We start from the raw sequence: 144,179 nt of genomic DNA on the forward strand, positions 1-144,179 counted from the left end.
CAGCACAGCCCACAGCGGCTCCAGAACTGTGTAGGGAGGCATTTGGATGGCCACCAGCTTGCTCCAAAGAGCCTTGTGGCTTGGTCTCCGATCACCAGTGTCTTCTGGGCCACTAGGAAGTGCTTGGAACCCCTACGAGGGTTCCGTCTCCAATGCAAACCAGTGCCTGGCAACAGGAGCTGAAGGTAGGAGTGGTGGGGGAGGTGCACCTGAGTCTCCAACGCACAGCAGTGCTTGCAACAGGAGCTGACAGCAGGTGGGGTAGGGGAGGGGAATCGCTATATTGTACACCTGAAACAAATACAACCCTACTGATCAATTTCTCGGAAGTACAATTTAAATATAAAAAAAAAAAAAAAACATTTAAAAAGCAAACTAGGTATCCAAAGGAGAAAGATAACAAATATCCAAACACTGAGAAAGTAACATTCTAGATGATCAAAGATCAAAGGTCAAATCTCAATGCATTGAAGTGAAGGAAAATGAACATACAACATATGAAAATGTGTGGGACACAGCTAAATCAATGGACAGCACCATGTGGAGCACTCAATGCATATGTTAGAAAGGAGGAGGAGCATCAGGGAGGCTTAGTCAGTTAGTCCAACTCTTGATTTTGACTGGGGTCATGATCAAACTCGGGGTTGTGAGACTGAACCTGCATTGTGCTGGTGCTGGGCATGGAGGCTGCTTAATAATCCGTCTCTCTCTCTCTCTCTCTCTCTGCACCCCTTCCCTGTCTCTCTCTCTCAGTCTCTCCCTGTGTGAAACAAAAGTCTTCTCAAAACAATAAGCTCTCTGCTTCAGAACCTAGAAAAAGAAGAGAAATAAAACTGAAGAAGAAAACCAAAAGAATCCTTCTACCCAATTTCAAGATCTATAGCTAGATTAATCAAAAGTGTGTGGTGTTGGTGAAGAGATAGACAAATGGAACAGAATAAAGATAGTTAAGTAAAACAGAATCAAGGACCCAGAAATAGACCGACACCAATTTGTCCAATGGGGATTTGACAAAGATAAAAGCAGTTCAATGGTTGAGTGACAAGTCATTTTTATGACTATTATATGCTGATATCACTTAAAACATCGTTACGTTTATATAATGATTACTCTGGCTTTCATATAATTCCCTAGATTTTATACTGACCTGAGAGCTATAGTTCAGTGGCAGGCATTGGATCGCTGTTTACCAAATTGGTTTAGCTTTATTTCCCTTGGGCATGAACCTACACTACTTTTCTAATTTTCTCTTGTAATAAGGAGTGGTCATGGAACTGACTTACATCTAAGGACATGCACACAAATGTAAGGGAAAACATGGAGTGTACAGGCCCATTTAAAACAAACAATCCAAAAACTCTAACACTCCTTCAAAATGACTGTTAAGAGCTCTGCACTGAAGGAGCTTGAGCCTGTCTTCTAGGACAAAAAAACCCTGGTGCCTCCAACATCCTCCACCAGTGACTGGTTTTACCTGACAGAAAAAGTACCTTCTACAATGGGACTGTACTGAGGTTTAAATTTGTTAGAGCACCTATTGCTAACCAATACAGTTTTCCTTCTCATTGTTCTCAGCAAAAAGTTAATTATCCCATCCTGGTGGATTTCTGCCTTTCTGAAAGGAAATATGTCAACACCTGGATTGCTTGATGAATAAGGTAAAAAGATAGTTAAAATTATTAGACCATAAGAAATAAAGCCCATAACACGATAATTTTATGCTACGTAGCATAATATCTTACACACAGAACGAAGGAAAGAGTCAGTAGGAAATAAACAAATAGTTCATAAATAGATTTTCCCTTCTTTGCTCTACTGGGAAGACATAGTTCCTGGAAGTATGTAGCCTAAATGAGAAAGGAATCACCTGATTTCTGAAGGTCTATGATTGTATGTAAAACCTCTCGATAGTCCACCTACTTGAGCTTCAGTAGACTGCAGGACAAAACACAACATATTCCCTTCTTGACTCACATATACATTCGGGCTTGGGGTTAGAAGAAAGGAAAGAGAAGCATCCAAGAGGAAAGTCATCTAACTCAACATCTTTTCATTTTTACTTATAATTTTTGGATGATGTGTTTTAGGACACTAGATGATATGTGGTGTGTTTTCACAGTGCTAAAGAATCAAGAACAAAATCACCTACAATTTATCACTATTATCATCTATTTACTAACAATATAATTACTCCTTTATTCATTCACTGAGCAAATATTTATTGAGCACCTACATGTGATGGGCACTCCAGGTATCCTGTTCCTATAGTACTTCTATTTTGATGGGGGGCCAGAATCAATATGGGAAGTAAAGAGAGAAATAATAAATAAACAAATAAAATAGCATGATAATTTTAGAGAGTGATAAGTTCATGAAGATAATTTCAAAAATTAAAAACACAGTTTATGGTAATAGGATAAGATTCTCAAAGAGTGTCACTGAAGACATGAGTCATGAATACTGCGACTCTTGCCATTTCATTCACTGCTGTCCCTCCAGCACCTAGAAAACTCCCTGGTATATACTAGGAATTAATAAATAATAGTTGAATGAGAATTGCAAGAGCAAAGATCCTAAATGCAGAGTCATCCCAGAGAGTTTAAGGAAGAGACAGAAAACCACAGGGGCCACAGTGTAATGAGCTGGGTACAACATTATTTGCCAACTCACAGAGGAAGTCAGGGGCCCTATTATGTGGGGCCTTGTGGGCCATGGTAAGAGATCTGGACCATAGTAAGGAAGAGGTTCCAGACTTTTCTTTGAGTGTAATGGGATGCCAGGGAGAATGCTTTGCGCTTACATTTGTTTTAAAAGGTCTCCAGCTGTTTCCTGGAGGCTGTGTCATAGGGATGGTAGACAAAAGCAGGAGCAAGGAAGGAGAAGTTGTAACTGGGAAGAAGGTGGGGATCTTAGAAGTGACAAAAGTGGTCTGATTAGCGATCTATTTTGGTGGAAGAATTCACAGGGTACCCAGAATGGTGAGGAAAAACTGGGAGAATCTAGTTCAGTTTCATCCCACTCTAACGAAAAAAAAAAAAAAGAACACTGAAGTAGCTTAGTCAAATACCTATGTTTATTCATAATTCCCTCTTTTTCTCCTCTCCCACATTTTGTATTAGAAATTCTTCAAGCTTTACTTCTCAGTCCCATTATCACTGCATTCTTCTTTGTTACTGATCTTCTCAGGAAACTGGTGCTCTCTTGAAATGATTCCCATGATTGTATACACTGAGCTTTACACATATATTTTCAACCTCTTGCTGGGTGTTCCCCTGTGGATGTCTTATAACGATCCTGACAAAAACCCTTTATCTTCTCCCACCCTGCTCCTTCTCCTGAATAATCATCCCGGCCAACCAGACAGAAATCTCATAGTAACCTGATCTTGCACTTCACTCCTCATCTCCCACATCCAACAGTTTTCAGTTTTCTTCCCTTCTGCCCTGTCAGAGTTCTACTCATTCTACAATGCCTTACATGAGGCCCTTTCCCTCATAATGCAGCCCCAAATACTCCAATTAGAACTTGCCACGGGGCGCCTGGGTGGCTCAGTGGGTTAAGCCGCTGCTTTCGGCTCAGGTCATGATCTCAGGATCCTGGGATCGAGTCCCGCATTGGGCTCTCTGCTCAGCAGGGAGCCTGCTTCCCTCTCTCTCTCTCTTTGCCTGCCTCTCTGTCTACTTGTGATCTCTGTCTGTCAAATAAATAAATAAAATCTATAAAAAAAAATAAAAAAGAACTTGCCATGTCTTCCTCCACTATCCCAGGTAAATACTTACCCATATTTCTAATTTTTGCCTGTTTCGTAGCCATTCACATTAAAATTAGCAAATATATCACCATAAACCCATACTCCACAAAATTCCCAGAACTGCAATTCTATATATATCAGGTACTTGAAATGTTAAAAATACATTAGCATCCTATAATGTAGACATTTACTATAAGCCAGATTGATTAACTGAATCAAGATGCTTCCAACTGCTGGCCACACAGAATAACTTAGTAATTAACAAAATAATTACCATGGTGGGTGATTCCATTTTCTAATAATGCTTGTCCAAAGTGTACATCTTCCTCAGGCCTGTGAATCTCTCCAATTTCCAAGAGCCATGACACAAATTCACTGCAATAGAAATCCAGTGAAATAGTTAAAGAGTTTTTCCACCCCTGCCTCCCCAAGAAGTCTATTTCTACCATGCTTTCATCAAGCAGCATTGGAAGGAGCCTCAGATATAAAGAAATATTTGCAGTGCATTTAAGCTTGCATTTTTTCACATATGCAGAGCCCCAAATTATTTAAATTTTACTCTATCCTAGAAAACTCATGTCCATTCATCCATGCTTACCTAAACCCTATTATATAATACCTATTCAACTTACTTAGACCTCTAATAAACACAAAGGGAAATTTTTAGAGTAGTTTTAACTGTAAAGAGAATACAACAAGATCCTAAAGATAGCAAACAGACAAAATAAACAGAATAATAATGACTGAATATAAGAGATAGACTGGAATATGGCTTTCTAGGCACAGAAAACCAGTGTGTTTGAAGTCTAAGAAGGCAAACCCCAAAAAACTGCACACCCCATATGGTAGATGGAATTCTAAACGTGTTCTCTTACCCCACTATCAAGAATCCCATCCCTTGGTTTTGTAACCAAATCCTAATCTGGGTAGTGGTATGGATGAATTTTGTATAGGAAACTAAAATTCCAAGCCAGTTGACCTCAAAAGATGTAAATTATTCAAGTGAGCTTGACCCAGTCAGTTGAGCACTTTGAAGCAGAGAGTTTTCTCAGGCTGGTGGCACAAGAGTAAGAGACAAATTAAAAGCACAAGAAAGATTCAGTGAGCCACTGCTGCCTTAGAAGATAGAGGGGCCATGTACCAAGGAACACAGGCAGCTTCTGAGAGTGGTCCTGGCCAACAGCCAGCACAGAAGTAGGACTTATTCTTACAATCACGGGGGACTGAATTCTGTCAACAACCTGAATGTGCTTGCAAGTGAATTTTTCTTCAGACCCGTAAGATAAGGCCCAGCCGCATCTCAGCACTTGATGTTGGCCTTGATTTTGACCTTGTGAGACCCTAAGCAGACAGCCCAGCATTGCTCCCCCTCAACTTCTTTCTGAAGTATAGAATTATGAGCTAATGAATAGGTGTTGTTTCAGGGCACTAGGTGTGTTGTTATTTATTTTTTCTGCAGCAATATAAAATTAGTACACACCAATAGTTTTACTATACTGTTTTCAAATTTTGAAGTTATTTAGTGGGGCACATGGGTGGCTCAGTTGGTTGTTTTGGCTCAGGTCATGATCTCGGGGTCCTGGGATCAGTCACACCTCCTGCTCTCTGCTCAGCAGGGAGTCTGTTGCTCCCACTCCCTCTGTCCCTCCTGATGCTTGTGCTCTCTCTCTCTCCTCTCAGATAATAAATAAAACCTTTAAAAATACATAAACAAATAAATAAATACGGGTTTTTTTTTTTAATAAATACGGTTTTTAATAAATGCATTCTTGAATTTAAATGTCATCTGGGGGGTGGGGGTGGAGGGACCTGGGTGGCCTTGTCGCTTAAGCATCTGCCTTTGGCTCAGGTCATGTTCCTGGAGTCTGGGAATTGAGCCCCACATTGGGTTCCCTGCTCACTGAGACATCTGTTTCTCCCTTTGACCCTCCCGCCTGTTGTGCTCTCTCTGATTCTCCCTCTCTCTCAAATAAATAAATAAAATCTTAAAAAAAGGAATATTCCAGCACAAAACCACCCATCAGAACTGTCTACCACATCCATCTGCTGTGGCTGTGGAAGGCCAGGGAGGATGAACAAACTACATCTTTTACCATTTTGGGGTGTGGGGTGGAGCCCCACATCACAGATAAGTAGGATGATATTTTATAACACAGGAAAGCACCAGCTTGGTACTGTTTTTTGGGCCATGTGGTATCAGTAAAAGAACACTAAATAGAGAAACATTTTACAATAAAATATTTTATTGTGCTTATGTTATAAAAATATAACATTTGAACTTTTACATAAAGTAATGGATACATTTTAGAATGGTTTCAACTTTGCACAGAGGTCAGAGAAGCCAAGCTATACAAGGTGTCAGGAAATTACTTTGCCATTTATTTCAAAACCAAAAGCAACACCTATGGCTAAAGTCAAATAACCAAGGGGCATGGAATTCTAAAAATGGATATCTAGTCTAAAAAGTACATTTTAAGGCAGAAGAAGTTGTTAAAGCCATCCAAAAGAAAGAAAATTTTTAAAGAAGTAAAACTTCAGTTTTTTCTTCAATAGCACAAAAATAATAATACCAATTCCAGGGATGTCTGGGTAGCTCTGTCAGTTAAGCATCTCCCTTTGGCTCAGGTCATGATCTCAGGGTCCTGGTATCAAGCACCAAATCGGGCTCTGCACTCAGCATGGAGTCTGCTTGTCCCTTTCCCTCTGCTCCCCCCCCCCCCTCGCAAATAATTAAGTAAAATCTTGGGGGAAAAAAAAGCGTATCAACTCCACAGTGCTGTCACAGGACTAAATGAGCTGATGTATGTCAGGAGCTCAGCACAGTGTATGGCACATTTTGAGCACTTATGAAACGTCAGTGGTTGACAAATGGGTTGAGCTGGTTGGTATGTAGCGAAAGCATCATTCTCTGTTCTGATGTCAGCCAATTCCTGAATATGCCAAATTAAAATGAGGAAAAGAACACACTGTAAGAACTTCTATTAATTAGGAGCATAGGGGAAGGAAAGAGAAGGGGTAAGAAAGGAAGTTACTGGCTGGCTTTATCATGGGACCTACAGAAATCACAAGATCCCATCAACACTCTGCGAAAGGATCCTGATCCAGTCAAAAACAATCTCAAACTTGGTCTATAATTAGTAACTAGTAACTAAGCTAGTGTGCTGTTACGGAAAAAGCCACAATGAACAAACTAAAATTTACCAAGTCTCTCCTGTGTATCAGGCACTGTGGAGAACGCTCACATATCATTGTAACTAACTAGCACTTTGGCCGTGTAAGATCATGTTAACTCTTTTTTTTTAGTATTATTATTATTTTTATTACCATATAATGTATTATTTGCCCCAGGGGTACAGGTCTGTGAATCATCGGACTTACACATTTCACAGCGCTCATTAGAGCACAAACCCTCCCCAATGTCCATCACCCAGCCACCCTCTCCACACTCCACCCACGTGTTCACTCTATAGTTAACAAGACTCTGGCTCCTTTAATTAGGAAAACTTGACCCTGGGTCAGCCTTGGAGCTCTGTTTCCCTGGAACCTGATGGAGGCAGGGCATCTGCTGGGTTACCAGGCAGCATTGATCATGGCCAAAATGACTCCTGATGGCTATATGGAATATGAATACATTCTTGGTGAGAAGCTATAGCTTGAAGTGACTCCTATAAACAGGCATGTTCCTCTGACAACCCCGGAAGTTATGCCCCAGAGGTGGGTTTCTCTCCTACAAGAGCCGTCGGCTGGGGGCCTACCAAGGACAGCAACAGCAGCTTGCTGGCAGCTGAGTGCTCTGTTGTGAGGACCCCAGCCCCTGAAGGAGGGGCCCCATGCTGCCCTGCAGGCCAGGGTTTCCTGGCTTATATTCTTCTACCTGGGTTGGCAGCCGGTGTGGCCTATGGTTATTTATGGTATCTGCATAACTTATCGAGAAGACATTCTGGTAGGCATTACAGGTAAGCACTATGATCATCTTCATGTTTAGAGAGGAAAAAGACATTTAAACTTCCCACATCGCTCAACTAGCCAGAGGTAGGACCAGATTTGCATGGAGACAGTCTGACTGCGAAGTGTGGGCTTTGAACTACCACTCCAGTCTGCTTCTACAGAGTTGACATTGGCATTCACTGGTTGTATGAAGGCGGGCCTGGTAAACTCCCTGAGAGCTGGTTTCTGAATCTTTAAAAAATATAAAGATTATAAATGCAGAGTATGCATCTGAGGATTAGAAATATATGGAAACAGCCAACACGGGGCATGGCTTAAGGCAGCCGCCCTTCCCTTTGGTTCTGCACTCTTCACCCGGCAGGGACTTCCACGTGCTGCTGCCCGCAGACCCCAGAGGACTGACAGTGGGTCTATGCTCAAATCCCAGGCAACCTCTCTGCCTGTTGCTCTGTGCCAGGCCCCTTGCAGGACCCTCTTTTTCAGAGTCTTCATCGATGAAGTCAAAGTGCTGATGAATCTCGGGTTTGGACTCTGTGTCTTACATTCTTTGATTCTCTGACTTGTAGGCCCTGTACTCACATCCTTGCTAGACTTCCTCCCCCTTCAGTGAACCTGCTTCCTGCCAGCCCTGCCTGACCCCAGTGTCTGCTTCCCCCACAGAACACCATACATCTGAAATGGTTGACGTCAGGGATGGATGGATAGATGTCTAAAATCTTCCATGATTGCGGGCTCTAGGTCCATTCCTTCACCTCACTATCATCCAGGAAATGTTGACAGTATAAAGATATTCAAAAATGCCCAGAGGAATGTTTTTCTTTTTTTTTAAGATTTTATTTATCCATTTGACAGACAGAGATGATAAGTACTGAGAGAGAGAGTGATGGAAGCAGGCTCCCCGCCGAGCAGAGAGCCCGATGCAGGGCTCGATCCCAGGACCCTGAGATCATGACCTGAGCTGAAGGCAGAGGCTTTAACCCACTGAGCCACCCAGGCGCCCCGGAATATTTTTTTTAAAGAAGAAAAGCAAATCATTGAAGGAAGGGTAGTTGATACATGACATAGTGAAAACATGAAAGAAATCCATGCACCCAGACTATGGACCTTACCTTCCAAGGAAGCATTTAAGGAATGTGGTCAGTTTTCTTTTTCTGTCTTTGATCAGATTTCCTTGTTTGCACATCATCTTGTAGAGTTTCTCGCCCTGTTCTGAGATCATTACCCAGGTGTCTTGCTCCATTCCTAATTTTAAACCTATCGAAAAGGAAACCAAGGACAGGTAACTGAAAAAGTCTCCTCACTCACTCTTGCCTGCATGAGACCAAAATTTATTGCACATCAAGCATGGGCAGGGGGTTGCAGATACAGAGCTCTCTACCACAGGGCACCTGGGTAGCTCAGTCAGTTAAGTGCCTGCCTTCAGCTCAGGTCGTGGTCTCAGTGTCTGGGATGGAGTCCTGAATCGAGCTCCCTGCTTAGCAGGGAGTCTGCTTCTCTCTCTCCCTCTGCCCCTCCCCATGTGCATTAGTTCTCTCTCTCTCACACACACACATAAATAAATAAAACCATAAAAAAAATACCTGAATTTGGAGCATAGGGGAAGGAAAGAGAAGGGGTCAAAAGGAAGTTAATGGGTGGCTTTATCATGGGACCTACATAAATCACAAGATTTCTGTGATTTTTATTTTCAGTCTGCTAACTACAAAATTTTTTACTAGAATTTTTATTTTTTACAATGGAGGAGGAATTACCATTTGTCAGTAACAGAATAATTTTTATTTTTTTAAAATATTTTATTTATTTATTTGACAGAGATCACAAGTAGGCAGAGAGAGAGAGGGGGGAAGAGAAGCAGACCCCCCCCCCCCCCCCACTGAGCAGAGAGCCTGATGTGGGGCTTGATCCCAGAACCCTGGGATCATAACCTGAGCCGAAAGCAGAGGCTTTAACCCACTGAGCCACCCAGGTGCCCCCAGAATAATTTTTATTAAGAATAGAGCCTGTTAACATAAACAAATTAACAGAACATCCTTGTCTGCTTGCTTTGCTTTCTTCGTTTTTCCCTTCCTTCTTTCCCTCCTTCCTTTTTCACTTCAGATTTATCTATACACATAGCTATTCTGAAAAAATAAAGGTTCAACTTGATGAATCATTTATTTTACCTTTGAAATGATTTGCTATGCTATCTGAATTGATTGCTAGATTCAACAAAACTTAAAGAATCAGCTATGTATTCATAATCTTTGTTTTAAATTTTTCTCACAGGCTCTCCATCCCAGATCAACCAAAGGAGTTAAGTATTTGAAATGCTTTGGAAGTTCTCAAACAAATGTGTACTATGAATATTTAACAGAAGTAGAAGCTTTGCATGTTCTTCAAGGGAAAATTTCTGAAGTTGGAAGAAAGGGTTCTTTGTGTCCTGAAATTTTATCAGCAATGAGGTATTTTGCTCCTAAGTCTCTGGGAAAACGGAATAAACACTGCTTTTTGTCTTATCAGTTATTTGGTAAAGAAATTAGTAGTAACAAGCATTTCTGTTTCCTAGCTGAATTACCTAGTAATACATGTCAGATAGGTATCAATGGCTTTAATGCCTTGTTCCCTCCTACAAAAAATCACTAAGTGAGAAGTCCTGATAAATTGGTGGGGGAAAAAGATCACATTGTACATGTCTAAACACCCTCCTCCACAAATGTGTCAACCTTAAAGGGCCAGTATCACAAACTAGCATCAGTTTTTCCGACTCGGGATCCCCCCTTCCACAATCAGACCGAGATTAGCTGAGTGAAGCCAGCACTGCCGCTTAAAAGATCCCACAGTCCCACTAGTGCTACTCTTCTTTTAATCATACTCCAGGTAAAGAAAATCACAAGAACCACACGCAACCTGCAGTGATAAAATATTGAACTTATTTTAAAACGAACGTAATGTATTCTTCCCATAGAATAATGGAGGAAACACAAGTCCATGTGCCAGGCTGATGCTCTTGACCCTGCATACCGAAGTCCTGGGCCAGTCACCCCTGTAAGCTGGGTCTTCCTTCCTTCCCTTCCTCCCTGGATTATTTGATCCTGGCCTTGCTCTCTCCACACCCTGCTGACTCTTCCTTCAATATTTCATCAGGCCATTCCTTACTTCAAAAGCCTTTGGTAGCTCACCACTGAACCAAGTGAAACCATGGAAGCTTGCTTTTGTGCTTCTCCTTAAACTGACCCCACCCTATCGAACAATGCCATTTTCCACTGCGTTCTTCTGTGGCCGGGCCACCCTTTGTGGCTTTTCTCCTTGTCCTGTCAATACTTACCTGTTCTGCAGGCTGACGCTCCCATCAAGCTACCCAGCTCTGCTCTCTGCCACAAGCAACTCCTTCTTCCCTTTACAGTATACCCAGGTCCTTCATGAAGCCTTGCCTAGCCATTACAACCCGTGCATTCAGACTTCCCTTGGAAAATAAATGATTAAACTCAGAACTACACAAGTCAAGGCGCCTGGGTGGCAGTGAGTTAAGCCACTGCCTTCAATTCAGGTCGTGATCTCAGGGTCCTGGAATCAAGCCCCGCACGGGCTCTCTGCTCTGCAGGAAGCCTGCTTCCCTCTCTCTCTCTTTGCCTGCCTCTCTGCCTACTTGTGATCTCTGTCAAATAAATAAAATCTTTAAAAAAAAAGAGCTAGACAAGTCAGCATGAGATTGCATGTGGCCATTGCGTCATGAACAGAAAGCAAGACTGTAACTGACTGTTAACACTCTGCCAAGTCAAGTAATAGGTTAATAGCTGCAGCAATATAATATTTTGAAAGAATAGGTTATATCACCTAATAATTTAAATTGGAAAGACAGGGGATGCCTGGGGGTTGGTTAGGTGTCTGCCTTCGGCTCAGGTCATGATCCCAGGGTTCTGGGATCCAGCCCCACATCAGGCTCCATGCCCAGCTGGGAGTCTGCTTCTCCTTCTGCCATTCACCCTGCTCATTTTCTCTCTCTCCCCTCTCTCTCTCAAATAGATAAAAGATATCTCCAAAAAGATACAATTTTGTGAAGCAAATCTAGCATTATAGTAAACACTATGTAGTTTTTATTTAAATTCCAGTTAACATGTAGTATAATGTTAGTTTCAGGTGTACAATATAGTGATTCAACACTTTCATACAATACCCAGTGCCTCATTGCAAGTGCCTCCTTCATCCCCATCACTGATTTTACCCATCCCTTCACCTTCCTCCCCTTTGATAACCATCAGTTTGTTTCTAGTTCACCTCTTTCTTTCACCTATGATTATTTACGTGAACGCTATTTCTTGAAGGCAGGCATATTCTGTGCTTAGAATTTTGGATATATTCTCAAAGCAACCCTTTGAATGAGAGGGTACTGTCCTCTTCGTTTTATGGATAAAAATACTTAAAGAGGATTCGTCATTGGTCCAAAGTTGTTTGCTCAGCATCAAAACCAGGAATCCTATCTCGCTTTGTCTACTTCTTAGCCTATATATCCATTTCTTGGTTAAAAAAAAAAAAAAAAATATATATATATATATATATCTATTTGCTTTCTCAAATAGATAAAATCTTTATAAATAAATAAATTGAAAGGATAATGTTCCTTTTTAAAGTTTATGTGCTAGCCACTTTCTATCACTAATTTTAAAAATCATAAATAATTTTAAACATGTGTAATCATGAATGCATACATACATACAACAGGCCTCAAAATGTATAAATATCACAATGATATCCGTTACCAAATTACCACTTATTTCAAAATAAGAATTAGTGATATAAAAATGGCTTCATAATTTCAGTCACAGCACATTTTTAATAACTTCATTCCAAAAAGTAAATTTGAATTCAAATTATTTATTTATTTATTTATTTTTTTTTTGGTAAAGAAATTTTCTTCTTATTTATTTGACAGAGAGATCACAAGTAGACAGAGAGGCAGGCAGAGAGAGAGAGAGAGACAGGGAAGCAGGCTCCCTGCTGAGCAGAGAGCCCAATGTGGGGCTCGATCCCAGGATCCCGAGATCATGACCTGAGCCGAAGGCAGCAGCTTAACCCACTGAGCCACCCAGGCGCCCCAAATTCAACTTATTTATTAAGAACAGTAACATAGAGAGCATGGAAGGGGTGTGTGGGTGGCTCAATTGGTTAAGCATCTGCCTTCAGCTCAGGTCATGATCCGAGTCCTGGGACCCAGCCCCATTAGCCCATGGCAGGCTCCCTGCTCAGTAGGGAGTCTGTGTCTCCCTCTGCCCCTCTCCTCCATGCTCTCTCTCTCCCTCTCTCTTTCTCTAATAAATTAAATCCTAAAACAAAACACAGAAAAGCCCAACAGTGCTTTTCCTTAGTAGAAATTTTAAAATATTTTTAATGAAAGAATAATTTATTAATGCCATATGCAGGAATTTGCAAACTTCAATGGATCTAAAATATAATTCTACAGGAAGTGTTAAAAAGGAATGGAATTAAAATTGTCATTCATTAAATGTAGAATATCCAAACTGAACTGTCTCCAGGCACCGATGTTTTTTCCAAAAAGAGAAAAATCCAAGGGGCAGCCCTGAACAACTAACTAATTACTTTGAAGCTATACAGTTTGCAAATTCCTCACTCTTAACTCAGCATAGTTTTACATAAAGAGATGAGGTTTTTCAAAAACTGATACTACTATAACTCTCAGTGGAAATACTGGTATCTTTTCAATAGTGTGAGTTATAATGAGATGAAAGCTAGCCACGTACTGTATACTCAAGCTAGGAAATAGAAGAAACTGCCAAAAAATTTATTCAAAACATCAAGAAACTGATATCAAAACAATGTATTTAACCCTTATCCTGATGATCAATGGTGTGAATGCATAAATTTCTAGGAGAAATTTTAAAAAATCAGAATTTACTCACATTATTAATAATTAATGCTGAAAAAAAATACTTTTTGGAATAAATCTTTGATTCTATCAAATAACATAAGATTTTCTGGCATCCAAAATCATTTGACATTATTTATGGCAAAAAAAAAAATTTTAAAGGTTGTAACAGATTTTTCCTTTTAAAACTAGAAGTGACCCCACTGACCTTTTTTCAATTCCCAGGAACACTCCTTTAAATTAATAACATTGAAAATTTAACTGTATCAAGAAGGAACTAATATTTCTTGGTAGTCTTTTCAACATTGTAAAGTTATGCTACTTTTTTATTAAGAAAGTATTCAATAGCGCTTATACTACAGTAGCATGGTTGTAAAGGTAATTATGGTTTGTCTATTTTATTGATGATTAAGTAACAATAAATATATCTTATGTGGATGATAAGACATGAAGACAAAGATGACTAAAATTCAAAAAATGATTCTACTTTACTGAAAAGAGGATACAAAACTATAGAGGTTCATGTTTTTAAGCATTTTATTTTTTTTTAAAGATTTTTTATTTATATATTTGACAGACAGAGATCACAAGCAGGCATAGAGGCAGGCAGAGAGAGAGGAAGGGAAGCAGGCTCCCTGCTGAGCAGAGAGCCCGATGCGGGGCTCGATCCCAGGACCCTGAGATCATGACCTGAGCCGAAGGCAGAGGCTTTAACCTACTGAGTCACCCAGGCGCCCCAGCATTTTAAAAATCTATGCATAAAAAGAAAATGGAAATTTTAAAAATTCTCATTTACTTCTTTTTAGGTGATGAAATTACCTAGTATTTTCAATTTATTTCTCTGTTATTTCCAAATTTTCTCTAATAAGCAAAATTTAATTTAAAAAACTCAACGAGTTTAATATCTTTAAATGGTCTAAAATATTTATATTGAAAATGACAGCTGAAATATTTCCTTAAGAAAATCAATTCACACTAAAGAACACCTTAAAGAATAAAAAATTTCCATCTTATTCAATTCAAATTTGACCATTGTATTGAAATTTGTGGTTTGCCTAACACCACTAGAGATCACATTTTCTAAAGGTTACCATTTTGCCCTCTCTCCAACTACACAAATAAATTAGTTCTTAAGAAAGAATATAAATGACCTGTTGTTACTTTCCGAATGAATGTCTAAGCATATACTATGAAAATTACCAAGGAAGTTAACTGCAGAAAGTTCAACAGCTTTCCTAGGTAGGTCTTAAGTTGGATACTTTTTATGCATCATGTTCAAACTAATATCTCGGAAAGAATCTTCAAAGAATAATTAAATTAGAATTAACCAAAATGAGAGTTGGGTCTAGACAATGGAGGAATAGAAATTTGGAGACAAACTCAATGGCAACCATCTTCCTTCAACATAAGCAGTAATGGATAACATCGATATATTAAAACAAACAAATTTTCACATTTCTACATGTCATATCATTATTGCATTATTTTTTTGTATTCTAAGATATAACTGATGTAATTCAATTTATAAAACATTATAAGTAAGAGTGTAATCAAGTTTATTTTTCAAAAGATTTAAATAGTTACACACTGGCTAAAAGCTTAGTCTCATTCCAAACGCAATTATTTCTTCTGCAAGTTTTGAGCTAAATCATTGTGATCAGTGTCTGATGGAGTCCTTTACTTAGAAAAGTATTTTACTTATACCTACAGTATGCAAAAATACCTAGTATTTTTATAATATATTCAAATAGGCGGGGGAACATTTAAACTTGTCATCAAAAGTTTTAAGCATGGGGGCGCCTGGGGGCTCAGTGGTTAAAGCCTCTGCCTTCAGCTCAGGTCATGATCCCAGTGTCCTGGGATGGAGCCCCGTGTTAGGCTCTCTGCTCGGCAGGGAGCCTGCTTCCTCCTCTCTCAAACATTCCAGAACTTTGGTATAGTGTGTCTAAGACTGGTCTTTAATCTTTAAATGTAACACGAAGTTAAAATATCCAGGTTTATAGATGAACATTTATAATAATGAATTATGTGGCTAAATGTGTTTGTAGTTGAATCACTGAACATTCAGGAGAGATTATTTTAACAACAGGATTTTTAATTAAAGAGGAAAGATTCTAAGAAATGATTCAGGAGGATTCCAGAATACCTAGTCACTCAAAAGATTTCAATTAACTTGAACTATTCCATTTGACTCATTGACAAAATTCTGCCTAATAATTTAATATACTGAAATAATTATTCATTTGTTCCATTTGTTGTACAGACACATCTGACAAAAGTGAAGGCATAAATATTCACCAACTTCAGTGTCCCTCTCCTCCCCACCCTTGCAGTTAGATATCAGCCCTGAAGCAGGAGGAGTAGGTGCAAGGAGGGGTCACAAGGTGCTGTCCCAGTCTGAGTTCTTTCCTTGAAAGAGAATCTATGTTCCTAGGTCATCTGTCTAAAGCCTCATCAGCACTTAGTCCTTCATCCCTACTAAAAGAAATTAATTAAATAGATTAGTTAACCTGATTAGGGTTTGTCGGCCCAGGCCTTCACCATCTTGCACTCCTATGTTCATTATGAAAGTCACCTCTAAATGTCCTTTGCTAATAACCCTAAATAAATGCTACCAATTACGGATTCAGGCCATATAGTATGCAAGTTGGCATCATAGAAAGCCAGGATAGAGAAGAATGCCGAGAAGTTTAGTATGTAGATAATTGCATATTCTCCCAGGTAGGACATATTATTGTGGTCTCTTGCAAAAGAGAGTTTCTTGTAAGTTGATACATCATACTTCAATCATTTTTTAAAAAGTTTTATTCACAGGCAAAGAATCATGGTGTGGAATCTAACACTGGGTCTATTTTCCAAAGCATTCATTTACTTTGTGATCTTGTGAGTTCTGTATAGGCTTTTAAATTTCTCTTGACCCATAGATAGTAACACTCAGTATGAAATTCCACTAAGTGTCTGATCAATATTGTTAACACTTGGCTTAAAAAGAGAGATCTTTGGTCCCTTCAGAAGGTGGTTCTATTAAAGTGTATCAACTGAAAAGCTTCTGCTTTGAAAATAATTTTGCTCTATGTTTTAATGGAGAATATTTGATATCCCAATTTTCTGATTTCCCTTCTAATTAATTGTTTTAGTGGTCATCAGATACACACTGCAGGAACATTCATAATGGCAGAAAAACTAAAACAAACAAATAAAAACCTAAAGTCCACTGATGGGAGAGTGAGTAATTAAGTTGTTATCAATATAATTGTGATAATATTCAACCAATGGAGTATTATGCAACAGTTAAATGAATAAACTATTCCTATACATATGGATAAATAATTTACAAACTATATTGTATACAAAATATAAATTGCAGAAAGCAAAATACATTATCATACTTATAGAGCTCATTAACAAGCCAAACTAAGCCATATCATGCTTTATGTATTAACTATTATACATCATTTTTTTAAATACTAGTTTCTCCTGAGATTAATAGCATTAGTAAATTCCAGAGCTGAGATTCCTAATCAGCACTCTTGTCTTTTGTGAATGTAAATCTAGAATTCAATTCATCAAGTCCCCAGGTTTTGCAGTTAAAATATTGTGGAAATGTGGAAAAGGTTCAGTTTACTCATACTCACTAAATAATCTTTAGAGCTTCAATAATACTTGATTAAGGGGATGAAGTATCCTAAAATGAAGGGACTAGATGGTATCTTCTTACTACTTCAATTCAGGAAGTGAATAGACAATCATTTTTATGCAGTATTTCCATTTCTAGTCACTATGCATTTTGTCCATATTATATACCCATTAAGGATATTTGCTCAAAAACTAGGATTTTAGGGGCACCTGGATGGTTCAGTCAGTTAAGCGTCCAACTCTTGATGTTGGCTCAGGTCATGATCTCAGGGTCCTGGGACTAAGCCCCATGTCAGGCTCTGCACTTCAACGGGGAGAGTCTGCTTCTCTCCCTCTCCCTTTGCCCCTCCTACTGCTCACTATCTCTCTCTCTCTCTCTCAAAATAATAAAAAAAAACCTTCAGGATTTAATTTTACAAAATCTTTTCTGTTGTTTACCAATTTAAAAAGGAAAGTCATAAGACCATAAATGATATCATCACTGTACATGGCTAATCTTGCAAAAGCTTTGCACTTGAAAGCAGGCATGTATGAGATCAATTGTAATTTTAAAAAACTCATTCTCAAATGGATGCCTTTAATAATTGCACCTAGATGGATGTGTTAATTGACTTCATAGGTAAAATCCTTTCATGATGTATATCAAATCATCATGTAGTACAATTAAAATATATTACAATGTTACTTGTCGACTAGTCCTCAATAAAGCTGGATAAAAACAATTGTACCTAAACAACTTGAAGCACGTTATAATATTTTAATGAGTTATATACAAGTAAAATTAACAGCCTTTTCTACATCTTCCTGAAACGTATTTCTATGAGTCCCAATCTTGCTGCAAAATACAAAGAATTTAGAAGAGCATAGTAAAAAAATAGTCAATTCATTTTCATATGTGGTAAAAAGCATCTTTAAAAAAAAAGCTCATTAAGGCAGGGATTAACAACAACTATCTTTTTTTGAAAGATTTATTATTTCTTTATTTATTTTAAAGAGAGAGAGCATGTGTGAGATTGGGAAAGGGCAGAGTGAGAGAGAGAGAAACTCAAGCTGACACCAATTTGATGCAGATCCTGATATGGGGCTCAATCTCACAAACCTGAGATCATAACCGGAGTCGAAACCAGGAGTTAGACACTTAACCAACTGCACCACCCAGGCACCCCATAACTATCTTTTGACTTTAACCCAAACCTGTTCCCTTTCAGCAAGACACATGGGTAGTTCTATGCTTTCTCAGCATCACTGTATTTTTGCACTCATGTCTCCTGCTAGGGCATTCTGATACTATAATCCAAGAGGCAGAACTCCCATGTCATCAATACAGCTGCCAGCTCAGAGAACTTGCTCTTGACATCTTGTTCATTGACTTAGGAAATCCCATTTCAAAAGATGAAGAATGACGTTCCCTTAATCTTGCCTCAGAAATCAGGCAGTTTTTGAGTTTCTCATTTTCATGTTACCAAAAATCTTTGGTTACACTGTCCTCATTTCTGAACCTAGAATAAACACTCATGCAAACCCAGCATCCTCAACCCATCTGTTTCACCTTTAAATTTCAGGAAGCCTTTTAGTACCTTTCAACTGAAAATAAAGTATCCTAGATATGGTTAGGAAGAAGTAAAGAAAGGCTCAGGAAATTTCCCAATTAAGTTCAGCTTTATTATTTTGCTTAAATAATCTGTAAAATGTTTCACCAGGAGTTCAAGGAAACATTCTATATATTAAGTACCTCCTGAAGAAAAAATTATATCCCTACTTTAAAAAAAATAACATACATCAGTAACACTGCTACATTAAATTACTTAAACTAATGATAACTAAGCTATACCAGGAACTTGCATGGGTTTCATTCATTCACTTATTCATTCATTTATTCACTTATTCAACAAATACCTCTTGAGTGTCTATTACATGGTACATGGCAGGTCCAGTCTCTGGGGAAATAGCACAGAATAAGTAGCAAGACCAGTATTCTCATTGACTTTACCATCTAATCCAGCAAAGGTGGCAACAAATAAATAAATAATGAAGGAACTATTAGCAAGAATTTTCTAGGTATCGATATAAAATTGCCGGGAGGCTATACTAGATGGGGCAATCAAGGAAAATATTTCCAAGGAAGGGGAGGAAATGACTGGGAAACAGCACTGGGAAACACGGAAGACATATTCACCTTTCCTACAGAGCCTGAGGCATGTTGGGTAACAACAGAAAAAATTTTTTCCTCCAAAAGCTTCCTGGGAAGGTAGTGTTATTGAACGACTGTCACATTTCAGTCAGGTTTTACAAGAAGGTAACGAGAAGAATCAGAAAACCGGCTAAGAGTACGTGAATTTTACTGAGGAGATCCTGAGTTCCCGGGAGACAGAGGAAAAGGTTGAAACTGTGAGACTGATAATTTCTTTTTTCTCAAAAAATATTTTCCAAGGTTAATAAGTTATTTCTGAAGTAGTACCTGTTTATCACCTTACCTGTGTTTCCTTTTGCAATACACCAGAAGATGATCAAAAAGAAAAAACACCCGTTCTTGAATATTTCCAGAAGAAATTTTCAGCAAGACGCCACACATTAGCATCTCAGTGCAGGTGTCGGCGATCTTGGATCCCTAGGTTAAAAAAAAAGAAAAAGAGAGAGAGAGATAATGTCTGATTACTTAACAGAAACGTTTGTGTGTAATTCTTTTTCTCATTAAAAGTCTGTTTTTATTTCAAGATACAATATACGGACAGAATAAAAGTTGAAACACCATAAATATTTATACACTGGATGGAGGTCTCTTTTCCTCCCAGACTCCTCCTCATCAGTCTCAGCAGATACAACTGTGGTTAGGAGACTCTGGGTCTTCTTTTAGCTTTCTTACACATGTAGGCATATATAAGCATGGATGATACATGTTACCGATGCTCTTTTACAAGGAGATGATTTCAAACTGATGCATAAAATTCATGTCTCTAACACTTCTCTCCCCTTCCTCTCTTCCCCTGGTATGGGAAAAGAGCTCCACGGATATATCACAAAGTACATTAAATTCTCTAAATTTTTAACGGGTATCAACTTATTTATCCACTCCTTGGATGGAGAGAAGAAAAAAGAAGAAATTAAAGAAAAAAAACTATTTAAAGAGAGCAACCTTCCATACAGCTTTAACCCAAGGTAAAAGTTAGCATAGGCACACTTGTTCCTTAAATAAGCCTTCACTGAGTGCATGCTAAGCATGGAAGACCCTAGAGACCCTAGAGAATCCCTTTCTGGAGAAAAAAATCCCTTTCTGGAGGAATACAAGAATGAAAATCTAAGTTGAAATCGAAAAAGAATTTAATGAGGTGTAATAAAAAAATGGAGGCTCTTACTTCTAGGATAAATGAGGCAGAAGAGAGAATTAAGTGATTTAGAAGACCAAATGATAGAGATAAAGAAGCTGAGAAAAAGACAAACAACTACTGAACCACAAGGGCAGAATTTGAGAGATAAATGATACCATAAAATGAAATAATATTGGGATTATTGGGATCCCAGAAGAAGAAAGAAAGAGAGAGGCAGAAGGTATTTTGGAACAAATTATAGCAGAGAATTAATTTCCCTAATTGGGCAAAGGTACAAGCACCAAAATCCAGGAGGCACAGAGAAGCCACCTCAAAATCAATAAAAATAGGGGGGAAGGGAGTTGGGAGAGAGGGGTGGGGTTATGGACATTGGGGAGGGTATGTGCTATGGTGAGTGCTGTGAAGTGTGTAAACCTGGTGATTCACAGACCCGTACCCCTAGGGATAAAAATATGTTTATAAAAAAAATAAAAATATATTAAAAAAATTAAAAAATCAATAAAAATAGGCCCACACCCTATCATCTAATAGTAAAACTTACAATTCCCAGTGACAAAGGGAAAATCCTGAAAGCAGCCCAGGACAAGAGGTCGGTAAACTCCAACAGTAAAAATATTAGATTGGAAGCAGACCAAGCTACAGAGATCATGCCAAAAGGACTGGCATGATATAATCAGAGCAATATAATGAGGAAAATATGCAATCAAGAATACTATATCCAGTTAGGCTGTCACTGAAAATAGAAGGAGAGATAAAAAGCTTCCAGGACAAAGACTAAAAGAATTTGCAATCACCAAACCAGCCCTACAGGAAATATTGAAAGGGGTCCTCTAATCAAAGACAGATCCTAAAAGTAACAGACCAGAAAGGAACAAAGACAACATACAGTAACCGTAACCTTACAGGCAATAGTAGGGCACTAAATGTAGAGCTTTCAATAGTTACTCTGAATGTAAGTAGGCTAAATGCCCCAGTCAAAAGACACAGGGTATCAGAATGGATTAAAAAAAAAAGAAAAGAACAAGAATGAAAAGACCCATCATTATGCTGTCTCCAAGAAACTCATTTGAGACCTAAAGACACCTCCAGATTTAAAGTCAGGAGGGGGTGTAAAACAAGTTACCATGCTAATGGACATCAAAAGAAAGCTGGCATAGCAATCCCTACATCAGATAAATTAGATTTTAAGCCAAAGACTATAGTAAGAGATGAGGAAGGACACTATATCTTACTTACAAGGTCTGTCCAAAAAGATCTAACAATTTTAAATATCTATGCCCCTAACATGGGAGCAACCAATTATATACACCAATTAATAACAAAATCAAAGAAACATATCGATAATAATAAAATAATAGTAGGCAACTTTAACAACCCTTCACTGAAATGGACAGATCATCTAAGGAAAAGATCAACAAGGAAATGAAGCCGTTAAATGACACACTGGACATATGGAAATCACAGTTATATTTAGAACATTCCATCCCAGAATAACAGATTACACATACTTCTCTAGTGCACATGGAACATTCTACAGAATAGATCACATCCTGGGCCACAAATCAGGTCTCAACTGGCATCAAAAGATTGGGATCATTCCCCACATATTTTCAGGCCACAATTCTTTGAAACTAGAACTCAACTACAAGAGGAAAGTTGGAAAAAAAAACCTCAAATACATAGAGGCTAAAGAGAATAATGCTAAAGAATGAATGGGTCAACCAGGAAATTAAAGAATTTTAAAAAAATCATGGAAACAAATGAAAATGAAAACACAACTGTTCTAAATCCTTGGGAAACAACAAAGGGAGTCCTGATAGGAAAGTATATAGCAATACAACTCTTCTCAAGAAACAAGAAAGGTCTCAAGGACACAACCTAACCCTACACCTAAAGGAGCTGGAGAAAGAACAGTAAAGAAAGCCTAAACCCAGCAGGCGAAGAGAAATAAAGATCAGAGCAGAAATCAATGAAATGGAAACTAAAAAAAAAAAAAAAAAAAAAAACAGTAGAACAAGTCAACAAAACTAGGGGCTGGTTCTTTGAAAGAACTAATAAGATTGATAAACTCCTGGCCAGACTTATCAAAAAGAAAAGAGAAAGGACCCAAATAAATAAAAACACGAATGAAAGAGGAGAGATCACAACCAACACCAAAGAAATACAAACAATTATAAGAACATATTATGAGCAACTATTCACCAGCAAATTTGACAATCTGGAAGAAATGGATGAATTCCTAGAGACATAAACTACCACAACTAAACCAGGAAGAAACAGAAAACCTGAACATACCCATAACCAGTAAGGAGACTGAAGCAGTCATTTAAAAAAAAAAAAATCTCCCAGCTAACAAGAGCCCAGGGCCACATGGCTTCTAAGGATGTCTACCAAGCATTTAAAGAAGAATTTAGTTTCCTGAAACTATTCCAAAAAACAGAAATGGAAGGAAAACTTCCAAACTCATTTTATGAAACCAGCATTACCTTGATCCCAAAACCAGACAGAGACCCCATCAAAAAGAATTATAGACCAATATCCTTGATGAACATGGATGCAAAATATCTCACCAAAATACTAGCCAATAGGATCCAACAGTACATTAAAAGGATTATTCACCACAACCACGTGGGATTTATTCTTCGGCTGCAGGGTTGGTTCAACATCTGCAAATCAATCAATGTGATACATTAATAAAAGAAAGAACATGAACCATATGATACTTTTAATAGATGCTGAAAAAGCATCTGACAAAGTACAGCATCCTCTCTTGATCATAACTCTCCACAGTGTAGGGATAGAGGGTACATACCTCAATATCATCAAAGCCATCTATGAAAAACTCACAGCAAATATCCATTCTCAATATCCGTTCTCAGAGAAAAACAGAACTTTTTCTCTAAGGTCAAGAACACAGAAGGGATGTCCACTATCACCACTGCTATTAAACATAATACCAGAAGTACTAACCTCAATAATCAGACAGGAAAAAGAAATTAAAGGCATCCTAATAGGTAAAGAAGAAGTGAAACTCTTGAGTCTTTGCAGATAGGATACTTTATGTGGAAAACCCAAAAGACTCCACTCCAAAACTGCTAGAACTCACACAGGAATTCAGTAAAGTGTCGGGATATAAAATCAGTGCACAGAAATCAGTTGCATTTCTATACACCAACAACAAGACAGAAGAAAGAGAAATTAAAGAGTCAATCCCATTTACAATTGCACCCAAAACCATAAGACACCTAGAAATCAACCTAACCAAAGAGGCAAGGAATCTGTGCTCAGAAAACTATAATGTATTCATGAAAGAAATTGAGGAAGACAAAAAGAAATGGAAAAGTGTTCCATGCTCATGGGTTGGAAAAACAAATATTGTGAATATGTTCATGCTACCTACCTATAGCAATCTACACATTTAATGCAATTTCTATCAAAATACCATCATTTTTTTTTCAAAGAAATGGAATAAATAATCTTAAAATTTATATGGAACCAGAAAAGACCCCAAATAGCTAGAGGAATGTTGAAAAGAAAACTAAAGTTGGCAGAATCACAATTCTGGACTTCAAGCTCTATTACAAACCTATAATCATCAAGACAGTATGGGACTGGCAGAAAAACAGACACATAGGTCAATGGAACAGAATAGAGAGCCCAGAAATGGATCCTCAACTCTATGGTCAACTAATCTTTGACAAGGCAGGAAACAACGTTTAATGGAAAAAAGACAGTCTCTTCAACAAATGGTGTTGGGGAAATTGGACTGCCACATGCAGAGGGATGAAGCTGGATCATTTACTTACACCACACACAAAAACAGACTCAAAATGGATGGAATACCTCATTGTGAGACAGAAATCCATCAAAATCTTTGAGAAGAACACAGGTAGCAAAACCTCTTCAACCTCAGCCGCAGCAACTTCTTCCTAGAAACATCAGCAAAGGCAAGGCAATTGAGGGCAAAAATGAACTATTGGGATTCCATCAAGATCAAAAGCTTTTGCACAGCAAAGGAAACAGTCAACAAAACCAGAAGACAACTGACAGAATGGGAGAAGATATCTGAAAATGACATATCTGATAAAGGACTAGTACCTAAAATCTATAAAGAACTTACCAAACTCAACACCCAAAGAACAAATAATCCAATCAAGAAATGGGCAGAAGACATGAACAGACATTTCTGCAAAGAAGACATCCAGATGGCCATCAGACACATGAAAAAGAACTCAACATCGCTCGGCATCAGGGACATACAAATCAAAACCACAGTAAGATACCATACCATACCAATGAGAATGGCTAAAATTAACAAGTCAGGAAACAATAGATGTTGAAGAGGATGGGGAGAAAGGGGAACCCTCCTACACTGTTGGTGGGAATGCAAGTTGGTGCAGCCACTCTGGAAAACAGTACAGAGGTTCCTCAAAAGGTTTAAAATAGAGCTACCCTATGACTTAGCACTCTCACTCCTGGCTATTTACCCTAACAATACAAATGTAGTAATCTGAAGGGGTACATGCACCCAAATGTCTACAGCAGTAATGTCCACAATAGCCAAACTATGGAAAGATCTGCAAGATCCCTGAAGATCTCTTCTGAACCTTCTCCAGTTTGTGAGGGTCTCCCTCAATACGGAACATCTCCAGAAGTGAACACTACCACCCAGATGCAAGCTGGCGAATAAATCATGTAGTGATATCAGTATTTCTCCAGACCCCTACAACATATATCTTGATTCTATAAGATTGGATTAACACATTGATGGCAATCCCATCTTACAGCTAATTCCAAGTGCTCCATTAGTCAACAAACGCCTCTGGATCATTTTCCTCTATTGTATGCTGAGTTTGACTTTTGATTTAATCTAGATTGGTATCATAGCAAACTCTCAAACCCCTTACTAATATTACAAATACATTATGTTTGGGGGCACCTGAGTGGCTCAGTTGGTTAACTGTCTCTTTTCAGCTCAGGTCATGATCCCAAGGTCCTGGAATGGAGCCCTGGGTCAGGCTCAGCCTGCCTCTCCCTGTCCCTGTCCCTCCACTTGTGCTCTCTTTCTCTTTCAAATAAATACAATTTTTAAAAAATCTTTAAAAACTACATTATGTTTAAGTCATTACCATAAGTTCCCATTAGCTCCTAGCTCCTGATCAAAAACCAGAATAATATTAATTGACCTCTGTGAGGTAAAACACTTCTTTTCAAAAACAGCCCAAAGCATCTGTTTAATAATCTATTAATGAAACTTTGTGGGGTAATGACATCGAGCCCAACAATCTTGTTATCTTTTAAAGTATATCTCACAATATAAACATAACATCACTCCTATTATATTTTACTAAATCCTACCAAGACGTTTCTATCCCTGTAATGATATGTCTTTAATATTTAACAGCCAGCTTTAAGAATCAGTACATTAGGTACCTTTACCATCTTCTACCAGAGTAGAATAGTAATAGTATTAGATAATAGTAAACTACTACTGTCACATGAAATGTCCATTAAATAAATCCCAGAGGACTGCTTACACACTTAAAGGAATCTGTGTTGAACATACACATTTGTCTAAAAAAACTCCTTCTAAATGAATGGCCTATAGCATTTCTCTTTATACCATGTGTATAAGCTGTAAATGGTCAAGAAGAACCATTGTGCCCTTGATTTACCATGATTGAATCTGTGCATTATTACTAGGACAATGGCAACTAGAAATCAGTAAGAATCTCTTAACTACAGAGACATACAATGTTAGAAATATTAAAAATTTGACCAAGTGTATATACCATCTTCTGTATAGTCATGATATGCCTCTCACTTCAAATCCATCCCCTGTACAAGTAGACACTTAATAAGCGTCTCTTTTAAAATAATGTTGTGTTATTTTCCCCTTGCTTACATGATAAATCTACCTTTCTCTGTAGCTAAAACAAAAGAAAACAAAACAAAACCCTCATGACTTTATCTTTAAAGTAAATGAAATGTATGATATTTCGAAATTACATGCAATTTTTTTTCATTTACCTAGAAATCCCAGGAGAGCTTCTGGGGTTAGAAATAAAGAAGTCAAGCTACAAAATTCACGGAAGAAATTGAAATATAGTATGGCTATGAACATCAGATTACTAGGTAAGAGTCAGGAGCACTAAAGTCTATCAAAATGACAACATCAGGCAAGTGAACTAGAATATAAAAAATGTCAAAGCAGTAAAACAAGCCAGGCAGATCATCAGAAGACAGCAAAGCCTCTAGGGCAATGGGTCTCAAAGGTTAGAGTTTGGGAGACACACCTGATATGCTTCTTGAAATTCCCAGGTTCCCTGGTCCTACCTTCGGAGATTGAAACTGAGTAAAGCTGGGGTAGGTCCCACGTCATTCCAGTAAATGCTGATGCATGTGGAACACTCTAAGTAAAATTGCCTTGGAGGCTTTGAGTACCTGATTCCAGGTGCTCAAGTGATCCTATGGCAACCCTGCTGACAGGGAGATAGAGGTGAGTACAGGTCTCTGCCTGAGGTAGTCCTGACTGCTTCCTAGTCCCAGGGTAGATAGGCATTGATCATGTTACCATGGTCGCAAATATACCACATGGTCACCTCTGGTATATTTCATCACTGGTGAATATTCAATTATACCTAAGTAATGTTACATAACCTAGTTAGTGTTTTATCTTCATTTTGAAAATTGATGCTAATTTTTAAATCTAGAAATCTGTTCTTTGGCAATTCCATATTTAGTCATTGAACAATCATGTATGATAAACACTTTTCTCTAGATGAATACTAAAGTCAGGGTTTTAACATTTCTATAACATGCCAAACAATGTGTTAAACATTTTTTCCTGGTATAAATCTCTAGCAAGTAGGCTTCTCTGTAAAGTTTTAGGAAGCAAGAGGGAGAGAGGGAGACGGGAGTGAGGAAGAAAAGGAGGAAGGGAGGAAGGGAGGAAGGAAGGAAGGAAGGAAGGAAGGAAGGAAGGAAGGAAGGAGGAAAGAAATATGGTGGGAGGACAGGAAGAAGGAAAATAAAAGAAAGGGAAAGATGTTTGGTTAGATCAGTTTTGTACAGTCTTTCATGGGTCACCAAGTAGATGTTGAAGGCGGCAGATTATTTCACTATGGGAAAAACCCTATAGAAATACTTTTACAAAGATGGAATTTCATGTGCCTGTGAAAAAAAATATTGCCCATTAAAATAAGCTATTTTAACAGTACAGTGATATATCATAGAGTCATAAACGAACATTTGAAGGCAAGGTATAAAGAATTATTTTAAAAAGTAAGAGGGGGGCGCCTGGGTGGCTCAGTGGGTTAAAGCCTCTGCCTTCGGCTCAGGTCATGATCCCAGGGTCCTGGGATCGAGCGCCGCATCAGGCTCTTTGCTCAGCAGGGAGCCTGCTTCCTCCTCTCTCTCTGCCTGCCTAGTTGTGATTTCTCTCTGTCAAATAAATAAAGTATTAAAAAAAAATAAGAGGGCTTTTATAAATCATTAATTTTGGACTATCCGAAAGCTATTGCCCATAATGTAATATGTATATGTACATATTGAATACAGATTTTTTTTAAAGATTTTACTTATTTATTTGACACAGACAGAGAGAGATCACAAGCTGGCAGAGAGGCAAGCAGAGAGAGAGGGGGGAAGCAGGCTCCCTGCTGAGCAGAGCCCGGTGTGGGGCTCGATCCCACAACCCTGAGACCATGACCTGAGCCGAAGGCAGAGGCTTTAACCCACTGAGCCACCTAGGCGCCCCAGTACAGATATTTTTAAATAATGTGTTTACCCATATGATTCAGACTTTTGCTGTCTCAGCAATCCCTTAAAAAATAACCAAAATAATGTACTTTTTTCATCTAGATGATTTATCCTTTTTAACATGCATTTCCCTTTAAGAAGCAACATTTATCATGTAAAATCACACCTGTGATGAAGTATATATATATATATATATATATATATAACTAAATACAACAAAGCCCCAGCAAGGACGTTCCATGGATGGTTCTAATCCTGACCACTTTTATTAAATCAGGAAAGGGAGGCTGAGTGGCCGTTCAAGGGGAGAAGTAACCACCCATTAATAACTGCACCATGGGTGGGAATCTACTCATCCAGTGCCTCTCCTTCCAAAAGCTTCTCTTTCTAGTCCAGTCTGTGGAAACCTATCTCATCCCTCCTCCTTCACCTTGGTCCCAGCAGGTGCAAAGGCTTGGGACTTGACCCCTGTTCCAGATTCTAGTGGAAGAAACAGATATGAAAGCATAGAATTAAATGCAGTGTGATCACTGCAGTAACAGAGTAGCAACAAAATGAGAGCTGGCCTGAATTAACACTCTTAGAGATAGCTGTGTGTGTATGATTATTTGTTTATCATTAACTATATAGTTCACTCCATATCATGGTTTCAGGTTTCAATCACTCGTTAGGGGTTTTCTTTGTCAGACATACAAAGTACACCATTTCAGTATCACCTTCTGATAGGGTGAAAAGATCAGTCTGAAATGGATGGAGCAAACCATGACTTCAGTCACTAAAGCCAGGACCCAGTGGCAGTCCATATTGGCAACCCTCCCATGACTTCAGTCACTAAAGCCAGGACCCAGTGGCAGTCCATATTGGCAACCCTCCTCACCAATGGCTCCTCTTCCCACTGTGGGTGTCTCATGGTCAAGATCCAGCCAGAAAATGGTGACAATTCAGAATCTAATTTGTTAAGAAGCTGAATAATTTTGATTCTATGAATTGGAGGTATAGTCAGGTGTGAATTATATAGTCAGCATACATGAAAGACTAGTAAATTCGAAGTGCCATTACAGAATTTAATGTAATTTAATTTAATGTGGAATATGATGAATTTCCATAGGTGGACACAAGTTAGGTGACAAAGTATGCTTTCAGAAAATGACAACACCCAGAAAAGACAGGAGCGTGTGGATTTATTTTATGGCCCCTTTTCTAATTTCCAGTGTGTCTTCAAACATTAAAATGATTTATGAAGCACTGCAACAATAGAACAAAGCCCCACCTCTGAAAAAGACCCAATGAAAATACTATTGCTAAACCACATCTGGATTATTTGAAAGGTAAATCTTTTTATGTTAAGTTCTCTTAATATGTTATGGAAGGGTTCATTACTGATTCTTTGCAGCTATGAGGAGGCAAAAAATCACTATAATAGGAAACTAGTCACTAATTATCTGACCCCACTGTCAGCGCTCCCTGCTTAACACCAGAGTCTACCCCATTCATCTTGTCAACTCAATGTTGAATGTCAATACTGGAAAAATGCAGACTGCAGAGAGAAGGCATAATCTTGGCAAAGGAGGAGGATGACAGGAGGCCCTGAAACTTCCCCCAATCATATACAAAGCACTGACAGATGAAGATCTAACAAGAGCTAGACCCACTCACTGTGGAAGAAAAGAAAATTGACAAGAATGACAACTAGGTGAGCGTCTCATAAGAGAATGATTTCAGTATCAAAGGAGTGTCTCGAGAAAATGAATGAAGCATTTGAATATTCTTTCAAAAAACCTTTTAAATCTACTAGAAAAGTTAAACATGAAATGAAGCATATCACATCATTTTATCATAGACTGTCATAAAATGTATGTCCCACAGCAATATTCAGCATTTGGTTCACTCTTTTTGAGATTCAATTTATTAACTGATGTTTTAACCTAGATTCTGTCATCTATTAGATAAAACTAATAACATAAATGTTCGTTTTATCGAAATGAAGTCCCAATCAACCTTCCCCCCTCCCACTCAGGAAATTCTGCTCCCTTTCTACATAGATTGACTTTCAATGGCCTTCTTCCCAAACCACCTGTCCTTAAGTAACAAGAGCCATCTATAAATCAATTCTGTCTCAAGGCAGTAGACAAATTTGTATCTACCAAATCACCTTGTAGAAAGAAAAAAAAATTCTCATCACAACCTCTGTTAGACTCATACTCATAAAGTAAGAGAACATGACTTGAAGTCAATATACTGTCAGACACAATCATATATAAAAAGCAGGAAATGGATGTTAAAACGGTTTTGTGCCATTATATTTCTCCACGCAGAAAGCCAAGAGGTGTCAAATTTCTATTCTGTTTCTATTTCATAAAATGCAGTAACTATTTTGATCTCATTTTTTCCAGCACCTTCATATGTTAATAATTCTCCCTCTTATCTTTGAATATGATTGTTTTCAGATTTGAGAGGTCTATTCCAAACAGGGCTATCACGGATATAAAGCTGAATTACCAAGTGATATAATGCTTTTTGATACTCCCTTGTTGACAGAGTTCATTAGGACTCCAAAGATTAGAGTTACCATTACAATACTATCAATCAGCCAAAAAGCAGACCAAGACGGCGACTGGTCCTGCTCTATGAAATGAATCAGTGACTCTGATTAAACAACTAATGAACTTCCTTTCCAAGCACACTGATCACTGCCCTACAATTACCTTTGGTAGAATATCCTGTGCAATGCTCTGAATGTTGGAGAAGACATAAAACTGAGATATCATAAATTAGACTAATAAAAGGCAGAACTTCAAATCTGAGCAATTAAACTACAGATCTTCTGTAATGGCAGTCACTATGTAAATGATGACAAACACCTAATTTCTATAGTAAATTTACTTCTAAATGGCAAGCAATCAACGTAATCTAAAGAATTAGCTTAATTTTTTTTCTGAGTAGATACAATATTACACGGTGACAAGGAATATAGGTTTAAACTCTGCCATCCATTAGCTATAAGCACTTGGGGTAAATCATATGGGCCCTCACTTTTTAAATCTGTGTAATGGGGATTATAAAACCTCAGCCAACGGTTAAGGGCTCACCAAGATTGCATACAATGGAAGATCAGCCTTTCCTCAAAAGGGAAGTGGCTGACTGGCCAACAAGGACCTCTGTCCTCCCCTAGGCAAGACTACAGGAATCTTAGATTTTGATCTTGAATCTTGAGTGATGTAATAAAATGGTAGAAAACATTATTAGAGTCTATCCATTTTACTCAGGGCACTGATGAACCTACCTACCAGTTTTGGCTGCCTAGACACCCTTGAGAGTGTAGCTTTTCTACTGATTCTGTGAGCTACTCCATATCTTTTAAAATTAATTTTTCTTTTAGTTTCTGTGACTTGGAGGTATCTAACCTTAAGTGAAGTGATATAATACCCTCAGTAGTCAGGAGCTTGTATTAGACAAATAGGAATTTCTCAACGGTAAAAATCCTACCATTGAACCAGAGCTTTAAAATACTTCTCATTTGCATAGGATTTTACAGTATTCAAAGCACTTCCACTTATTTCGTTTGACTCCTATAATAATCCACATACTATGTGGGAGAGGGCTGATATATCATCCCCAAAGTAAGGGTTAGAGTCCGGACTACAGAAAATCATGTTTCACCTCTGTGTTATCTAATTTGGGACCATAGATTTCAATCACTTGTTTACCTAAATTCAACATAAAGGAATGTAACGATAATTTATAGCACAAAATATTAGACAGGCAAGATACCAGACAGATTTTACTATAAAAAGCCTTCATTTGATTAATGAGAAAATAAGACTGGATAATTAAGTGACTTACATGAAATAAATAATCCACCTAAGGTGAAAACAATGCTAATTCATGCTGTATCAAATTCAGATCCCATTCAAGAAATTTTATAGTTACTGGAGCGAGGGTGTCATCCCTCAGGTGGTCCTCAAGGGTCTGCAGGAGCTTGGGGAAGGAACTAGACAGGGAGTTGTTTCCCAGCCTTCTTAGCTCAAGACTTCTCACCTCAAAGGCTTTTTAAGGAACTCTCCATTCTTGGCCAGCCTGCCACCTGACATCTGCCCTTGGCGGTGTCCTAATCCCACGAGAGCTACTCTAAACATACACAAAGCTCTCTGCAAGCTGAGCAGTAATCTTTGTTTGCAATTCAGAGAAAGCTCTGTAACTATCCTCCTTCCCTCCCAGGGCCTGCATTCATCCTGTAAGACTACCCCTCTCTCCTGGACAAATCGGGAGTCCTATCAGCAGTTTCTCCAAAGCTTCCAGGAACAGACCAGGTGTGAGTATTGTAAGAGCTTTCCCCCTCTCTCCAAGCTGGTGGACTGAGATGAGGAATCATGTTCTTATCAAAAGTTGCCAACCAGTTAGCTGGGCATTCCTCCAAGCTCCGTTCCCTCAATGTCCCAAAACCCCCCAAAGTAGCCTGGCTGTGTCTTATGCAATTATATTCAAATCCTACTCCAATAGAATCTGCGTCACTGCCCTTTTTTGGGACCTGAACTCATATGATCTCCTCTGTGCCTGCTGGGACTGTAGTAATATCTGATTTCCTGCAGCCAGTTTCCTCTGTCCCGATGCTGCATTTTCCTCTTGCACTTCAACTGTTTGTTGTAAACAGAGAGCGCTGGTGAGATTGAGGCACCCCCTGTTAGGGACTGTAAGTAACGGAACATGATCCACACACATTCTTCCTCTGAGTAACTGCCATGCCCAGAGCAAGAAATATCAACTTTTTAAAGAATCTCTTAATTCTGCAGTAGATACATTTTTTTTTTAGAATATACATGAGGAGGAACAAAATTATGACAGATTCCATTCCCCTAGAGTACCGAGAAGAACCTGTGAGGTTTTGTTTTGGGAAAAGGCCTGGCAAATATCAATGAGAAACCCTGCAGTTTAAAGCATGTTCAGTTTTTCTTCCAATGCTCGCGTGACAACAGAACGACAAAAGCAAACTTCAGTCCATTTTCCTCAACCCAGCAGGCCAAGCGCTCCCCAAGAAAGGAATTATCATCATGAATCAACTGCAAAACACACAACCATTTTAACTGACTGAAATAATTAGCATTCATGCTGAAATGGGAGGTCCCCCTGGACACTTGAAATGAAAGAATATAGATGAAGAGAAAACTTCCATCCTAGCTGGATTTGAAAATTTCATGGTGAAGGGTGGATAAACTGGTGAATTCCCAGAGGTCAACGTTTGAGGTTTCTTTGCAAATCTGAATGGATATAATTTTTGAATGGATTTAATTTTAGATCTAAATGGAAACCAACATATTGAAGATATGAAACAAATCAGTCAATTATAAGGTCCTAAAGATACAAAGCAATTCTATCGAATTTGTGTGAAAACATTATTTGGTTGGAAACATTTTAAATCTTCTCTATCCCTTTAAAAAATGTCTTAATTTCTTTACTTTATAAAACTAAATGATCCCGGTTGAAAGCTCATCTCATCTCAATTAAGTCAATTTAAAGACAAAATTTCAGTTTATGCTTTATATAGCACTAAAATAACACAGGGCTCCAACCCCATGAAATAACAAGGATTCAAAGTTACCATGGATGAAAACATATAACAGAGTCTGAATATCATTCTTTGTTTGCTTCTTTTATCATTTAAAAAAATCTTTCTTTAATGAGTCCTAAATCCGTAAGACTTTTCATCTTGAATGGACCTTGAAAATCACATCATAAGACAGTTTCTTCACTTAGAAATGATGAAATAATTGCAAAGAAATGCAGTTTAAGAGATTAAGTGATCTTAACATGAAATTCATCATCAAACACCTAATTTAGAATCTGAAAATAACAGTATCATAGAACACATACGGGGCGTTACTCCCCTTCCTTACTCTCTCCAGGTTTCAGGCTATGTACTTATTGATCAAAGGTAGGCAGGGAAAAGGATAATCAAGATGCACAAATACTGAAATACCAAAGCTTATAACCCACACAACATTAGAAGGCTCTATGACAAAGCTTTCAGGTTGACGTTAAGTCAATTAACTTGCCACTCTAAAGAGATTTAAAAATAATAATGACAGCACTTTGCAGAAATGGTTATAGCCCTCTGGCATTATCTGGGAAAATGACCATTTATGGCTCCATCCACTGTCAACAATTCTACATGCAGCATAAGACATAACACAACTATTTTAAGCTCCACTGTTGAGTAGAGTAAATGTACCTCCCAGCCTTCAATGTGAGACTGCCATTCCTCTAAAACTTCTAACTTCTCCATCTGCCTCTTGGCCTCGTTTATGTTGGGGTAGACAGCTTTCATGGCTTGGAGGGCTTCCATTACTGCTGCGTAGACACTGTGTTTCCTTGGAGTCCGCTTCAGCAACTCCTGTTTATACACAAAAAAAACCTAATCGCCCTTTGATCTTCAGCTTTCTGGTATAGCAGGTTCAGAATGACCAGGAAATGAGAACTGCAGAGATCGTGAGAGCCACCTTCAGAAGGGACATCACAAACTCCACTGAAATTCAGATCAATGAATGTACGTTACCCTGACACACATTTTGCAGCTCCTTTAATTTTTTGGCCTTAAAATTATTTTGTTTTAAAAACTAAATTAGATTTCTCCTTTTGAATTGTCAAATATCTCACCTGCAGCATGTAATTTGTTTATAAGATTGACCTCTGCTCCAACAGAAATAGAACTCTGTATGTCTTCCTAGAGTCTTAGCGGAACAGTAAGTCTTTAAATAAATATGTCCCATAATTTCAAAAATAATTTCAATGCCTTATTTCCTAAAACACTTTTGAGAAACTACAAAAACATGCCATGAGTAAAGCAAAATTTTTAAATGATGTCTTATACTCTAGCAAAATAAGTAACTTACAAGTTCCATGATACTCCATCACTAACGGAGCAATTTATGCTATTTACACCAATAACTCAGTTTCACTTTCTACAGTGAATGAATTGCCATAGGCCTCTCCAAAGCTTTTTTTGTTGTTGTTTTGATTTGGGTTTTTTTTTTTTTTTTTGGCATTTTATGGTTTTGTCCATTCAGGATATCAGAGCAAGCGTGATCTTTAATCTTTTAAATATATTAAAAGGTTTTGTTTAGAAGCACGAAATTAAACATCTTCACCCACTGTCTAGACAGTTGTGACCACATTGCTTTTTCATTAGTCATTTGTCTCTTTACTACAGTTGCCATCATCACATTAACTAACACAATTACAGAAATCCTGGGGCAAGTCTTTAAAATAAGTTTCTTCATTCTTAACATCCAATGGGAAACTATGCAGTTGTTATACTCTCTTGAGGTCTGTTGCTGTTGAAACTTCTGCCATAAACTTTGACCCTGCATTCAGTATGTTCACATTCCGTTCTGCAGGGCTAGCACCAGAAGAGTGCACATTACATCACTCCCAAGACAAGATTTAAAAACTTATGTTGGATCACAAATCCATAAAAGAGATATGCTGGCTTCTCTAAAAATTCTAAAGTGCAGAAGTATTTGTAAATTATGTGAAGTGGTCAAGTCAGTCTGCAGACTGTGATTTGAGGTCCTATGGAATTGTGCCAGTGCGTATCTGTGAAGTTGAGACATGAATGTAGACAATGTGAAACAGCAAGAAAAATGAGTAGTACTAATCGTTTGTCAGTTACTTTTAATCAACATTGTACTGGTTGGCCATGCCAATAATTTCAAGTTCCACAAAGATGACCGATAGATTGTATAACACACAGCCTAACCCCTAATGCTTTTCTCCGAATAAATAAAACCAACCAAAATCAAAGAGACTATAGGCACAATGGTACAACAACAACAAAATTATCAACACCAACATATCTACTACACAAATAAATAGTTTCTTCATGTTTCTTTGTGAAGATAATCATCCAAAGAAGGGGAAAGATGTCATCTTTCCACTTCTCGAAGGAGCTCTGAGTTGATCTTTTTCTTCCTAAGCAAGGATGTGTCCATTGTTCTATCTTTGGAGAGGTCAGATCAGCCAACCCTATCTGGTGGTCATCCCCATCCAGAAGTGATTTAGAACAACTACTTAGCATGATATCCTTCTCTTAATAGCACTATCCCTTCTGACTCTTACAACAAACAAATGCCTGGGATTCCAAAATCAGGGCCAGGAATAGCTGACGTGATCTGAGTCACCAAGTCAAGAGTCTGAAAGGACTCTCAGAAAGACAGGAGTCACGTTTGCCCCAATCTTACTGAACTGAAGACCATATTAAAGGTCTGCAAAACTGAAGATCCCCATGTTAGCTTCCCTCTGTGGCTTAAGCAAGCAATTTTGACTTGTTTTTTTAATAAGGAGAAATTGTTTTCAAAGAAATTTTACACAAAAACCCAATTATGCAACTCATGGAAGTTGTAGTTAAAAAATTTTTTTTAAGTTCAAATTCCTTACATTTGTTTCTCAAAAAGTAAATCAATAAGAACACCAGTTGATATGTGCATAACATATTGAAATATTTTAAAAATTTAGAGAGCAAGCAGTAGTTCATCTATTAAGATAAATCAGAATCAAATATATATGAATAATAGCAGCTAACATATACGGAGTACATAATAACTAACATATACGGAGTACATACTGTGCTAAATGATTTGCATAAAAGTTGAATTACTATTTTTATGTAATACATTTTCCATATGTGTGTATGTATATATGTATATACACACATACACAGACATACACATCCATTATACACATCCTTGCAGACATACGCTACAATTTCATCATCATTTTTTCTGCTTCATTAATAAAAACCCAAGGCTTTAAGAAGTTAGATTATGTGGGGGCACCTGGGTGGCTCAGTGGGTTAAAGCCTCTGTCTTCGGCTCAGATCATGATCCCAGAGGCCTGGGATCCAGCCCCGCATCCGGCTCTCTGCTCAGCGGGGAGCCTGCTTCCCTCTCTCTCTCTCTCTGCCAGCCTCTCTGCCTACTTGTGATCTCTGTCTGTCAAATAAATAAAAATAAAATCTTAAAAAAAAAAAAAGAAGTTAGGTTATGTGTTCAGTCATAGTAAGCAGAATACTTAGGATCTGAACTCAGAGTTCCTGTGCTCAACCGCCAACCCAAACTGCTGTTCTAGTTCCAAGAAGCACCATTTCCAGAATTGCTATTCTAATCTATTCACATATTCTTACAGTACAAGCATAATTAGCACATTAAAATGTGTATTTCACAGTAACACTTTTAGTCATTGTAATGAGACAATGGCCTATGACTATTAATGCATCCACAGGCAGTATTTGCTTAGCACGGTCGTTCTACATCCTACCATTTATTGTCCCATGTGACCCACAACATTCCCTGAATACTGATTCAAAAACCAAACTGTGAAATTAGGTAACTTTCACTTTAAGTTCATTAGCATCAAGAGGAGACCAGTGTAAGGGGAAGTCAAAAAATACAACAATAGTGGATTTACTTAAGATAACGAACCCTGTAGACAATATGCAATATAAACTTGTCATAAGGTATTTAATGGGATCTATCTTGAAACTAATGCATTTACTCTAAATGAAACTCAAACGGATAAGTTTTCTACAAAGAGCACTAAAAAGTCTCTTTTCCTAAAAGATTTGTTTCCTAATCCATATATATGTGATGAAATAGCTATTTTCCCTAGTAAGTATAATCTGCCCTTTTTTTAGAAAATCAGATTATTTAAAAGAAAAACATTTTAAAGCAAAATATGCAGCAAAATATGCAGATACAAGGAAAATACTACAGTGAAATAAACACATAAAATACCTTCAAAAGGAGAGGGTATTTGCAAATTCTTTGTATTGGTGTTACTAAATATCCTTCCAGGGGAACATCTGTATTCTTCCGTCCTCCAAGTAGCATGCAGTTCTGCAGTGGAAATAAAAATAATTAATCGCAATTTTTTAAAGCTGGAGCCATGAAATTTTCTTCTATCATAAAATTTTCTGCTAAAATCTTTTGAAAGCCTGTCTTTATACCTTCTTTCTCTGAGATGAGCCTGTGAAATCACAAAGAACATTGACAGAAGACAAAGAGAAGTATTTTCGTATCACGTTAGTTATAGAAACCAAAATAAGTTTTAAATACATACCTTTAAAATTAATTTTTATGTACTATCCTCTAAAGTCTGAGGAAAAAGAAATAGGATAGAGATGGAGGAATAAATGATGGGTAGGTGGATGGATGGATGGATGGACAGATGGGTGGATGAATGGACTGATGGATAAATAAATAACAGACAAAAAGATACACAGATCAATCCTGCTTATAAAAGGAGTTGTGTTGTAGCTGAATTGTGGTGTTGTGCTGTGTTGTAAAGAGCAGGGCCTGAAGACAACCGGGTTCTATACATCCTCACCACTGACTAGTGATGTAACTTTGGGTTGATTTCAGAATGCTAGTTTTCCTGCCTGTAAAACTGTCATGTTTTAACCAAGTGATTGCTCAGTCACTTTTAGCTATAATACCCGACCAGTGACAATGGCCAGTCAGTCTCTGAGAAGGAGGTCAGGTATGATCACCAGAGAGGCAAGATGAACGGAGAAATCTCAAAAGCAGCAATAAGAATAACATGAAATAGAAGGAAAATCAACTCTGATTAAAAAAAAAAAAGCCTATATCCTCTGAAGCATCTGGTCTTTATTTTATAATTTAAGTATCAATTTAAAAAAGAAAAAGATTAGAAACTTGTGCCAAATCCTTTTCCTACAATGCCTATCAGAGCGACTGGAAAAAAGAAAGTAGTCGATAAATATGTAATAAATGGAGAAAAGGGCTCCTCAGATATCATACTGATAATTTAGCAACCTTTATACCAGCATTTTACAAGGGATGAGACTACTGTCCTACATTCACTGAGAAGAGAGACCAAGAGCTGAGCAGGAAAGGATGAAAATGAAAAGACTGGGGGTAGCAGTATCTGCCCCCCAGCCCCAAATGTCGTGAGCAACTTGGCTTTAGCCAAGTGTATTTGAGTCAGCAAAACTAACATCATGACTTTAACTTCACCCAGACACTTTAGAAGACAGGGGAGCAAAGAAGTGTCCTGACTCAAGCATGCTCTTTGAGGGCTTCATCCCCCCATTGCAATCAGTTTATCAAAATATTTTTTCCAACCCCACATGGTGTTGTCCCCAGAGGAACCGTATGAAACACAACTATGTACATCTCACTGTATTTTCAGTGATGTTTCAGCATCCTTACATACGTTAGCGCCCCTTATAAACACAGCCACCCCTTTCCCTAGCCCCGCGTTGAGGTACCCTAAGAAATTCATGACTGCTTAACACACTGTTATTTCCTTGTCTAAGAGGACTGTACAGATCATGAACTGTCTTCATAATAGCAGAGGTGGGTTGTCACTTTAGACTGGCTTAAGAAAGCCAACTCTCTCTCCATGCGTCTACAAAGAATATCTTCTAAATGAGCTCCCACAGATCTCCCTGATGATGAAAACTGTGCCAGCATACCCAAGTACCCAAATAATACCACCACCAAATCTGTACTCTTACCTGTCTTCCCAAGGGTGACTGTTATTATCCCCCATTTTATGGAGATGGAAAATGACACCAGTGATAAAATCAATTTCTTAAAGTCATTCAGGTAATTAGAGATCACTTAGTACCAGAGCAGGTATTATAAAAGCCAGGTTTCCTACCAGACTATGCTGCAGGATCATCTAAAAACCAACACACTTTGGACTTGACTGGCATGGCTTGACACAATTCAGTCAATAAACTAGATCAAGGGGATCAAAGAGTCAACTGTGCTGAGAACAGACTGGATTCACTAAGACAATGAAGTTTTAACACCTCCTAAAAAGCTCTAAAATTTTAGTGGCATAGAAGCCTCTTCTGGCTGTGGCAGAGAAAAGGGATTAGTAAATCCTCTTCCTAAAAAAAACAACTGTAACCTCAGCAAAACTGTCGAAAATATCAACTTCAGGGCTCTGGAAATCAACTAAAGTCAAACAAAAAAACAGAGAAGTGTTTTTTCCATGAAAAACTGCGGAAATTTCTGGTAAGAAAGGTGGGAGTCTATAGCATTCTCACAAGAGCTTCTCCCACCTTCCCCCTGCCTCCCCGTGCTTCCGCCCTCCTCAGCTCGCCCTGCACAGTGGCCCTATCAAAATGGTGCTTCCACAGTGGCTCTCCTGCAGTGGCCGCATCACAGGGGCCCTGACATAGTGATAGACCCTGAAAACCTGCTTTCAGGTGGGGCTGCAGAAAGTAAATATCTCACTCCTGAGGGCGTTGTCAATAAAGTTAGCACACTATATAAGAAAAATGGAGAATGCCCACAATTCCCTTGGCCTGAGATTATAGCCCTCTTTGGAGCAGATATCAGGCTGTGCATCTGTAAAAAAGACCCAAGGGGGAAGAGGTGTCCCCATGGAAAGAAAAACCTAGATCTGACTTGAAAACTGCCTACTCTCTGAATGTCTCCCCCACCCCCCTAAAGTAACACATAGATCCATAGACAAGATGATTAACGATGTTTGGTCACCTCTGACAAACCACCGACAGAACTAAGTTAAGCAGTTACTGGAGTGACCCCTAAAAAGAGAGGCTAAATTAAAAAACAAAAAATTGAGTAGAGAGAGCAGTTGCACATACAAGAGTCACAGGTTCTTAAATCAAGTCCAGGAAAGTTACAAAAAGACAAAACAGAACAACACAAACAAAAAACAACAACCAACTTCAGGAAATAGACTTGATAAATTAAGATGAATAATGTTCTTAGAGCAATCACCCCCCCAAAAAAATAGTTCAAAAAAATCAAAAGAGGAAATAAAACAGTACACTAAGGAAGGTAAGGGAGGAACAGAGGGGTAACAACAAAAACACATACAGAAAAAACAATAAAATGGTACCTGTCAATACAACAATACCAATAATTCAGTTAAAGATCAATGAATGGAACAGTCCAATCAAAAGTCAGAGATGATCAGGCTGGATAAAAAAATCAAGATCCATAATGATGTACTGTAGTTGGCTAACTGAATTTAAATAAAGTAAAATAAAAAAAAAAGGCAAGATCCAACTATATACTGTCTCCTAGAGACATGTTTTAGATTCAAAGACCTAAATAGTTTGTAAGGAAAATACTGGAAAAAGATACACAAACAGTACAAGAAGTGTCATGGCTATAATAATATCAGCCAAAACAGACTTTAAGAAATATCCCTAGGGACAAAGAAAAACATTTTATGATCAATAGAAATACAAATACAAGCACTTTCAATGAATATATATTTAACAACAGAGCCCCAAAACATATAAAACAAAACTGACATAATTGAAAGGCAAGACAGACAATTTAACAATTATACCTATAGATTTCAATATCCTACCCTCACTGACAGAACACCTAGAGGAAAAGAGAAAGAAGAGAAGAACAACACTATGAACAAAACTGACCTAACATTTATAGAACATTCCACCCAACAGTTACAGAATATGCATAGTTTTTAAGCACACATGGAGCATACAGAGAGGGGGAAAAAAACAAACAAACAAAAAACAAAAAACTCCAGGACAGACCATATGCTAAACCATAAAAATGTCTTAATGAATTTAAAAAGATTTAAATGATTTAATTATGTTCTCTGACCAAAATAGAATTAAATTTAAAAAGTCAACTACAGGAAGAAATCTGGAAAATTCCAACCGTGGGAAATAAAATAACGGAATGTTAAAACTCATCATTCTAAGATTTTACCCTACTGACAAGCTCAAAAGTCAACCGGCCAGAGATTTCTGGATGCTGGAAGAACACATAAAACTCCTAGGCCAGAGCTACAGGACTTTTTTTTTTCCCCTGAAAGCAATAGCAGTAGCCAGAGTATCATTATTTTGGGGCCAGTTTGCCAAGGCTCAGTTCCCAAATCGCAACACAAGAAAGACCAGGTGGCCCATGCACATGGATACCAGGAAAGGAGACCTGAAGCTAAGAACCATGCATCTTTCATGAGGGCAGCAGGCGTGACTGCCCGCCACTTAGGAGGAAGAGAATATCTCTACCTTCTGATATAAACATCCTTTATATCGTGATATAAACATCCTTTAAAGATCAGCCAGAACAAAAGCAGTCAGTTCCTCCGCTCCGAAAATGTGCAGGGACACAGTCCCATGCAGAACTGCCTTCCAAGACAAACTCTAAATAAAGAATAGACAGATATTACGAAGGAAACGAGACCTTTTCAATAACTGAATGAAACTGAAAACACATGTAAAATTTTATGGAATAAAACTAATGCAGTGTGTAGGACAAAATCATAGCTTTAAACACCTACGTCGGAAAAAGCAAAAAGGTCCCAATAAAAACTCTTGACAAACTATGAATATAGTGGAACTTCTTCAACTGGAAGAGGACATCTGTGACAACAGTAAACTTCACACTTCATGATGAAAAACTGATTGATTTCCCCCAAGATCAGAAACAAGGCAGGCATGTCTGTTCTTATCACTTCTATTCAATAGTAAACTGGTTCTAACCAGTGCAAAACCCAGGGGGGAAAAAAGACATCTATATTGAAAAGGAAGTAATATAACTGTCTACTCTCAGATGACTTCATTCGATATGTAAAGTGTCCTAAAGAGTCTACCAAAAAAACTCCTAGAACTAATACATGAATTTAAAGCACATGATATAAGAATATACAATAAACAAAAATAAATAAAAGTCAAATGCTTATATGGTAGCAATGAACAGTCCAAAAAATGATATTAAGATCATTCCGCTTAGTGAAATAAGTCAATCAGAGAAAGACAACTATCATATGATCTCCCTGATATGAGGACGTGGAGATGCAACATGGGGGGCTAGGAGATAGGAGAAGAATAAATGAAACGAGATGGGATTGGGAGGGAGACAAACCATAAGTGACTCTTAATCTCACAAAAAAAACCTGAGGTTTGCTGGGGGAGGGGGCTTGGGAGAGGGGGAGTGGGCTTATGGACATTGGGGAGGGTATGTGCTATGGTGAGTGCTGTGAAGTGTATGAACCTGGCGATTTACAGACCTGTACCCCTGGGGATAAAAATACATTATATGTTTATAAAAAAAAATAAGAAATAAATAAAAAATTTTAAAAAAGAAAAGAAAAAATCATTCCGATCACAGCAGCATCAAAAAGAGCAAAATACTTGGGGAAAAAATTAACAAAGTAAGTATAAAACCTGAATACAGAATTCTTTTTTTTTTTTTAAAGATTTTATTTATTTATTTGACAGAGAGAGATACAAGTAGGCAGAGAGGCAGGCAGAGAGAGTGAGAGGGAAGCAGGCTCCCCGCCGAGCAGAGAGCCCGATGCGGGACTCGATCCCAGGACCCTGCGATCATGACCTGAGCTGAAGGCAGCGGCTTAAACCACTGAGCCACCCAGGCGCCCCTGAATACAGACTTCTTAAATAAAATGAAAATATGTTCATATGGAAAAAATTTAATAAATCCTACTTCAACAAAATGTAAGAATTCTGATGTCCAAAAGATAACATTTTTAAACAAACCACACTGAGTGGAAATATTCACAAATTATATGTCAGATACAGAAGATGTGTTCCAAAATAAAGAACACTTATAGCTCAATATAAGATAAACATCTCAATTTAAAAATGGAACAAAAGATTTGAATAAGCATTTCACCAACAGGATATATGAATGTCTAATAAGAACATTGAAAGCATGCCTGGTATCAATGGTCATGAGAGAAATGCAAATAAATATCATCTTGAGATAAACTACACATCCACTAACCCAGCTATAATTGCAACTGGTAATACCATGTGTTTGCAAAAATATAAAGAAACTGCAAACGTACATTGCTGGTGTATATGGCACAGTCATTTTGGCAGTTTCTTAAATATACACTTACTATGACCTAGCAATTCCACTCTTAGCATCCATCCAAGAGAATGAAAATATCCAAAGACTTGTACATGAATGTTCATCTCACCATCGTTGATAAAACAGTTCAAACTGGACATTTCCTGACTTTTTCTATACTAATACCTCTCTCTGAAAAGATCTTCAAGGCCCATCATTAATCATACTTGCTTGCTGACCCAAAGTCCATACACCAGCAAATGGATAAATAAAATATGGTATAGCCATACAACGAATACTATCCGGCAATAAAAATGAATGGCATATGGATACATGTTACAATGGAGATGAACCTCAAAACATTTACTCAGTAGAAGAAACCAGGTGTAAAATATTACATTGAACCATTCCATTTATAAGAACTATCCAGAAAAGGCAAACTACAGAGATTGAAAGTAAATCAATTGATAGCCTAGAGTTTACAGGGGTTGTAGAGATGAGCCATGAGCAGGCATGAGGGACTTTTCAGGGTGCTAGAAATCTCTATAACTGGATAGTGGGGATGGTTCCTCCACTCCACAATTGGCTAAATAGTATTGAATTGTACACTTACAATGTGGTCCTTACGGGCAATTAAATTGTCCAAATTACTACCAAAATATGCATTTCTCTGTGCTATCCTAAAGAAATAAAACATATATTCTTGGGACCTGGGTGGCTCAGTGGGTTAAAGCCTCTGCCTTCGGCTCAGGTCATGATCCCAGGGTTCTGGGATCAAGCCCCGTATCCAGCTCTCTGCTTAGCAGGGAGCCTGCTTCTCCCTCTCTCTCTGCCTGCCTCTCTGCCTACTTGTGATCTCTGTCTGTCAAATAAATAAATAAAATCTTTAAAATAACATATATTCTTATTCTTTCTGTGGAAAGTGAGTAAGGAACTTATGCAGGAGAAAGTTCAATCTTGAAATTTCTTTTCTACTATACCCACGAATCGCTTCCTTCCTGTGATGACCCCATTTACAGCTCTCTTAGCAAAAGCAAATGAAACCCTAGGGAGCTGAGGGATATACAAGCGATGATGAACTCTGGCATAAATGTCTTCTCTCACTAAGAATCTGAGGTTCTCACAAACAATTCATAGTCAGCCAGGAGAGGCCATTATCAGTGTTTTCCCATCCATGAGCTTCTGCCAACTCTCCCTTCTTACGATTAGAGTCCTTTGTGACTTTAGTCTCCTAGCCCGGACACATTTAAAGCATTGTCCCATGAGTAATTTTTGCACCACATTGACGCTAGTCCTTGGTTCCTTAGAGAGCCTAGCAACAAATCACAGCGTATGGTAACACTCATATATATACTTACCAAAAGAAATGTGCGGATTGTTCTTATTTTGTTAAGTTCGAAAAGCAATTTCTGTGCCTTCTCATGGTTACTACAATATTCATCATAGATACCAAACTTGTCTTTCTGTGAATTTGAATAAGGATAAGTTAGAGTCATGGTAATACCTATTTGGAAAGATCAACCTGTGTGATGTTTGTGAACATATTTTATGTGTCCAAAGCGTTTACTATATTTTGGGAGCTCTACTCTGTGTATGTATCTAAGCACACTTCATTTACCAATTTTCTCTGATTCAAGAAGAATAATCTAGGAAAAAAGGTTATACGAACTAGAGTCCAATATGACGTATGCAATACTAAGTTAATGAGCCAAATGGTAGCAAATTACAGAGAAGAGAGTACTTAGCTTTCCTGAGACGGTTCAGATACAGCTTTAAAAAAAAAAAAAAAAGTAGTATCTGAGCAAGGTTCAGAGAGATGAATGCATCATTCCCAGGCAGGGTGAGGGAAGAAAGCATTTTAGGAACAGGGAAAAGCATGTGCCTGATCATGCAGGAATAGAGGGACCTAATACCCTGCAGTTCACATGCACCAATCTGGACAGCTGTGTTTAGGAGGGACACGGACAAACAAGAGAATAGTCAGCAACAAGTGACTAAGATAATGATGGACTTAGAGTCTCCAAATATGAGACTCTCTGTGACAAAGTATGAGAGATCATTTCAAGTAGAATCATTTGTTAGTATAATAAAGTAAGGAAATGGTAGCTACTTTCAGACAGCTGTCATAGTGTAATGGGACTTACAACACTGTGTAGCTCCAAAACACAAAACTAAGACCACAGGGTGGACATTGCAAGGGCAATCCATAATGGGCAGTGGTAGGCAGATTCAGGATTAACATAAAGATCTTCTAGTGTTTATAGCTTTCATTAAAAGAGATCAAGTAGGAACAAGATAAATAACCTTCGTATTTGCCACAGAAGGGGGTACATTCAAAAAGGGAGTAATTTCACCATCATGACCTCTAAGCATCCTTCTGTCATTAGATTTTTCTCTCAGTGGCTAGGATTAGTATCTACCAAAGCAACTCCAATAAGAGGAAGACACAGAAAATGTATTGATCAAATATTAGAACCGAAGTACACCCTCTGGAATTTCCATGACATACATTTGGAAAGCAACACTGAGTGCTATTTTATATAGCCAGCAAAAAATATTTTGAGTTACTTATATTTTGAGTTACTTATTTCAAGAGATGGTATGACCCAAAAGGAAATACGCTTCAGAAATAGTTTAGCTAAATTCATGGATGACAGATTCATAGTGTGTTACTGAGGAAATGGATGTCAGAGTGCAAGATTCCCATGTGAGGCCCTGGACTAAGGCAGCAGATGCTCCAGCTGGCAGAAGATGTGAATTCATTCATGAAGAGGAGCAGTCTGCGTTAAGTGGACACAAACATGCGTGGTTTCCAGTCATACCCAAGGAAAGTACGGCTTGATCTTCCTGCGCCAAGGAGCCTCTCTCCATTTAATATTAAGTACCTTTATGAAATATTTCCTGATTATAAAAAGAACATATGCAGCTTTGCCCACTCCAGACAGGATTACAGACCTAAAAATTACATACCGGGGGCGCCTGGGTGGCTCAGTGGATTAAGCCGCTGCCTTCGGCTCAGGTCATGATCTCAGGGTCCTGGGATCGAGCCCCGCATCGGGCTCTCTGCTCCGCAGGGAGCCTGCTTCCTCCTCTCTCTCTGCCTGCCTCTCTGCCTACTTGTGATCTCTGTCTATCAAATAAATAAATAAAATCTTAAAAAAAAATTAAAAAAAAAATTACATACCGTTAACTTTCTAAAGGCTAAATAGAAATAAAAATAAACAAAAATTGACTTCTGTGACAAAATACTCTTTTGCATTTTTAACAAAGAGACGAAAATGATTACAGGAGCATGATGTGTAATTTGAAACAACGGAGGACTGACTGGTTATTCTTCTGCACCACTCAGTACGACCTTCTGAGAAACTACCCTTGAAAAACAAGAGACTCCGGCGTCTGTGTACCTAGAGTGACAGGGCTCCTTCACCTGCAGGCTTGTCACCAGCCCATTAACAAGGGAACATTCTGACTCACAAAAGGCTCATCACGCCATTGTAAGAGTAAGGATTTTCTCCCTCAAAAGGGAAATGCTCTATGTTTGGGGGAAACATAAAAATCCATTCATTATGAACAGCCTGAATATTCATTAGGATTCAAAGCTACAGAGGATGCCAAGAACTAACTTGCTGGAAAAAAGAAAAGGCTGTTTGTTCTTCACTGAATAAAATGGATGATGTGAGGACCTCACCCCTTTCCTGGCTCTCAGTGGAAGATTTCATTGGCCTTAAAAGACCCCAAACTTTCGGTGTCACATTTTACTTCTACACTGAGTTCTCACATGCTACTGTGCCAAAAGCTAAACCTTAAAATCTGGGGGATGGGGCAGAGCTTCTAAAATAAACAGAAATTGATCTTACAAAGTGAAGAAAGCGGGTTCCCACTTCTTGTTGAGTGTTAGGTTCTGGATGCAGGCATTCTTCCACGCCTTTTAAAAATGCCTTAGGTACAGCAAGGATATCTTCAATATTTGAGAACAGCATCTACAAATAAATATAATAAGTGCAATAGTGAAGCAGGTCAAAAAAAAAGTCCATGAGAGGATAGTATTCTCTTTGCAAGCTGAAAATTTCAGGGCATGCTTATCCTTTCTACCCACGCAGAGGGCAGAGGACCAATTTTGTCTGGACATCCTTTCTACTCCTACACAGCTCTGGGAACCAGGAACCCATTCCTGGCTCTCAGGAAAAGCCCGAATAACTAAATCCAAGCGTGACAGTCCCCAACCCATTAGTGAGAATGGGCAGCAGGTAACATAGTGCAGGCAGATTTGCTGGCAGGCTTTTGGGGGCAAAGGCTTCTTTGGTCTCTGGAACAGCATCCTGGAATGGACAGCTTCCCCTCTGGAAAGGTGCTGTGTCTGGAAGTGATAGCTTGGACAGCTACAAGGTCATTTTGCAGGGATGAGAAGAGCCAGCCCTGGGGCAAAGCAGATAACCTGGATGAAAGTGAAGAGCTAGACAGAACCTGGCAATCTTATCCACCTCCCTGAGTCACAGGTCCTGAACCTTCTCTTCTGTCTGGAGTCCCCAAATGAGAGCTGATGTGTCTTCAACTTGTTTGAATAATAAGTGTCTATTGCTTGGGACCAAAAGCACACAAACTAAAATGCTCCCATGGTAAGAGAATTTGAAAGTTCATTTTTAATTTATAAAAAAATAGTCAGAAGAGTCTATAAAAATCCTTGGGAATTTTTTTTTTTTGTAAAATAAAATAGCAAATCAGCACCAAAAATAAATAATCAATAATAATTTAGGCAGCTTAAATGAATAATAACAGTAGTGCAATTAATTTTCATGTACCTCCTCCCCCTTTACAAAACTCTTCATCATTTTCCTTTCCTAAAAGGAAAGGCTTATACATGTGTTTCTGAGTTGAAGACATTATGCAGACATTTTCTGCACCACGGGACCACCCAAATCATTTACTCTTTGGTGATCAAAGACTGAAGTCACATTTGTCCACATCTTGCTTCCTAAGCCACCTCAGGCAATGCTCCTACTTAGGGCTCTGTTCCCCCCTGCTCACAGACACTGAGGTTCTTGGTCATGTGTTTGTTTTTCTTCCTCTTTTCAAACTGCCCAAAGGCCTCGGCAAAAAATTGTTCCATGTCTTCTATGCCTCTACGTCCTCATCACTCTGTTTCTTTTCCCAAAACCTCTTTCCCTTTATCTCAGGGTCGTCCACACAAGTGACTGGCACAGAACTTATAGTGGAACTGAGGAGAAGCTCAAGAGCCTAGAGTAACATCCCACAGAAGAAATTTTAACTAAAAGGGAATGTGTGCTTGGGTTGAGGGCAGACTGTGCCTCTTCTCACCTTCACTGTTTCTTCTGTTACATTTTGATCAATTTTTGATGCAGCACACTGGTTCATTCAGTGTAAGAAAACCTGCATGAAAAAAACAAAAAAAAAGATATTGTGAAGGCAACATTAGGTTAATAAAATAACAGGGTGTTGATTAGAACTAAATTTTTTATAGGAAACCAGAGTTTAAAAACCCAGTAACTCCTGAGAATAATTGTTTAGTTGTAAAAGGTGAAACCCTGGTTCACAGTGGTTTCTCCCTGGGAATATATCCTTCAGAATTTGGGGGCAAGGGGCGCCTGGGTGGCTCAGTGGGTTAAGCTGCTGCCTTCGGCTCAGGTCATGATCTCAGGGTCCTGGAATCGAGTCCTGCATCGGGCTCTCTGCTCAGCGGCGAGTCTGCTTCTCTCTCTCTCTCTGCCTGCCCCTCTGTCTACTTGTGATCTCTCTCTGTCAAATAAATAAATAAAATCTTTAAAAAAAAAAAAGAATTTGGGGGCAAGACCAAAAGTGATCATGTATATATGAACTAAATTTATCCACCACGATCTCAATGTTCTGTGGTAAACAGTTAGGAGTCAAAATTTCCTAAATTTCTAAGTCTTGCGAAGTACAAAACACCAAAATCTAATGAAAAATTATGAATAATGAATAATGAAATATTGAATAATGAAAATAATGAAATAATGAATAATGAAAAATGTATCTCCTTCAACTCATTTTTTGTCCTCCCCACTCTTTCCGTCAGGCATGCACAGCAGATCACTCTTAAAAGTCACACAGACATGTTCATTGCTATAACATTTTCAGATAGTTGTGGATATTCTTCTTTAATACAACACCATACCTCAGGTCATTTCTTAAAGGGTAGTCATGATTTTTAATCTGAAACCAACCATATCAGTGAACTCTCCACACTCTGTTGCATTAACACCAACTGATCTATCTGCAGTTTGAAGAGATCTATTATATATGCTTGATGCTATAAGGTATTTTAGCAATGATGCACTAGGAGTTAAACATATCTTCAAGATATTAACACATTTTGTTATTTAATATCAAAGAAAACCCACATCACAATAGTTAGTATCAGTATCCAACTCATTAGAAAAATCTGTAAGTATGAGGAAAGTATCGAGCTCATAGATATAAATTTTCCAAAACTCAAAATTCACTTGCAAACTTGAATTTATCATCATCAGCAAATACTATCAGTTGTTTTCCTTGAGGTGACAAGCTTACTTCATCCTTTTTGAAAAAAAACTATCTGCCAAATGCCTGAATGCCAGGAAACTGAAACATAGTTTATCTCACAGTTGTTATTTCAAGTAAATATAATGTTCCATAGCAACTCAACCACAAATTCTAGTCCCTGGAGACAACCATATTTTTGAGTATGAGCAGAAGTACTAGGTATACTTCCCATTTCATCACACAGAATATTAAAAAGACACATGCTCAAGAGTCAGGACTTAATAAAACTCGTAATTTTTACAGCTTTAAGTGAAATTGGCATCCCCTTGTCACTCCCTCATGAGTGAGGACCAGGAAGTATGTCGTGGCTACTAGTAGAGTTTGGTGCCACTGCTGGATTCACACTAAAACATCAGCAGTTTTACACATGACTGATTTTCCCCCACCAGTGTAAGCAACAGCACAGTAGCGGGTCAGGGGGGTGGGGGGGAAGCAAACGAAGTCTTAGAAGTCTTAGTATTACCACGAGAATAGCTTTGACCTTACATATTCTCCAAAAGGATTTTTGCAAAACGCCAAAAACCTGCAAAGCACCAGTTGAGAGCCACTGTTTTAGGTATATAAAACATATCAATAAACAAAATAGTCAAGAATTTCTGCTCTTATTCTAGTGGGAGGAGGCAGACGATATGCAATAAACATAATAAACATATTCAGCGTACTAGAAGCTAGGTGCTAAAACTGAGCAACGAACTTACTGTAATAATAACATATCTACACACAATTGAAAAAAATTATTATTAAATGTTACCAAACATTTAAATTATACCAAGTCTCTACAATCTCTTTCAGAAAACAGGAGTAGAAGAAACATTTCCTAACTTGTTTTATGAGGCCAGCATCATCCTAATACCAAAACCAAAGACTTCACAAGAAAATAACAGACCAATATCTCTTATAAGTATAAAAGTTCTAAGTGGGGCGCCTGGGTGGCTCGGTGGGTTAAAGCCTCTGCCTTAGGCTCAGGTCCTGATCTCAGGGTCCTGGGATCAAGCCCAGCATAGGCTCTCTGCTCAGTGGCGAGCCTGTTGCCTCCTCTCTCTCTGCCTGCCTCTGCCTACTTGTGATCTCTATCTGTAAAATAAATAAATACAATCTTTACAAAAGTTCTAAGCAGGGGCGCCTGGGTGGCTCAGTGGGTTAAAGCCTCTGCCTTCGGCTCAGGTCATGATGCCAGGGTCCTGGGATCGAGCCCAGCATCTGGCTCTCTGCTCAGCAAGGAGCCTGCTTCCTCCCCTCTCTCTGCCTGCTTCTCTGCCTACTTGTGATCTCTGTCTGTCAAATAAATAAATAAAATCTTAAAAAAAAAAGAAAAGAAAAAAGTTCTAAGCAAAATATTAACAAGTAAAAGCCAAAAATGTCTAAAAACAATTGTACTCCACAACCAAGGGGAATTTACCATAGGTATGCAAAGCTGGTTCAACATTCTAAAATCAGTTAATGAAATCCATCTCATTACCGATCTAAAAAGAAAAATCATACGATGTGATCAAAAGATGAAGAAAAAAGCATTTGACAATTCCAACACCCACTCATGACAAATACTCAGTAAACTAAGAATACAAGGGAATGTCCTCAACATTATTAAAAAAAAAATCTTTTAAAAAAACCCTACAGCTAACATCATATATAATGGTGAGAAACTAGAAAATTTCCCATTACAATCAGGACCAAGGCAAATCCTGTCACCACTCCTTTTCAGCATTGTCTTCCATTTCCTAGTTAATACAGTAAGACAAAAAGGGAAGTAAAAGGCTTATAGGTTGGAAAGGAAAAATAAAACTGTCTTTGTTCACAAACGATATGATTGTCAGTGTGGGAAATGCAAAAGAATCGACAAAAAACCTCCTGGAACTTAGAAGCAATTATAGCAAAGTTGCAGGATACGTGGTTAATATACAAAATTCACTCACTTTCCTCTGTGCCAGCAATGAACAAATGGAATTGAAATTAAAAACACAATACCATTTACATTAGCACCTCCAAAAATGAAATACTTAGGTATAAATCTAACAAAATATGTACAACAGGAGGAAAGCCACAAAACTCTGATAAAAATATACCAAAAGAGACTAAATAAATGGAGAGAGGCAGTCCACATTAATGGATAGGAAGACTCGGTAATGTCAAGATGCTAGTTCTTCCCAACCTGATTTAACACAACTTTAATCAAAATTCTAGCAAGTTCTTTGGTGGATATCAACAAAACGATTATAAGTTTATATGGAGAATGAAAGACTCAGAATAGTCAAAACAGTACTAAAAAAAAATAAGGAAAAAGTCACAAGACTGACACTACTGGATTTCAAGGCTTAATATAAAGCCATAATCAAAACAGTATGGAATTGGTTAAAGAACAAATAGATAAATGAAATACAACAGAGAGCCCAGAAACAGACTCACACAAATATAGTCAACTAAGCTTTGACAAAGGAGCAAAGGCTATGCTATACAATGGAGAAAGGACAGTCTTTCTAACAAACAGTGCTGGGAACAACTGGACATCCACATGTAAAAAGATTAGAAAAAAAAAATCTAGACACAGACCTTACATCCTTCAGAAGAATTAGCTCAAAATGGATCAGACCCAGATATAAAATACAAAAGCCTAAAGTGCCTAGAATTAACATAGGGGGAAATTTCTAGGTGATGATATGGTGATGACTTTTTTAGATGTAACACCAAAGGCATGATCCATGAAAAAAAAAATTGACAATCCAGACATCATTAAAATTAAAAACTTTTCCTCTGTGATGACAAGAGAATGAGAAGACAAGCCACAAACCAGAAAGTATTTCCCTAAGAATTATATGACACATGTGATAAAGAATCATAGTCCAAAATGTACAAAGTAAAATTCAACAATAAGAAACTCAACAATGAAATTTAAAAATGGGCAGAACTGAACAGACACCTCACCGAAGATATACTCATGGCAAATAAGCGTATGAAAAGGTGTTCAAATCTTGTGTCATTAGGCAGCTACAAATTAAAAGAACAATGAAATACTACACACCTATCAGAAAGGAGAAAATCCAAAATACTCAGAGTGCCAAAGGCTGTCAGGCTGGGGAATAATCAGAAACACTCACTCATTGCTGGTGGGAATGCAAACTGATACAGCCACTTTGGGAAACAGTTTGGCATATTCTTACCATAAATGTTCTCACCATGCCAATTCAGCGATCGTGTTCCTTAGAAGTTACCTAAATGAGCTGAAAATTTATCCATAACAAAACCTGCACCTGCAAGTTCACAGCAGCTGTATTCATTAATGACAAAAGTGGGAAGCAAACAAGATATCCTTCAGTAAGTGAATGGATAAATACATCCAAATGATGGAATATTCTCAACCTAAAAAAGAAATGAGCATGATCTGGCCCCTCCATCCTCTCATATTCTGTCTCATCCCAGCTTCCCCATTCTGGACCACTGCCCAACCACAGCCACCTCTCTGTGCCTCCCCAACAAGCCACGCCTACTTCCACCTTGGCACCTTTTCACAACCTGCTTCCTCAGCCTAAAACCCTCTTCATCTGGCTGCCTCCTACTGTCACTCACTCCTAAGCTTCAGGTCTTTCATGGCCATCCAGTCTAAGTGTTCCCTTTCCCACCCCCCATCATTACCTACCTACCCCATTACTCTACTTTATCTACCCTATGGCACTACCTGCTCCTCCATGTCCCATTTTATGTATTTGTTTACTAGTCCCCCACCTTTATACCAGAGCTCTGTGAAGGCAGTCTACCTGTTTTGTTCACTCGGGTTTCCCCCGTGTCTCCCAACAATACCTGGCACTTGGTAAGCACTCAATAACTTTAGTGGTATAAGTAAAAAATATTTTCTTCACTAGAGGGTCTTTGTTTCTAAAGACCACCAGACTGTGTAGTATTAATTCCCCTCGTGTATTATCTTCCCAGCTATTAGAATACAGCTAATCATCAGCAACTTAGAATATAAGAATATCATACAATCGCTTTTCTTTTTCATCATCATATACCAGGGTACCTCAATATTAACACTCTGGACACTTGTGTCAGAAAAATGTTGGTTGTGGGGTTTGTCCTGTACATGTAGGATGTTTAAGTGTTTCATGGCCTGCACTGACTAGATGCTAACAGCAACTACCATCCCAGTTGCAACCACCAAAAATGTCTCTCCACATTGCCATGACTCAGCACCCCCACAGTGGTGCAGTTGAGCGCCCCTGGTATATACAATCCCCAAATACCTATAGCACTATTAAGGAAATTCACAAATTTGAGACTAAAAGCTTCTGCATTATCAACATCTCTGGGCTACATGATAAAAATAATTTTTTCTGGCTTCCTGGGTTTTAAGCAATGTCCCCTATTTCTCCATATATCTTCTTATTTCAATGATTTTGTTAGATTATAAGTAAAAAGTCCACCACATTTTTATAAAATTATTAGGCAGAATTTAAAGTTCCTTTCAAACAAAGCAGATTTTTTAAAGCTCCCTTTGTTGTATAGTTTCAATTCAGACACGATGAACAACAATTATAAAATACTTGGAGTTTGCATGTCTGTTCTCCATCAGACTATATAACACTACAGAAAATGTATGGGCAGCATGTTTTCATCTTTTGGAACAGATATGAGTTTGTCCCTAGACTGCCATGACAACATTCCACCCATACAAAGCTCCAAAAACAGAGAATAATAAATCACTTGTCACTTGTTCAGTAGCACTGAAGACTAACCCTCTTGGGCATCTATCTCTCTACAAACGATTAAAGGAAAATATATGTCACCCTGGGTTACTCAGATAGATGCCTAAAAAGATCACAGGGATACCAAACAGTATGTCAATATCCAGAGGAAAAAATCTTGGAATGTTGGTGTTTTTTCATGATTCAGAACCAAAAGGATTTATTACGTCCTATTTGTTGAGAGCCTGTTAATATGTACTCAATTTCCCACAAAAAGATGTTTTATTCTTTCTCAAAACAACTATTATTTCAAAATTAACATCACCAACATCTAGACGAAGATCATTTTTCACCATACAACCATACTTTTTAAACTTACTTGGCTGAAACTTCTCCAGGATTTGAGGATAATTAAAACATTATTTAGTGTCTTCTGTTTGACCTCAATGTGTTAAAAGGCAGCATGACAGAACTGTGCTCTTCAGGACTTCTCAGGGGCAAGAATTTATGAAGGATCAGCATGTAATCGGTAATCTAACCACATACAAGGCACAAGATTTTAAGGATGGTTAATAGGTGGTTAGAGAGCCACTAGTGAAAATGGACAGAAGATGAAGGAAAAACCAAAACCATGATGAATGGAATCTCGGAGATGCATAAAATGGAAAGGAGAGTAAGAATCAGAATAATTATTAAGTGATTTCAAAGCATACCAAGCTTTTCTGAAGTGTGTTTTTTTGCCAATTTTTGTTATTTTGTTAAGTTTTTGGTTTTCTCTTGTGTGTTTTTGTGATTTCAATTCCTATGTCTCATCCTCACCGCTCAGCCCATAAAAGATAAATAATAGCCATCTTTCTTGGATATTTAACTTCCATTGACTTAAGGCAGTGAGTTGAGTCTAAAGCGGAGATAGAAAGCAGTAGAGGTATTTTGAACATAACACAATTGGTTAAAATATTGTTTCAACTGCTACTGTTTAAGGAAATAAAAACATTTACATAAAAAAATCAATCATTACAGTCCCTCTTCAAATGCTAGGAAAAAAAAAAAAATCAACACAGGTTCCACATCCTGAATGGTAGCAATAGCCTGGAGCAAAAGCAACCACAAGTTCCCTTCACAGGCTGCAGTCATCACTATTCCCTGTTACCCTCAGACCAAAACTAAATGGCAATTGTTTTTTATTCTCAACACTAATATTGTCATCTAATTTATATAAAATTCATTTTACTGATTTTTGTGACTTAGAAATCTCTGTGGCCCTTTAAATTTTCAGCACATAATCTTGAGGTTTTGCCAAGGCCCTGTTACCTTTTATAAAGCTTTCTTTAATAGTAATCATTCTGTTAGGGTCCGTGATCAAAGGACAAAAACCAACACAAAGTGAAAGTCAAGCAAAGCTTTACTTCCAAGCATCGAAAATCAAACCAACCAGTGGCGGCCCTCTCTTACAAAGAGGCGATGACAACCAGGACACCGACTCTGGAGGTTCCCCTTACCAGGCGAGGCGAAGCGAGGCCAGGCCAGGCCGCTCCCCTTACCCCGCGAGGCGGCGAGGTGAGGCCCAGCTGCTCCCCTTACCAGGCGAGGCAAGGCGAGGTGAGGCCAGGCCGCTCCCCTTACCTGGCAAGGCGAGGCGAGCCGAGGCCAGGCTGCTCCCCTGATGCTGGGAGAGGCGAGGCCAGGCCAGGCCGCTCCCCCGCGAGGCGGCAAGGCAGCGAGGGAGGCGGGGAAGCGAGGCGGCTAGGCCGCTCCCCAGCGAGGGAGGCGGCGAGGCCGCTCCCCCGCGAGGTTCATGACGCTCTGCTCCTGAGGATTACAATGCTCCCAAGGATGCTGGTCCCAAGGACCATGCTCCCGACGACTACCACGCTACCACTACTACCCCAAAGACTATTACTAACCCCCCGCCTCACAGACTAACCTTTATAGAGGTGCTTGAGCCCGGCCCACACACAGATGGCCAATGAGAATGCAACACACAAGGAAAACTGCACAGTCACCCTGGGTCAGCAATAGGGGTGGCCAATTGAATCCCAATTCACCACAGCAAATATACGTGCACCCCACTGATTGGATGTCTCCATCCAACCTGGCCCGCCCCCATATCCGGGGCCTGCAAGCAAGTTCCTCTGGGAGGGGCAGGGTCAACCCAAGCCCACAAGGAAATGGCTCTCTCTGGCCAACCAGGCCCTTACAATTCCACACTTCTAACTTCTATTTGATTTTATTTTCAAAGTTTGCTTATTTTTAGTAATCACTACACCCAACAGGGGGCTTGAACTCAGCATCCTGACATCAAGTCGCATGGTCCCCTGACTGAGCCCCCAGAGTTCTAAGTTTTAAAATGGCACTTGGTCTTAAAGTATTAGAGTGAAAAATTCCCCCGAAGAGAAGAGAAAAAGCTTGAAGAAAAAGCATGAAGAAAACTGGAGCCTATTGACTTAACATCTGTTTTTCCAAGGCATTAACAATTATATTAGATGTTAATTCTAACATAAAGTTTACATTTTTTTTTCAGATGGGCCTGTCATTTTACTTTATCAGCCTGTGTGAGTTCTGTCCATACCAAGATCATGAAGGACATCACTGAAATCAAAGCCATAGTGTGGCCTTACTCCACATACATTGTTCAACTTTTCTTAGTACTTTGTGCTCTAAGTCCTCTCAAGGATGATAGATGGGCTGCAGTCTCTATAAACACCTTACCGTTTGGTCTTGAATTAATTTTTTCTACCTTCTTTGCATTTGTTAGTTTTTAAATTTCTGAAATGTGTAGAAAATATGACTGAAGAGACTCGGCCAACTAAGCCACCCAAATATCCCAAAGTACTATTATTATTAACCTAATTTAATGTGTGAGGAAACCAAGGCTCAGAGCCTTGGCTGCATTCCCTGCCTATGAGACATACTGTATCTGCATAGGTGTGTGGTAGGTGTTTATAGGTGTGTTGAGGAGGATTAGCTCTGAGGGGTTTCAAAACAGCAGACTATAAACATTGGGCACTTCTTAATCTTATTTATTTAGTTGTTTTTTTCCTGAAGTTTGGTGTATCACTGACCATTCCGGAAAAAGACATCAATCACCCAAAACAATATAAAGGAACACAAGATCATCATGAATCAAATGATACGTGGAATATATAAGCCAAGAGAAATTTATTGCCAAAAGTCACTTTATTAAAAAATATTTAATAGTTTAAAATAAAGTAAAATGACAGGCCAACCTGAAAAAAAGTTCTACAGAAAAGTCAGGTACAGAAAAGAAGACTAATATCCTTGGAGCTGCCTTAGCTCTTCTGAATGCTATCAACTCTTTATAGCACCAAGAGAACCATTAAACAAACATGGCGCATTAGGCGAGATTATAGAACAAAAATTAAAATCTATTCCTTTATGTATTACAAGTCATAATATTTGTAAAAGAGCTCAAAGTCAAATGAAAATAATGAACCTTTCATTACATTCTGAATTAATAACAAAAAAGGGTATTTCCAATATCTCAGAATTTGGGGTGCCATTTAATAAGATAAAAGTATGTTTCCGGTGTTGGTGATTGATATGGGATAAAATGAATTTCCAAGGGCCGTTCATAAGCTTATACGAACATACTTGTGAAAATGTTTCCTCAATAAAATGCCGGCTCAATTAACTTATTTTTAATATTGCACAAATATTTAGTCAGAGATGCCAGGAGACTATTGTGGTTCTAATATAATACTTCAGATTGTGCTGCTCAGGAATTCACAGTGATATCAGATAACTTAAAAAACACAGCACAATGAAAGAAAAGGCTAAGCAGGAAGTACAAAGCACACTATATAGATAATATTCTCAAGCACAAATTTTTCTCTGGCACAGGAAACTGGTCATTTCCCAAATTTAAAGTGCAGAACACTATTCCTGTTTAAGTCGTTATTTGAGAATTCAGGTCCCATGAAAAGGAAATGTAGCTGGGGCACCTGGGTGGCTCAGTAGGTTAAAGCCTCTGCCTTAGCCTCAGGTCATGATCTCAGGGTCCTGGGATCGAGCCCCACATTGGGCTCTCTGCTCAGCAGGGAGCCTGCTTCTTCCCTCTCTCTGCCTGCCTCTCTGCCTACTTGTGATCTCTCTCTATCAAATAAATAAAATATTAAAAAAAAAGAAAGAAAAGAAAATGTAGCAGTGATGGAAGGAAAAGTATTTAGTGCTGGAAAATAACCCAGAGAAATGACTTGAGGATCCCAACACAAGGATTCATCTCTGCCTGGTATCCAGACCTCATTTTTTTTTTCAAACTCTGTTCTAGCTCACTATAAAAATCCCACAAGGTAGAGAAGAAAGGTTTTTTAAATTTGCTTCATGATACATATATGCTTGAACTAATTTTAAATTTAAATTTAAATTTTTTATTTAGAAATTTCTGTATCTATTTTACCTTTTCTTCAGAACTCCTAAAATTGTTCATTCCTATCCTTAAGATACATATGACTTTTCTACCAACATCCTTTTGCCCCTTCTGACTTACCATACCCCCTTCTCTCCTTTCTTCATGTCTAGATATTCAACATACCATCCACTTCTCAGTCTGTAGTTCTGTTTCCTTTCCATTTTCATTCTATTTGAACTCTACTTCTAAAAGGAACTAATGTATAGTAATGTTAACAGTTAGTTTGGGGCTAGTACACATCAGTGGAACAGAAGAGAGCCCAGAAAACACTCTGAGTAGGAGGGAATTCTGTATCTGAAACCAGTGGTGCTTTTTTTTTTTTAATTAATTTACTCATTATAGAGAAAAAGCACACTTGCGAGCATGCACAGGGGAGAGGAGAGAGGGGCAGAGGGAGGAGGAGAGAGAGAATCCTCAAGTTGACTCCATGCTGGCCCACAGCCCCACTGGAGCCCAGTCTTACAACCTTAAGATCATGACCTGAGCCGAAATCAAGAGTCTGAGCCTTAACCTACTGACCCACCCAGATGCCCCATGAAGCACGTGGTACTTTCAATCAGTGGGGAAGGAATGCACAGGTGTTGAGACAACAGACAGTCCAGTTTGTAGACTTTGTCAACTTAAAAAAAAAAAAAAAAAGAATGTGAGGTGGTTTAAAGTTTGAATTCTGGAGCCAGTCTGCCTGGATTCAAACCCCAGGTCTACCAAATGCTAGATACAAGACATCTCACCAGTAAATTTACCTCCCTGATGCAGTCCCAATATCTGTAAAATGAGAATAATATGGTATTTATTCTTATAGCCTTCATGCAAAGGTTAAAGAAATTAATATTTGTGAAGCAACTATTACATCAAAAACCAATATACCACTGTTAGCTAGAACTACTAATTTTTCCTATTTTATATCACCAAATATACTTGCCAGATGTTACTCTCATTAAATAACAGTACATTTAATCTCTGATTAATTAATCTCTAAATTAATTAATTTAGATTAATTAGATTAGATTAATTAAATTAGATTAATTAATCTCTAAATTAATCTCTAAATAACAGTACATTTAATCTCTAATTAATTCTTCTTGAAGGTTCAAGAAGAATCAGTTGTTTTTTTTTTTCTTAATATTTTATTTGACAGAGATCACAAGTAGGCAGAAAGGCAGGCAGAGAGAGAGAGAGAGGAGGAAGCAGGCTCCCCATGGAGCAGAGAGCCCGATGTGGGACCCGATCCCAGGACCCTGAGATCATGACCTGAGACGAAGGCAGAGGCTTAACCACTGAGCCACCCAGGCACCCTGTTTCAAAAGCCAAGAGGAAAATGAAATAGGAAATATCATAAATAGTCTGTATACTTCATGAACCAAGTAGGAGCCAGGAAAATACTATTAATGAGTTCATTTCCATAGATATTAGCTTGCAGCTCCATCAACAGCTGAATATTCATGAAGCAAGTTGGATGCAGGTAAACGAGAAAACTTCCCTTACACGAAAACAGCAATTATAACAACAAAAATTTATGCATTTTTTTTCTGACCTGGGTTATGTAAAATAACAAAGAAAAAGCTAATGTCCATTCAAAACTTTATGAATTTTGTTATATAACCACAAAGATACAAGAGATTTGCTTACTGCTCCAAACAGCAAACACCCTCTAATACCAGTACTTTCTGTGTTTCAGAACACTTAAATCATCCTAGATCCTCAAGAAGCAGCCTTAGTGGGATGTACATGAAATTGTCCCTAGGCTGAGTGCACATTACTAACATGGTTTAGGGCAATTATTTGCAGAGCTTAGAGCTTGAAAATGCAAACAATATAAAGAACAAACTAAACAGTAAACTAAAATCTAATCAGAACTACATCCAATATTTGGGGGTTTGTCTGGAAGTCCTAAGTGCCCCCAGCAAGAAGACGTCAGGCAGCAATGATATTATTCAGGGATATGGGAGCATGTGTCCTGCTGTCATTGGTCTGAAAGTTATACGTATATACAGATGCTCTTTGACGTGGAGTGGGGAGAAGAGGAGGTGGGAGGAAGGGAAAATGGCACCTACCGGGGAATAATTTTTATTGTCATGGCCTCTTCCAAATGCAATAGGATTTAGATTTGGACCCTAGAGCTGATAAAGAACTGGAATAAAATTCAGAAATGAAGTAGCATGTGACTTTATAGTGCCGAGTCACACTGTAGAGGTGGGTTATCAGATTGATACTCAGGAATTGGTGTCTTTGCTCATCCCAGTCCCCTGGACCTAAGACAGTAAAACTCATTCCAGACCCTGCTTCCCAGGGTGGAAGAGGCGATGCGGTCTGTTTATCGCTTATTGCCTTGTGTTAAGTTTATGGTCCTGAAACACCCGCCACCTCCCAGTGTCCATTTATCACCTTGTTTCGTACTCTGTGCCTGTGTCCTCACCATGCCCTCTCCCTGGAATGCCCTCCTCCACTCCAAATTTAGTCAACTTCTACTCCTCCCTAACAGTGGTTCAGGGTCCTCTTCTGTAGGTAGCCTTGCGCTAATTCTCTAGGTTGGCGTTGGTTCTGCTCTTCTGGTTTCCAGAATGCCCTGTGCACTTTCTCATGATTGTACCTCATGTACTATTTGATTGTATTAAATGTATGCACCCTTCTCCCCCACTAGCTTGAAGCTGATGGGGATAAACACAGTATTTTAACCGCCTTTATACCCAGAACAACAGGCCAGTGCTGTGCACAAAGTAGAAATTCAATGTTTCATAAATGAACAATGGACTGAATGCAAGCTAGATTAAGAAATCTCTGAGACTCTGTTTCTTCATGTGTAAGCAGGGGCCAAAAATAGTATCACCTTATAGAGAAGGAAAAGAGGTAGAGGATGAGAGCAGAGAGTAAGGAGGTAAGGAGACGGCAGAGTATAGGACCTTGTTGACCATTATGAGAACGTCGACGTTTACTCATAGTGCAATGGGGAAGGTTTCCAACTGAGTAGTGACAGGACTTGGCCTATGTTTTAGATGGACTCTGGTACCTTTCTGATAATAAAAAATGAGATGCAAGCTCAGAAGCAGGAAGATGAGTGATGAAGCTACTGCATCTCTCATTCGGTGAAATGAATTTTGTTAGTACCACCATAATTACAAATGTTTTTCACATATCCATATGCACACACACATACACACACACACACACAAGCACACCCCATTTCAATTAATAAACACCGATCCAAGTAATCCCATTTTTTATTTCTCAAAATCATTTAAAATGCCAGTTAAGGAATAGATGCATGGCTATTTCTTCTGTTCTGTTTCTCTTTTTCATTTAAATATTCCCTTCTGTTCTGTAGACTGAACTAAGGAAGCCATCAAAAATTATGACTTATAAACTGTGTCAACAATTGCTTTCTTATGTATCACTTCATTAAGTGAAGAATAAATGGGATGTGGCCATACTGGTTTCTTTCTCATTCCAAAGTGATAGAAATGAATGATGAACTCCCCGGGTCAAAAGTCCACACTCGTTGGAATATTTGTTCAGAAATGAGAAATGCTTTATATATTTTCATATATGGATTGTGACTGTTTAAGAAAAATATTAAACATTATTTTAATCAAGTAAATTGCCTAAATACTAAACTAAAAAAGCTAAAATAAGAGTATTTCATATAAATTGGCATGGCCCTTTTCTCAGTGGCAAGAAATATAAACAACTCTGAATTCTCAGTTGGCTAAGTAAAGACAGACATAACTGCTTTGATGCCTATTCACTAAAGAATTAATTAATAAGAACACATATGAATAAAGGGACATGAAATAATTAGCCATTGCCACATGACCAGAAAAAGAAAGGTTACTGAAAAATTAAGGTTACAGAAAAATTAAGGTTACTGTTCAAACTTACTATTTCTACCACAGATAGAGCAATAATATTTAATTTATTAATTATTTAATAAATAAAGTGTCCTTTTTTTTTCACCAGTTATATAAATTAACTCAATTAATGTTTCCATAATCCTCTAAGTTTGGGTATAATCTTAGCTGAATTTTAGCAATGGAGAAACTAAGTCTCAAAGAAGTGAAGTAAGGTCTCCAAGGTCAAGCAGCCAGGATATGAGGGAGCCTGGAATAAATTCCTGCTTGACTCAGCACCAACTCTCCCATGGCTCACTGGATTATGAGACCCACACTCCCCCACTGGGAAATTAAAATAGTCAGTCAGGAGACCTCATGCAGAGGCTGAAACAGAAACCAAATAAAGTTCAGTTTCTAAATTTGATTTCCAATGTTCCTAGCCCTGCTTTGGAAAAGGATGGCACTCCCTCATATCTTTGAGCACAGAAATCTTCCGCTTAAGGCTACTTGATTTGATTGTAGGGACTTTTTCCTGAAATGAATAAAAAGCACAGAATTTGAGTAAGCTCTTGTATCTGTAACAGAATATTGCTTACAGAAGACAATTTTCTGAAAATCCTGTCCTCTTAACCTAATTATAGCATGTAAGTTAAAACCACATTAAAGAGCACAATACAATTGAGTACCTACTTTCAGCTAACGAATTCCATCAGTTGCCAGGGGCAGACCAAAGTCTGCCTGGTTAGCATACTACCCACTAGTTTCACCTACAAAATATAGGAAATGGCCTTTCACCATTTGAGGAATTTAAATACTTAGAGTTACCTTGTTTTCATCCAAAATTATTGTATTACTACTACAGAGAGAAATACAGGAGCTTATAAGGGTTTAGGACATAGGATACATCCCAAACCCTGAAACCCTGAATCAGTCTTCAGACATCCAAAACAATGTACTAATGAATTCAAAACAGCATAAAATCTCCTTTGAAGATGACCAATGGAGTTAATAATGATAATAATTATCCTAAGCATTCATTCTCCATAAAGCTAACTGTTGCTTTTATGATGTTAAATCTAAGTTTTGCCCGCACCCAGACACCATTAATTAGGGTAATTAATAGGCAAACCACAGACTGGGGAAAAATATCTGTAATACATAAGTATGACAAAGGTTCCTTATGTAGAATATACAAATATTTAAATCAATAATAAAAAAAAGAAATACTTTACAATTTTCTAACGAGTAAACATTTGAACAGAAAGAAGATACAAAAATGCTGATAAACGCTTAAAAGAGCAGCTTGGGTCATCCGTTATCAGGAACAATCAAATTAAAATGAAAATAAGATACACTAATACCAGGAACTAAAATAATAAAGACTAACGATACCAAGTGTTGGGGAGAATGTGGTTTTATCTAGGACTACAAATGACACTCTAAAAATAAGTTAAAGTGCCAATTCTCAATCATCTTCAGGTGAGCAATTTATATCACAGTCTGTCTGTGATACATAAGCAGTGAAAATAAAAAAATTAAAACCCATAATAAAAGGCTTATTAAGAAAATGTTATGCATTATACTAATTTTAAGGAATCTAAGCATGAAAGGCCATGTAATTCTATTCGGTAGCTTTACAATAACTCTAAACCTTATACTTCCCATTATCTGTAAAACTTTATTATATATCATTATGTACGGAGGGCAATCAACATAAAGAGTGTACTAAGTAAACTGTCTAAAAGAAGAGGAGAAAACTATGGAGCAGGAAGAAGGGAAGAAAAGAAAAAAGATGAAACAATTCTTCCCCTCAAAATATTTAAAATTTAGTTTTAGGATAGAATTATATACCTATCAAATTATATTCAAATTGTATAGATCTCCTTTGCATATACTGTCCTCTAGGGTCTAACCCCTGTGTCCTCTCCAGGCACAGCTCTTACTCTTAATGTGTCCTGGATTTTATACGGTCTGACACATAGCACAAGCTCCATACACATGTCATTATCACATACTCATTATCACATACTCATTATCTGGACTTCATGGTGAAGCAGTTCTCCTGAATACTGAGTCAGCAATGGTAGTTACTGATAAAATTCTTAAAGACCAGGATTAAATCTGTTTCCCTGGTTCTCTCACAGAATCTAGCCCAGAATCTCACGCATAACAGATGCGTAACATGCGTAATTACATGCGTAATTTAACATGTTAAATTCATTGGGTATAACGATTTCATTTCTCCAGTGTCCTTTTTTGAATTCCAATTTTCCAACAACTGCTTAATATATGATTATATGTAAATAACTCAGAGTCATCTGTATTATCTTCTGCAAGTACAGGAAGATATTTCGTTCAAGATTTAAGAGAAACAATTAGTCGACATCAAAAGGCTGTAATCAGTGAAAGAATCTTCTCTCTTCTCTACCAGAAAACTTAGAATAATACATTCAGTGACAATATTAAGGCAACTCCTACTGAATTTTTGTTCTGGTATCTATGCCATGTCGAATAATTGTCAAAGGCAAAAGAGAAGATTCCTGGGCTGGCTAATGCAGGTTTTTTCCTGTTGCCTGTCAATAGCCACCTGCTTGATGACCCATGCTGCAGGTTTCTGAGATAGTAAGTGTAGTCTACAGCCTTGGGACAGAAGCAAGCATGAGGGGCACCTGGGTGGCTCATTGGGTTAAAGCCTCTGCCTTCAGTTCAGGTCTTGATCCAGGGGTCCTGGGTTAGAGCCCCACATCGGGCTCTCTGCTCAGGGGGGAGCCTGCTTCCCCCTCTCTCTCTGCCTGCCTCTCTGCCTGCTTGGGATCTCTGTCAAATAAATAAAACCTTAATAAAAAAAAAAAGAAGAGGAAGCAGCAAGCATGACCTGGCTTGCACCAGATGTATGCTTTAACCAGTGGAATCACCCAGGACCAGATGATAGTAGATGAGCAATAATCAGTTTAAAATTATATAAATCATTCCTACAGAACTTCATCTACCTTTTTAAATATTATCGCTCAGCCATTCCTCGTCTCAAAGTCATACTCTAATTCCAGTCATTTCCCTTCAATCACCAGTGTCATTGATAAGAACTGCAGCCACCATTGCAGTGGTGAAGGAAGGTTTCAATCCATCCTCCAGGGCCTAGATCAAAGCCCACTTCCTTCCAGAAGATTTCCTCCAATCCTTTGGCCCATATTTTTTATTTCTTAATTAGATAACCAATAGAATTACTAGATAAAATACTCAATACGTAGCTACCAAACTGAAGTAGTAATTCTAAATTTTCAAAAAGTTAGACATTAGTATTCTTTCAAAGAAACTAGAATTTTATGTACAAATTGAACATTTCATCTTCAATCATATGATTACAAATGGATGTTACTATCTGGAAAAAGAACACAGTCCAATAAAATGTGCTGTACGGTTAGAAAGTCGAGTTGAAGCATGGCATTAATTTCAGGACCTACCTGTATTTAAAAGAAACAGAATTCTTAAACAGGAGAACACCTATCTCTAAATACTTATAAATCTAGAACAAATTTTAATAATTATTTCCTCATCATTAAAAGAAAAAAATACAGAATATATTGAAATCTGTTTACAAACTTAAGCCAAGGATAATTTTGAACAGTTCAAGTTCTGAAATAAACAATCCATCATCTTCAAAACTTATTTTTTAAAATAAACAGTGCAATTTTTTTCATAACCTTAGGTTTTGCTAGAGAAATGTATTCATCTGAAGTTTTTCCTTAAGAATAACTAACTACATTGCCCCTGTTTTTCTAAGGTACCAGTTATGACCCCCTACATCTCCTAAAAGAACTCAGTTTGATTCCTCTAACAAAAAGACAGTTCCTATTACGTTCAGATGAATAACTCAAACTCATGGAATCTGAACCGTGGCTATAGAGGCTATGAAAAATAAGCTTTTGACTGTTTCTAAATCAAAGTGCTATCATTCAGGTCCCATGGTTATACTGCCCTTAACAATGACATTTCTTGCAAAACACTGCACTGTTTTAAGAATTTCTAAACTATTGTGCTGTATTAGAACACTAAGGGAGAAATCTATGTCTCAAAAGTTGCTTATAACTAATGTTCCTTAACCTTAGGTATTATTTAGAAAGGCTCAATATCTGACCAAATCAGATTTGAAGCAATGTTCCTTAAAGTATAAAACACTTTATTTCTCCAAGTTCTTAAATACTTCTCAGACTGTATCTTTGTTGAATGAATAAATACTAAGACAATGTTCATCATACTTCCCAGCTGAGACTCATTAATGCACATGCAGAAAAATGAGAAATTTATACATGAAAATTAAGCAAAACCAGGATATTAAGTTGATGGGGGCAGGTTATATCTTAACACCTGTGTTTATGATATCATGATACCCTCATCTGTGCTGAACCATAGACCACAGAGATGACAAAGAAACTGGAGAGATATCCTTGCTATGACCTTCCGATCAATAAGACATTCCCATACCTGCAGCTTAGTTTAGTGTCACAAAGAACAGTATATATCAGTTTCAGAAGAGTAACACAAAGAGCTTGTGTAGATCAATGCAGGTCCTGTCTGTGGAAAGCCAAGTCCCTCCCCAAAAGAATCTACATGCTTTCTTTTCACAGAACTTAATGCATTGCTCATATTGTCTTTTCAGTATCTCTGTCCTTGACCAGGGCTTCCCTTAATGAGAACGAAGAACAGTGAAGATTGCATAATTTGTAACAGAGGTTTGCTAGTTTAAAAGTTGAGGAAGATTCATATTAAAAATTCCAGATTTGGGGGGCGCCTGGGTGGGTTAAAGCCTCTGCCCTCGGCTCAGGTCATGATCTCAGGGTCCTGGGATTGAGCCCTACATCGGGCTCTCTACTCAGCCCGGAGCCTGCTTCCCCCTCTCTCTCTGCCTGCTTCTCTGCCTACTTGGGATCTCTATCTGATAAATAAATAAAATCTTTAAATAAATAAATAATTTTAAAAATTAATATTCCGGACTTTTTAGAGTACCTCTTAAAACATTAGATGAGCTAACTATACTTGCTGCCTGGCAGCAATTGGGTAGAGCAGAGGGGTGCTGCCCTCCTTGCGCTCCCCAGTCCTCACCACTCCCTAGTGTTTGCCCCTGAGCAGCTTTGGCCATTTTTGTTCCTTGCCTTACTTCATGAGCATTTTATTTAAACCCTTTGGTTTAAGCGTGTGAACTCTGCAGTTAGAATACCTGGATTTAAATCCCAACACTTCCTTCTTGTATGACCCTGGGCATATTACTTTCTTCCCTCTCCCTGCTCTTTTGTTTTCTCCTTATAAATTTATAATTTTCACTACTTTTAGAGTTGTTGGGGAAATTAAAGATAACTTGGACATCAAGTACAGAGCCCAATGAATCCATAAATGCACTTATTATTAAGGAAAACACACAGACACACGAGTGGGGCTAGATTAAACCCCCTCTGCCCCACTGCATTAGGTGTATAGAGCTATAAACTTGGAGCTTTCAGCCTTAGGCCAAGGGAACACAGGCCACAGCCCCAGTAGGCTGCTTGGGACCTTGAGTGAGGTGGACCCAGGCTGAAACTCAGTGCATTGTATCAGTTATGGCTGCCATTCTCCTCGAAGTCCCAGGACTGTTCTTATACCTAGCTACACTTTACAGCCACCTGGGGAGAGTTTCGAAACTAAAGAAAACAATGCCCAAGCCCTACACCAAACCAAGCAAGTCAGATCTATTGAAGTGGATCTATATGTATCTTTAAAGCTCCTAGGTGATTCTAACGTACAGACAGGCTTGAGAACCACTGTTCCATGACACAGAGAGCACCAGCCCTCCCCAGCCATGTCTAGGACTCTCGAAAGATCCAACAAAGGGGTTCACATTTTTAAAAATGAGCAGCTTAGGAAGCATTAAAATACAGAAATTACTGATTCATCTGGCAGACAATATTCATTTTGTAAACATGTCTGCATTATGGATTAAGTGATTTACATTTTTTTAAAAATAGGAAGATCACTGTTTACAAATGTGGTATTTCTTCAAGTGTATCCCCACACAAGTGATTTTAAATGCCTGTTTTAAGTGCATTCCACAGACTGAGGGACAATAATTTTGAGTCTTTGGAAGGTGACTGAATTTAGCAATACCACAGTAATTAATTAAAGGTTGACATATAAAGCTAGTTTTACTTAATAGTGAGACAACTTTAAATTTTTATAATGAAGTCATAGCTTTCTACTTAAAAATAACAAAATCATCAATAATTTTGCAGGAAATATAGAGCAACATTATTAAAATGTTGCTAATATATGTGTAAGTTCTATGCTAATTTGGCTAAACAGTTTAAATGCTTATCAAACTACATGTATAGAAAATAAAATATTAGTATTATTCTTTAGAAGTCTTTAATTAGATCTGGAAATTTTTAATTATTAAAATATCTAAGATTTAGATGTTTTTAAAATACATTTAAAGATCATTCTTAGGCAAAATTTAGGTAGAGGGATAACTAATTTGGGGAAAACTCTATTTTGAGGAAATCTGATATTCTTTGTGGTCGCTAAATTAGGATGCCATGTATATTTAAATGTAAATTTAGATGTGCCCCACTTATTTTAGCATGAATCTTTTAAATCAAATATTAACACTTTTGAATTTCTTTTTCCATATCTGTATCTCATGTACTAATTTCCTTCTCCTTTCCCCCAAACAAGGTCACAAACCCAGATCTCTACAGGATAGGGAAATCACACCAAACAGCAAAGTATGGGCGACGAGTCAGGTCCCCAGGCAGAGGCCACAAAACAGCAGTCCGGAAATCCGGTCCATACACATGATTGGTTTGCTTGTTCTGCATTTCAAAAATTTGGAAAACTCAGATAAAAATCCAGAATCCCAGCTTACTCTGGAAAAGCAGGAGCTTCTGGAACATTGAGGTCCCAGTCTTCAGCAGCAGTTGACTGGACGTGAGTATCGCTGCCCCTTTGGATGGGGCACAGGCTCCCTCCACCTGACCAGTTATCACCACCTGCTTGTTATGTATGCATTGCTTGCTTTACCTTGGGAAGCTTCTGAGTTTCCAACAAAAGGATAAACTAATCAAGTAAGAGACCCCTAACTTGGGCCCAAGGCTCCACAACTAAGGCGGGGGGGGACTAGAAGACAAAAAAACGAGTGGCGGGCAACAACCCTGGGAAAGAAAGAAGACACGCAAAGTCTCCTATATATATTTTGGGGAGTCAGGAAATGGTGTGGTTCAATGGAAAGAGAAGAGGGGGGATCATCTGTGCTTGAATCATGGGCTCTCCCACTATCATTGGTGGGACCTTGGGTGGAGCTCGCTCTCTGTGGATAATGGGGCTACCAATTTCTCTCTCAGTAAAGAGTCCCTAGGATGATGAGGAGTGCACCGTGTCACGCACATTCAGGGCTTAGGAGGCTTAAGGAGTGGTAGGCGAAAGAACATGGGATTTGGTAGCAAAATCTGGCTTTGAATCCCAGCTGCACTCCGTCATCTCCATGAGCTTCAGTTTCCTCCTTGGAGGCAACATTCCTGGAGTAATGACAGAAGGGTTGCCAGGAGAATGTCTGATATGGAGTGCATTGACTTTCACCAAACCTCTATCATCAGCAGCCCTACTGCTTTGATTCTAGTCCTTGTCCCACTGCAGGGGCAAGTGGAGGAGTGCTGGCTAGAACTGAGGCCAGGCAGATGCTAGGTGGCTGTGCACTCTGTAGCATTTCATAAATGAAAAGAATGGGAAGAGAGACAATCCAAAAACTGTATGACTAGAAGGCAGAAGTGTTCGAATATTTTCTGTGGTATCAGAATGAGGCATCCATGATGTGTGGAGGCAGAAGGTGAACAGGAAGATGGAGGGTGGTCATTCAAATGGAAAAAGTATCTTTGAGTACCTGCTATTCTGCCTTATGGGACAGCAAAGACATTGGGTATATTTATGTACGTGGGAGTAGCCACATGTACACACACACACACACACACACACACACACACACACACACACACACACACAACTTTCTGGTCCTCCAAAATTCCCAATGAAAAAGACAGACACATTCAAATACCTAATATGAGGCTTGCCTTAGTAAGAACAGTCTAGAAAGAAGGATTATCAGAGTAGGGAAGGAAGAAGTCAAATGCAGGTGGGGAGATTCTGGACAGATGCTTAGAAAAGGTGGAGTCTGAACATCACAGACTGAGAAGCGTTTCCAAAAAGAGGAAGAAATGGGGTATCTGGTATCTCGAAAAGGCAATTATCGAAAAGGTCAGACCCAAGGTTAGCAGCTACCAGATCTATGTGGGAACAGTCAGTCCAGTGCACGAGATGGGGGCTTGGGGGAACAAGGCAGGAGATGAACTTGAAATATACCTGGAGAGGAACTCTCAGTCTGCGACTTCATTCTGGACACATTCAGTAAATGAACCTTTGCTCCCAATGCACACAGCTTGCCTCAGAGATAACCTCAGAATCCCTGCAGAAGTATGGCAGGTTGGAAAGAAATAATAAATATCTTAAAGGTGCCCAGCCAGGTCAGAGAAAAAGAATCCGGCTTTATGGTGTCAATAGAGGCTCTGAATTGATCTATTTAGCATTGCTAGCTAACGGTCTCTCTAGCTTACGTTCTGGGAAATGTTGACCACCTTTACATAGTTCTAGAAAGATGAAGATATTGATAATAAAAGGAGAGCAAACATAAACACATCAGAAATGAGTGATTCTATTCATCTTTAACTTTGGTTTCAGTGACTTCTAAACTCTGACACATTATCTCTATTCCCCTGACCAGAGCTGGAAAGGTCACAGGGTCACTTGAATTTCCCAGCCTTGCTGGTCTTCTTGGACCCCAGATTGCTGGGACCGTGTTCCAGAATTTCCTAAGGTGCCAGGAACGCAAGCTGGTGCCAGGGATGCAAAGTCAAACCCCTGCCTTTGGAAGGTTACAGAAGGAGAGAAGTAATATAAATGGAAATCAATAGCTTAAACCCAGTGAGATAAATCAATGCTCCATGAAGTGTTACAGAGAGTTCAGAGACCAAGCCAACTATTGCACCTACATGCTCCCCGCATGCTCAGGCAGTACAGTGTCCTGACAAAGAGCAGAAGCTCAACTCTAAGACGAGGTTCAAATCCCAGCTATGCCACTTAGCTGGGTGATTCCGGGGCAATCACTTCATCTCTCTGTGCCTCAATATCCCAACCGTAAAAAAGGCAGAATAAGAGCACTTACCTCATGGGATTACTGTGAGAATTAAAAGAATTTACACACATGGTGCACTTAATACTGTGTGTTGCACACTAAAATATTTTCATTAGTATAACCTGATTAGCCCAAAAGAGAGCCTAGAAAAATGTTAATCTTTCCTGCATTTCTCCGGTCTCCAGCCAAAAGAAGCATTATGAAAATGAACTTTTTTCTCAATACACATTTGCCAACTAAGTGAAATTAACCTTGAACTTCCATCTCCCAAGTGACAGCTGCCTGAGATCTTTCCACCACTACGTGAGTCTTCTTACTCATCAAGCTTCCTGAAAGCCTCCAGCAGAGCTGTTCCCTGCTAGAAACCTCATGGTCCTGATAACAGAATTAAAGAGACATCATTCTGGATATTTCTGGTGGGAAGCACTGGTTGTATGCAAGGTTGGAGCAGCTCCACACCCCAGATAATTTGTGGACCTTAGCCAAGCCCAAATGCCCTGTCCGGACATGGCACTCAAATTGCCTCCAATGGCCTAGCTGCTCCTCTCCCTTCCAAATGTTTGGTCATGCCAGGGAAGAGAGATTCCTTCCTGATTCCCCTTTAGCCCCCTACACTAAGCACCCTCCCCAGGATTCTCTGCCTCTGGTTTCGGGACTCTCAGGCTTCATGGCTTAGCAGTGAGAGGCCTGCTATTCCAGACTAAAAAGTTGTTTTCCCATCCTTGAAAAGAAAGAAAAATAAGTTTTGTCAGCGCACAAGTAGCTGCTCTGATCTTGGCATTTAGATCCAAAGTGGTACCTTCTCAATAACTCATCAGGTTTTTAAAAATATAACTTGGGGGTGGTGCCTGGATGGCTCAGTTGGTTAAGCAACTGCCTTTGGCTCAGGTCATGATCCCAGAGTCCCGGGTCGAGTCCAGCACCTGGCTCTCAGCTCCATGGGGAGTCTACTTCTCCCTCTAACCTTCTCCTCTCTCTCACTGTCTCTCTCTCAAATAAATAAATACCTTTTAAAAAAAAGATAACTTGGTAATATCCATCACAAATGTGTCAGCATCAATCGTCAGCAGAATCTGAAAACTGTGTGTGTTCAAATTAAAGCAAACATGGCCAGTGGAATTAATATTTACAACATAATGTCCAAAAATTAGAAATAACAATCCTTAAACAGAAGAGAAAAATCAAATTTCCCACGATGGTACCTCTTTACCAAAATCATCCCCTTTATTCTCATCCCTTTAAATAAAAATCTGTTAATTAGCTTGGCAGCAAAGCAGCAAAGCTGACCAAATGCTGATGAGTGTTCAGGATGCTATCGTGTTTGGCTTTGAAAACAAGTCATGATTAGGAAATCAACATGGGAACCAAACAAAACCAAACAAAAAAACTTCTGCATTGAAGCAGCGGCACAAATTTAGCCTGAAAGCTGCTGTGTGTGGGGACCTGTGTGACTGGGCTCCATGCCCACCAGTTACTAGTCAAGGAAAGGCTAGGCGGTGGGGCCCCTCCCGCTCGCAGCCCTTGGTTTCCTCCTAGCCCGGCAGTGCAGTGAGGGACCTTCAGCATTTCCTCTTCTGGGATGGCTGGGAATTGACTGTTTTTATGAAATGAACATGACCTAGAAAAGCATTCAGCATGATCCGCTTGTGTACTTCAAAGAGTCCTTAGCTGTACTTCCCATCACAAAGTGTTTGAGCTCCCGTTTATTAAAGCACAGCTTGAACCAGAGGACGCGTCAGTCTTCCAGGTGAACAGCAACAGATCTTTGGCACGGAATCACCACAACTCTCGGCTTGCATTTTTACATGGGAAGTCAGAAGATTAATTTCTTATAAACTACCAGAAGTAGTTAAATAAATGCAAACTGGCAGGAATGATTGTATTCAATCAGGCATACACTAATAAAACTACACATATGCAGATATGTATCTATACCTATCAGAATCACACAAGAACACCATGCTCTGGACCAAAGTCCAAACGAAATCTTGAAATTCAATACTACCACCACCACATTCTGTTGTAAAATGCTTTGCTGTTCAGTCAAAAAAAAAAATTGTCCAATGATTTTATTAAAAATGATGTGCTTGACACTGAGCTAGCTTCTGAGGAACCAATGATAAGTCAATAATGACTTCATGGGTTGATGATCCAGTAGAGGACACTGATATATATAAAAATATTTGCATCACAGTGTGTTCCATATAAATTTGTTTTCAAGGTTCAGAAGTAGATGGAGTATCAGATCTTTCTGAGCATGTAAAGGGTAACATGGAAAGGCTTTACTAAGAGACTGATGTCTTAGAGGAGGGTTCTAAAGCAATGGATAGAAATTCTTCAAGTAGAGAAGAAGAACTCTTAAGACAGTGGGAACAGCAGGGGTGCTTGAGTGGCTCAGCTAGTTAAGCATCTGCCTTCAGCTCAGGCCATGATCTCAGGGTCCTGGGATCAACTCCTGCCTTGGGCTCCCTGCTTAGCTGAAAGCCTGCTTCTCCCCTTCTCTCTGCCCCTCCTCCCCCCATTCATGTGTATGCTTTCTGTCAAATAAATAAATAAAATCTTTTTAAAAAATAGGGAGAACAGCAGGAACAGGAATAAAGGCATGATGACACACATTCCCAAAGCAGGACAGAGCACAGAGGTACACTGATGTACTACTTTACAAATATTAACTCAATCCTCATAACAATCCTATGACTTAGGCACTAACATAATCCCCATCTTACAGTTGTGGAAGTTGAAGGAAATAAAATTTGGATGTAGAGCCCACATCCCTAATAACTACAATAACATTTAAGGGGTTATCAAAGAGTGAATAACACAACAAAAAACGACCTATATTTCTGAGCATAAAATCCAAGGGGTCTGGCAGAAGGGAAAGGACAGAGAAAGACTGCTGCTAGAAATCTGTTGGGGGGAGGGGGAGATCTCAGAAGGACCCTGAGGCCAGCTTCACTGCTTGAAACTCCTGTGGCATTCTAGGTCCATGAACATGGTCAGCTCTGTGCATAGAACGTTCATGATCACGAAGGGTGGGGGCTTACCTGAGTCCAGAATGGTGGCAGGCACCTCGATGAGGAACCTAGTACAATAACTCAGGTATAAGAATTTAAACGAAGTGACAGTGAAGATGGAGAGGTGGAAGGTATTGCAAAGCGTGTGCACATTCGAGCATCACTGCACCAGCATGGCTGGGTGATGAAGGGGGGCATACACATCCACACATCTGTGCAACTGAGTCAGTTAAAGGGAGCATTTAGTCTTTTTGCATGAAAGCCATTTGGGGCCAGAGTGAAATAAAGTTTCTTTCCTCCCCCACTGATTCATAATCATTGGTATGCAGATACCAGATTCAGGATCTATTTTCATTAAAGTAATGTTTGTTTTTAAAGAAGTACACAAACTTAAAATTTTAGGAATTAGCCTATCTGCTTTAAAAAAACAAACTCTAGGGGCGCCTGGGTGGCTCAGTGGGTTAAAGCCTCTGCCTTCGGCTCAGGTCATGATCTCAGGATCCTGGGATCGAGCCCCGCGTCGGGCTCTCTGCTCAGCCGGGAGCCTGCTTCTTCCTCTCTCTGCCTGCCTCTGCCTACTTGTGATTTCTCTCTCTCTCTGTCAAATAAATAAAATCTAAAAAAAAAAACAAAAAACAAAAAACAAAAAAAAAACAAACTCTAGGGGGGGTGGGGGGGGGTGGGGGGTGGGAGGTTGAGGAACCAGGTGGTGGGTAATAGGGAGGGCATGTACTGCATGGAGCACTGGGTGTGATGCCAAAACAATGAACACGGTTATGCTGTAAATAAACAAATAAAAATAAATAAATTAAAAAAAAAACTCTATGGTCTACAGAAAGTAAATGTTCTGTGGATGCCTTTCAGTATTGTCTAACGGGGTCAGTTAAAAAAAAAAAAAAAGGATAAAAATGAAAACTTAATAATGCGGCTCAATTCAAATAAAGACTGGAGTACCTGCATACCAGAACTGAGGTATTCCAAGAAATACCACAGAGGAGATGCTAAAGGCCAGGCCAAAACTGAGCTTCAGGTTCTTTGGAGAGTACACAAGTAACCATGATATAAATCAGGAAATAATAAGCAAGTAAGAACATTCAGGGTCGGGGGTGGGGGGTGTGTGCAGGGGTGGGCAGTTAAAGGAAAACATAATCCCATTCCAGTTTGAGGACTGGAAAAATTTTATAAAGTAAGTAGCATTTTGGATTGGTGTTGAGAGGTTGTTAACCTGAAGGATATATAACTCCAATACTGTACACCGTTCTTATACATAAATATACGAGACTACTCATGTAATCATCAACTGCTACCTGGCTCTCTCCCAAACTCCCAAGTGGAACAATATATTTTTATTTTATATATATATATAAAATATAATATGGTAATATTATATTTAATATATATATTCCCCCCCGTAAAGAATGAAGATTCTAATATTTTTTCATATTTCTTTAGCTGTGACATTCCCCCAACCCACTGCAACTCAGGGAAAACAACATGAGCTTTGGAGCCATAGTCAAAATTAAAGTATGATAGCAAACTTGTATTAAGCATCTACTATGTACTAAGCATATTTAACTCTCATCTATGTGGCAGCCACTCTTACTATCCACACTTTTCGATGGGGGAACGGAGGCATGGAGACAACGTAAGTCTCCAAAGTGACACAGCTGGCAAATGTTGGAGCTGGAATCAATCTAGTCAATCCTTTCTTTGTTCATTGATAAAAGAAGGGATATTTAATAAACTCCACCACCCAAGTCTGTTGTGATGACTAAGTCAGACAGTGTGTATAAAGTACCCAGCTGAGAATTGGGCACTAGCAGGCATTCATTTCCTAATGGCTATAATTGTTATTTCATCTCAATTTAGCAACTAGGTCATTTCCCACGAGTCAGATCTCCAATGAAAGCTCGCACACAGCCCTACCGCATGCCCAGGGCTCGCTGGCATCAGGGCTCCTAAATGCATCCAGCTGAGGCCATCTGGTTCACATACATCTTAAGGCTATCAAGAGTGTCATATTTTACATTTTCAGACATCTTCCAATGACACTCAAGGTCATTATCAAAATGCCTACAAATCACAGCATTACTGACAAGTTGGCACCCATCACAGCTTGAACACTCCCAATACACAGAGAACCCATTATCCTGGAGGTATTTCTTCCAAAGTTGTTTATTTCCCTATTGTCAATGAAAGTCGTAAGAAAGATCATAGAACTAAATTTCTTCATAGAACTAAATCTACTCCTCGGACTTCCAGTTAGTGGTTGTTGCCTTCACTCTAGACAATTCTTGCTTTTGACTGTCTTGTCTCCTTTATTCCATGGGAGGGTTGATCAGCTTCAGGTCCGTTGTCTCTTTTGCCTGCAATATTCTTCCCAGACCGTTCACCACCCTGGTTACCTCCCCAGCCATTCTCTTCTCTGTAATTATCTCTAAAAATATGGCCTCCAGGACAAAGGGAAATGGAGGTGACGCCTCCATCCAGTGTCACTTGTCTTCACCAACATCGTCCTGGTAAGACCACATTTACTTTCCCAACAGTCTTCTAATACTGTTCCCCTCTTTTAGGGGCTTGTTTAAAACACAGAACATCTCTTTCCCAGTAATTGTAGAAGTGCAGAAGTTTGGATTTATGCCTTTAAACTTTACTTTCTCACTCTCAGGCCAGCCCATCTCCCTATCATAATCACTCTGTTGCCTATTTCTGCTATCAACCACATTAGTGTCTACCTAATTCCATCCAGTTGCCCTCTGGGGTTTCACCCAGGTTGATGAAGGAAGACGAAGAAATATAGAAAACCATGCCCGGTGCTCAAAGGCACTCTAATGGAGGCTTCCTTCCTTCTTAGCTGTAGCATCTCTACTTTGGGAATGACCACTGGTTACTTACTGCTCTGAGCCTATGCTGGGGTTTTACTCCCATTTGTCCTTTTTACACTTTTTTAGAAAACTCAATCCTATTTTCTTTGCTGATCAAAAAGCCTACTTTTTATTCAATTCCTGCCAATTGTACCAAGGGTTACCAGTTCCCATATTACTGTTCTGTTCCAAGATAAAAAAGAGGGGGTCATTCTGGGGGAAGGCTGTGCTTTTCATGTCTGGCAGTGGAAATGGTAACCTTCTTCATCTCAAGTCTTCCCCCTCTTCTTTATCCCAGTGTGCTTTAAGCTCTAAGAAAACCACACTTATCATTGTTTCTTGAATATGCCAAACCTCTCTCATATCTGTGCCTCTGTATTACACTACTCTCTTTGCACAGAAGATCTTTCCTTCCACTTTTTTGCTCAAATTACTATACATCCTTCATGTCTCCCTTCCAATGTTATCTGCTGTGTACAACTTCCTGGACTCCCTTAAGCAGAACGAGTTGCTCTGATCCTACTTTCCTCAGGTTTACTGATATTATATTGTATCCATCTATATAGCTGGTATTCCCAGTACACTTGATCTCCTCCAGGGAAGAGCCAAGTCTCTGAAAATGGGAGGCCCACAGTAATGTTTACCTCACAAAAAACACTCAGTAAATGTTTGAATAAATAGATGAATGGGAAGATGCAAAAGACATCACGGTATTCAAAAAAAAAAAAATACTAGGAATTAAAGGAACAAGGATAAACCAAGATAGAAAATGCATGGCATTTGTTCATAAACACGGATATTTTAAGCTTGGTAGTTGAAAAGATTCTTTAATCTTTTTATATATCCTTTAGATTCTTTAGAGTTAACAACAACAAACCACAAACTATAAACCATCTGAAACTAATTTAAACCTCCATGTCACTCATTTTTTTTTGTTCAAGAGTTACACTTTACCAAAAAAGAAAAAAAAAGTCTGGTATATCAGAGTCAAACTTTTCCATATGGTATTGGCACTTAAAGTAAATTTGCTGGAATGGAAAGTAATCAGACCTGGCCTATTTGGAATAGTTTTATCATTGTAATTTTTAAAATAAATAATCCAGGTGTTATGACAAAGAGGCAAAAAACAAGAAAATTCCTCAAGTTGATTAGCTATGAAGGAAAAAAATGTTGTAATTTTAGTACCCATTAATTTATACTATAATAAATGATATGATGCAGCTCTAAAATATAGCTCATCAAATAGAAAATATGTACTCTAACACTCTTCTCAAGTTACACACACTGATAATTTATAAGCTCTATCCTAACAAGTGATTTATTGAAGCTTAGAACCCTAAGGTATGATAATAGTACACAGAAACTTCAGTTGTTTATTACTACCCTTTCTTTTATCATAATGAGAAAAGTGATTTTCTTTCTCATGTTATTTGTAAAGCAATAAACAATAGCTCTGGGGAGATGAAATATTTTCCAACAAACTGCTATTTATTCAACAGGAATGTCTAATTAAAAAGATATTCCCTATTTTTTTGATGCTTCCATTTTATTTATTTTTTCAGCGTAACAGTATTCATTCTTTTTGCACAACACCCAGTGCTCCATGCAAAACGTGCCCTCCCCATTACCCACCACCTGTTCCCCCAACCTCCCACCCCTGACCCTTCAAAACCCTCAGGTTGTTTTTCAGAGTCCATAGTCTCTTATGGTTCACCTCCCCTTCCAATTTTTTTTTTATTAATAAACATATAATGTATTTTTATCCCCAGGGGTACAGGTCTGTGAATCGCCAGGTTTACACACTTCACAGCACTCACGATAGCACTTACCCTCCCCAATGTCCATAGCCCCCTCCCCCTCTCCCAATCCCACCTCCCCCCAGCAACCCCCAGTTTGTTTTGTGAGATTAAGAGTCATTTATGGTTTGTCTCCCTATTTTTTGTCCTTAATGACTGGAGTACAAACTCCATGATTAATTTAGAACTTTTTTTGAGAAGCCAAGCAGATGTGCTTTAAAATTTCTAAATGAACAATCAATGTATATTTCTTGAATAATTAAACTATAAACTCTGCTTGGTAGGCATTATGATAAGAAAGAGAAACACATACACCCTAGTCATTACACTCTAAAATGGCATATAGGCTACTTGTAGACACAAAACTAATGCAATGCAAAATAGCCATAAAACAATTCAAAACCACCCAACAGAAAGGGGTACCTACTTTTATCAAAGACATTTATAAGACTGCTAACCGCAAAACTAGCCATATTAGTCAACAAGAGGAAACTACTCCAACCTCCATCAAGAGTAGAATGGATAAATTGTGATACACTCACAGAATGGGATACAGTATAGCAATTTAAAAACTACAGGTAAATTGCACAAACAGTGGTATGCGAAAAATAGGACACACAAAACAGCTGACCTTTAACATGAGTTTAAGTGCATGGCTCTCCTTACAGGTACATTTTTACACTATAGTACAGTGACTGTGTTTTCACTTTCGTGTGATTTTCTTAACATGGCTCAAGCTTCTCATGGCACAGTGGTCTCAGAATAGGTCCACTTCCTACAAGGTGACTGGCTTCAAAGCAAAGCATCACAAAAGCAAAACTTTCTTCAAGCTGCACAGCTTCTTATGACCTAGACCTAGGAGTCTTTGGTCAACAGCAACTTGCAGGGCCAGCTCAGAGTCAAAGAAAGGATGCCAAAAAGGTGTGACCACTGGGAGGTAAAGGTCCTTGGGGAGACAACTTTGGAAACCAGCTGCGGCAGTGCATTATTATTTAAGCAAATACTTAAAAATATATGAGACACAATTCATGTATTCATTTCACAAAAACCAGTTACTGAATTCCTGATAAATACTGGGAACATTAAATGAATAAGATATGGTTGAAAAGATATAATTACATGCTAAAATATAATACTTACTTAGGCACTACTTCCTTGCCCTACTTATTGATAATAATATCCATCCAACACTTTGTTCAATTCCATTGCCCTCATCTTTTCCTATAGTTTATTCAGACTCTTATGTACTTGGAAATGTAAGAGATTTTTTAAAAAGATGTATACTAACATTTATTTGTTTCACTTTAAATGCATTTGGTCATTCATTCATTCTCTAGGTTCACTATAGGATTGGCAGTGCATTATAAACTAGTTATAGAAAATAAAAATAGGAGAAAGGCACAGTTTCTGCTTAAAGATACGTAGAGAAAACACAATGAAAAGGACATAGAGACAGAAAAGCACAGGCTATACACTCGTAACATTGACCAGATCTATCAGTTCATTTGTTGTTGTTATTTTTTAAGGATTTTATTTATTTATTTGACAGAGGGAGATATAGCAAGAGAGGGAACACAAGCAGGGAGAGTGAGAGAGGGAGAAGCAGGCTTCTCGCTGAGCAGGGAGCCTGATGTGGGGCTCAATCCCAGGACCCTGGGATCATGACCTAAGCTGATAGCAATATCAGAAACCAAATAAATGATGATGCAAGACAAGTAGCATTAAAATGATGAAATTTGTAATATGAATAACAAAACATTGGGAGGTGATGAAAGGTAAGAGAGGTATGAGATGTCTTTATAGAAATGTGATATTTGAATCGAGTCTTACAAGGCAAGTAAACTATGGGTGTCCAAGAAGAGAGGAGAGTTTATTCCGGCAGAAAGAAGAGCATAAGCAGAGGCAATCAGATAAGTCAGCAAGATAACTGACTGGATTACTTGAGAAACAAACTAACCCTACAGGAGAGATTTGTTACCATGGTAAGTGTGAAAAGATATGGTAAGGAGATTTTTATGAAGGTTCTAGAATGTCAGCTGGGGCAATTAGGACGTGTGAGCCTCAAGGAGGTAAGGTCTGTCTTTGGCAAAATAAATAAATAAATATAAAGATGAAAATAGTATTTTAGCAAAACTAATCTGGGCATGTTTGTTGCATGGTTATCACTCTGCCTGCTCTGTCATTGTTACATCTTTCCTGAACAAAGGAAGATCAATTCATTACCTAAGTAGCAGCATCCTGGACACATTTAGAAATGTCTAAACACAATCAGAAGAGGGAATCAATAGGGCATTGAAACTGGTTTGAAAATCAGGAAATGACAGATGCTGGCGAGGATGTGGAGAAAGGGGAACCCTCCTCCACTGCTGGTGGGAATGCAAGCTGGTGCAACCACTCTGGAAAACAGCATGGAGGTTCCTCAAAATGTTGCAAATAGAACTACCCTATGACCCAGCAATTGCACTACGGGGTATTTACACTAAAGATACAAACATAGTGATCCGAAGGGGCACGTGTACCCGAATGTTTATAGCAGCAATGTCTACAATAGCCAAACTATGGAAAGAACCTAGATGTCCATCAACAGATAACTGGATAAAGAAGATGTGGTATATATACACAATGGAATACTATGCAGCCATCAAAAGAAATGAAATCTTGCCATTTGCAACTACGTGGATGGAACTGGAGCGTATCATGCTTAGTGAAATAAGTCAATCGGAGAAAGACAACTATCATATGATCTCCCTGATATGAGGACATGGAGAAGCAACATGGGGGGTTGGGGGGATAGGAGAAGAATAAATGAAACAAGATGGGATTGGGAGGGAGACAAACCATAAATGACTCTTAATCTCACAATACAAACTGGGGGTTGCTGGGGGGAGGTGGGATTGGGAGAAGGGGAGGGGGCTATGGACATTGGGGAGGGTATGTGATATCGTGAGTGCTGTGAAGTGTGTAAACCTGGCGATTCACAGACCTGTGCCCCTGGGGATAAAAGTACATTGTATGTTTATTAAAAAAAAAAAAATTGGAAGGGGAGGCGGACCATAAGAGACTATGGACTCTGAAAAACAACCTGAGGGTTTTGAAGGGTCAGGGGTGGGAGGTTGGGGGAACAGGTGGTGGGTAATGGGGAGGGCACGTTTTGCATGGAGCATTGGGTGTTGTGCAAAAACAATGAATACTGTTACGCTGAAAAAATAAATAAAATGGAAAAAAAAAAAAAGAAAAGAAACTGGTTTGATAGGGGATAAAAAACAAGAAGACCAAAAAGACACCAAGTTTTCCAGTCTAGGGAAATTGGAAAATGCCAATTATAAGAAGGTAGTAGGGCCCAAGAGAGGAAAAATAATGACAGAATTGGAGGCAAAAGTGAAACATATGGGGCGCCTGGGTGGCTCAGTGAGTTAAGCCTCTGCCTTCGGCTCAGGTCATGATCCCAAAGTCCTGGGATCGAGCCCCGCATCGGGCTCTCTGCTCTGCAGGGAGCCTGCTTCCTCCTCTCTCTCTGCCTGCCTCTCTCCCTAGTTGTGATTTCTCTGGCAAATAAATAAAATATTTTAAAAAAAAGTGAAACATACGGTGCAATGTCCCGTATATAGAAGACATGACTTTGGAACTTGACATCTTAACTGGAATGATATATTTCACTTTATGTAAAGGTAAGTGTAGAGGTCATGATGAGTTGATAAGTTTATTAAAAAGACAGATAAAATTTATATAAGAAAGGGAATGAAAAGCCAAGAATGAGAGTTGAAAGCAAAGGGGGATATTATAGACTTTCATCAGTGAACCCAACGGATGCTACCCAAGGAGGAAATTTCAAAAAAGTAACACTGATGAGCAATATCAAATGCCACAGGGAAGCAAAAGGAGATCCTACTGGGGCAGAGTTAAACTATATGGTTAAAAGATGGTCATGGGAAAAGGTTAGGAGTCTTTCTTCTGAAAAGAAGGGTCAAGAAGCCAGGTTGGGAAAGGCTTCAAAGAAGGCAAGAAAGCAGTCAGTGCAACAGTAAATACGTACAACAGTGTGGTCAAGGTGTCTGAAAGCATTGCGAGAGAATTTCCACAGCAGCTACAAGAAGCAATGGAATCCACAGGAGGTTTCCTTCATATTTTTCAACACTAAAAGACCTGCCTAATCTCATAGTGTAAGGTATTTCCATAGAAAGATATAAACTAAAATGACACTTTTTCTGCCTCTTCATATACAGTAATAGCTTACATTCTGTGGAGATCACCAGTAGACTTCATTTATAAGAATTACTGGTACTGGAAATCAAAATTCTACTATTACAGCCAAAAGCAAGGACATCTGAGCCTCTCACAATGGTGAACTTTAATTATGTGTTTAGACATAGGGATGGGATGAAAATAAAACCAAATCATTAAGGACATCACATCAAACAAGTGGTTTCATATAAATCAGTTTCTTGAATTTCAAATCTCCCTTGGCATACATATGCTTATGTTCACAAATTGGTACTTAGAAAATAACCTTCCATATTTCATCACAACAAAGGACTTTGGAAAATACATCAGCCCCCTATGGGAATCCTCTTAAGACTTTAAAATCTTAATTTCTACAACATCCTTATATCCCAAAGTAGTATACTTCCTTTCCCACACCAAAAGTACTTTCCACTAATCACTGTTGTCTTATTACACTGCTCAGACACATGGAAAATAATTAGTTGACTGCTTTCCAAGACAAATCGAAAGTTTAACAGTATCTCCTCCACTCCAGTATTTCTCAGTAATTTAAAAAAGTATTATTCGGTAATCACTGAATGACATCTCCTTATAAATGCAGTCTCCTAGCTAATTTCATTTCTCTTTAGTTTCTTCTTCAGTGTTTACTTGCCTCTTAGTTTTATGAGTTAATTTTTTCAGTGTATCCCTTCTCATCATCCATTTTATTATCAATATCTACTTTGCTAAACTCTTAGCATTTATAGATCAGACTCAAATTTGTAACCCTTTACTAGATTTCTAATACCTTTCCAATGCATTGTGTATGTTTTAAGAAGTTTTCTTAACAAAGGGTTTAAATACACACATACACACACACACATATACACATATATATGTCATATGATATTGAGTATGAGTCACATCAATCGATTAAAAAACCATTTATGAACACCTACTATGTGCTAAGCATTGTTTTAGAGGTTGTGCGAATAGCCATAAACAAGCAGTCACGGATCTCCTTCATTTCCTAATGAACTCGCTTCCTAGTGGGAGAAGAACAAACAAGATACCTGAGGTATTTAGTAGGTCAGCAGGTGCTTTAGAGAAATTAAAGCAGTAAAGGTGGGTGAGGAGTGTTGTGTTGAAAGGGAAGAGATACAACTTGGTATACAGTGGTCAGGGTGGGCCTCACTGAGAAGCAGCATCTGAGCAAAGATCTGAAGTAAGCAAAGGACCTGGCCATGAGAGTACCTGGGGGGAGAGCATTCCAAGCCAAGGGAACAATAGTGCAAAGTTCCTGACACAGGAGCATGCCCAGCATTTTGAGGATCAGCAAAGGGGTGACTGTGATCAGAGAAAGGCACGTTGGAAAAAGAGCAGGAAATGAGATTGAGATGTAACAGAGAAGACCACAGATCACAAGGTCTCACAGGCCATTAGAGGGACATGGCTTTTACTCTGAACGAGATGAAAAGTATTTGAAGGGCTTAAACCAAAAGAGTGAAATGATTTGACATGCTCATAAAGAATTACCCCAGCTACCTTGGTTATAGGGATCCAGGGAAACCAAGCAGGAAGCTGCTGTGTCAGGATAACAGCAGTGGACAGAGGTAGTGAAAAATGGTTAAATTTCGAATTTTTTAAAGTCTTTATTTTAATTCCAGTTAGTTAACATACAGTGTTATATTAGTTTCAGGTGTCCACTATAGTGATTCAACACTTCCATATATCAGGGCGCCTGGGTGACTCAGTTGGTTAAGCACCTGCCTTCAATTCAGGTCATGATCCCAGGGTCTTGGGATTGAGCCCCGCATTGGGCTCTCTGCTCTGTGGGATGGGCGTGGGGGGCTGCTTCTCCCTTTCCCTCTGTCACTGCCCCTGCTTATGCTCTCTCTCTCTGTTATATAAATAAATAAAATCTTTAAAAAATAAATAAACTCTTCCTTACACCGCCCAGTGTTCATCATAGCAATTGTACTCCTTAATCCCCATCACCTGTTTCATTGATGCCCCCCTCACCTCCCCTCTGGTAACCAACAGTTTGTTCTCCATAGTTATGTCTATTTCTTGGTTTGTCTCTCTTTCTTTTTTTAGGCCCTTCTGCTCATTTGTTTTGTTTCTTAAATTTCACATATGAGTGAAATCATACAATATTTGTCTTTCCCTGACTTATTTTGTTTAGCATTAATGCTCTCTAGCTCCATACATGTCCTTGCAAATGGCAAGATTTAATTTTTTTTATGGCTGAGAAATATTCCAGTGTGTGTGTGTGTGTGTGTGTGTGTGTGTGTGCGTACATATACCACTTTTTCTTTATCCGTTCCTCAACCAATAGACACTTGGGCTGCTTCCATATCCTGGTATTGGTAAACAATGCTGCTATAAACATAGGGGTACGTGTATCTCTTTTGAATTAGTGTTTTTCTATTCTTTGGGTAAATACTCAATAGTGTGATTGCTGAATCATAGGGTAGTTTTATTTTTAACTTTCTGAGGAACCACAGAGTTTTCCACAGTCCCTGCAGCACTTACATCCTTACCAACAGTGCAAGAAGTTTCCTTTTTCTCCACATCCTCACCAACACCTGCTGTTTCTTGTTTTTGGTCTTAGCCATTCTGAAAGGTCTGAGGTGATATCCCATTCTGATTTCAATTTGCACTTCCCTGATGATGAGTGATGTTGAACATTTTTTCATATGTCTGTTGGCCATTTGGATATCTTCTTTAGAGAAATGTCTGTTCCTGTCTTCTGCGCATTTCTAATTGGATTATTTGGCTTTTAGTGTTGAGTTGTATCGTTCTTAATACATTTTGGATACTAAGCCTTTATCAGATATGTCATTTGCAAATATCTCTTTCCATTCAGTATGTTGTCTTCTAGTTTTATTGTTCCTTTGCTATGCAGATGCATTTTATTCTTTAAAAGATTCTTAAAAATATTATTCTTTTCACAGTAGACTTTACACTTATTTTTGTGATTTTACAGTAGTTTAACACACTGTTGGATCTTTTTTTACTTTGGAGTTACATTTATATTCTCCATTGCATTTTGAAAAATTACCCACAGCAGTGATGGACCTTTATTTTTCTGTGCATGGATTTTATTTTTTAATTTTTTTTCAGTGTTCCAAGATTCATTGTTTATGCACCACACCCAGTGTTCCATGCAATACATGCCCTCTTTAATCAGATGCATTCTATTTTTTGTAAGTCCCGCTAATTTATTTTTGCTTCTGTTTCCCTTACCTCAGAAGGCATACATAGAAAAAAAGTTGCTATGGCCAATGTCAGAGAAATTATTGTCTGTGTTCTCTTCTAGGATTTTTATGGTTTGGCTCTCACAAATAAGGTCTTTCCTCAACTTTTAGTTGATTTTTGAGTATGGTATAAAAAAAGTAGTCCATGGGCACCTGGGTGGCTCAGCGGGTTAAGCCTCTGCCTTCAGCTCAGGTCATGATCTCAGGGTCCTGGAGTCAAGCCCCATGTCAGAATCTCTGCTCGGCGGGGAGCATGCTTCCCCCTCCCTCTCTGCCTGCCTCTCCACCTACTTGTGATCTCTGTTTCTCTCTGTTAAATAAATAAATAAAATCTTTTAAAAAAAAAAGTGGTCCACTTTCATTCTTTTGCATGTAGCTGTCTAGTTTTCCCAATACCATTTGTTGTAGAGACTTTTTCCTATTGCATATTGTTGCCTCCTTTTTCATAGATGGATTTCTGGGCTTTCCGTCCTGTTTCATTGATCTATGTGTCCATTTTCTATGCCAGTACCATACTGTTTTGATGACATAAGCTTTTTAAATAGGTTGAAATCTGGAATTATGATACCTCCAGCATTGTTTCACATTTTCATGATTGCTTGGGCTATTCAAAGTCTTGTGGTTCCATAAAAATTTTAGAATCGTTTGTTCTACTTCCTTGAAAAATGTTGTTAGTATTTTGATAGAGATTACATTAAATGTGTAGATTGCTTTGGTAGCATAGACATTTTAATGTATTTGTTCTAATCCATGAGGATGCACTGTCTTTCCCTATCTTTGTTCATCTTCAATTTCTTTCATCAATGTTTTACAGTTTCTAGAGTATAGGGTTATTACTAGATACCTTATAATTTGTGGTGCAGTTGTAAATGGAATTGTTTTCTTGATTTCTCTTTCAGTTGCTTCAGTATAGAAATGCAACAGATTTCCGTACTTTGATTTATATCTTGCAAATTTACGGAATTCACTTATTCATTCTAGCAGTTTTTTGTTGGAGTCTATAGGGCTTTCTATATATAATATCGTGCCATCTGCAAATAGTGAAAGTTATACTTCTTCCTTACCAATTTGGATGCCTTTTATTTCTTTTTGTTGTCTGATTGCTGTGGCTAGGACTTCCAATACTATGTTGAATAAAAGTGGTGAAAGTGAACATCCTTGTCTTCTTTCTGACCTTAGGGGAAAAGCTCTCAGTTTTTCCCCATTGAGAATGATGTTAGCTGTGGGTTTTTTACATATGTTGAGGTATGTTCCCTCTAAGCCTACTTTGTTGAGGGTTTTTATCATGAACGTATGTAAAGTCTGGATTTTCTTTTTTTTTTAATAGAGCTAAAAGGATTTGCCATTATTAAATGTGATCAATGAGAAAAGATTAAGTTGTTGTTTACTGACAAGAGTAGGATCTCAGAAAGATGAGGTTTGGCTGGGAGAAAGAATGAGGTGAGGTGTTAAGCAGTTTCATTTTGGCCATGTTAAGTTTGAGACATGTATTAGACATCCATGGAGAGACACAGACATTCAAGACTGAAGTTCAGGGTGACTACCAAAGGAATAAATGTACGTAAAGAAGAAAAGTGGTCAGAGCAATGAATCCTGTATCTCTAGGATAGATACCATGTGGCTCCAATAGCTACTTATCATGGAGAAGATGACAAACCAGCAAAGGACACTGAGATAGTGGAGTACGGAGTCAGAAACAAAGTCAATATATACTGTCCTGGAAGGAAGTGTTTCAATTAGAAAACCAACATTCCTTTAGGTCAAGCAAAAAGAGGACTGAAAAACTGGCCAATGGCCACTGGATTTAGCAATGTGGATAGCACTGGTGACTTGGATAAATATATATTTGGTGGAGTGATGAAATAAAAGCCCACAGGGTTGGGGTCAGAAAAAAAAAATGTGAGGAGAGTGAAGTGAATTTACTTGCCTCTTCAGCCTAAACCTTCTTTCTGTTCTTTGGGTATGCTCATGAACTCTGATTTCCTCTGCACACCCTCTCCTTTGTCATTTACTTTCACATAACCTTGAATGAGCCATTCATCTGGGTTATCTCTATAATACCTGAAAATGACAATAATAATACTAACCTTTGCACTCATGGTTTATCTCCACTCTTTCTCATGTCTGCTGAGACAGGACAGGTAATAAGAAATAGCACAGGCTTGGGAGCAAGAGCAGGTGTGTGCTCTCTTGAAAGCTAGAGCCTCCTTTTATTTCCTATAAAACTGGGAGGTTAATCCCTACATCACAGGACTATTGGGCAGGTTAATGATAATGTATATAAATTCCCACTGTATGGGAATTATTTGGCACACATCAATTACTTTCTCACTTTTCCTAATAAGTAGCGGAAGGGCCAGAAGTCAGATTTCACCATACCAGGTAGCCAACTTAACTATCGCACATAGTACTTTAAACTCAAAACAAACAAACAAAAAACTCCTTTTTTCCCCACAGAGATTCATGTATCTGGAGAAATAGATCAAAGCATGAAAAGGGAGAAAGAAAATTCCTAAACAACTGCAGAAAAAGTTTGTTCTGGGTCATGAGTGTGATCATTCTGCCCCATTTCTGATCATTTTGGCTGATGCAATAATGTCTTTCTGGTGGTGGTGGTTTTTAAACTACTCCATAATGCATACCAGTCCTCAACTCAACATCTTGCCTCTGTCATCTCAGAGCTCTATCTCTTTTCAAGAAAGCATGCCCACAACTTAAACCACACTTGTCGACTTTTTAGCAGCATATTGGAAAAAACATTATTCATCTCAATCCCTGATTGATACATATGTTAATGCTATTTTATTCATTTTCTTTTATTTTTTGACCTTACCTACATATTCAAATCAGCTATGAAGCCTTTTAAAAATACTAATTCCTGACTCTCCACTCTCTCTCCCATCCCAAGGTTCTAATTAAGGTGGTCTAGAGTGGGAGCCTCATCATATTCTCCACTCATTTAATCTTTTGACGTTCGTTGGGCTTCATCGGTTGGTCTCTTCCAGTCTTACCTGTGCCCAATGAAGCCATTCCTACAACCTATTGCTAAAAGACTTTCTGCCAGATGACCCTTCTTGAATCAAGGCTCAATTCTATAACTTCTGCTCAAAAAACTCCCCACCTCTCCACTGTCTACCACTAGTTCTAAACTAATCTGGCATTCAAGGCTACTCAACCATCTGACCCTAGGCTACCTTGACCACCCACGACTCCCCTACACCAATCCTTTGGTCAGACCACTTTAATCACTGTTCTACAAAAACAAAAGAATGAGACAGTCTTTCCAGTATAATCTACTCAAAAACCATAGGCCTTTCCTCTTTGGCACTAGCATGACAGATGAAGGAGAATCTGTTTGCATTAGGTAAATTAGTGTAAGAGCGTAACTGATAAATCCTTCAGACAGTGGAAACTCTGCTAGGTCAACAGGTGGAGGAAGGGAGCCCTGAACCATTGGTCTCTGTCCTGACCCTCCAGGCTCTAGTCTAGCAGGTTCTGAGGATCCTTGTGTAGGACATCAATTGTATCACAATCTTAGAAGAGGAGAATGGTCTTCTCTTGATGCATTTTGCATTTCTTACTTACTCTGAAATCAAAAGAGGATTACCTCCTGATCGAGAAAACATGAGTTTATAGCTACTAGTGTGAGAACTCTTAACTCTGAGTTATTTTTTGTGTATTTTCCCAACTGGCAGGCCAACGCAATTGCCGCAGGGGATTGGCAAGGCTGAGAACTGCAAAGTAAAATGTCAGCCTTTATTTGTAAATTGGTTCCATCAGAGACATAGAAGCGTGAAAATAGATTAGGGGTATTGTTCTTTTTACTGGGATAATTAATCCCATGTTGTTGAAAGGCTGATGATCATTACAGTATTTCTTCATGTCAATAGGAATAGCTCTCATTGAGGTTTTGGGGTTTGGGTTTGTTTTTTTTTTACTCATTTTTGTCTTCAGTTTGGGGTGGCAGTTTGAAAACTAAGTTCTCTCTGTACCTAATACTGTTTTATGTGAAATTCAGAGATTATGACTCTGTGAAAAAGACCTTAACCTCTCAACAACTGTTACTCAAACATACAACATCAAATTAATAAACAAAACCACTTTGCTCTTTGGTTTCCTAAAATGGAGATAACTGATTTCTCTCTTAACTTTTCTTCCATACTTCCTGAATTTCTAAACAAATTATAGCAAAGGTATGAATAAAAAGGAGAAGAAATAGTCCAGGTCCTGGGAATTAGAACAAATCAAGCCATAGAAACTGGAATTGTAAGATGTTAAGCAAGGCTGACTCAGATGATAGGCAGAAGATTCTCTAACTCTGTTGCTTCTGTTTGGAGCAACTCACTTCATCTGTGTCAACCTGGGACCAGAAATGAACTGAAAGAAGACCCTTGTAACATTTCCACAGGGGTAGCCAAGTGAACCTGCTGATCAAAATAAACAGCAAACTTCAAAGAAGTGGTCAGGAAAGTTTTCAAGCATTTCCAAATGGCACAGTTTGTCGCTAAGACCAGACTCGAGTTATCAGGGAAGTTCTTTGAGTCTGATAAATATTCTTCAAAATTATACAAGAATCATAAAACATTAGTAAACCTTTCTAGGTGAAAAAAAATGCATTAAGGGAGTAACTATGAACCAAATGGCTTAAATGATTATTCTAATCATCTAATGAAATAAGTTTAATGAAAGCAGTCAAAATCTACCTCATCTTGGATTACAAATACTGATACTAATCTTTATCATTATGGAATTATCCACCCCTCAGAAGTTACCATAAGCCTGAAGCCCATACTCAAAGCTACCCGGTCAGTCCAGGAAAACTGTCTGCTAGAGGAACCTGAAAGTGAAAGGGGAGAGGGTATGGCTAGACCAGAGGGCACGGGAAGGAGCTAAGGAGTAGGAGCTATATTTCTCAAGTGTAAAAGATGGCAGAAATCCCCCAAAGCTGCTCCTTGGCTCTGTGTCACAGACTGCAGACCTCAGCTGTGTTAATCCTTGACCCCAACTCCTTTTGTGACCTCTGAAATGTCCAGATGTTATCTTAGACCAAATTCTAAACCCAGCCTTGTTTCCCAGGGATCACTTCATCCACATTCACTGTATTCTTGATTAAGGAGCCCCATCAGCTCTCAGCTCCTCCTCTGGGGGCTTCAGGACTGGATGAGGACTAAGAAACTGAGCAGAGTGGAGCAGAAAATCTCAAAGCCCCCACGGAAGAGCTACTGATGGCACTGAATATTTTGTTACAGAGTTAACGGAATGTTCATTCTATATCTGATCTCCCTCCTTGCATTGTATCTTGCATTATCTCATAGACAAATGTACTTGCCTTTAAAGCTCACTGTGTATATTCTGCACACATTCTTGTGATTAGTTTGGTACAATGGCTGCTAGCATGAAGGTTGATTTTGTCCCAGTTTTGTCAGAACCACACCACACACTCAAAGCCAGTGCCACTGATAATGATAGATAAGAATCCCAAGCTTTTTCTTACTTTGAAACAATCAGGCAGACAGTCATAAACAGCATAAAGAAGTGAATGGAAGAGATTTTGACTTTCTGTGGTAATTGTGTTTGCACTTCCTTTTCACATTTATGATGTATTAGCCATAGAACGGTCTCTAAAGAGAAACGGAAGAGGAAAGCACAGAACCTTATCAAAAAATACAGCCAGCTGAATCCCTTTCCCTCAGTTATACTTTTTAAAAGTCTAATGTAAGTATAATACTCACCAATTTCTATTCTGAAATTGGTAATGACGATAGCAATAAATCTCTTTCCGTTCCTTTGTGCTACAAATTCAGTGAACTAAAGAATGAAACTCCACAAAAAGGTTGCTTAAAAAATATCATTTATAGAACTAACCCGGAAAAAAACTTCAGCACCAGAATCCAAGCTCCCAGACTCTACTGACAATAACACAAGAAACAAGGCCTTAGGATGCTGAGGGGAAAGGGAGCGTTTTCCACAGTCCTGAAGTGACCCTTTCCCTCCCCCACAGTCTCTGGCTGTGGCTCCCAATGACACTTTATAGGCCACAGAGGGGCTGCCTCCAGCTGTCCACACTTCTCCAGGGAGTCACTTCTATAGGGCCACAAGGGAGCTAATACTATCCGAACAAGGAATGGGGAGGGGTTACAAGGTACACTCCTTACCCTTCCTTTTTCCTCTCAGGGGAAGACCTTAATGGATAAAACGGAAAAAAGCATTCCATACCTTAGCTTTAACTCATCTGGGATTATCTAAGGTAACAGTTATAAAACTGGCTTGAGATCCTGCTGCACCTTCAGGATCCCCAACCTGTCACCTCCACACCTCGTCCACTCACGGCTGAAGGACACTTCATTTCCAGCAGAAGCTTCCCCGAGGTGGTGCACTGCTCAGCTGGCTGGTTCCCACCAGTGATGGATTCTAACCCGGGCTACAATTCCCACTAGACACAAAGCTGCCAGGATGTGAAACCGTATTGACAAACACTCTACAAAATAAGCTTCTCAATGGCATAAACATGTAACAGTGACAGGGTGAGGTAGATATATTGTTAGTTTGCTGAACCTCCAAAAAACCATGTGCCTACTCTATTAAAGTCAGTGTACCGAGAAATGACAGCTAAAGAATTAACTAGTTAAAGCCTTAAGTCTTACACTCACTAAGCTATTGCTAATCTGTTCCATTAAATTTATTAGCAATGTATATCTGGGTTTAATTTCATCATTAGGGGCGCCTGGGTGGCTCAGTGGTTTAAGCCGCTGCCTTCGGCTCAGGTCATGATCTCAGGGTCCTGGGATCGAGTCCCACATCGGGCTCTCTGCTCAGCGGGGAGCATGCTTCCCTCTCACTCTCTCTGCCTGCCTCTCTGCCTACTTGTGATCTCTCTCTGTCAAATAAATACGTAAAATCTTTAAAAAAAATTTTTTTTTAAATTAATTTCATCATTAGATTATAATCATACTGAAGAGCTGAACAAGAGACCTGAGTAGCACTTTCCTCTTAGGTACTGCCTGAGTTAAGAGTGTCAAAAAACAAAAATAAAAAAGTTATTTTTAAATATTCTTAGAGCCTTGCAGAGAGGAGTGACTTTCTGAATTTCCAACCTATATAAAATGTAAAAACATACACAAATTTTTATTCTCCATCTGCTTCACTCATTCTCATTGCCATTTAAACTAGCTAATATACCAAATAGTTCACTCATTTATCTTGTATCTACTGTTTTAGAAAGGGAGCTCCAGGGGCGCCTGGGTGGCTCAGTGGGTTAAGCCTCTGCCTTCGGCTCAGGTCATGATCTCAGGGTCCTGGGATCGAGCCCCGCATCGGGCTCTCTGCTCAGCGGGGAGCCTGCTTCCCCCTCTCTCTCTACCTGCCTCTCTATCTACTTGTGATCTCTCTCTATATATCAAATAAATAAAATCTTTAAAAAAAAAAAAAAAGAAAGAAAGAAAGAAAGGGAGCTCCATGAAACAGGGGATTTTTAACTCCTCCTCCCAGCCTAGAACAGTGATTGGCATGCAATACGTGCTTAATGAATATGCCCTGGAATATTAAGAATCAAAATTGGTGGGCCTGTGTGGCTCAGTTGGTTAAGTGTCTGCCTTCGGCTCAGGTCATGATTCTGGAGGCCCAGGATCAAGCCCCACATGGGGCTACCTGCTCAGCTAGGAATCTGCTGCTTTCTCTGCTCCTCACCCCACTCATGCTCTCTCCCTCTCTCGCTTTCTCTTGCTCTCAGATGGATAAATAAAATCTTAAAAAAATATATCTGGGGGTGCCTGGGTGGCTCTGTCACTTAGGCATCTGACTCTTCATTTCGGCAGGGGTGGTCTCCACTGATCCTGGAATCAGGCTCTGTGCTCAGTGGGGAGTCTGCTTAAGATTCTCTTTCCCTCTCTCAAATAAATAAATAAGTCTTTAAAAAAGGAATCAAGGGTGCCTGGGTGGCTCAGTCGTTAAGCATCTGCCTTCAGCTCAGGTCATAATCCCAGGGTCCTGGAATCAAGCCCCGCATCGCATCAGGTTCCCTGCTCAGCGGGAAGCCTGCTTCTCCCTCTCCCACTCCCCAGGCTTCTCTTCCCTCTCTTGCTGTGTCTCTCTCTGTCAAATAAATAAATAAAATCTTAAAAAAAAAATCAAAACACCTGAATCTTATGCTTTTAAAACAATTATTGAAGAGACTAAATCATAAGGCCTAGTATAAAAAAGGTTTTTTTTTTAAAGATTATTTATTTATTTATTTTTTGACAGAGACAGAGATCACAAGCAGGCAGAGAAGCAGGCAGAGAGAGAAGGAAGCAGGCTTCCTGCTGAGCAGAGAGCCTGATGCGAGGCTGGATCCCAGGACCCTGGGATCATGACCTGAGCTGAAGGCAGAGGCTTTAACCCACTGAGCCACCCAGGCACCCCTAAAAGAGGTATTTTTTAAATTGACCTGAGACATAAATTGCACTGTTAAAAGGTTTTTCACATGTAAGTTGGTTTTGAAATAAATTTAAAAATCACTCCAATTCCATTCCTTTTTTTTTTTTTTTTTTTTTTTTTTTACTGATTGCTTAGTTCTGTCTTTACTTATTACAAAATTACTACAGATTTCACTTGGCAAAAATTAAATTCTAGAAAAGAAAATTCTAGAATATCACAGAATAATTGGAACTTTAATACTGACAAGCTGGAAAAGAAATGGTTTGTAGAAAGAATATATAATACAATATAGTAAAGCTATAATTTTCTCTTTAAGTCTAGTTAGCAGACTTTTTCTTTTTTAAGATTTTATTCAAATATCCTGGCTGACTTCCTGGACCTCTCATTTAGGTTTGCATATATTTTTCTGATGCCATTAAAGTTGAATCTGAACCAAATACTCAACTATAGAAATGTGAATGTTTAAAATTAAGAATCTATTGAAGTTATCAACTAAACTTTCAAATTTTCTGATAATCTCAATAAATTAAGAATAGAGCTTCCCTATGACCCTGCAATTGCACTGCTGGGTATTTACCCCAAAGATACAGATGTAGTGAAAAGAAGAGCCATCTGTACCCCAATGTTTATTGCAGCAATGGCCATGGTCGCCAAACTGTGGAAAGAACCAAGATGCCCTTCAACGGATGAATGGATAAGGAAGATGCGGTACCTATACACAATGGAGTATTATGCCTCCATCAGAAAGGATGAATACCCAACTTTTGTAGCAACATGGATGGGACTGGAAGAGATATGCTGAACGAAATAAGTCAAGCAGAGAGAGTCAAGTATCATATGGTCTCACTTATTTGTGGAGCACAACAATGAACACGGAGGACTTGGGGAGATGGAGAGGAGAGGGAGTTGAGGGAAACTGGAAGGGGAGATGAACCATGAAAGACTATGGACTCTGAAAAACAACCAGAGGCTTTTGAAGGGGCGGGGGTGTAAGAGGTTGAGGAACCAGGTGGTGGGTAATAGGGAGGGCACGTTCTGCATGGAGCACTGGGTGTGGTGCAAAAACAATGAACACTGTTACGCTGAAAATAAACAAATAAAAAAAAAATTTTTCTGATAATATAACTCATTAAATTCCTTATAATTAAGTCAATTTTAAATATAAAATAATTTAAAAAAAAAACAGCCCTAAAGCCCAAAGAATATTTGCTATCCTCAGAAAATTTCACCATACAGAGAAGGTACAATTTATATGTGAGAATTATTATTTCAAAATATACATGAGAAACATCAACTTCTCATATTTTATTTGAAAGCTATATTCATCTATCCATAGCATGATTCCCTTCTGGACTCTAAGATTACACAGCTGTGCTAACTGTCCTTGCTAGAAGCTAAGAAAAATGGCCCCACCTATAGAACGTGGCTTATTTATCAAACGTCATTCTGGGATTACCACAATGCCTGTTCCTCTCCCTCATCTATCCCATCAAAAGAAGTAGTCCTGGCAAATAGAGCACTTCCAGGAACAACAACCATTTGAATTATAGTTCACTTTCTCTGTGTTTTAATTACATTAATGCTTTCTACCAACGCCAATTATACAAAATCCACTGAATGCAGAACAATACATACATTCTGAAGAGTGAGGATGTGTGTCTGGGTGTGCGTGTGCATGTGTGTACTTAATCCCTGTTTCAAATAGCATATGATTTAATCATATAGAGGACACCCATGAGCCACTTTCAACACATAAAACCAAGAGTAAGTAGTAAGTAATTAAGCACATGGAGATCCAAAATGATCCACACTGAAATCACCCTTAGCAATGATATACACTAACAGATATCCAACAGTAGAACTAAGGTTGTCTATTTTTAAATGATTCATTGCATTTCCTCATTTCTGTCCTGGAAACTCTTGACTTCTGGGTAATTGTTGGCTCCTGAGTGCTTGCCTGGCTCTGACCCCTGTCTTGGATTGACCAGGCGATTCTTGTTGCTCCTTTGCTCTTGTTCCTTTGCCTGAAATGAACTACTGTCCCTTCCCGACTTCTAGCTTCTGTGTCCTTCCGGAGTCAACAAGTTCTGCGCCCTGATCCCAACATCTGCCTTGGTTCTCTGAGTCCTGATTAATCACAGTGCTCCCACAATCTAGAAATGCCTGGGCCAGTAAATACCAGCAGAACCTCTTGGAATAGCTGCACAATGGATTGGCTCAGAATCCCCCCTCTCTCACTGAGGAACCAACCAGACTATACTTAGGTATTTGTTAAAATGATACAAGCCTTGAAAGGAGTTGTGAGTTATACATGAATATCCAGGGCCTGACATACAACAAAGACATATTAAATGATCTCCAGATTTTCCTGGGACAGTTTTATCATTTGTTTGAGACTTCAGGAAAAAAAACATGTTTAATTACAAACATGTAAATTACAAAATTTCCAAACCCTCTCTTCATTCTTCCTGTAGTGAAAACCAATGGGAAAATAAAACAACAAAAACAAAAATAAAAACCACGAAAACCAAACAAAAACAAACAAACAAAAAAAACCCTTTACATTGCTCTTACAAACATATGTGAAGAGATAGATAAAATATTAGATAGATTTCTATGTGGACAAGAATATATTAGTTTAGGGGGAAATAATCCAAATTATATGTTAAGTAGAACAGATTCTTATAGTAAAGGAACCCAAGAATTAATATATATGATTTTCTGAGATCCAAGCCTAGGGGTACCTGGGTGGCTCAGTCATTAAGCATCTGCCTTCAGCTCAGGTCATGATCCCAGGGTCCTAGGATTGAGCCCCACATCGGGCTCCCTGCTCAGCTGGAAGCCTGCTTCTCCCTCTCCCGTCCCTCCTGCTTGTGTTCCCTCTCTCCCTGTGTCTCTGTCAAATAAATAAATAAAGTCTTAAAAAAAAAAAGAACCAATCCTAATGTTTCACTGGAGCCTAAGTTTTACACCTTGCTCCTCAATATTTATTTTCTACTTCTTCATATTAGTGCAGAACTTCCCAAATTTCAGCCGTATACATGGCTACCCAACTAGATAGCACTATTCCAGTCTCCCCTGCAGCTGGTTCAGCCATGTAATGACGTTCTGGCCAAGGGGATGAGATTGAAAGTGATGTGTGGAATTTGCCTCTGTCCCCTTAGAGCTGAAATGAGAAAGGGGTCTGTAAGCCAGCTTCGACCATATGGACAAGAAGACCCTCGTGTATTGGTTCTCCAACCTTCTGCACATTGGAACCACCTGGAGAAACTATATAAAATACTGATGCCTGGCTCTCTCTCCTATAGACTTTGATTTAATGGGTCCTAGGGGATGGTGGAGCAATAAGATAGAAGGAATGGGATACTCAATGACCTGATAGAGCCAAGCTGCTTACTCCTCTGAAATACTGTTAGGCAATCGAATTGAAAAATTAAATAAGCAGAGCTCCAAGACAGAACGCACACACAAAAAGCCATGTTGATTACATACGGCTTTCATAGTCACAAACAATCCGTGTTGTTTAAACCACTGTTGTTTAACCTCAGTCAAAGCAGCTGAACAAATGTTCTTACAAATATACACAACAAACACACAAAACCTGGCCTTCAGGAAAAAAAAATATAGAAGCATAGGTTAAAAATTATACTGTTCTTGGGGCGCCTGGGTGGCTCAGTGGGTTAGGCCTCTGCCTTGGGCTCAGGTCATGATATCAGGGTCCTGGGATCGAGCCCCGCATCGGGCTCTCTGCTCAGCGGGGAGCCTGCTTCCTCCTCTCTCTCTGCCTCTCTGCCTACTTGTGATCTCCACCTGTCAAATAAATAAATAAAATCTTTAAAATAAATAAATAAATATACTGTTCTTTTTCTAACAACAAAAAAAGAAAGTTTACCAAGAGCAAAAGAGAGTGTAGTTTTAGTGTATTCCAGGGAAATCACTGGTGAACTTTCATTAAAGAAAAGCTAGAAATAAATTTAAAACGTTAGGATTACTCAGTGAAGACAAAGGCAGAAAAATCGATTAAAGTTTGCCAATTCATTAATAATTTGCATAAATCAGTGAAAAATTGGAAGCACAATGTAAAAATGTCAAAAAAGATGATGTTAGGGCAGAGTTAAGTAAATACTGACTTATTTTTACAGACCCATTTTTGACAGGATACCAGTTAGACTGTTTTAGTAAAGAAATGGACTCTTTCTGTTTTGTTGTTCTGTTATCCTCAACATGTGACTCCATTTCAATGAAATCATTGTCGAAAATGGCTGCCTCATTTCCTACCATCACATCCTCACACCACCCAGGGAGAAGGGAGAGAGTGCATACTCCTCCATTATCAAGGTACACCTTGGAAGTTACCCATGCCACTTCTGCTCACAACCCACTACCCAGACCCTATTCATAGGCTCACACTTAACAGCAAGGGAGGCTGAGACATGCAATCTTAAGTTAGATAATCATGGCCTGAGCTAAAACTTTTATCACTATGGAAGAAAAGAATATTGGACATTGGGAGCGATTAGAAATCTCTGCCAGACATCTCATTATTCAAGAGATACTAGAAACCCCGGCATAAAGTGTTTAAAATATTCAAAAATTTTTAGTAGAATAAATATATGAATACAAAAATATTCCTACATAACATATAAAAATATATTAAAGTCACACAAAAGCCAACACACAGACACACAGTGTAGAAAATGAAAATTCCCTTTCCTTCCATAATTTTAGTTCTGGGGAAATAATGAACTATTAAAGCAATCTTGGAATATGCAAGTATGGGACTAACATCTAGATGATAAAATGTCTTTCCATAGCTCTCCCCCAAGTGCTACTGACAGAAAAAAAAAAAAAAAACTTTGGAATGGGAGATGTTATTTTTGGAATCCTAAGATTTGTTTCTTTGGGGCAATAGTCTCAAACAAGAAAAAAACTAGAAACCAAAGGAGCATGAAAGCGAGGCCAAGGTGAAGCATTACCAGGCAGCAAAGGAAAACATCCACATTTCTTGCACAATCACTGAAAATGTGTCACCATCTATAAAGCCTCTTCTACTGTCAAGAAGACAACTTCAATAGATAATTAAAATAACAAAAGTAGCAAAGCAAAGTCAAACACAGACATCAACTCTTAGGCGACTCTCCCAGAGAAACAAAGTTTTAAAATAAATAAAAATGTTTACTCATTCATATTCTATATTACTGTATTTTTGCTATTAACCCAGAGAATATTTTTATGTCAGTATTCTAAATTTAACCCGATGCCGTCATTTCTTAAGTATTATACCATTTAACCTTTCCAAGTGAAGGGGTTGTCTTTTAATGGAAAATACTCATTTCACATTGATGACAGAACATAATGTCCTTGGCTTAGCTACTCTCCAACAACACAGGTCCTTTTTTGTACAGTATGCTTAGCTATATGGTAAGGCTAGAATACTACAAATTTATGCATGGAATCAAAGTCTGAAGTTATCTATACTAACTAGAGATGTTTAAAAACCATAACCTCAACTTAACATATCAATTTTCTTAAAATTACAATCATTGAATTCTTGGATAAAATTCAATGATTGTTCAGAGAATGGGAAAAATTGAAAAAAAAGTTTTTATAAGATGTCTCAGGATTTGAATGAATATACTGAACACCATTTGAAAATTGGCCCAACAATAGTTTTAAGCAAAGAAACATTTATTAAGGGGTGATTTTGAATTTGTTATTGTTTGAGGCAATAATATAATAAGTCAAAGAAATCTTGATTTTAATATAGCTAATGCAATTACAATACACTGAGAATAAAAATTCATCTATTATGAAAAGTAAATATTATAGATAATAATTTTAAAGAATTCATGTAAACAGAAACAACTATTTTTAGGTTAAACTAATTGTACTCAAAACTCAAATATAACAATTTTATTTGGAATTAAAGTATAAACCAGGTATATAATAAGAGAACACTCAACAGAACAATGCTAAAAGACAGTACTGAGAAAAAAATGTAATGTTATCAAAATGTTGCCAGATAAATCAATGTTCCTTTTCAAAAGAATGTGCATAGTAATTGCTGTGTGCATTAAATGTAATAATACAGAAGTTCTACACAATTTGTGTCATGGTTTAAAAAAATGATTATGTCATTATTTCCAATATTTGAACCTAGTCATAATATAAGAAATCAGGTGAAGCTACTTCTCTATTTTGACTTCTAAATTTATATGTTGCATTAAGAAAGTCACTTTTAAAAGAATACGCATGGGGTGCTTGGGTGGTTCATTCAGTTAAACAGCTTCTGCCTTTGGCTCTGGCTCAGTCATGATCCCATGATCCTAGGGTCCTAGGATTGAGTCATTCCCCCCTCTACCCTCGTTGAGCTCCCTGCTTAGCAGAAGAATCTACTTCTCCCTCTCCCTCTATCTCTCCCCCCACCGCTCATGCTCTCTCTCCCCCCCACTTTCAAATAAATAAATAAAATTGTTAAAAATCATAGCAAAAATAAATAAAAGAGGGTGCCTGGGTGGCTCAGTGGGTTAAGCCGCTGCCTTCGGCTCAGGTCATGATCTCAGGGTCCTGGGATCGAGTCCCACATTGGGCTCTCTGCTCAGCAGGGAGCCTATTTCCTCTCTATCTCTCTCTCTCTGCCTGTCTCTCTGCCTACTTGTGATCTCTCTCTGTCAAATAAATAAAATCTTTAAAATAAATAAATAAATAAAAGAATGATTACACAAAGACAGTCAGACATCCAACCTCAGATACCTGAGTTCAGTTCCCCTTACTGTTCTTGAAAGTGTATGTTTCAAATCTTTACCACTGTCTTCATAGGCCTTACTCTCAGCAAAAACAAACAAAACAGAACACAAAGAAAACAATAGTTCAATTTCATAGAAAAGTAAAGGTCACCAGGCAGAAACCTCCAACTCCCCTCTCCTCTAAAATAACTCTAGGCATTGCCTCCTTTGTTCCTCCCAGAGGCAAACTACTCTGCACCTTCCACACACTCCCAACCCGCATCTCCCACACCCTTACCACTCCCTCTCCTCCTGGAAGACCACACCTCACCAGCAATCCTGAAGGCCTCTCCAGCCTCCTCAGGACTTTTCTATTAAAACTTATCTATTAAAACCTCCAGTATGCTTCCAGGCTGGAAGAGAAAGGGCCCAGAAGCAGGCTAGGTAGCCTCAACAACCACCAGACTCTGTCTGTGAGGCAGGACGAGAAAGGAAAAAGAGGAAAGCCTTACTACCTATCAGCACTATACCTACAGAAGCTGATTTGAACTTGAGGCCAGCCTGTGAGATATTATTAAATGTATTTTCCAAATATGAAACCAAGCATAAAGAGGCTATGTAATTTGCCCAAAGTTACACACAGTTTGTAAGTTTCAGTGCCAGGACTTTAACCCAGGTCATCAGATTCCCTAAACCCATGCTCTGTACCATGCACCACACCCTACTGTCCCAGCAGGATGCTGGTGAGTGTGCAAAAGGAGGCACAAAGGCCATCCCAGCAGTTCCTCACATGCTACACTAGAGAAGCAGCAGAAATTTAAAAGTATCCAAGACAGCCGGCCCACTCTTGGCATTACAGTCTGCAACGATGTGTTGTTGTGGGTGTTTCGTGGCAGTGAATCTTGCCAAGGATCCTCTTTATCTCCTAGTGACATGGCAGTTCCTCAAACATCCCTCGACAAAATCACCTGCTTCTGTTACTAACCTACTTCTCCCCTTACATTTACTGACAAAGTCTCAGTATAGTTTTTTCTCCACTGGTCTTCATCCCTCAGCTTCCACTGGGGTCTCAGCTCATTGTCTGTCAGTCTACTGCTCACACACTCCTGAACTAAAGCCCAATGACAGGCATTTAATTGCCAAATCCAGGGGCCTTTTCAGTCTTCCCACCACCTACTTCTCAAAAGTTCTAGGAAGACTTTCTCCTGGGTACTACTAAGTCCTTCCTTGGATTTCAAGAGATCACTCTTTCCCGGTTCTTTGTTTCAACCTTTGATGGCTCAGTCTGGGTCACCAATGCAATCTACTTCTTCCTCCATCCTTCAAATGCTGGCTTTCCAACAACCTACCCTGTGTCTCTATGGCTTTTTTCCTCAAGTTCATCCCCTTAGGGCATCTCATCCACCTGATGACTTCAAAAAAATATGATAAGTTAATTTCTAGAACTCTAATTTTTGCCCCAAATTCTTTCTCTTTTTTTCTTTTTTTTTAAAGATTTTATTTATTTATTTGACAGACAGAGATCACAAGTACACAGAGAGGCAGGCAGAGAGAGAGGAAAGGAAGCAGGCTCCCTGCTGGGCAGAGAGCCCAACGTGGGGCTCAATCCCAGGACCCTGGGATCATGACCTGAGCCGAAGGCAGACGCTTAAACCACTGAGCCACCCAGGCGCCCCCCAAATTCTTTCTTAACTTTCATATTCATATCTTCAAAAACAGCAGAATTTGCAGCCCAGCGAGTCCAAAACCAAATTCACCTTTTTCCACCTCCCAATGCTCTTCTGTCCCTTGTATTCATCTTGTTTTCAAACTACAGGCTGAAGTTCCACACAATGTTCTCCCTTCTACAGAAACCTCCACTTCTGAATGAACACACCTACCAAAAGTTCCAACCAAGGATGTCTCCTAGTTTGTGGGTGCTTGTTTTCCTGTTTGTGGTTTATTTGGTTTTTATTCTGTTTTGTTTTTTTTATCTTCTTCATTGCTTCCGTCTTAAATCAGACATTCCACATTTCTTACCTGGACCAATACAATGGCAGAAGCTCCCAATGGGAACCAGACTCCAGTCTTCATTCCTCAATCCTACTGACAGAATTCTCTTGCTGGGAAACAAAGCTAATCTCAGTAGATACTATTCTTATATTAATGGCATTATAATAAGGTACAACTATGCAGATGAAACCATAAGACTAAAAATACATTCCTTTGTATAGGGAGTAGGCTCTGGCCATAATGATTAATATTCCAAATATCTGAATTATGGATGAAGGTGTATTCACTACGAGACTCAAGACATCCTAAGGGCAGTGTCCTGAGGCCATCCTCATACATACATGTTCAAGTTAATGTTTAGAAAACAAAGCACTCCCCCAAGTCAGCCCAGGAGTAGTGCCCAGCCAGGGGGTCAGTTAGGAACTACCTTGGGGCTTAAGATAAAAATAGTTCCGAGTCTCCGGCCCTGAAAGATCACCTTGTTAGGAGCAGGAATCTCTATTATACAAGTTGGACTATGTTTGTGTTTCATGTTGTTTCTAGGATTACTGGCCTGTGTTCTTCCCTACTCAAGAATAATGTTTTGAAGATTATAACATGTCCCAGATTAAGAGAAGCAAGGAAAGGTCTTCTCTGTATGCTTAAGTGGATTGCTGAGGACCAGAGAGGTCGTAGACATAGGGAACAGAGAGAAGGAATCCCAAGGTGAAATTCAGATACAGTGATTCAGGAAATCTTGGCCTAGTAACTTTATCCCACAAGACATCCTTTTCCGGTGCCAACTTTGGAGCTCTCAAATTTGTTTATTACTAACAGGACAGTAGGTGTCCCCTCACAATTGATTTCCTACTACTTTTAGTTAAAGTCAGGATTCTTCAAATAAGGGTGCCTGGGTGACTCAGTTGTGTCTGCTTTTGGCTCAGGTCATGCTCAGTGGAAAGTCTGTTTCTCCCTCTGTCCCTCCCCCTGCTCATGTTCTCTCCCCCACTCTCTCTTTTACATAGATTAATAAAATCTTAAAAAATAAAAATAAAAAAAGAATTCTTGGGGCATCTGGGTGGCTCAGCTTGTTAAGAGACTGTCCTCAGCTCAGGTCATGATCATGGAGTCCCAGGATCGAGTCCAGCATCAGGCTTCCTGCTCAACAGGGAGTCTGCTTCTCCCCTCCTCATACTCTCTCTCTCTCTTCCTCTCTCATTCTCTCTCTCAAATAAATAATAAAAATAGAGAGAAAGAAAGAAAGGGAGAAAGAATTCTTTTTTTTCTTTTTTTTTTTCCATTTTATTTATTTTTTCAGCGTAACAGTATTCATTCTTTTTGCACAACACCCAGTGCTCCATGCAAAACGTGCCCTCCCCATTACCCACCACCTGTTCCCCCAACCTCCCACCCCTGACCCTTCAAAACCCTCAGGTTGTTTTTCAGAGTCCATAGTCTCTTATGGTTCGCCTCCCCTCCCCAATGTCCATAGCCCGCTCCCCCTCTCCCAATCCCACCTCCCCCCCAGCAACCCCCAGTTTGTTTTGTGAGATTAAGAGTCATTTATGGTTTGTCTCCCTCCCAATCCCATCTTGTTTCATTTATTCTTCTCCTATCCCCCTACCCCCCCATGTTGCTTCTCCATGTCCTCATATCAGGGAGATCATATGATAGTTGTCTTGGGAGAAAGAATTCTTAAACACACAATCCTTCTCAAACTGGACTGAACTTACTTCACCTCCTACCAATACCCAAAAGTATCCAAAAAGCATGTAGAACTTATCAGTCTCCGTCAACAAAGAGTTGTCAGCATCGCCTATGCACCGTCATGCCAGCAGCCCCAAAATGTCATATGAAGGTCACACGGAACACGCTGCTCTTTCCGGATGGATAGTTAGCTGTCTTCCCAGTCTGGCATATTCTCCTCATCCCTCAGAAGCTATCCGTCACCTCTTTCCCAAAACTTCCCTTGACCCCGGACTGAAGGGGCCCCTTAATGCCTCCATGCAACTTTGCTTATTACTCTATCATTGCCTCGCCCACATGGCATTGTAATTATTTGTATACTGAGGGTTAGGATGGCAGCATATGAATTTGACGATCACACAATTCAGCCGGGATAGCACAAACCTAAAGGTAATGTGTTGAATTCATTTATCCTTGCCTGAAAAAAGTTAGACCGTGACTGAAGGAAGTTGTTTTTGGACTCATTCAAACTGTGTGTTTGCTTTTGTTTGATTTGTTTGTTTCCCTGTGTACCTATTTACACACCACTATATTTAGGCCAAGAAAACTGTACCTAAGAGAAAAATGCACCACTCCTGTTCTCTTGGAGTTTACTATCTAGGTAAGAGGCTTTTCTAACTGCTTTAGCAAAGGCACAAATCAGAAGAAGGTGGGGCTGTGCTAGGAGAGGTTGAGTGGAAAGCCTGAAACCATCCAACTCAGTTCCTGCTCACCCTCTATGACAGCCAAACCACAGAACCCTGAAGCCAAACCACAGAACCCTGGAACTCTAGGGAGCACCATTTGAAAGAGTAAGAGGCATATATATTAACCCAAATCAGATAATAAATATGCAACTATTTACTATAAACTGTAAAATGGCATACTAACTATGGTTGTTGTTTTATAGACTGCAAAGTGTTCTTACAGTTTTAAGTCAACAGAGTATGTATAAGAATATCATGGGGCACACCTGGGTGGCTCAGTTGGTTAAGTGTCTGCCTTTGGCTCAGGTCATGATTCCAGGGTTCAAGTCCCACACTGGGCTCCCTGCTCGGCAGGGAGTCTGCTTCTCCTTCTTCCTACCACTCCCCCTGCTTGTGTGTGCACTCGCTCGCTCTCTCTCTCTCTGACAAGTAAATAAATAAAATCTTTTAAAAAATAAGAATATCATGGGAAGAAGGACTACATGCAAAGAAGGGGAAACACTGGGGGAAGAAGTAAAGAAGAGACTCAGAGACAGAAAGTATAAAGAGGAATATCACCCATGCAAAAATTAGACACTAAGGCTGACCAGTATGGGTACCTCTGTGTAGCAACTGTAGCATCAGAAGAAATAACAGTAACCATATATAGGGCACTCCCGTAAGTCAGGGACTGGGCAGAGCCCAAAGCATCCATCATCTCATCCTTACAGCAACCTTGAGAAATGCTATTGGTTCCCCGTTTTAGAGATGAAGAAAATGGGGCTTGAAAAGTTTAGGAATGTGTCCATTCCTAATTTAACTAGTAAATTAGAGACAGGACCCAGATTCTGGGCTATCTGAGGTCAGCGTCTAGACAGGTAACAAACTTCAAAATCTTTTGTTTATGACAAGACATGTAACTCATGTGCCCGCAATGTGGAAGAACAGCACATTCTGATTTGCCAGGAACACTCCAGGGTTACATCTGTTTCCCAGTGTAATTATTAATAACACTCCCTTTCACCCTCAGAAGTGTCCCATTTTAGACAAAAGTGTTCACAGCCATCCGGCCACAATGCCAGAGTGAAATGTGTCGACAAGATTTTCCAGGCCCAGTGCAAAATAAAAGTGTGAGGCCTTTTGCTCAAAAAGCAGGGGGAAATGTGTTATTAAAGATACTGAAATAGGGGCACCTGGGTGGTTCAGTTGGTTAAGCCTCTGCCTTCAGCTCAGGTCATGATCCCAGGGTCAGGGGATTGAGCCCTGCATTGGGCTCCCTGCTCAGCAGGAAGCCTGCTTCTCCCTCTCCCTCTCCCCGTGCTTGTGTTCCCTCTCTCATTCTCTCTCTCTGTCAAATAAAGTCTTTAAAAAAAAGAGGTATTAAATATAAAGCTTTTCTCTTTCTTTCATATATTAGCTCTACTCACAATCTACTATCCCAGTGGACTTCACTTGTAAAACACAAGTTCAAAGATAAAACTAGCACAAATTTCAAGACAGTGTTAGCAGAGTTCTAAACCAAGTTCCAGGTCCTTCTGAGTACGAAGCCCAGAGCAAAGCGCACAGCATGCACACCCATGAAGCTGGCCCTGCTCTGCCCTTCTTCTGTTCACTCAGATGGGTCTGGGAAGACATCCTGATCTTGGTATGGCCTATGATTTCACAAGCACTGCACAAAATTCTGTGGAAAAACACACAAGTAAAATATGGGCCTGTCCTCAAGAAGCTTACATTCTAATAGAATGAGACCAAAGTAAACACATACATGTATAAGTCTCCTTTGGTGCAGGGAAGAAGAAACTACAAAGCAGTGAGCACTGTAGCCTGGGATGGGGTAGGGGGGACAGCAGAGAGGACAGGATTATGAAGTTTCCTCAAGGAATGGAGCCCTGAAAGCCCAGTGGGAATACAAAAGGATAGAAGGGCTAGTAAGAAATAAAAGAAGCCAGAGATCCCATGGGAAGCGAGAATCACTCTATATACCAGCTATCTGTGGGGTGGGAAAGTTGTTCTCACTTTAAAAAATGAAAGGGTTGGAAATGAGAACAGAAAGGAATTAGAAGTATAAAAGATCTTAGGGGTACCTGGGTGACTCTGTCAGTTAAGCTCAGGTTAACTGATTTAACTGTGAAGTTAAATGCTCAGGTCTTAATCCCAGAGTCCTAGAATAGAACCCCAGTCAGGCTCCCCTTAGCAGGGACTCTGCTTCTCCTTTTCCTTCTCCCTCTGCCTCTCCCCTGGTTCATGATCACATGCTCTTTTTCTTTCTCAAATAAAATTTTTAAAAATCTTTAAAAGAAAAAGAAGTATAAAAGATCTTAGTATGGGGGCGCCTGGGTGGCTCAGTGGATTAAGCCGCTGCCTTCGGCTCAGGTCATGATCTCAGGGTCCTGGGATCGAACCCCGCGTCGGGCTCTCTGCTCAGCAGGGAGCCTGCTTCCTCCTCTCTCTCTGCCTGCCTCTCTGCCTACTGGTGATCTCTCTCTCTGTCAAATAAATAAATAAAATCTTTTAAAAAAAAAAAAAAAAAAAAAGATCTTAGTATGAAAAGTTTTCCCCTTCAGGTCATATGATCATTTCATCAAGAGAAAAAATACAATTTTGTTTGATTATTTATGGGCTTGTAAGTCAAAAATATGTTCTTGATAAAACTAAAAATACATTTTCTATCTCTTCATAATAAAAATAAGAGTTACCCTTACTGCATGTTAATGGCTGAAACAATGACAGAAATCTAAAACAATGACTAATCTAACAAATATTTACATTTGACTTAGAAATGCACTACCAGATTTTTTACAACAAATGTACCCCTTATTTAATACTAGTGCTAACTTTTTTTAAAAATCACTTTTATGGTTTGTCTACATTTCTGATCAGTCCTTCAAGATGGACTCCTAGAAAAAGAATTGCCGGGCCAAAGAGTTTGAATATTTTTAAAGCTTGGTATATTATTAGCTTACGTTAAAGTTAGAACTAGATTGACTACATCAACAGAAGGTGAACAAGTAATAATACATGCATATTCAGTGTTACTATAAATAATAATGAAAAAATAAATACTCAGAAAAGAAAATCTAAAAGTGTATTACAAGTAGATCTGAGGCTTTCAATGATTATGATTAAAAAGAAGTCAGGGTAAACTTTTGTTTAGGATGACAGGCCAATTAGTGTGTTTGTGTGTGTGTGAACATGTCTGTGCATAAGTACTGGATGTACGTGCACAAAATAATGGACAAAGAAAAATAAAAGTGGAAGAGTCCATAATTTCTGAATGAAATAAGAAGAATGAAATCATTAAATGAACTACTTGTAAATAGGGACATATAATTAATTTACTTTATACCTCCCACAATTTCTTTTTTTTTTCTTTTTTTTTAAGATTTTATTTATTTATTTGTCAGAGAGAGATCATAAGCAGGGGAAGCAGCAGGCAGAGAGAGAAGCAGGCTCCCTGCTGAGCAAAGACTCCAATGTGGGGCTCAATCCCAGAACCCTGGGATCATGACCAGAGCCAAAGGCAGATGCTTAACCAACTGAGCCACCCATGTGTCCCCTCCCACAATTTCTTACCCAACTCTATCTAGCAATAAGTTTTCAATTTTAATAATCAAGTGCTAAGGTTAGAGGAAAAACGCATATATTAAATAAAGATCAACAAATTAGTTTTTGATGTAGATTAGGTTAGATCTCTATTTCTACAATTCAGGACTCTACACAGTACTTTTTTCATATACCTCTAGAAAGAAGTAACTAATACAGTTTAAGAAGTGGCTCAGATTTTTCAAAAGTCAAAGGACTTTGTCACCAGTGAAGTTTCATGAAAGGCAAATCTGAAGCTATTAAAAGTCAAATCTCCACCTCACATCAGTCAGAATGGCTAGTATCAAAAAAACAAGAAATAACAAGTGTTGGTAAAGACATGGAGGAAAGGAAACCCTCATGCACTGTTGGTGGTAATGTAAATTTGTGGGGCCCTTTTGGAAAACAGTATGGAAGTTCCTCAAGTAATTAAAAATAGAAGTATCATATGATTCATAACTCCAGTTCTGGGCGTTTGCCTGAGGAAAATGAAAACACCAACTCAAAAAGATATATGTACACCTATGTTTGTTGCAGCATTATTTACAGTATGTAAGCAACTTATGCATCCATCTATAGATGAATTGATCTAGAAGATGTGGTATGGAATAGAATATGAAATTCACAATGGAATATTACTCAGCCATTAAAAAGCATTAAATCTGGCCATTTGTGACAACACAGATAGTAGTATGCCAAGTGAAGTAAGTCAGACAGAAAGACACCATATAATTTAATTTACAGTGGAATCTAAAAAACAAAACAAGCAAACAACAACAAAGAAAAACAGATTCATAAATACAGAGAAAAAACAAGCAGTTGCCAGCAGGGAGGGGAGTGGGAGGATAAGTGAAATAGATGAAGAGGATTAAGAAGTACACACTTCTGATTATAAAATGTCATAGAAACATACAACATAGGGAATATAGTCAATAATATTGTAATAACTTTGTAAAAAAAAGTCAAATCTTAAAAACATGCTTTTTAGAACATTGCTGCATGGAAGTGTACAACAATCCAATTTATCACCAATTACCCATATATTCTCAAATATCTAAATATTTCCAAAGAATGTGGCCCCAGGGGCTCAGGTATACTGATTTTAATTTGAGAAGTCAACCAGAAGTCAACCTGTGTTGAAACATTGTTCTCTCCTTCTTGACATAGCAAAGAAGTGAATTCCTCTACCATAATTATAAGCAGAAAGTTTACATCTTACAGAACACTGAGCGGAAAGTTTTGGCCTTTGAAACATTTCCCTTTGGACCACGAGGGCATGCAACACGGAGGTGGAAGGAGCAGTAGGTTTGAAGATGTGAGTTAGATTGCAAAGGCTAAGAGCTCCTCAGTCCTATGCTCGCCCAGGCATCTGGGTGGAAAGGAGCCAATGCTCTTTTGTCTTTGCAACAATGAATAGAAAAAATTCAATTTCTGAGTGATGTCTCAGAAGTTTCTTTCACTCAGTTTTGCCCCTTCTGGCTCTAAAATGAATGAAACGTTTCCAGAGCAGCCTTCCAATACGTCAAGCTGAAACTTTGAAACAAAGTTCCTGCCAGTTCTTTCTATGAAATCTTGAAGTTTTTTGACACTAGTTTTATTATACTACTCTCCTGGGCTCAGTGTGAACAGAGAATCCAGAAGCTGAGCGGGGAGCAAATTTAAACCCGGGATGGAGGATGGGGGTAGGAGACTGCAGAGCTAGAACAGGGTAAGCACCACAGGTGGCTTTAATAGCCAACAGCCGCCAGAGATCATAACCCCGCTGCTCCTTCTCTAGCCCCCGCCAGAATCCTATGTTTCAAAGATTATTATAACTAAGGGACTTCGCTGCCATCTAATCTGAATAATGAACTCAAGCTCTAAAGCAATCAAGGATTTTTTTTTTTCTTTTAACTAAATGTGCCTGAATGTGGTAAACTGACTTTAATCACCAAGCCAAAGTCTTAAAATCCCAGGGGAGGAAGAGAAGAGGGTAAAAAAATTACATAAGGCAGCCGGGGACGGGGTAAAGAGTGAGGAAAGATGGGGTAAGCAGGGATTCCGGGGACAAGAGCCTTCTCCCATTGGAGCTAACTTTTCAAGCCCGCCTATCTCCAAGGCCCTGGCAAACTCACTGCGTGTCCAGGCGTGAAACAGCCCCGCCCGGGGTCCACGCGCGGGCGAGCATAGTGTCCGTGCGCGGGTTCATGGTCCCGCGACGCTGGGAGCGGTACCCCGTCCCCAGTAGACAATGCCACGCGCGCTTCCAGCGGCCTCTCCGGGATCCGCGCCTCGCGCCGCCCGCCACCCCCTGCCTCGCCGCGCGGGGACACACTCACCAACACCAGGAACTCCAGCGTGCCCACATAGTCCCGCTCGGTCTTCTGGAGCTCGCTGAGCATGCAACAGGCGCAGGCGAAGCTGTTTCTCCAGGTCCTGGGCGCTCTCGGCGCTGGCATCCCCGCGGCTCTCATTGGTCACGGTGGGCGGCGGGACGCAGGGCTGCGGTCCTGCGCGCTATGCCGCGTGCCGACTGGTGCCCCGCCCCGCACCGGCCAGAGGGGAAAGTTGCTGCCTCTGAGAAGTCGGAGGGGGTATGGGCGACTTTACATGCCGGGGAGAGGCTGGGGTGTTGTGAGAGTAGAGTGCGCTAGCTGGAACTCCAGCGCGGGAGGCGCGAGGCTCTGAGCAGACAAGGAGATGGCCCCTGCCCGGGACCTGTAGGCTGAGCCCCATGGCTCTGGCCTCACGCGGCCGGGGCTGGAGGAGAGGCAGCTCCGACAGCCACAGCGGTGACTTGGACATTAATCAAATGCTTTGTATCCATGTGACGCCGACACTTTACCCTTCGCCATATCTCAGGAAAAAGGAAACAACCCTGGGGAAGTGTGTTGCATGCCAGCTAACTAAGCACACACACACACACACACACACACACACACACAGGGAGTCAGCACTTGAGATAGAACTAATTGGAGATTCCCAAACCCAGGAGGACGAACTCCAAGACACAGCTCCAGGGTTGCTTCTATGACTCCCGCCTATTGTTTAGCTTTAATGTGTTTTGTACAAATCCTGAAAGCAAAGAAACAAGTTCCCAAGGTTACATAACTGGATGGGAACAAAACAACCATGCTATTAACCCTCCCATCTTTGAAAAGAAACACATTGATTTTTGGTTTTGTTTGGGCACAAAATAGGTTTGCTTTTAAAAGCCCCCCAACCGAGAATAATTCACAGAGCAGATACCCTTCTGCCTGCCCTTGGAAAGTCAGTTAGCATAATAAATGAAGACACTATGGGAAAATGACAGCCCTGGCCCAAACAAACAGACTCCAGATAGAATAAGCATCCCCCTTTGCACTGTGCTGTTTTGGAGGGGTGCTTTGCATGCCTATGACTTTTTTTCAATAGCAAGATAGTATGTGAATTTAATCACAGGCAAAAATACTCGTGCCAATTTTGTTTCTAAGAGGTGCTATGATTTAACACAGTGTCACTAAATGAGCAGCTTTGTGTAAAGCTGTTATTGAGTGGTTATCAAAAGATATGTAGATATGTAAAGGTATAGAGATACAGATATATTCTTAGGATTTGAAAAAGGAGAGAAACACAGAGCATGTCCTGATTGTAATGTGTATGTTTATTGCCTTTTCTCACTTGGAAACAGAATCAGAAGCTAATGAGCACTGAACATTTACAATTCCAAGCAGAATAATCCATATATATTTTTGTCTTTATATTATCCACATTGATTTTTCAGTGTCATTTTATTCCTACTTAGAACTTGAAGCACTCCACACTAATGACATTTAAATATACTGAAGAGTGAATGGTTTTGATGAAAGAAAGTAGCATGTTAATTTTTTCCAATAGTTGAAAGCATTAGCAAAACTCTAAAAATAAAAGATATTTTCCACATTACTTACATTAAAATAATTATCAGAGATATCTTTTCAGAGCATGATGAATCCCTACATCCCTCAAAGAGCAAAGAGGGAGTGAAATATTCTTCTTTTATTAAGGGCACAGCTTTTGAATGTGTGAGGAGCTGATGGACAAGATATGATTTTCCTTTGTTTTGTGCATGCCTATCTATAGGTAGCTCTGAGCAAAGGACAAATAAGCAAATGGCGTCACACCTGTGGCAGAAGAACAAAGGAGGAGGGGCATTAAAGAGCAGATCTCATAACCCCTAGTAAACAATAAACAAAAGAAACAAGGGAGGACAAAGGAAACACACATCCAGCAATGAATGGGAAAATCAAACATGGTTTAGCCTTTACGCAATGTACCACAAGGAATGAATGCATTTCCTCCTTACATCCACCCTTCTCCAATGTAAAAAGTGAGTAAATAAATCACGCTTTCCATTCAGGGACTCTTATAGATAAATATATACATATCTATATATATTTCTAACCAATTGTCCCCCCCCAAGTTTGAGAGCTGTTTATGCCATTATCCTTCTATCAAAAATAATTAGTTTATATACAACCCACTAGAGCTTCAGCCTTATCTCTGAGAGTAATATATTGAGCTTGAATCTCCAGTGGGGTTTTACCTACCCAAACCATTTGCCTTGAATCTACAAACGTGTGTATTGAGTAACTCTATGTGCATTGCATGGACCTATGGCCTGAGGACCACAGAGACTTGATCTCTAGGCAAATATTTCTGAAGGTATTTCACAGACCATTACACGGAGGTCTTGTTAAACATTTCTGGGCCTCATCCTAGATGTATTGAATGAGAATCTCAGAGATGCAAGCCCTAAACTCTTTTGACGGGTTTTCATATTATTCTTAGCCCTGCTAATATTTGAGAGCCACCATTCTAAGGAATTATAATTGAGTAGGAGAGTGTTATAAATATAAGTAATTCTGTTAAAAGGAAGCTGCAAGGCATGCTTTGAAAAAATAAAAAAGTGCAAGGACGTTAACAGAAAAATATTCAAGTGTGCACATCCAATTGTCTCTCAAAAGTGCCCATAGAAATTATTATGATAGTAACAGTTTCTCCCCATTCTTCTGTTCCTCGGTGTATTATTCCTCAATACCATTTGTAATTAATAAACAGCTTCAGAACACCATGTAGTGCCTTCTGCCAGGCACCTCTCAGTGTCTTCTGTAGCCCTGGCAGGAGTTCTTAATTCCTTATCAGAGACTTGAGAGCATAAGAAAACAGGGCCCTCATATCTGGAAACCTTCACTTTGATGGTAAATAAGGTCTTTCATAAACTCTGAACGTGTTGTATCCCTCCCCACTTCCTCTATTGAAACTTTAAGCTCTGTCTGCCAGGAAAAAGAAAGCGACAACAAAAATGATGGACAAGACCCAGGTTTTCCTGAAATAGTAATGAGGTTGAAGCATCCAATAAAAAGGGGATGGGAAAAAAGAAGATAGTGAGAAAAGGCTAAGTGGTAAACTAGCCCAGCCATTAAGTTTATTTCATATGCATGAACTTGTTCCGGTTAGAATCTATTATTATACAGTTCAAAGAGCCAAAGTACAATGCACAGTAGGTTTTCTTTGGTCAGAATTAGAGAAGAACAACTCCTGGACAGAAGAACCCAAGATGGTCTCTCTAAAAAAAAAAGAGTTCCCAGCTTGTATTTCTGATAGAGATCATTTTAGCTTGCCTGCCATTCCGGTACTAGTGTTTGCCCAGGTGAAGTAATAAATCAGATTTGATGTGGAAGTCATCAAAAGACAATAGCACTGGCTAAAAAAAAGAAAGATCACTTCATTGCATGGCCATCTTGTTAAACAGAGAATTCTAGGAGTCAGACTTTTTTATTTATAAGTAAAATCGATTCTGGCATTTCCTTTACTACTCTAGCCTATAATAGATGATTCTAGACTATACTAGTATAAAGATATAGGTATGTTGGAGCTGTATAAAGCATAATTAGGAGTCTTGGACAAGAAATAATTCTAAAAATACTTATTACTTTAGGATTTTAGAATGTGTATTACCTGAAAGGACAAAATTTAGTTTCACAGCCATATTTTAATTTTAGATACAATGTTCATGGCATAGCAAACTAAATAAATGTTTGAATAGGATTCCTTTGGGAAGACTCTCAAGTTCTTAAAAGTGTGGTCCTTTCTACACTAGCTTGATCAAACCCAAATCATCCTCACAGCCATAATCTAACATGTAATGGATAATCACTTTCCTCATTATGGAAACTTGACCTACAGCTGTTAGGTCCGTAATCAAAGGAGCGAGACTGATACAAAGCGAAAGTCAAGCAAAGCTTTATTTCGCGCCAAGCATCGAGAATCAAACCAACCGTTCAGGGCCACCTCTTACAGAGAGGGCGGCCACCCCCAGCCTCACAGACTAACTTTTATAAAGCAAAGGCCATGTGGTTGAGCATGGCCACACACAGGTGGCCAATGAGATTGCAACACACAGAGAAAGCTGCAGTCATGGTAGGTCACACATGGGTGGCCAATTGAATTACAGTTCACCCCATAGTAGCTATTTGAACTAGTCTATCTCCTTAGTCAGAATTGGCGCCCAAAAGTTGCCCAAAAGGCAGGGCCCACACTCCTTGGTAGCTAGGGAGACAATATGCATACTCCACTGATTGGATGTCTCCACTTGACCCGACTCATCCCTAAATTCGGGCTCTGTTATTGCCACCTGATCTGACCCACCCTTGTATTTGGGCTCTGTTAGCAGGAACTGGTCAATCATATTTTACTGGTTTCCCAGACTTGCTTTTAAGTAAGTTCCCGTGGGGGGGGGGGGGTAGGGGGCGGGGGCAGGGTCAGTTTAAGTTTTACTGCATAAACAACAAAATGGCTGTTCAACCAAAGTGGAGCCACTCTGGCTAAATATGCCCTTACACAGCCATGCCTGCAAAATAAGCAGCCAGTTTTTGTCTATGGTTAATCTCAGGAGAATATCATTCTTACATCATACCATCTGCCTGCTTAGCTCCCTTTAAAAATCCTCTCCAACCTCATAAACCTCAAGCTATACCTTATTTCTCTCCTCCCCGTAAAAACTTCTACCCGGTTGTCTTGTTGCCTCTATTAACACCCTCTCTTGTGTCCTCCAAGGTTTTCATTCTAATATATATAAATGTACATGAGATATATAATATATATAATAGTATCTTATTATTATCAATATCTATATATAATATATGTAATTTATAAAAATTATATGTCTTTCATGTCATTGCCTGTGTGTCTTATCCTGGATTCCTTAGAAAGCAGAGAGGAGACAATAGCTAACGTGAAGATAATATATAGGTAATGTGATCCTGGGGGGGGGGGAGAGTGAGGGAAGAAAGAGTGAAACAGAGAAAAAGGGAAAACCAATACAAGAATACAAAATAGAGTTGACCATTCCAGTGGGAAACTAGATGCTCTCTTCTACAGGACCTTCTGAGTAGTCTTTTGAAATACAGCTCAGAACTATCCTGGGGGAAGAAAGAGGGAAGCATTTAATCATTATTTCCTATCCCCAGATGGTCAAGGATTGCTCCATAAGGCATTCATAGGACCTTGTACTTGCATGGTGCCCTTGCATGAATGCTTAGAGGTTTGCACAGATAAAAGTGGAGTCAGGAAGCAAGAAGGGTGAGGCACTCTTAGATTGTTCCTGTATGAAGTTGGTGAGGGCATTTGAGGAACTGCATCCATGGTCATCAAGAGTAAGAGAAGAGGTCAAGAGAGTTTTTCCTGGAATACAAGAAGGGTTTGAATCTACTTCAAATCCCTCAGGATAAAGGCAAATGTCATTTATGACCTAGCCTCTCGGGGTTTATTTCATGCCACTCCCACCTTGGCAAACGAACCCCAGCCATGCAGGAGTACTTTCAGAATTCTTAAGTGCCAAGATCCATAGCACAGTCCTTCTTCCTTATCATAGCATCCGTTATGTTCATTGTAATTGCCAGATCAATTGATGGAATTCTTTACAGGACCACAGTATCTTGAAGGAAAAGACAGTGTCACCACAGCTTCTCCAGAATCTGGCATACAGTCTTGTTAAATATATATTTATTGATCAAATGAATGAATGAATTGCACTGGAACTCTTTAATCATTCTATCTCTAAACAAAAATGGTCTTTGTTTAGAGGTGGCCTTTTGCTTCTCCTCTATCATTTCTTCAGGGGAAGGCAAGATAGATACTCTTTTATTTTCTCAGAGAAAAATGGTGTATATGTAAATGACTGTGTCTGTGAATTATGAGCCTGTTTAGGGGACCAGAAGAAACTACAAATATTACATTTCTTATATTCTCAAAGAAGTACCATTCATCTCACCTGAAATGTGGCAATCACATAATTAAAATCCATATACATATTCCTAAACCAATCATGGAAAACTGAACGAAATATATGATAATAAATCCAGGGGGAAAAAATCACATTACCAAAGCAGAAAAGCAAGTTTACTGAAAACAGATATATAATGTATTAGGCTAGAGAGTTCCTATAAACCCCCTTATATTCCACCTTCCCAACATAGATTTTCTTATTGTGAACATCTTGCATTAGTGTGGCACACTTGTTACAATTAATCAGCCAATGTGTATAAATTATTTTTAATGAAAATCTATAGTTTACATTAGAATCCACTCCTTGTGTTGCACATTCTTTGTGTTTTAACAGATGTATGATATATGGGTGCCTGGGTGGCTTAGTCTTTTAAATGTCGAACTCTTGATTTTGGCTCAGGTCATGATCTCAGGGTGCAGAGATTGAGCCCTGCATCAGGCTCTGTGCTAATAGGAGAGTCTGCTTCTCTGCCTCTCTCTCTCTCTCTGCCCCTTCCACCTTGCTCTTTTGCTCTCTTTCTCTTCAATAAATAAGTAAATCTTTTTAAAAATGGATGACATATATCCACCATTACAGGTCAGAAAATAATTTCTAAAAGTGCCCTGCTCTCTATGTATTTACTCCTCTCTCCATTCCCCATCCTGGCAATTACTGATCTTTTTACTGTCTCTGTAGTTTTGTCTTTTAAAGAGTGACATATAATTGGAATAATACATTATGTACATTTTCAGACAGGCTTCTTCCACTTAGAAATCTGCATTTAAGTTTCCTCCATGTCTTTTCATGGCTTGATAGCTCATTTCTTTTTATCACTGAATAAAATTCCATTATCAGGATGTACCAGCTTATCAACTTACCTGTTGAAGGACATCTTGAATGTTTCCAAGTTTGGGCAATTGGGAAGAAAGCTACTATGAACATTATTGGGCAGGTTTTATACAGATAGAACATTTCAGCTCCTTCGAGTAAATACCAAGGAGTATGACTGCTGGATCACAAGATGAGAGTGTATTTCTGCCAAACTGTTCTGAAGAGACTGTATCATTTTTCATTCCCATCAGCAGTGAATGAACATTCTTGTTGTTCCACATCCTCACCAGCCTTTGGCAGTATCAGGATTTTGGATTTCGGCCATTCTAATTGGTATGTAGTTGCATCCTATTGTTGTTTTATTTTATAATTCCCTAGTGCCATACAAGACTGAATATCTTTTCATATGCATACTTGTCATCTGTATATCCTCTTTCATAATCTGTCTGTTAAGGTCTTTGGTCCATTTTTAATTAGGTTTTTTTTTATTATTACTGAGCTATAAGAGCTATTTGTATATCTTGTACAATGGTCCTTTTATCAGGTGTGTCTTTTGAAAATATTTTCTCCCAGTCTGTGGCTCGTCTTTTTATTCTTTTGACGTTGTCTTTTGGCAGAGAAGATCTTGATTTTAATGAAGTCCAACTTATCAAGATTTTCTTTCATAGATCACATTTTTGGCACTCTATCCAAAAAATGTTTGGCTTTATCATTGTCACACCCAAAGTCACCCATATTTTCTCTTAGGTTGTCTTCTCAGATGTTTAGCTTTGCATTTTACATTCAGGCCCATGATCCATGAGTTAATATTTTTGAGAAGTGTAAGGTCTTTGCCTAGATTTGTGGGGGTTTTTTGGTTTGTTTTTTGCATGGGTTGTCCAGTTGTTCCTGCATGATTTGATGAAAAGATTATCCTTTCTCCATTAAATTGCCTTTGCTCCTTTTTCAAAGATCAATTGATTATGTTAGTGTGGGTCTTTTTCTGGACTCTTTATTCTCTTTCCTTGATCTATTTGTCTATTCTTTCCCCAGTACCGCACTGTATTGATTACTCTAGATTTATACCATGTCTTAAAGTTACTCCTCTGACTTTGTTCTTCGCCATATCGGATTGGCTTTTCTGGGTCTTTGGCCTCTCCATATCAACTTTAGAATAGTTTTTTCAATATTCGCAAGTTAGCTTGCTGAAATTTTGTTTGGAATTATGTTGAATCTATATATCAAGTTAGAAAGAACTGACGTACTTACAATATGAAATATTTCTATCCATGAACATAGAATATCTCTTCATTTATTTGGATCTTCATTGATTTCTTTCATCAGAGTTTCATTATGTTTCTCATATAGCTATTACATATACATTGTTAACAATATACCTAAGTATAATTTTTGGTACTAAAAATAAGAATGAAGCTGCTATAAACTTTAGTGTGCAGGTTTTTGTGTGGACATGAGGTTTACCAAGTAAATGGTCTTGTGTTTTTTATTTCAAATTTTAATTATTCATTTCTAGTATAGAAGAAAGCAATTGGCTTTTTATATTTGCCTCGTATCCTTCTAGCTTGTTTTAATCACTTACTAGTACAGGAGGTTTTTATTGTTATTGTTTTGGATTTCCACATAGACAATCATGTCATCCTACAGCAAGGACAGTTTTATTCCTTCCTTCCTTATCTGTATACTTTTTATTTCCTTTTCTTATTTTATTGCATTAGCTAGGATTTAATACAATATAAAATAGAAGTGGTGAGAGCACATATCTTTGCCTTATTCTTGATCTTAGTGGGAAAGCATCTAGTTGCTACCATTAAGTATGATATTAGCTGTAGGTTTTCAAGGATGTTCTTTATCAAGTTGAGAGAGGGTATGCCCTTTTTTATTTTTAAAGATTTTTATTTACTTATTTTGAGAGAGAGAAAGAGACAGAGTGAGAGAGAGCATGAGAGGGTAGGTCAGAGGGAGAAGCAGACTCCTCATAGAGCTGGGAGCCCGATGTGGGACTTGATCCCGGGACTCTGAGACTATGACCTGAGCCGAAGGCAGTTGCTTTACCAACTGAGCCACCCAGGCGCCCAGGTATGCCCATTTTTGATAGTTGTTTTAATTCTTATATTGGCGACATCTGTAAATAAGCAGCACATTTAAAATACTCCTTCCTGTTACAGAAAAGTTATGCAATGTCTCCTGACTACCTACTGTATTATTACATGAGACTATTAACAATTCTGCCTTTCTTTCTCTGACTCACCACCTTCCACCTTTACCTTTTAATTGGTATCTTTAGTTCTGTACTGTCAGGATTGATAATATTTATCTTGTATTCTGTAACTACATTTGAGACATCCACGTTTCTTTTTAAAAGTTTAAAATCAATTAACAATGTATTTATGATATGACTACTTAAATAATGCTCATTGCATAAATAAGTAGTACAATAAAATTGTACTTCCTTCTCCTTAGGTCCAAATTCATAACACTCAGGACACTCAGGGACCTCTTCTAGGTTAAATGGGTTCTGTTTCATAACACACCATCAATTGCTGAAAGACCTGCATGACATTGGGTTTCTTTCATATCTGAACCATGACTTTATTACACAGTCTCTTAGGTTCTGGTTTTATTTTCTACTTTTGGTAGAGATTCTAATTTTCTGTGAAAAGAAGAACTATATCCTTTCTTTGGAAAATCACTAATATTCTCCAGCCCCTTAGGTACTCTCTGTTGCTCTGTTTTGTCTTTATTCTGTTCATTCTTCTTGGAGCCCTTGATTGCATTCCCACACTGGACTGATTGATTAAGTACCTGATCAAAAACTGTCATCCTGGGGCACCTGGGTGGCTCAGTGGGTTAGGCCGCTGCCTTCGGCTCGGGTCATGATCTCAGGGTCCTGGGATCGAGTCCCACATCGGGCTCTCTGCTCAGCAGGGAGCCTGCTTCCCCCTCTCTCTCTCTGCCTGCCTCTCTGCCTACTTGTGATCTCTCTCTCTCTCTCAAATAAATAAATAAAAAATCTTAAAAAAAAAAAAACTGTCATCCTGGGATTGTTTTTCCAAAGCCTGCAGGTGAATTCCACCATCTCTCTTTTTAGAGTCTTTTCTCTTGGTATACTCATTTTCTAGGGCTGCCATAACTAAGTTTTAACATCTCACAGTACTGGAAGCTGAAAGTATAAGATCAAGAGGTTAAAAAGGTTGATTTTTTCTAAGGTCAGTGAGGGAGAATCTGGTCATCCCTCTCTCCTATTGTTGGATATCCTCAGATATTCCTTAGCTTGTAGATGTGTTCTCCCCATGTCTTCACATTGTTTTTCTTCTGTGCATGTCTGTGTTCCCTTTTTAGAAGGACACAGTCATATTGGATTATGGTCTCTTCTAATGACCTCATCTTAAATTGATCTGAAAAACTTTGGTTCAAAGAAGGTCACATTCATAGGTACTGGGGACTAGAATGACAAAATCTTTTGGGGGCATACAATTCAACTGACAACACTTGATATCTACACCCATTTTACTGGATTATATCTCAAATGACTTCCTTTAGAAGAGTGCATGAGATATAAATTTTCCGAGTCCTGGGATCTCTAAAATGTAGTTATTTTGCCATGATACATTTGCTTCAGAATTATTATCCATTAGAACTGGAAATACCATTGCTCATTTTTCTCTTACCAGTTGTGTTGGTGATTAGAAGTCCAGTGCGACTTTGACTCTCTATCCTTTGTAAGTGACCTGTTTTATCTAAGTGAAAGTTTTTTGGAATTCTCTTTCTTTTGTGTTCTGACAGAAAGATTTCAGGCATATGTTTACATGTGAATTTTCTCTTAATTTACTAGGAACTTGATAGACTCAAACAGAATAGTGTTTTCTGACCTCTGAGAAAGTTTTTTTGTAGTATTTCTTTAAAATTTCTTTCTCTTAGTGGGGCACCTGGGTGGCTCAGTTGGTTAAATGTCTGACTCTTAATGTCAACTCAGATCTTGATCTCAGGGTTGTGAGTTCAAGCCCATTGAACTCCATGCTAGGCATAGAAAATTTTTTAATTAAAATTTAAAATTAAAATTAAAATTTCTTTAACTTTGTTAATGTATGCCCATTTTTCTGGAAATCCTGTTAGTTGAGTTGGATCTCTTAGAATTATACTCTGAATATCTTATCTATTTCAAGTGTTCAATCTCCTCGTTTTGTTGTTGTTGCCTCTGTCTCATTCAATCTCTTTGTTTTTTTCTTTATGTTGTGCGAGAACTACTCACATTATATTCTAACCCTTCTTTAAATATTTCATTTGGCATATAATTAAATATATAATAAATGTTCTAATTTGTACCTTGACTGTTCTTTCTTGTAGCATTCTGCTCTTGTACTCGGGGGTACTACCTTCTCAAATCTTTCTCTGAAATTTCTTTGTTTCTTCTAGCAACAATTTTTCTGTTGTTGTTGGTTTTTTGGGTTTTTTCTTTTTCTTCTTTTTTTTTCTTTTGTCTTGTCTTTCTTTTATCCAGTCCTTTTGTGATGTTGACAGTATATTCATTCCAATTAAGAAAAGGGGATGGGATTGTTTCTCTCTGTAGCAGGGATGTGTTCCCTCTATTTATGTGGGTTTGTTTTTCTACTTGGTTTCTCTCATTAATAGACATTTACTGAGACCTTTATGTAGGTGTCTAGGACTTGTCTAAATGAAATGAATTATTTAATGGGTACAGGCAGGTAACAGGTCTTTAGCTGTGGAGGTTCCAACTGCCAAAATGGGAGAACTTTACTCTGGGGTGCTGGCACCAAAAGTTCCAATTCTGCCTATATCGATGCTTCCATCTTATTAGAGAAGAATCCTTAGGTGTTTTTAGTCTGAGACTGATGCTTGATTTTTACACTAAGCATCAGAAAACACAGAGAAGGAAAGCAAAGAAATGAGCATGTCAGGAAGAAAACATTAGGCTGCTGTGCAAATAGCCTTCTCAGATATGCCACTCTTCTCACTCTTGTTGGCTTTACACCTTTCAACTTTCCTCTAGGTCGACCTTCTCCCGTTTTCTGCTCTACACCTGCCTCACTCTCTTTTCCTTGTTGAAAATCTTCCATCCTCTTTTTATCTTTCATAAATGTGTGGAAATCTCTCCCCTGCTCAAGTTTCTATTTCATTCCCTTTGCAGAAATGGGTGTTTTCTTTTACTCTTACCTAACGTTGGCAGGGGGTTTGAAGGGATTAAGGAAAAACACATACCCTCTGCCCGTTATCTTGTACCATCTATAAATACAAATTTCAAATTCTGTGTAACACTGATGCCAGTGGAACATTTAAATAAAAAAGTCTGTATTACCAAAAAGAGAAAACTAGTGGTGACTTCATATCTTGATTAACGACATGTATACATACACTTAAATAAGTGTACACACACAAGATGTGGTAGAACAAATAGGAGTTCTAAGAGGAAAGTTATGGAACTGAAATACACTAGATGGAAGAGTTTACATAATTTTTAAAAAATAATAAATGGCTCTTTTTTTTTAAAGATTTTGTTTATTTGTTTGACAGAGAGAGACATCACAAGTAGGCAGAGAGGCAGGCAGAGAGAAAGGGGGAAACAGGCTCCCTGCTGAGCAGAAAGCCCAATGTAGGGCTCAATCCAAGGACCCTAAGATCATGACCTGAGCCAAGGGCAGCGGCATTAACTCACTGAGACACCCAGGCGCCCCTACATAAGTTTTTAAAGATAATACTAGATAGTGGGTTACACAACATGTGGTATTTTACAGCATAACTGATCTCATTCAATGATTGTAGGTAAATAATGCCCCTTGATGAATTCCCTATATCCACATCATTTAATAATTTCACAATTTGGTTGCTCCCACTAAGGCATAGAGTCGTTTTTCCCACTTACTTAAGTCTTAACTGACCTTGTGAATTGCCTTTTCCAAAAGAATGTGATAGAAGTGATGATCTATAAGTTCCAGAGATTCAGCCCTTAGAAAAACTTGTAACTTCCATTTTTGCCCTCTTGAAAACCTGAGATCATCATCTAGACAAAAGCCCAGAGTAACCTACTGTAGGATTGGAAGCCACGTGGAGAAGAGCCAAAGTACCTTAACCAACAGTCATCATCAGTTGTCAGACATGAGAGTGATAACATCTGGGACTCTAGTTCCAAGTGAGCTGTCACATGACTGCAACCATATGAAAGAGCTCAGGCAAGACAAGAAGAAGAAACACGTGGTCTACTCACAAAATTAAGAAAAATAATAAATTTTGATGTTTTAAGTCACTAAGTTTTGGAATGTATTTTTTTTTCTTGAGCAATGGATTTTTTTTAAAAGATTGTATTTATTTATTTGACAGACAGAGATCACAAGTAGGCAGAGAAGCAGGCAGAGAGAGAGGAGGAAGCAGGCTCCCCAATGAGCAGAGAGCCCAATGTGGGACTTGATCCCACAACCCTGAGATCATGACCTGAGCCAAAGACAGAGGCTTTAACCCACTGAGCCACCCACACGCCCTGAGCAATGGATTTTTAAAAACAACCTCTAACAGAAGTTCTGAACTTTGTGTCTAATTGAACATTTTTTAGGGGTTGGGGAGGGGCAGAGGGAAAGGGAGAGAAAGAATCTTAAGCAGGCTCACGCCCAGCATGACATGGGGCTCTGTTTTACAACCCTGAGAAAATGACGTGAGCCAAAATCAAGAGTTCAATGCGTCACCAACTGAGCTACCAAGGTGACCCTCTTATTGGACCATTTTAATGGTACAGATTCATTCCTTCAACAATCAATGTGACTGAAGGAATTATGTATACTCATTGGCTTAGGTCTGAATCTTTGCTTTTCCTTGAACTAGTTAGTGTAGCAAGAAGTTGTCATGAGTGGCTTAGGTCAAACCAGGTCATCCCTAGCACTGAGGGTGGGTTCAATCTCATGGAAACCAGTGGAGTAGGAGTAAAGGGGATGCTACAGAGGCAATTACAATGTCTAGGACAGGTGGGAGGAGGCTAGTAACTCACCTTGGAAAAGTTTCTGTTCATGACCATTATCCATTGTTGCTTCTCTTGAACCCAACATTATCACTATGGAAACTGCTGGCACCTTTGCCAACTTGCAACTATTAGAATTGTCACCTTTGAGTCTACCTAATCGCTGCTGCCATTACTTCAAGCCATTGCTGCCAACATTATGATACTACTCCATAGCTTCAGTAATCATGACTTTCAGCGTGAGCTGCAGCTACTGCCAAAGTGCTGGACTGTGTTCCAACCTAAACTGAACTGAGAACAGGGTATAGAGAAGGTCTAACCGAAAGGTAAAGTTGGAAAGACAGAAGACATGAGGCAGAAATAAAGGACAAACGGGGAAGAAGAGGAGAGTATGTGGCCCCACCTTGGTGGCAAAGGCACAGAATTCACAGGTGATCTGGAAAAGACTGTGTGTCCCTGCCATTAGAAGCACAGTAGCTTTGGGGGTGACAAGAACAGCTCTGACTGCAAAATCATCTATAAAAGAGAGAAAAGTCAATGTCCAGTGGAGGAGCCAGAATTTTAGGAAGTACTCTGTGTTCTGACACTTGCCATACCTGCCACCCAGAATGATCTGTGGGCCTGCCTTGGAAGACAAACATCTGGATCCCTGAAGAGTGTCTCATTGCCTCCAGGATCTCATTCATACATTCCCTAAATAGCTGCCAGAGAGGATTTTCTCACTTTAACAACTGTGAAGCCCTAGGAGGTTCTGTGTATTCCCACTTCTTATGTTTGGCTGCTGCTTTGAAAGTGCTCTACAGTTGCACCCCAGGTCAGGTTGACATGTGTAGTCTGTGGGATGTGGGGAGAGTGAAAAAGAAAAAGCTGGAAGGGGATATGCATATCCCAGGCAGAATTCTCTCAGCTCTTACATTCTGTCCTCTCACATTTGTATGCATTTCAGTCATATTTTATTTTTTAAAATGTGGTACCAAATTAATGGGTTCTACTTGATTATATTTTCTATTTGAGTGTGCATCCATATTCATAAAAGCATTGGATCCCTAGTTTTCCTTTTCTGTGCTCTCCTTAACAAATTTTATTATTAAAGTTAACCTGAATTCTTACCATAAATGAGAAATCATCTAAAAAATCTATGATCTGGAATAGTTTAATAACATTGAAATTATCTGGATTAAACATGTGAGCTGGAAGACAGTTGTAAGATAACCCATCCAATAGTATTCCCTATTTAAATAGTAGTGATTAACCTAACTTGCAACATCTATTTATATTCGATTATGAGAAATTTTTTTATTAATTTTTTTATTTATTTCTTTTTTTTAAATAAACATATAATGGATTTTTATCCCCAGGGGTACAGGTCTGTGAATCACCAGGTTTACACACTTCACAGCACTCACCATAGCACATACCCTCCCCAATGTCCTCCTCTCCCAAACCCTCCTCCCCCCCAACAACCCTCTGTTTTGTGAGATTAAGAGTCACTTATGGTTTGTCTCCCTCCCAATCCCATCTCGATTCATTATTCTTCTACTATCCCCTAACACCCCATGTTGCATCTCCATGTCCTCATATCAGGGAGATCATATGACAGTTGTCTTTCTCCGATTGACTTATTTCACTAAGCATGATACCCTCTAGTTCCATCCATGTCATCGCAAATGGCAAGATTTCATTTCTTTTGATGGCTGCATAGTATTCCATTGTGTATATACCACACCTTCTTTATCCATTCATCTGTTGATGGACATCTAGGTTCTTTCCATAATTTGGCTATTGTAGACATTGCTGCTATAAACATTCGTGTGCACGTGCCCCTTCGGATCACTACGTTTGTATCTTAGGGTAAATACCCAGTAGTGCAATTGTTGGGTCATAGGGTAGTTCTATTTTCAACATTTTGAGGAACCTCCTTGCTGTTTTCCAGAGTGGCTGCACCAGCTTGCATTCCCACCAACAGTGTAGGAGGGTTCCCCTTTCTCTGCATCCTCGCCAGCATCTGTCATTTCCTGACTTGTTAATTTTAGCCATTCTGACTGGTGTGAGGTGATATCTCATTATGGTTTTGATTTGTATTTCCCTGATGCCGAGTGATGTGGAACACTTTTTCATGTGTCTGTTGGCCATCTGGATGTCTTCTTTGCAGAAATATCTGTTTATGTCCTCTACCCATTTCTTGATTGGATTGTTTGTTCTTTGGGTGTTGAGTTTGCTAAGTTCCTTATAGATTTTGGACACTAGCCCTTTATCTGATATGTTGTTTGCAAATATCTTCTCCCATTCTGTCAGTTGTCTTTTGGTTTTGTTAACTGTTTCCTTTGCTGTGCAAAAGCTTTTGATCTTTTTTTTTTTTTAAAGATTTTATTTATTTATTTGACAGAGAGAGATCATAAGTAGGCAGAGAGGCAGACAGAGAGAGTGAGAGGGAAGCAGGCTCCCTGCTGAGCAGAGAGCCCGATGTGGGACTCGATCCCAGGACTCTGAGATCATGACCTGAGCTGAAGGCAGCAGCTTAAACCACTGAGCCACCCAGGCGCCCCAAAGCTTTTGATCTTGATGAAGTCCCAATAGTGCATTTTTACCCTTGCTTCCCTTGCCTTTGCCGTTGTTCCTAGGAAGATGTTGCTGCGGCTGAGGTCGAAGAGGTTGCTGCCTGCATTCTCCTCAAGGATTTTGATGGATTCCTTTCTCACATTGAGGTCCTTCATCCACTTTGAGTCTATTTTCATGTGTGGTGTAAGGAAGTGGTCCAATTTCATTTTTCTGCATGTGGCTGTCCAATTTTCCCAGCACCATTTATTGAAGAGGATACCTTTTTTCCATTGGACATTCTTTCCTGCTTTGTCGAAGATCAGTAGACCATAGAGTTGAGGGTCTATTTCTGGGCTCTCTATTCTGTTCCATTGATCTATGTGTCTGTTTTTGTGCCAGTACCATGCTGTCTTGATGATGACAGCTTTGTCATAGAGCTTGAAGTCCGGAATTATGATGCACCAACTTTGGCTTTCTTTTTCAATATTCCTTTGGTTATTCGAGGTCTTTTCTGGTTCCATATAAATTTGAGGATTATTTGTTCCATTTCTTTGAAAAAAATGGATGGGATTTTGATAGGGATTGCATTAAATGTGTAGATTGCTTTAGGTAGCATAGACATTTTCACAATATTTATTCTTCCAATCCAGGAGCATGGAACATTTTTCCATTTCTTTGTGTCTTCCTCAATTTCTTTCATGAGTACTTTATAGTTTTCTGCATATAGATTTTTAGCCTCCTTGGTTAGGTTTATTCCTAGGTATCTTATAGTTTTGTGTGCAATTGTAAATGGGATTGATTCCTTATTTTCTCTTTCTTCTGTCTTGTTGTTGGTGTAGAGAAATGCAACTGATTTCTGTGCATTGATTCTTTTTTTTTTTTTTTTTTTTGTGAATTTTCCGCCTTGTCGTTATGTCCAGATAAGAGTATATGAAGGAGCAAGTAAAATACTAAAAGGGTGGCAAAGACCCCAGAAAAATGCGCTTTAACCAAATCAGAAGAGACCCCAAATCCTGTGGGGGAGAAAGGGGATAAAAAGAGGTTCATTAAAAAAAAAGAAAAATTAAAAAAAGAAAACAAAGAAAAAATATAAAAAAGAAAAAAAATACATATATATATTAGATAAACTAGTTAAAAACTTTATAAAAGAAAAGGGTAAAAGTTAAAAAAAATTTAGCAGCAGAAGAAAAAAATTGAAAAAAATTTAAATTAACTGCAAGAGTAAAGAATCATGGGGAGAAAGCCATGAGCTCCGTGCTTTGCTTTTTCTTCCTCTGGAATTCCGCTGCTGTCCTTGGTATTGAACCTGCTCTCCTTGGTAGGTGAACTTGGTCCTGGCTGCATTTCCTGTTGATCTTCTGGGGGAGGGGCCTGTTGTAGTGATTCTCAAGTGTCTTTGCCTGAGGTGGAATTGCACCGCCCTCACCAGGGGCCGGGCTGAGTAATCCACTCGGCTTTGCTTTCGGGAACTTTTGTTCCCTGAACACTTTCTGTAGAGTTCTGGAGGACAGGAATGAAAATGGTGGTCTCCCAGTCTCTGGCCCGGAGGAGCCGAGAGCCAGGCCCCCACTCTTGAGTGCGCCCCCAGAGAACAGCGCCCAATCACTCCCATATCCCTGGCCTCCAGCCATGCTCTGAGCTCACCCAACCTGTGATGGGTTCAAGGTAACCCCAAACTGAGAGCTCACTCCTCGGCTCTGTCTCTGTAGCTGGCTTCCCTGTTGTAATACCTGCAAGCTCTGCGACACTCCAACACCCCCCATCCTTCTGTGACCCTGCGGGACCTGGGGCCATGCTGACCCTGCGCAGGCTTCACCCCAGTTTAGCCTCTGGAGCAATGTCCCTCAGTGGAACAGACTTTTAAAAGTCCTGATTTTGTGCTCCGTTGCTCCGCCACTTGTCGGGAGCCGGCCTCTCCCCCCGCAGTCTATCTTCCCGTTGTTTTGGATTCACTTCTCCGCCAGTCCTACCTTTCAGAAAGTGGTTGATTTTCTGTTTCTAGAATTGCTGTTCTTCTTCTCTTCGATCTCCCGTTGGATTTGTAGGTGTTTGCAATGTTTAGATTAAGTTATCTAGCTGATCTCCTGCTACCTGATGTAGTCTCAGCCTGCTACTTCTCTACCATCTTGACTCCTCTCTCTGGGGCCGGTTGTTAAGAAAATAAGCCCAATACATAAATTCCATTAGGACTTCGAATGTGTGCCTTTGTCACAAAGGAAAACAACCAATTGCTTGAAAATCCCATGTCATATAACGTATAATATTCCATGTAACCTGTAATTATGGAGACTAAAGGCAGTTGTGGAATAGGTAGTTCCTATGAGGGAATTTTTCCACCTTAGGAAATTCTTGGTGGCATTGGCGATCACATATTAGAAAGCTTTCAAAAATAAGACTTGAGAGTGGACTATATTTCCCGGTGGGGGTAATTTCCACTGGATAGCTGGAGCTTAGTTTCATTAGCACAGAATCCACCTTTGTCTGCCTCAGCAGAGATACAGGAACAAACAACAGCTGGCCAAGGCCCCGCCATACAAAGGGCTATATCAGGACCAGGCTGATTGCCCATTCTATTGCCAGTCATGAGTTCATCATGCCTTTTAATCCTGTTTACCTCAGGTATCACAGCAATCAAGACTCCTGACACATTTCACGTCCTTTCTTTCCTTACTATATGGCCTCCATGAAGGGATTTCCCTGTCATCTAGAAATTCTATATTGGATGTGCTCTTCCTTAAATCACAGGGCTTCTCAATGCTGCTCAGAATTCCTATGAATGACATGTGGAATCTATCTTTTGTATAGTACCTGATTTTTTTTCTTTCTCAAATTTTTAAGATTTTTTTTGTCCTTATTTGCCTTTCTTTATTCGTATGGCTGCACATTCAATGGGTCTTTTTTTCCCCTTTCCTTTTCTTTTTTTTTGGGGGGGGGGAGAAAGGGAGGGCCAGAGGGACAGGAAGAGAGAGAATCTCAAGCAGACTCGATGGCCAGCACAGAGCCTGATGTGGGCTCAATCTCACAACCCTGAGATCATGACTTGTGCTGAAATCAGGAGTCAGGTGTGTAACTGACTGAGTCACCTAGGCACCCCCAGTGAGTCATTTTAATCTGGAAACCTGTGTTCCTCAGTTCTAGGAATTTTTTTGGTTTAAGGCATTTTCATACTTTCCTCTGTATTTCTTTCTGGAACTCATATCATTCAAATATTGGACCTCCTACACAGATCTTTAAATTTGTTTTAATTTTCATCTATTGTCCATTTAAATTTCATCTATTGTCCATTTCCTTTTTATCCATTTTCAGAAAGATTTTCCTGACTTAACCTTTCACCCCTCCTACTTCTCATGTATTTTTGGTGTCCAAAAGCCCATTCTTAGGCTTGGTAATTTTTTAAATAACATTCCATTTTTGTTTGTGGATGCAATATCATCTTGCACCTCTGTGAAGATCCTATTAAAATATCTTTTGAAGTTTCTTGATCCTCCTGGAATTTTCTATTTTATTTTAAAGATTTTATTTATTTATTTGACAGAGAGAGAGCACAAGCATGGGAAGCAGCAGAGGGCTCTTGATCACAGGACCCTGGGATCATGACCTGAGCCAAAGAGAGAATCAACTGAGCCACCCATGTACCCCTACATTTTCTGTTGTTGTTTTTTAAAATAGTTTGTTTGCTTTTTTTTTTTTTTTTTTTTTTTTTTTCTGTTTTTTATTTTTTTATTTTTTTTTTTTTTCTCATTTTATTTATTTTTTCAGCGTAACAGTATTCATTCTTTTTGCACAACACCCAGTGCTCCATGCAAAACGTGCCCTCTCCACCACCCACCACCTGCTCCCCCAACCTCCCACCCCTGACCCTTCAAAACCCTCAGGTTGCCCCAACCTCCCACCCCTGACCCTTCAAAACCCTCAGGTTGTTTTTCAGAGTCCATAGTCTCCTATGGTTCGCTTCCCCTCCCCAATGTCCATAGCCCGCTCCCCCTCCCCCAATCCCACCTCCCCGCAGCAACCCCCAGTTTGTTTTGTGAGATTAAGAGTCATTTATGGTTTGTCTCCCTCCCAATCCCATCTTGTTTCATTTATTCTTCTCCTATCTCCTACCCCCCCATGTTGCTTCTCCATGTCCTCATATCAGGGAGATCATATGATAGTTGTCTTTCTCCGATTGACTTATTTCACTAAGCATGATACGCTCTAGTTCCATCCACATCGTCGCAAATGGCAAGATTTCATTTCTTTTGATGGCTGCATAGTATTCCATTGTGTATATATACCACATCTTCTTGATCCATTCATCTGTTGATGGACATCTAGCAACCTCTTCGACCTCAGCCGTAGCAACATCTTCCTAGGAACAACGGCAAAGGCAAGGGAAGCAAGGGCAAAAATGAACTGTTGGGATTTCATCAAGATCAAAAGCTTTTGCACAGCAAAGGAAACAGTTAACAAAACCAAAAGACAACTGACAGAATGGGAGAAGATATTTGCAAACGACATATCAGATAAAGGGCTAGTATCCAAAATCTATAAGGAACTTAGCAAACTCAACACCCAAAGAACAAATAATCCAATCAAGAAATGGGCAGAGGACATGAACAGACATTTCTGCAAAGAAGACATCCAGATGGCCAACAGACACATGAAAAAGTGCTCCACGTCACTCGCCATCAGGGAAATACAAATCAAAACCACAATGAGATATCACCTCACACCAGTCAGAATGGCTAAAATGAACAAGTCAGGAAATGACAGATGCTGGAGAGGATGTGGAGAAAGGGGAACCCTCCTCCACTGTTGGTGGGAATGCAAGCTGGTGCAACCACTCTGGAAAACAGCATGGAGGTTCCTCAAAATGTTGAAAATAGAACTACCCTATGACCCAGCAATTGCACTACTGGGTATTTACCCTAAAGATACAAACATAGTGATCCGAAGGGCCACGTGTACCCGAATGTTTATAGCAGCAATGTCTACAATAGCCAGACTATGGAAAGAAGCTTTTTTTTTTTTTAATTTTCTTGTTGTATTTCGTGTTCAGAGTTCAATTTGCATGAGCAGAATAAGTCTCTGGTGGACATCACTTAACAATAAGCTGGCTTTTTCATTGAAGGGCACACAAATATCAGTATTTCTCCAGTTTTTTTTTTTTTTTTTTACCACTGGCAGATTTTTCCCTGACAGTGATTCTCTATTCTCCCACCTGATTATGGCTGGGAGAATTTTCATATTGTTTGGGGAAAGATTTCAACATGCCTAGATAGGGAATTTCCAGTCTTCTGTAGTATTAGGACAGGGTACCGATTGGCTAAAGACTGGAGAAGATGTGAAAAGCTGTTTCATAAACGAATTTCCAACTGATTTTTCAGAGATCCCTAAGACTTAAAGTTACCAAGTTCTTCCAGGGTTCTGAGACATGAATCATCTTGTTCTTTGTCTGCTTGCCCCTCACACTTTCAGTTTGCCTTTTCTAGATTGCTAAGTCAACAACCACAGTTCATTCATTTCTCATCTTTCAAAAGCTTGTTAGAATTTCATCATTATTTTTCTGGGTTTATCACTTTTTAGAAAAATCTTCTTTTGCTATCTTTTCAATGGTGTTATAAAATGGACAGAAGTAACCACTTGTGTCTGATAGACCTCATTAACTAGAGATATAATTTTCTCTTCAGTTCTTATAATCTGACTTCATTCTTATCATTTCAGTGAAATTACTTCCATAAAGGTCACAACAAACTATACTATATTGCTATATACATTGGGGATTGCCTTGACCTCATATTCCTTGATATTTTGGCATTTAATACAACTGGTTGCTAATTGAAATTCTCCTTTTAGGGGTTGAATGATCCCACATTCTCCTGGTTTTCTTTTACTTCATCATCTGGTCCTCAGTCTTTCTTGTCTGCTCTTCCTCTTTTTGCCATCACCTTTAAATGTTCAAGTACAAGTCACCAGATCAGTAGTCAACAAGATGGAGACCCAGAAGAATCTATGGTACAGTTCCAATGTGAGTCCAGAAGAGCTGATGGTGTAACTTCTAGTCTGAAAGGTGATAGTCTTGAGACAAAATGAAGTTTGATGTTTTAGTTTGAGTGCAAACGTTGGAAAAGACTGATATTCCAGCTCAAGTAGGCAGGAGGAATTTCCTCTTACTCATGGGAGAGTCAGCCTTCTTGTTCTGTTTAGGCCTTCAACTAATTTGATAAGGTCCACCCATATTAAGAAGGGCAGTCTCTTTACTCAGTCTACCTAATCAGATGTTAATCTCATCCAAAAACACCCTCACAAAGTCAGAATAGTGTTTGACCAGATATCTGAGCACGTCAATGCCTAGTCAAATTGACATGTAAAATTAACCATCACATTCAAGCTTTACTACAAAGCTGTGATCACCAAGACAGTGTGGTACTGGCATAAAAACAGACACATTGACCAGTGGAACAGAGTGGAGAGCACAGATATGGACCCTCAACTCTATGGTCAAATAATCTTCCACAAAACAGGAAAAAAATATACAATGGAAAAAAGACAGTCTCTTCAATAAATGGTGGTGGGAAAACTGGACAGCTATATGTAGAGGAAAGGAACTCAACCATTCTCTTACCGTACACAAAGATGAACTCGAAATGGTTAAAAGACCTCAACGTGCGGTGTGCCTGGGTGGCTCAGTGAGTTAAGCCACTGCTTTTGGCTCAGGTCATGATCTCAGGGTCCTGGGATCGAGCCCCACATAGGGCTCTCTGCTCAGCAGGGAGCCTGCTTCCCTCTCTCTCTCTCTGCCTACCTCTCTGCCTACTTGTGATCTCTCTCTGTCAAATAAATAAATAAAAATCTTAAAAAAAGAACGTGAGACAGGAATCCATCAGAATCCTAGAGGAGAACATAGGCAGTAATCTCTTCGATATCAGCCACAGCAACTTCTTTCAAGATATGTCTCCAAAGGGCAAGGAAACAAAAGCGAAAATGAACTTTTGGGACTTCATCCAGATCAAAAGCTTCTGCACAGCAAAGGAAACAGTCAACAAAACAGAAAGGCAACCCACGGAATGGGGGAAGATATTTGCAAATGACAGTACAGACAAAAGGTTGATATCCAGGATCTATAAAACAACACACACAAAACAGATAATCATATCAAAAAATGGGCAGAAGATATGAACAGACACTTCTCCAATGAAGACATACAAATGGCTATCAGACACATGAAAAAATGCTCATCATCACTAGCCATCAGGGAGATTCAAATGAAAACCACATTGAGATATCACCTTATCCCAGTTAGAATGGCCCAAATTAGCAAGACAGGAAACAACTTGTGTTGGAGAGGTTGTGGAGAAAGGGAAACCCTCTTACACTGTTGGTGGGAATGCAAGTTGGTGCAGCCACTCTGGAGAACAGTGTGGAGATTCCTCAAGAAATTAAAAATAGAGCTTCCCTATGACCCTGCAATTGCACTGCTGGGTATTTACCCCAAAGATACAGATGTAGTGAAAAGAAGAGTCATCTATACCCCAGTGTTAATAGCAGCAATGACCACGGTCGCCAAACTATGGAAAGAACCAAGATGCCCTTCAATGGATGAATGGATAAGGAAGATGTGGTACATATAACACAATGGAGTATTATGCCTCCATCAGAAAGGATGAATAGCAACTTTTGTAGCAACATGGACGGGACTGGAAGAGATTATGCTGAGCAAAATAAGTCAAGCAGAGAGAGTCAAGTATCATATTGTTTCACTTATTTATGGAGCATAACAAAGAACATGGAGGACATGGGGAGATGGAGAGGGGAAAGGAGTTGAGGGAAATTGGAAGGGGAGATGAACCATGAGAGACTATGGACTCTGAAATACAACCTGAAAGTTTTGAAGGGGCGGGGAGTGGGAGGTTGGGGAACCAGGTGGAGGGTAATAGAGAGGGCACATATTGCATGGAGCACTGGGTGTGGTGCAAAAACAATGAGTACTGTTATGCTGAATATAAATAAATTTAAAAAAATTAACCATCACAATTGGTTAATCAAGAAATATCAGTCATATTAGACAGTCATAAAAGAGATACATATTAAATTGGAACTTTGAATTTTACATCAAACATATAAATACATATTTGCTTACCTTCCTTTTGTAGTAGACCCAAAGCTTTTTTTTTTTTTTTTTTAATAAGAATCTGGTGACTGGAGTTCCAGATAGTCTTTTTCACAAAACTATACGCTTAATTCATCTACATTTCCTAGTGTGTTTCAAGTGATAAAAAGATCTTAAAGCTAACAGCAAAATTTTTCTAGGTCTTAAAAGGGTTTTTCCCCCTAATTCTTTATAATTATTTGATTTGATCTCATTTTAAAAAGCAGTTTGCTTTCTGAAGTATTTAATTTAGTTTTCACAGCAGCAACATTTTTCTTTTACAACCTGTCATCTTGGGTAATATGTAGTTGTCAAGTTGTATTAACATGTAGTTGTTATAGTATTACAATGACAAGGTTTCAAATCAAACACAATTGAGTCTAGGGAAGCATACAACTCAGCTGATGGGAGCACAGGTACAAGGATAGAATGGGGCTAGTATGGCAGTGCTGAGGGTCATTTTGCTGTGGGAATCAGCCAGTATGATTCACAGAGAGAGGGTAGAGAGTCTGTTAATCCTGAGAGTCCCCTCAGTGGAAGCCTTAGTGAGTTGCTTCCCATATTATCAGGCTAAAAAGACATTAAACATTAACATCCGTTTGCATCAGATTTATTTGAGAGTTTCCAAAGGTCACCATGAAAAATAAAATAAACAAGTGGAAGAGAATCTATTTCCAGAATTTTCTAGTAACTTTCTTGACTCCTTTGGTTTATTCATCAGTTCCTATTTTCATAATTGCTTTCAAATATGTAATTTAAAAATGATAATTCTTACTCAAGTCTCTCTGAGTTATTGCCTTTGGTATCTCAAGAGTAAAATCATACGCTGTTTTATTGAAATGCCCACTTTTATTATGACAACTACTTTTTTAGAACAAGTAAAATTCTGCTCTATTTCATTCAGATGATAAAATAATCAGTGCTGCACAGTGAAGACAAATTGGAAATCAGTACTTTGATGCATAATGCCATGTAAAGGCAAGACCCATTTTTACTTATATGTCGTGATAAAACACAGCTCAATATTTTCATATGAAAAGTTGATATATAAAGAAATACTATTACTTTTGCTAATTACCTTGATATATTTGTGAATCTAAGTAACACAAGTCTTAAAAATTTAAGCTTTGGGGAATGATAAAAGAAAAAGACTAATTTTTAATAATTTTTTTCTGAATACCTGAAAAGATAGTGCTGTTATACAAAGCCATCAGGGACTGTGTTAAACACTCTAGTGACCAATTAGTAACATTTATGCTATGTGATTTGTCACATTTTCTTTTAATAGTATAGCTTATTAGAGGCAAAAATGTGTGCTCTTTATGGGAGGGCTCCAGGGTCAGAAGGCCTCGGTTTGAATCTCAGCTCCACGTCTTCCTATCTAGCTAAACTTGGGTGATTATTTAAGTCCCTAAGTGTTAGTGTTGGCAAATGCTGGATCCTCAAAAATTCCACCAAAATAACCTGTTGAAAAGGTAAATCTGAATTTATTGCTTATCTCAGTAAGGGAGAACACTGCTTGACCATGAAATTAGTAGCATCTTGGAAGGAAGAGAGCAAAGTTGTGATATGAAGTTTCGGTATTTGGTTTAAGGCAAGTCTTTCAAGGCAAGGGGTGACTTTTAATTAGGATGGGATAAAGATCAAAGCAGAATGCTTTAGGATTTGTGGGTACAGAAAAATAAGGGCTTTGAGGTAAAGGTATGGAAAAATCGGAAAGCAAAGAATTATTGGATGCTATCTATTGAAAAGCCAAACAATCTTATGTTCATTAAAAATGGACTTTTTCAGGAAGTTCCTGAAAGGAACATTGAAGTTATTTTTAACTTTTAGCTCTCTGGACAAAAATTTCCTGCATTAGTTAAGACATTGTGATAAAGACAGTGGCAGAGTAAAATCACGATAATGTGAATAGTCAAGTATGTGAGGTGGAGTGAGTAGATGGTTTTGATTTTTAGTTTCCATTTGCAAAACGGGAATAATAATAGCATATTTATGGATGATTTGCTAAGTAAGTATTAACAAACCTTCTAGAAGGAAACTGTATGAAATGGGGGAGAAAGGCTCAGAAATGGTCAAATATAGATTTACTTCTAAGTTACAACTTTGTGGTAAGTATGATTCTGTTTTGGTGATCTTTAGAGTGATATTTCTAACAAGCGCATTGTGGGAATTATATTAAATAATGAATGAGAGTCCCAAACATCGAATATGCAAGTTGACTCAGTGAAAAGCAGCAGAAGTGACTTAAATTTTCAAGTGTCAAATGGAGAAATACCTCATACACAACCTCAGGCTTCAGCCATATCTCTCCAGGCAAATTCTGCTTCCCTACAGTATCTTCTCCTCTGGCTTGCCAGCAACCAGTAAAAGCATTTAGCCACCATGGCTCTAGTTCTCCAGGTACCAAAAGAAACCATGGCTCTCATTCTCCAGGTACCAAAGAAACAATAGCTCATACCAACCCCCTCCCCAGCCGGGTCCTCCCATGGCTCAGAGTACACAGTCCCAGCAAATCTTCCCAACAATATCAACAGCCCTCCTTCAACCAGATCTGCAGGAACAACCACTGTGAGAAGTGGCTTGCTGAGACCCACTTCCCCTTCTTCTGGGGGTATACCAGTGCCTCACAGTAAACTTGCACAACCTATTTGTGGATCCTTGCCAGCTCCTAAAACCTGTGGTTGCCTGAAAGAAGATAGTTGGAAGGATGGCTGTTATTGATGAGTAGAGACAAGAATGCAGAGGTCCACAGCTTCATGGATACCCCTTTAATAAACTAAAAGACCACTTTTATATGCACACTGTTCAGATAAGGCTTGGAATTTATAAAATCCCAGCCCTCTCTGTCATAAGTAGCACAAACTGACAGAGATGATCAAGAATCAGGGGTGTTTTTGGTTTTTGTTTGTTTTTTGTTTACTAAATTTTGGTGGGGGTTTTTTAAGTTGGTTTTTTGCTTTGTTTTGTTTTTTGTTTTTTAGATTTTATTTATTTATCTTTCAGAAAGAGAAAGCACAAGCAGGGGGAGTGGCAGGCAGAGGGAAAAGCAGGCTCCAGGGAGCCTGATGCAAGACTGGATCCCAAGACCCTGGGATCATGACCTGAGCCAAAGGCAGATGCTTAACAGACTGAGCCCTCCAGGCATCCCAAGAAACGTTCTAAATGACATTTGACATCAGATGTATTTGGTTACCATACAGTCACTGTCACAGAATCACTTTTAGTTTTGTTTAATAGAAACTAAGCTAATTTTTAAATATTTGACAGTGGCCAATATCTGGACAAAAACTAAAGGATGACAAAGAAAAATGTTCATTAATAAATAAGAAAATCCCTTTGTGCAGAAGCAAATGGTGACTTCAAGTTATCCAAACTTCAGACTCAACCTATTTTGGTGTATAAATAGTGTTAATAAATATTTGTGTTAATGAGAAAAAAATAATATATAAGAAAATAATACATGGAAGATATACATTTCAGGCAGGAAGCCATTCCAATGGGGAAATCAAAGAGGATTTGATGTAGGGACTGATTGTCAAGGATAAGGAACCAACAGAGGATGTTGAGGAGACAGCAGGAAGTCCCAAAGGAGAGCTCTACTGGGGCATGGTAAGGGCTGTATCCCTTGGAGAGAAGCCACCCGACCAAGTGCTGAGGCCATCTGTAAAGGAACATGGGTGCTCCTGAACCAGGCAGAGAGCAGCAGGAATAAATTTCTGACCTCTTCCTCCTCTCACTCTCTAATCTCTTGCATTGCATTTGTCAAACCCAACCAAATGACAGAGGGCAGACGAATTTGGATAACGCAGACTTCCAGGTTTGCTTCTTGGGGCATGAAGCAGGATGGGGAAGAGCAAAAGCTATGTCACAAGAGGCCCACACACAGAATAACCAGCCTCACTGGGGACCTTACAAAGTCTGAGTTCCCCCACTGTGACCCATTTAGGAATTATGATAATGTTGACATAGAGGTATATGTCAGTATAGTACTAAAGAAACCTCTGTATGTCTATTTTGAAGGAATCAAATTTAAGCACTAACCACGTACAATCCTTGGTTAATGTAAGGATGTTTACCAAATGGCCCTGCTTACTCTATAATGGGACTGATACTCTATCTACCTGTGAACAAATCAGGGTGTTAAGTGTATACAGTGTCCATTTGGATCAGAAACACAATGTCCTTTCAGTTTCAGAATCCCCCTTAATAAAACCTTTTGGGTTGTTTTTTTTTTTTAACTTGGGACAAAAAAGAATTGGTTGAACACAAATGAACCCACATTATGGAATAAACATACCAAGTCATATATGAGTGGGTTTGATGGCAATGAAGCTATTACCAAAACATTATCATAGGGCACACTGAAGAACCTGGTCAGAAGCTTCTAGAATGACTTTCAGGAACTCCTTTGTGTCCTGATTCACTGTTATTCTTGATCTCACTTAATTAGGATCTTGACCTGTTTCATATGGGGTGACCATTTACATGTACCATGCTTATGGTTGATTGTAGACACCTCCAGACACACAAAGTTCATTAACCTTACTTCATTTTTTTCCTTAAGATTTTATTTATTTATTTGAGAGAGAGAGAGCATGAGAGTGAGAGAACATAAGCAGGGGGAGCAGCAGAGGGAGAGAGAGAAGCAGACTTCCCACTGAGCAGGGAGCCTGACGTAGGGCTTGATCTCAGGACCCTGAGATCATGATCTGAGCTAAGACAGCGACTTAACTGACTGAGCCTGCCACATCCCCCTAGCCTTATTTCTCTTGCCATATAAACTCCTTTTGAATATTCTTGTATGTCCATGAATATCCTCTGAAAATTCTTGTTTCTGCTGTATAGGAAGGTATGAGACTATGCCTTACTCCCACCATTGCCTCCCGACAACAGTTTTAAGCAAGAAAAAGAGTATCTTCTAGAATGAGTCTATTCACTTGGTATTCAAAGTCAGTTCCTTTTGTGGTTGGTTGTTTCCCATTGCAAAAATGTCCACACTGTTGGATCCAAGCTTGACCTACTTTCCTGAATGGGACTTTAACAATTGAATGCTCCTTTGGATCAGCATTTCTGAACCTTGTTATAGTCTTATGTAGAAAATGTTGAGGGGCACCTGGCTGGCTTAGTCTGCAGAGCATGTGACTCTTGATCTCTGGGTCATGAGTTCAAGCCCCATGTTGGGCATGGAGTCTACTTAGAATAAAAATTAAGAAATATATATATATATATATATATATATATATAAAGAATATAGAGATGATAGATAGATAGATAGATAGATAGATAGATAGATAGATAGATGATAGATAGATGATAGATAGATAAAGAAAATGTTGAAAGGAGAATAGATCATGGAAAGATCCTTAAGAATAGTCACCCCTTTAGAAAAATCGCTTATCTATGTTCTGGGCATTTTATATCCTAGTGCTTCTCTGTGATACCATTCCCATTACTTTATCATCATAACTTATCTTTCAACCAAATAAGTTTTTGAGGAATGACAGTGTATACTTTCCAGGGGAAATTTTTAAAGGAGATAACTGTAGTTTTGGTGTATAAACTCAGATATGCTTATTTGTTTTTTAAAATGTGGTCCTATTTCTTTATAATGTACATAAACTTTTACATTCTGCACATTCTTATGTACAATTTCCTTCAAGGCTGAGGCTATAACTTACTCGGATCTTTTATTCCATCAATGTCTTCCTTTGCTTACTGATTTTACTTCATTTGTGAAATGCTGCCACCATGTGAAGAGTCATTAAAGGAAAAAGAAAACCATTAAATTTATCTTTTTTAATTTTCAAAGAATGCAGTTTGAATATCTCATATGCTAAATAACCATTTTAATGTGTAAATAAGTGTGATTTTATTATTACTGTTACTTAAGATTTATGTATTTATTTTAGGGGGGAGGGGAAGAGGGAGAGTATCCTCAAGCAGACTCCCCACTGGTCACAGAGCCCCATGTGGGGCTTGATCCCATGACCCGTGAGATCATGACCCATGAGATCATGACCTGAGCTGAAACCAAGAGTCAGATGCTTAACTGACTGAGCCACCCAGATGCCCAGGAGCGATTCATTAGTAACAAAACATTTATCAGTAAATAAATAAATGCTGTGAAAGTGCTTGAAACTATTTACTCATGACATTTATTTTTTTAATTAATTAATTAATTATTTAAAAACCCCACAGCACTTTCAGCACCAGTTTTATTAACCCTCTTTTTGATGAAGAAAGGAAGTCTCAGAGAAGTGAAGCAACTTGACAATTCAATTAAAAATCTATTAAATTTAACAAGGAAATTTATGATGTTTTATATCAATACCAAAGGAAAGATACCCAAACAATCTTCTTAGAAAAATACATGAATTGAATTGTAAGAA

The 144,179-nt window shown here is 38.9% G+C and overlaps 1 protein-coding gene and 1 long non-coding RNA gene across 2 annotated transcripts; both read right to left on the bottom strand.

Moving 5' to 3' along the window:
• Positions 1-4,113: 4,113 nt before the first annotated feature.
• On the bottom strand, positions 4,114-45,532 carry LOC123936031 (phosphatidylinositol 3,4,5-trisphosphate-dependent Rac exchanger 2 protein-like). Its single transcript, XM_045996824.1, has 6 exons — positions 45,486-45,532; positions 38,068-38,169; positions 34,509-34,670; positions 19,670-19,803; positions 8,809-8,953; positions 4,114-4,126 (listed from the first exon to the last, which is right to left on the bottom strand). Exons 2-5 carry the CDS (start codon positions 38,161-38,163, stop codon positions 8,824-8,826), a joined length of 522 nt encoding a protein of 173 aa, XP_045852780.1. The 5' UTR covers positions 38,164-38,169; positions 45,486-45,532; the 3' UTR covers positions 4,114-4,126; positions 8,809-8,823.
• Positions 45,533-48,076: 2,544 nt separating this feature from the next.
• Positions 48,077-113,503, bottom strand: LOC123936028. Its single transcript, XR_006817061.1, has 3 exons — positions 113,379-113,503; positions 49,444-49,515; positions 48,077-48,107 (listed from the first exon to the last, which is right to left on the bottom strand). It is a non-coding gene; the product is annotated as an uncharacterized LOC123936028 (long non-coding RNA).
• Between the last annotated feature and the right edge of the window lie 30,676 nt (positions 113,504-144,179).

This window comes from Meles meles, unplaced genomic scaffold, assembly GCF_922984935.1.
Source record: "Meles meles unplaced genomic scaffold, mMelMel3.1 paternal haplotype, whole genome shotgun sequence".
NCBI classification, from domain to species: domain Eukaryota; kingdom Metazoa; phylum Chordata; class Mammalia; order Carnivora; family Mustelidae; genus Meles; species Meles meles.

Excerpts from the sequence above, each read along its gene's own strand:
- LOC123936031 (XM_045996824.1), bottom strand. The coding sequence starts at position 38,163 with ATGCTACTTGGAGGACGGAAGAATACAGATGTTCCCCTGGAAGGATAT. Across the intron at positions 34,671-38,067 it reads AATACCCTCTCCTTTTGAAG|GAGTTGCTGAAGCGGACTCC; the intron begins GTATTTTATGTG and ends GTGTATAAACAG. Across the intron at positions 19,804-34,508 it reads CTCACATTGAAGGCTGGGAG|GGATCCAAGATCGCCGACAC; the intron begins GTACATTTACTC and ends TTTTTAACCTAG.